Raw genomic sequence first — 117,433 nt, forward strand, 5'->3', positions numbered from 1 at the left:
AATTCTCAAAGTTGACTTGTAAGGGCTCACCTGGGAGCATGCCCCTTGCCTTTTTTTTTTCCCTTCCCCCACCTCCTCCCTGCCCCAGGCACCATACCATTAGCTTCGTCACTCCCAAGCTCCAAGGGCCCTTCCTTTACCTCCATAACTTGCAAATAAATGTTCTCTTACAGAAAAAAAAGTAGACTTGTAAGAAGGTGACAATATCTCCATCTAAGAGCTGAATAGTTTTAGAGAGTTTAGGTCATTTATCCAAAAATATACAATTAGAGGTATTGGAAGGGATTTTCAAAGAAAAATAATTCCTTGTAGTGGGGTAAAATCCTCAAATATAGGGAAGGGGAAGGTAAGGTAAAGAACCACAGCAAGGGAGGGTGTAATAGAATACAGTAAGATTTAGTTAGGGTCTGTGGCAAACTGGAGTGAAAAGTATTTTTCTATAATCCTATATAATAAAAGGCTAATAGTCAAATTGACCAAATGGCAAAACGACCGGTTGCTATGATATATACTGACCACCAGGGGCCAGATCCTCATCGCAGGAGCTGCCCCCTGGTGGTCAGTGCGCTCCCACAGGGGGAGTGCCAGCTGGGCTCGCAGCAGCGGTGGCGGAAACCTCTCCTGCCTCAGTGGCAGTGCTAAGGATGTCCGACTGACGGCTTAGTCCTGCTCTCCCAAGGGCTCCTGGACTGCAAGAGGGCACAGGCCGGGCTGAGGGACACCCCCCCCCCCCCCAACCAGTGCACAAATTTCGTGCACTGGGCCTCTGGTACATTCTATAATACATCATCTGTATATTGTATTGTGTGTTCATCAACCCAAGTCAAGTTTCCTTACATAAACACATCCCAACCCCTCCCTCCCCTTCACCCTCTCTCACCTCCCCCGACCCTGGAGTGAAAAGCACTTGTTAAAAGGGGCAACCACTTCATCTGAGTTTTCCATCTTGGAATCCTTATTTTTCAAAGTCAACTGGAAATTTGGATTTTTGTATGAAATCTGGCTTTTAAATGTTGGTAGAATTTTATCTTTAACATTACACTATAGGGGCCAAACCAAACAGCCTCTGATAAGATTAGGAAGGGCACAAATTAGATTTCTTCATATAGCTAGATGTTTGAGGAGTGCATGCAGAAAAAGTGGTATTTTAAATAATATGCACAGTACACATTAATAGAGGAATAAGCTTAGTACTTCCCAGGTTTGTTTTGACAGGGGTGGAGGGAGGATCTGTATTGTAAGGAAGAGATGGTGCCTTCTATACCCTTGTTCCAGCCTGTAACTCATTGTGGAAGATGGCTTTTTCTCTCAGGTGGGGTGGGTCAGGTTTTTTGTTTTTTTTAATACAAAGTCCAGTATTTCTAGGTATACCCCCAAACCCAGGATTTCTTACGACCAAGTTAACACGGAAAGAAGTAAATATTTGAGACAAAGCGCTAAGTAGAAGTGCGCTTCCCAAACTTCATTTGTTTGCAATTATTGTTGGCAGGGCGCTAGTTCTTGGTATAGCGAGCGATTTTCTAGGAAGGAACTCAACTGGAAAACATGTGAATTCCTGCTCTACCCCTGGAATCACTTGTCAATGGAAACCGTTCCGCGTTCCTCGGTAACTAATGGCAACTCTGGGCTCCGGATGTGACGTCAGCGTTCATCTGCTTCCGCCCACCGTCGGAACTCCGAGGTCTGGTTGTTGTGGACGTGGAAGTAGCCGGCGCATGCGCAGTGCGCCCCGTCGTCTGCGGTGGGAAGGGCTGAGGGTAGCCCGCGGCTCGGGAGACCGTCATGGGCACCCGCTGACCGCCCGCTGAGTGCAGGAGGGGCGAGGCCGGTCCCGCACGCTCCCGGGCCCGCGCCTGTGGGCTGGCCGGCCCGGCGGGAGCATGAGCTGGTTCAACGCGTCGCAGCTCTCCAGCTTTGCCAAGCAGGCCCTGTCCCAGGCGCAGAAGTCCATCGACAGGGTCCTGGACATCCAGGAGGAGGAGCCGGGCGCCTGGGCCGAGACCATTCCCTACGGGGATCCGGGTACGGCGGGTCGGGTCGGGTCCGTTCTCCCCCTTCCCGCGGGAGCGCCGCCCGCGGTCCTCCCCGCCGCGGCCTGGGGGGCGGGCCTGCGGGCCTGGTCCCGGCGCTCCGAGCTCGGCCTCCGGAAAAAGCGGGGGCGCCCCAGTCCGCGGGCGGGCGCCCCTCCCCAGGGAAGGTCGCGTGGTCAGTGTTTCCCTCGGGAAACCGGCTCAGAAAGGCCACTGGGCGGCGGGCGGGGCAGTGCACTGGGCTCGATGGGTCTATTCCAGGCAGCCCTCCCACACTCGGCGGCGTCTTCGGTTGCTCTGGGCTCTACGTCTCTGAAACGTTTAGCCTTTTGTTGTAAAGATGTGCAGATTTGGGGTGTGTGGCCTCTGTGGGAAGGAGTAAGTTATTCTTAAGGACTCCTTCCTGGGTTTTGTTAGTAATTTTACATCGTTGAAAAGTCAGGACCTGAATTTGAGGTACCACATTTTGAGATTTTTTTGGCCCATGTCTACTGTCATGATCCTGTTACTTTTTTACAGGATGTTAGACCTTGTTGGAGTAGCTCAACTACCCTTTTCATAGGTACCCCACATTTTCAATTACTGAACTTTAGAGGAGACAATAAGTTTTAAATATAAGAATACTTGTTTTATGAAACCTGGGGCTTGAATTGTGCTATATAATTCGTTTTAATTTTTTATTGTTTTAAAAATAGTTTTTATTGAGTTTTAGAGAGAAAGGAAGGGAGAGAGAGAAAAAAAATCCATGTGAGAGAAAAACAATTAATTGGTTGCCTCGTGCACACACCCGGACCAGGGATCGAACCTGCAACCTGGGCACGCGCCCTGACCAGGATTGGGACTGGCAACCTTTTGGTGCACGGGATGCAGCCTAACTAAGTGAGCTACACCAGCCAGAGCTATATAATCATTTTTAAAAAAATGTTATCCAGAATAGACTCAGATTTCAGTGAAATGCCATTAATGTTTATTGATCACCTATTTTTATTTTACATTGCCATGATTACAACATGACCAGTCTTCAGAAAGTAGTATTCTTTAAAAATATTTTTTTATTCGTTTCAGAGAGGAGGGGAGAAGGACAGAGAGAGAGAGAAACATCAATGAAGAGAGAGAATCATTGATCTGCTGCCTCCCGCAGGCTCCACACTGGGTATTGAGCTGCAACCTGGGCATGTGCCCTGGCCGGAATCGAACTGTGAGCCATGCTGGCTGGGCCAGAAAGAAGTATTTTAAGTGGATATCAGATAACCTGGGCTTTATATAAAACATTTTCCAAGAGGCAAATTTGACTTCTATAATTCATTAAGATGACTTAATAAACGAAATTAGACTTTTGCTTGTTCATTTGCATCTTAAATTTTGGTTTTCACCTTTTTACATTGTTTTCATATGCTGAACAAGTGGATATAAACTATGTCCTTAAACTGAAGTTTACTATATGCCGCCAAAGTCATATTAAAGGATAGACTTTAATATAGGGCTTGGCAGTTTGTAGGAGTTTTTAGGTATTTGTGTTCTGGCCACCAACTTCTAATTGTGCATAATTTGTGATAATTCTCAGCCACTCTTGAATATAGAAAAGGCATAATTTAAAAAAAAATCTTTAAACATTTTAGGGAATATGCCATTTTTGGTTTATCACTAGTCATCCATGTCTATGACTAATACAATTACCTCTTTTTTACCCAGCGATATTTTCTTCTGTTTTTAAAAAATTCTAGTAAGTTACCATCTATATCAAAGAGCAGTAATTTTAATAAAAATGCACATTTATGAAATTCATATGACCTAATTGCTGACATAGAACTTAGAAATTAAAACAAAACTTTCTCATGGAGTAGATTTGGAAAGTGGGACTTGGAGAATGAGCTTGTTATTAAGTGAATGAAAATGAATTTCAAGTTACTGTCCCCATCAGTTTACTTTGATCTTTTGAAAAAAGGACATTTGTCACCAGTATTTTGGTTTAGTTTTTTAGTGTTGTTCTCTTGTCTAGCTCATAACTATGTTTTATTCTTGATATTACAAGAATAAAATTAACATGAAGCTAACTTAATAGAAGGTAAAATCAATTTGCCATGACTTCATATGACCTAAAAGTGAAGATACTGCCAATTATTATGAAATACATCATATGAGTCTTGGGCTTAGCATCTTTTAGAACATACCATTATTTTCTTGATTTATTTTGGGAGGGAATAATATATTTGCTTTGGTAGTCCAGGCCTTGTCCAGTCTTTTATATTTGTTCTTAGTTTCTGTTGGGCAGATGCACACCAGTTTTCCCCTTTAAAGTCCAAAGTTAACCCACTAACTAATTAGTTATATAGTAGGCAAGGAGTTTAACGGACAAATTATAGATTGTATTCCATTGACTTTCTTTTTTTAACATTAATATTGACTTACAGTAATGATTATTGTATAAAATATATATTTTTTATTTTTAAATATGTATATATATTTTTTTGTCAAAGGAATAAGTCCCCCTGTCAGTGGAGGATGGGATACTTCAGCCTGGGGAATAAAATCAAACACAGAGCCTCAGAGTCAACCAGCAGCCTCTCCTAAAGCAATTACAAAGCCAGTTCGGAGAACGGTAGTAGATGAGTCTGAAAGTTTCTTCAGTGCCTTTCTCTCGCCAGCGGATGTCCAGACCATTCAGAAGAGTCCAGTGGTATCCAAACCGCCAGCTAAATCACAGAGACCAGAAGAAGAAGTGAAAAGCACCTTACAGGAAACCGTGCCCACTGGAGGGTCAAGAACACCTGAAACAACTGAGTCAAAAGTGACAGACTCTTTTCCCTGTGTTTCCCCAGGGGAAACTCTGGCAGTAGCCACTCTGTCACCTAAAACTGAAGGCGAGCATGGAGAAACCGTTAATAAAGATTCTGATATGAAGGTGTCAACCAAAAGTTTGAAAGTATCTGAGAGTGTAATTAATGTGAAAACAACTAGGGAAAGTGTATCTAACATGTCTATGCAGTCTCCCACAGCAGAAACAAAGGACATAGCTTCAGAAGCAAAGGAACAGAAACACGAAGACAGACAGAGCAATACACCTTCTCCTCCCGTTAGTACCTTCTCATCAGGTACTTCTACTACCAGTGATATTGAAGTTTTAGATCATGAAAGTGTAATAAGTGAGAGCTCAGCAAGTTCGAGACAAGAGACTACAGATTCAAAATCAAGTCTTCACTTGATGCAGACATCTTTTCAGCTTCTTTCAGCATCTGCTTGTCCTGAGTATAATCGTTTAGACGACTTCCCCAAACTCACTGAGAGTTGCTGCTCATCTGATGCTTTTGAAAGAATAGACTCGTTTAGTGTACAGTCATTAGATAGCCGAAGTGTAAGTGAAATCAATTCAGACGACGAATTGTCAGGCAAGGGTTATGCTTTAGTACCTATTATAGTTAATCCTTCAATCCCAAAGACTAAAGTAGTTGAACCTGTTGAAGGAAAATCTGAGGAAGAAGTAAATGAAACATTAATTATACCCGCTGAGGAAACAGAAATGGAAGAAAGTGGACGGAGTGCAACTCCTGTGAACTGTGAACAGCCTGATATCTTGGTTTCTTCTACACCAATAAATGAAGGACACACTGTCTTAGACAACGTGGCTGAGCAGTGTGAGGCTGCAGGAAGTCAACCAGAAGCACTTTCTGAAAAGGAGGATATTTGCAAGGTAACTCTAGAAAGTGCAAGAGGGTTTTTGGATACTCTTCAGAGATTAAGTAGTGTTTATTCTATTTATTATTTAATATATTTTTATTGACTTCAGAGAGGAAAGAAGATGAGAGAGATAGAAATATCAATGATGAAAGAGAATCATTGATTGGCTGCCTCCTGTACAAACAACACTAGGGATCAAGCCCACAACCCAGCATGTTTCCTGACCAGGAATTGAATCATGACCTCCTTCTTCATAGGTCAGCACTCAACCACTGAGCCACGCCAGCCAGGCTGCATGTGGCATCTTTAATAGATTCCTCTGAGAAATGTAGGATGTCTTGAAGAACTGCCTGTAAATGCCATGTACTGAATTCATATAAAAAAGTGCCAGCCTCTCTACCTGGATCTAATATTCACAAATGAAATGCCTTGCTGCAGCAGTTTGAATTCCTAGAAACCAATACTATTTATTTCAATAAGATATTTTGAACTGTTTTCAGAAGATAAGTGATTTCTAAATTAATCTAGACTTAAATCAAGTAAGAGTTAATTTTTTTAGTACAAAAGGCACCATTTTTCCCCCTTCATAAGTGTATCACTGCTCCAGCAGGACCTAAGGAATCAGATATTCTAACCATTTCTTTTTGCTTAGCTTTTTTTATTGCAATATATTCTGGAGATTTTTAAATTGCATGCCTGTAGATTTTCTAAAGTTACTTTTTAAGTGCAGTGTATTATATTTAAAAGGTTACATGTTACATGTTTGGATTAAAGAATAATATGGAAAAAAATACACTTGTATACCCACTGCCCTGCTAAGATATAGAAAGTTATTAGAGGCTTTGAAGCCCTTCTTTGATTTATTTACTAGAGGCCCGGTGCACGAATTCATGCACCAGTGGGGTCCCTCGGCCTGGCCTCCAGGATCAGGCTAAAACCGGCTCTCTGACATCTCCCGAGCAGTCCTGGATTGTGAGAGGGAGCAGGCCAGGCTGAGGGACCCCACCAGTGCACAGTCGGGGCCAGGGAGGGACACGGAAGGTTGACCAGCTGGGGAGGGACCGCAGGAGGGCTCCAGGGTGTGTCTGGCCCATCTTGCTCAGTCCCTATTGGCCAGACCCCAGCCGCAAACTAACCGGTTGGAGAGTCTGCCCCCTGGTGGTCAGTGCACGTCATAGTGAGCGGTTGAGCAGCCTTAGCATATCATTAGCATATTATGCTTTGATTGGTTGAACAGAGGACTGGACAACCAGACACTTAGCATATTAGGCTTTTATTATATAGGATTTTTTTTTATCACATCTATCTCTCTTCCTCTCTTGGTGAAATATGCACACTCTTCTCAAATTTTGCTGTTACTAACTGCTGTAGGTGTTCTTATATAACACATGCAGCAAGTTTCTCCTCTAAGGTAGACCTAAAAGTAGAATTTTTTACATCTTCAGTTAGATATTGCCTGATTGTTTTTCATAGTGGTTTACTAATTTAGACTCCCACCTGCTCAGTGCTTGTACTACTATATACTCTCCTACTAGCTGTATATGAATTCTTCTTGTGCTGTATTCATTTTGTTCTCAATATTTAATTCTTTTTATGAGATAATGCTGTTTTATTGATTATAGTGGTTAGTTACTTTTCAACTTGTCACTGCATATTAAATGCTTGACTTTTGTTATGCTCCTTACCTAGAAAGTTGAATTTCTGAATGAGAAACTGGACAAAAGGGAGGCTCAGTTATTATCTCTTAGTAAAGAAAAAGCCCTTCTAGAAGAAGCTTATGATAATCTGAAAGAGTAAGTATTTACAAATGTGAGTAATTTTTTACATTTCGTAGAAGCCCATACACTTGGTTATTATTTAAGAAAATGGTTTATAATTTAACTTGTTTATAATTATTAAAATTTGAATAGCATTTCAATTCTAACCTTAGAGATTACTTTTCTCCTCACATTATCTTGAGCATATTACCTTTGTCATTGAAGAGAGATATTTTGCAAAACAAAAACAAAAACCTTTTTTCCCTTATTAACTAGAGGCCCGATGCATGAAATTCGTGCAAGATGGGGGGTGGGTCCCTTCAGCCCAGCCTGCATCCTCTCCAATCCGGGACCCCTTGGGGGTTGTCCCACTGCCGGTTAGGCCTGATCCCGGGATTGGGTTTAAACTGGCAGTCGGACATCCCTCTCACAATCCAGGACCGCTGGCTCCTAATTGCTCACCTGCTTGTCTGCTTGGTCGCCCTTAATGCCCCCCCCACCCCCCGCTGGCCTGATCACCTCTTACTGCCCCCCCCCCCCCCACTGGCCTTGTTGCCCCCAACTGCCCCCCTCTGCTGGCCTGGTCGCCCCTAACTGCCCCCCCTCCCCGCTGACCTGGTCGTCCCATGCAGCCTGCTTGTTCAGTCGTTTGGTCATCCCTCACTAACCCCCCTGCTGACCTGGTCGTAGGCAGCCATCTTGTGAGGGCGTGAGGGTCAATTTGCATATTACCTCTTTATTATAGGATAATATTTTAGTACTAGATGCCCAGTGTGCAAAATTTGTGCACAGGTAGGGTCCCTAGTCCTGGCCAGCAATCAGGGCTGATCGAGGCCTTCCAGCTGTCGGTCAGGGCCTTCCTTCGTTCTGTGCTGCCCCTGGTGGTCAGCGCACGTCATAGAGAGCAATCGAACTCCTGAGGGAACACTTTGCCTTTTACATATATACTAGAGGCCCAATGCACGAAGATTCGTGCAAGAATGGGCCTTCCTTCCCCTGGCTGCCGGCACCGCCTTTGCTCCGCTGGAGCTGCCTTTCCACCTTCCCACGCTTCCCAGAGACCCAGAGTGGCTGGGACGGTGTAGAATGCCTGCGTCGTCGCCATGGCGCCTGCATATGCAAATTAACCCGCCATCTTTGTTGGGTTAATTTGCATACTCCTGATTGGCTGGTGGGCATCGTGAAGGTACGGTCAATTTGCATCTTACTCTTTTATTAGTGTAGATATTAGAGATTTAAAACAGGTCTTTAAAGAAAACAGCAATATTATAGTTTTTTAAAAAATACCAAGTATTGACTTGCTTTATGAAGTTGATTGGTAAAATGTGACATAAAATGAAAAATTTCATTTACTTTTATCTTATTTTTACATATCAAACATCGTTGACATTTTCAGTTATTAATGGGTTTTCTTTCAGGTGTTTTAAAATAAATTATGCGGGTAATTTTTCTCTAAAAAGTTAATAGGACGAAAACTAATCTATTTTATTATAGTATGTGTTGAAGACAATGTCATTTTCCTTTTGCAATCTGAACTCATTTTATTAACTTTGTAATATTTAAATAAGTATTCTCAGTCTCAGTATTATTTTAAATTTAGTGAAATGTTCAGAGTGAAAGAAGAAAGCAGCAGCATTTCTTCCTTGAAAGATGAGTTTGCTCAAAGAATTGCAGAAGCAGAAAAGAAAGTTCAGCTAGCCTGCAAAGAGAGAGATGCTGCTAAAAAGGTAATGGAAGTTTAAAATAATATTAATTAAACTCTATAGGGACATAGATTTTTGAGCAGTGCCTTCCTTGTATTTTGGTATTGGAAAAAAGAGAGGTAAGAGTAAAGGGATACTATAGAACAGGGGTGGGCAAACTTTTTGACTCGAGGGCCACAATGGGTTCTTAAACTGGACCGGAGGGCCGGAACAAAAGCATGGATGGAGTGTTGGTGTGAACTAATATAAATTCAAAGTAAACATCATTACATAAAAGGGTACGGTCTTTTTTTTTTTTAATTTCAATAGTTTTATTCATTTCAAACATTTTAAGAAGAATGTAAACACTAATTATTATAATTTGAAACTTCAAAAAATGGAGGAATCATAGCACAATAACATATCTTATATTGAAGATGGCAAAGGCAAAATAAAATTGCCTAACAAAGGAAAGGTACAAAAGCCTTTCAAATTAAACTTAAATATAATAAAATAATTTAAAACTAAAACAAATAGAAAAGAACAAAATGTGTAAACAGTAAATTAAACATTTTCTTTAGTGCAACTTCCAAATTATGCCCGGGACGTAGATGTAGATGGCAATGTAGACTGGGTTGAAAGGTTTTTGGTCTTTAAAACATCAACTTTAGTGGTAACAGTGTTGTTGGTCTCCTTTTTAGCTAATGCTCTGATACTGTGCTCTCCAGGGGCGTGTCTCCCTACATGACCACGATAACGTGTCTACGCATTCCCAGGGTGATGTCGGGGGACGCGTCCGTGGGCATTACAAGGAGCCTCTGGAAGATTGAGAGGTTGTTCCTTCTACTGAATGGGCGGATATAAATCCGCCCACTCAGAAGAAGGAGCTGCGGCCGTGTTTCCCGACGTTGCCATGTTAACACTGCTGCTGGTGAAGGAGCGGAGGGGAGAGCAAGAGAACCCTCTGCTCTTTTGGCTCCGCGGGCCAGATAGAACAGCCGAACGGGCCGGATCTGGCCCGCAGGCCGTAGTTTGCCCACGGCTGCTATAGAATATTAACACTTAATTTGTAAGTTTTTCAATACCTTTAAAATGATAAATTTTGATACTTTAAAAAATTCTAAGCAAATACTTGTCTGTGCAATTTATAAGTCCTTGCAAGGTATATAGCAAGGATCACCAGAATAATTTTTGTAAATGATAATTTCATCAAAGTAAATAACACAAGTCTAAATGGCACTCTCTATATAAAATCTATCATTACTCTTGTTAATTTTCTACCACTTCAAACATATATACTTCTTCAAGTCAAAGTAATTTTAAAATATATTAACTCTTGGGAGGCATAACATTTATTTATTCTAATGTAGGATTTTTCAACCTTAGCACTGTTGACATTTTGGGCTATATAATTTTATGTTGTATAGAACTGTCCTGTGTATTGTAGGGTGCTGACCAGCATCCCAAGCCCATACATACACCCTTCCCTGTTGCCGTCCTCCTTTTATCCTCAGCTGTGCTAATTGAAAATGTTAGCAGACATTGCCAAATGTTCCCCTTGGAGTCAAATCACTCCTAGTTGGGGACCATTGTTCTGAGTCTTATTATTTGGAACAGTTGGTTATTTCAGAAATTGGTAACCAACTAAGGTTAGTAATTATTGCTTGTATTCCAACTGTGAGTAATCACATTTCTTAGCATTTGCCATTCTCAGGTTGCCTTCCCCCTTCTTGGCCACTGTTAATGTTAATATAATTTTTCTGCATATACTCTTACAGAAAAGAAATATGTCATATACCTCCATTTGCTTGGTTGTTTTAACTAGCTTGTTCATTTCAGACACTAGTAATAACCTGAGACTACCTAACCAACTTACCTCTTCTTGTCCCTACTATATTTCATCTAGACCAGTTTAATCAAGAAATTGGATTTTAAGTAATGTTTTTTCCTATAGTGCACTTTGAATTATAGATCTAAAATAGATTGAAACCATTAACTGTAGTGTAGAGGAAAAAACTTAGGCCCTAAAGTTTAATACATTTTTATATGTATTGCCATGTATGACCTGCTTAAGAGGCATTGGCCATTCAAAGATAAATTGGATTACCTTAAGTGACGAATTTGCTTTTCTAGTGTTAGAAGACAGTGTCAACAACGGTAAAATACTAGGCGGAATTAAATAAGTTACACAGATGAATAAGCAGTCTGGAATGGTATTATAGAGGATGAATTCTGACCAGGGTAATTGAGGAAGGTTTCATGGAAGACATGATGTTCTTACTGGAACTTGATGTGTGAATCAAAATTTTGACAGTTGGAAATAGATAGCACTGTTATGGGTGGTTCAGAGCATGGGCTTTGGGGTTCCACAGACCTGGTTTCAAGTCTTAACTCTACCACTTTAATAGCTTTCTGACCTTGAAAGTTTATTCAATCTTTCTGAATCTTAGTTTTCTTGTTTGTGTAGTTGAATCATACAGTAGTTGCCTCCCTCATAGGATTGCTGTCAGGATTAAAAGATAATGGATACAAAGTATGCTTTACATACCTAATAAGTGTTAGCTGTTTTTAGCTATTTTTAATTCCAGAGCATCTCTTAAAAACAGATTTTAAATTATAGAAGACTTTTCATCTCAGTGTACTTCTCCATTGTAGCTTTTAAAGATAAACTATCTTGACATATTTCTGCTGAATCTCTGCTTTATTAAAGTAGATCAAACTTTACATAATCATGTTTTCCCTTTCATTTCACAACACGCTAGTAAGTGTGAAAGAGTTTTAATAAGGAAAAGAAATACAGTAAGAAATGGAGACATGTACTGTTTGAAATGTTGTTTTAATTATAAAGCTTGTAGAAAATGTAAGAGAAACTCAAGAAGAGTATTGAAATTTAACTTATTCTCATTTCCATTTCCATATTAAAACCTGTGTATATCTGAATTCAGGTTTTCTATATAATTTTCAAAGCTGTTTTCTTAGTCTTAATTAACCAAGGTAATAAATTCAGGGTAACAGAACAAAACTTACGAATTCTTATCAAGAATGTGATTATTGATGACTTGGGAATATGGAAAATAATTGAAAAATATGCCCAGAATGAAAGTAATTCTTTATGGTATTTACATTATTATTTTTTTTTTAATTAGGAAATCAAAACTATTAAAGAAGAACTTGCGACTAGGTTAAATTGTAGTGAAACTTCAGACCTTTTGAAAGAGAAAGATGAGCAGATCCGAGGATTATTGGAAGAAGGTGCGTACTTAATTGATTATGAAAAATCTGGTAAAGACAGGAAAAATACTTGCCACATAACTAGCTGCTGCTTCCTAATAAAAAACATTGGAAGCAAGTAAGGTTTGCACTTAAATCTCAGAAATGGTAGGTTATAATTTATGGAATAATGAGGAGCAAGATTTACAGAGGCAGATATACACATAATGTAGGTTTTTGTTTCTAGAGAGGGAAATAAATAATTCTCTGAAAAATAGAAGTTTGTGCTTCCTAAAGCAAGCTTGTAACAGGTCTTACAGCCTGTCGTTTATTTATTTATTTAGAAAATATTTTTATTCTCCTAGTTTGTTTGGCTCAGTGGATAGAGCATCAGCCTGCGGACTGAAGGGTCCCAGGTTCGATTCCGGTTAAGGGCACATGCCAGGGTTGTGGGCTCAATCCCCATTGGATTTCAGAGAGGAAAAGAGAGGGAGAGAGAGAAAGAAAAATCCATGATGAGAGAGAATAATTGATCAGCTGCCTCCTGCACACCCCCCAATGGGGATCGAGCCCGAAACCGAGGCATGTCCCCTGACCTGGAATTGAACCGTGACCTCTGGTTCATAGATTGACACTAAGCCACTGAGCCACGCCCATTGGGCACAGCCTATCATTTAAACCAAGATGCTCAACACAGGAGCTGCCCCTGGTGGTCAGTGCGCTCCTACAGTAGGAGTGCTGCTCAGCCACAAGCCAGGCTGATGGCTGGCGAGCACAGCGACCCGCCTCAGTGGCAGCGCTAAGGATGTCCGCCTGTGGATTAGGCCCGCTCCCTGCAGTCAGTCGGACATCCCTGGAAGGCTCCCAGACTGCAAAAGGGTGCAGGCCGGGCTGAAGGACCCCTCTCCCCCAAGTGCACGAATGTCGTGCACCTGGCCTCTAGTATTGAATAAGAGTGGTGAAAGCGATATCCCTGTGTATTCCTGATCTTAAGGGAAATGCTTTTAGTTTTTGCCCATTGAGTATTATGTTGGCTGTAGGTTTGCAATATGGTCTTTATTATGTTGATGTATGATTCCTCTGTTCCCACATTGCTGAGAGTTTTTATCATAAATGGATACTGGCCGAAACTGGTTTGGCTCAGTGGATAGAGCGTTGGCCTGCGTACTGAAAGGTCCCGGGTTCGATTCTGGTCAGGGCATGTACCTTGGTTGCAGGCACATCTCCAGTGGGAGGCGTGCAGGAGGCAGCTGATCGATGTTTCTCTCTCATCGATGTTTCTAGCTCTCTATCCCTCTCCCTTCCTCTCTGTGAAATATCAATAAAATATATTTTTTTTTAAAAAAATAAATAAATAAATGGATACTGGATTTTGTCACATGCTTTTTCTGTGTCTATTGATAGGATCATATGATTTTTATCCTTCATTTTTTTTTAAATATATTTTATTGATTTTTTACAGAGAGGAAGGAAGAGGGATAGATAGTCAGAAACATCGATGAGAGAGAAACATCGATCAGCTGCCTCTTGCACACCTCCTACTGGGGATGTGCCCACAACCAAGTTACATGCCCTTGACCGGAATCAAACCTGGGACCTTTCAGTCCGCAGGCTGACGCTCTATCCACTGAGCCAAACCGGTTTTGGCTATCCTTCATTTTTATTTATGTGGTGTATCACATTTATTGATTTTCAAATATTGAACCATCCTTGCATCCCAGAATAAATCCCATTTGGTCATGGTATATGATCTTTTTTTTTTTTTTTCCCATCTATTTTTTTAATATTTTTTAAATAAATCTTTATTCAGATTGTTACAATTGTTTCTCCTCTTTCCCCCCATAGCTCCCCTCCACCCGGTTCCCACCCCACCTTCTGCCCTTACCTCCCCCCCACTGTCCTCATCCATGGGTGTATGATTTTTTTCCAGTCTCTTCCTGAGCCCCCCCCATATCCCTTTCCCCCTGAGAATTACCAGTCCACTCCCTTTCTATGTCCCTGATTCTATTATATTCACCAGATTATTCTGTTCCTCAGGTTTTTAATTCACTTGATTTTTAGGTTCACTTGTTGATAGATATGTATTTGTTGTTCATAATTTTTATCTTTATTTTTTCTTCTTCCTCTTCTTTAAGAATACCTTTTAGCATTTCATATAATACTGGTTTGGTGGTGATGAACTCCTTCAGCTTTTTCTTATCTGTGAAGCTCTTTATCTGACCTTCAATTCTGAATGATAGTTTTGCTGGGTAGAGTAATCTTGGTTGTAGGTTCTTGCTATTCATCACTTTGAAAATTTCTTGCCACTCCCGTCTGGCCTGCATAGTTTCTGTTGAGAAATCAGCTGACAATCGTATGGGTACTCCCTTGTAGGTAACTAACTGTTTTTCTCTTGCTGCTTTCAAGATTCTCTCTTTGTCTTTTGCCCTTGGCATTTTAATTATGATGTGTCTTCGTGTGGTCCTCTTTGGATTCCTTTTGTTTGGGGTTCTGTGTGCTTCCTGGACTTGTAAGTCTATTTCTTTCACCAGGTGGGGGAAGTTTTCGGTCATTATTTCTTCAAATAGGTTTTCAGTATCTTGCTCTCTCTCTTCTTCTGGCACCCCCATAATTCTGATGTTGGTATGCTTGAAGTTGTCCCAGAGTCTTCTTACACTATCTTCAACTTTTTGGATTTTTTTTGCTTTTTGCTTTTTTGGTTGAGTGTTTTTTGCTTCTTTGTATTTCAATTCTTTGACTTGATTCTTGTGTTCCTTCAGTCTGTTGTTGGGTCTCTGTATAATATTTTTTATTTCAGTCAGTGTATGTTTAATTTCTAGTTGGTCCTTTTTCATATCTCGAGGGTCTCGTTATATTTATCGGCCTTTTCTAGGATATTCTTTTTTTTTTTTTTTTTTAAATATATTTTGATTTTTTACAGAGAGGAAGGAAGAGTGATAGATAGTCAGAAACATCGATGAGAGAGAAACATCGACCAGCTGCCTCCTGCACACCTCCCACTGGGGATGTGCCCGCAACCAAGTTACATGCCCTTGACCGGAATCGAACCTGGGACCTTTCAGTCCGCAGGCTGACGCTCTATCCACTGAGCCAAACCGGTTTTGGCTCTAGGATATTCTTGAAAAGCCTTATAACCATGGTTTTGAATTCTATATCCAGTCGTTTGTTTTCCTCCATTTCTTTCGTTTGTGATCTGTTTCTTTGACGCCGCATTTTCACTGCTTCCCTGAGTTGGTAGGGTAAATTTGTGTGCTAGGTTTCCTATATGGCCCAGTGGGTCGGCCTCCCCAGTTAACCTGAGGTGGACACTCTTGGTGCACCCCTTTGTGGACTGTGTGTACAGCCTTGTTGTAGTTAAGTCTTGATTGTTGTTGGTATCACTGGGAGGAATTGACCTCCAGGCCAGTTGGCTGTAAGGATCAGCTGTGTCTACGCTGGGAGAAGTTCGGTGTTGGAGACAGCCTTATAGGATTAGACTTGCCAAATTGCAATAGCCTCTGTGCTCAGCTTGGATGGGGTGGAGTCTCAGGGCGGAGCAGACAGTCTTGGCTTCCAGTCAGCCTTGCCCTTGTGCGCGTGCGCGCCTGCAGACCTCTGCCTTCCCTGGCTTCTGACTCCCTTCCACTAGGGAAAGCCTGTGGCAACCTCCGCAGCCTTTGTGCGCACTGGCATGCGGGCGCCTGCCGACGCTCCCGAGTCTCCGCCCGAGAGTCCAGATTCCCCCAACAAGAGCGTGGGTCCCCAGGGGCTCGCCTGGAACTGGGGTTCAGTGCAGTCAGAACTGGGGCTCAGTGCAGTCAGGAGCTTTGGACTCCCTTCTGCTAGGGAAAGCCTGTGGCAACCTCCGCAGCCTTTGTGCACACTGGCGCGCACCTCCGGAACCCTGCCTGCCGGGGCTCTCCCGAGTCTCCCCCCGGTCTCCGAGTCTCTGGGTGCCTTTCTCTCTACCTGACAGTCCAGACTCCCCCTGTTTGAGCCTGGGTCCATGGGGTTTCGCCCGGGACTGGGGTTCAGTGTGGTCGGGGGATTCCTTCCCCCTTCCGCCAGAGAAAGTCAGCCAGGCTCTCAGCCGCCCTTCCTCTCTGCGCGCACAAAGACCCTTTGCTGTACCTCCAATTCTCTGTGAGCTTTTCTCTTTCCTTCTAGTTGTAGAATTTTCACTCGGCCAGCTTTCCTGTGGTTCTGGATGGTGTCCGTTCTGTCTTTTAGTTGTAGTTTTGAAATTGTTGTGCGAGGCAGCAGTTTAGGTGCTTACCTATGCCGCCATCTTGGTTTCTTTTCTATATGATCTTTTTAATGTATTGCTTGATCCTATTTGCTAATATTTTATTGAGGATTTTAGCATCTGTGTTCATCAGGGATATTGGCCTATAATTTTCTTTCTTTATAGTGTCTTTATCTGGTTTTGGGATTAGGAGAATGCTGGCCTCATAAAAAGAGCTTGGATATCTTCCCTCCTCTTGAATTTTTTGGAATAGTTTGAGGAGGATTGGTGTTCATTCTTCGTTAGATGTAGGACTTACCATGAAGCCATCTGGTCCAGGGCTTTTGTTTGCTGGGAGTGTTTTGATTACTGCTACAGTTTCATCAGTTGTTATTGCCTATTGAGGTTTTCTGATTCTTCCTGATTGAGTTTTGGAAGATTGTATGTTTCTAGGAATTTGTCCATTTCACCCAGGTTGTCCAGTTTGTTGGCATATAGATCTTCAAAGTATTTTCTTACAATCCATTGTATTTCTATTATCTTAGTTGTGTTCTTGCCTCTTTCATTTCTGATTTTATTTATTTGGGTCCTCTCTCTTTGTTTCTTGATGAGTCTGGCTAAAGTTCTATCAACCTTGTTTATCTTTTCAACGAGCCAGCTCTTGGTTTCATTGATCATTTCTATTTTTTTTTTTTAATAAATCTTTATTCAGATTATTACAATTATTTCTCCTTTTCCCCCCCATAGCTCCCCTCCACCCCTTTCCCACCCCACCTTCTGCCCTTACCTCCCCCCCACTGTCCTCATCCAAAGGTGTATGATTTTTGTCCATTCTCTTCATGAACCCCCCATAACCCTTTCCCCCTGAGAATTATCAGTCCACTCCCTTTCTATGCCCCTGATTCTATTATATTCACCAGATTATTCTGCTCCTCAGGTTTTTAATTCACTTGATTTTTAGGTTCGCTTGTTGATAGATATGTATTTGTTGTTCATAATTTTTCTCTTTACTTTTTTCTTCTTCCTCTTCTTTAAGAATACCTTTCAGCATTTCATATAATACTGGTTTGGTGGTGATGAACTCCTTCAGCTTTTTCTTATCTGTGAAGCTCTTTATCTGCCCTTCAATTCTGAATGATAGCTTTGCTGGGTAGAGTAATCTTGGTTGTAGGTTCTTGCTATTCATCACATTGAAAATTTCTTGCCACTCCCGTCTGGCCTGCATAGTTTCTGTTGAGAAGTCAGCTGACAGTCGTATGGGTGCTCCCTTGTAGGTAATTAACTGTTTTTCTCTTGCTGCTTTTAATATTCTCTCTTTGTCTTTTGCTCTTGGCATTTTAATTATGATGTGTCTTCGTGTGGTCCTCTTTGGATTCCTTTTGTTTGGGGTTCTGTGGGCTTCCTGGACTTGTAAGTCTATTTCTTTCACCAGGTGGGGGAAGTTTTCGGTCATTATTTCTTCAAATAGGTTTTCAGTATCTTGCTCTCTCTCTTCTTCTGGCACCCCCATAATTCTGATGTTGGTATGCTTGAAGTTGTCCCAGAGTCTTCTTACACTATCTTCAACTTTTTGGATTTTTTTTTTTGCTTTTTGCTTTTTCGGTTGAGTGTTTTTTGCTTCTTTGTATTTCAATTCTTTGACTTGATTCTTGTGTTCCTCTAGTCTGTTGTTGGGTCTCTGTATAATATTTTTTATTTCAGTCAGTGTATGTTTAATTTCTAGTTGGTCCTTTTTCATATCTTCGAGGGTCTCGTTATATTTATCGGCTTTTTCTAGGATATTCTTAAAAAGTCTTATAACGGTGGTTTTGAATTCTTTATCCAGTCGTTTGTTTTCCTCCATTTCTTTCGTTTGTGATCTGATTCTTTGACCCCGCATTTTTACTGATTCCCTGAGTTGGTAAGGTAGATATTTGTGCTAGGTTTCCAATATGGCCCAGTCGGTCTGCTTCCCCAGTTAACCTGAGGTGGACACTCTTGGTGCACCCCTTTGTGGACTGTGTGTACAGCCTTGTTGTAATTAAGTCTTGATTGTTGTTGGTATCACTGGGAAGAATTGACCTCCGGGTCAGTTGGCTATAAGGATCAACTGTGTCTATGCTGGGAGAAGCCCGGTGCTGGAGACAGCCTTATAGGATTAGACTTGCCAAACTGCAATAGCCTCTGTGCTCAGCTTGGATGGGGTGGAGCCTCAGTCTTGGCTTCCTGTCAGCCCCGCCCCTGCGCGCACGTGCACTTTCAGTCCTCTGCCTTCCCCAGCTCGAGTCTCCGCCTGAGAGTCCAGACTCCCCCCACAAGAGCGTGGGTCCCCAGGGGCTCGCCTGGAACCGGGGTTCACTGCAGTCAGAACTGGGGCACAGTGCCGTCAGGAGCCTCTGACTCCCCTCCACCAGGGAAAGCCCGCGGCAACCTCCGCAGCCCTTGTGCGCACCGGCGCGGGCGCGCTTTCAGTCCTCCACCTTCCCCGGCTCACGAGTCTCCGCCCGAGAGTCCAGACTCCCCCCACAAGAGCGTGGGTCCCCAGGGGCTCGCCTGGAACTGGGGTTCACTGCAGTCAGAACTGGGGCTCAGTGCAGTCAGAATCCTCTGACTCCCCTCCACTAGGGAAAGCCTGTGGCAACCCCCGCAGCCTTTGTGCGCAGCAGCGCGTGCGCGCATGCGCACTTTCAGTCCTCCGCCTTCCCCGGCTCCCGAGTCTCCGCCCGAGAGTCCAGACTCCCCCCACAAGAGCGTGGGTCCCCAGGGGCTCGCCTGGAACTGGGGTTCAGTGCAGTCAGAACTGGGGTTCAGTGCGGTCGGAGGCTTCCTTCCCCCTTCCGCCAGAGAAAGTCAGCCAGGCTCTCAGCCGCCCTTCCTCTCTGCGCGCACAAAGCCCCTTTGCCGTACCTCCAATTCTCTGTGAGCTTTTCTCCTTCCTTCTAGTTGTAGAATTTTCACTCAGCCTGCTTTCCTGTGGTTCTGGATGGTGTCCGTTCTGTCTTTTAGTTGTAGTTTTGAAATTGTTGTGCTAGGCAGCAGTTTAGGTGTTTACCTATGCCGCCATCTTGGTTTCTCCTGATCATTTCTATTGTTTTTTGTTTTTTTTTAGTCTTTTTGTCATTTATTTCTGCTCTGACCATTATTATTTCCTTCCTTTTACTTATTCTGGTCTTTTGTTGTTGTTTTCTTTCTAATTATTTTATTATGCTATTACTTAACAGCATATTAGATGTTATGTTTGATCCAGTAATAAATACAACACCCTGGTGTCCTTTAGAAGAGTGAAATATAGGTACAAAGATAATTATCAAACACAGTCTAAGGACTGAAATAGAAAAATGAAGGAAGAATTTATTAAAACACCTTGAAGTCTCTAACTGCCTTATGCTACAACATTAGAGATTGAGGGGAAGGCTAAGTACATGGTTTTATTATTAAAAATATTAATACCGCCCTAGCCAGTTTTTCTCAGTGGATAGTGTGTTGGCCCACAGTCTGAAGGCTCTTAGGTTTGATTCTAGTCAAAGGCACAATCCCTGGCTCTGGTCAGGGCTGATGCGGGAGGCAACCAATCAATGTGTCTCTCTCTTTCTCTCTCACATCGATGTTTCTCTCTCTGTGTCTCTCCCCCTCCCTTCCACTCTTTCTAAAAATGAATGGAAAAATATCGGGTGAGGATTAACAAAAAAAAATTTTAATATCTGATGATGAAAGAGAATCATTTATCAGCTGCCTCCTACATGCCCCCTACTGGGGATCGAGACTTCAACCTGGGCATGTGCCCTGACCGGGAATCGAATGGTGACCTCCTGGTTCATAGGTCAACGCTCAACCACTGAGCCACACCAGCTAGGCTGTTTTTTGTCTTTTGATAACTATTCTAACAGATCTGAGGTGATATTTCATTGTAGTTTTGATTTGTATTTCCCTGATGATTAGTGATGTTGATCACTTTTTCATATACCTGCTGGCCATTTTTGTTTTTTAAGAAATGTCTATTAATATCTTTTGCCCATTTTTAAATTTTGTTGTTGTTATTGTTGTTGAGTAGTATGAGTTATTTATATATTTTGGATGTTAATCTCTTATCAGATATATGACTTACAAATATTTTCTTCCATTCTGTAGATTGTCTTTTATTTTTCATTACATTTGACTTTCAATATTATATTAGTTTTAGGTGGATATCATAGTGGTTAGACATTGATGTAATTTGTGATGTGATTCCCTCATTAAGTCTAATACCCAACTGATACCATGCATAGTTGTTACAATATATAGTTAGCCCATTTAAAGTGTACAATTCAAAGTATTTTGGTATATTATTTTTAATTGTGATAAAGTATAACAAAATTTGCCATTTTGATGATTTTAGGTGTACAGTTCAGTGGCATTAATTACATTCACCATGTTGTGCAACCATCACTATTTCCAAAACGTTTTCATCACCTCAAACAGAAACTCTGTAACCAGTTAAGCAATACATCCCCATTTTTTCTTCCTTCTAGTCCCTGGTAACCTCTAACCTGTTTTTTGTGTCTAATAATATGCATATTCTAGATATTGAAATATTGATTTCACTTATATATAGAATCTAATGAACAAAGTAAACTAACAAATAAAATAGAAACAGACCTACAGATACAGAGAACAGACTGACAGCTAGCTGTCAGAGGGGAGAGGGTTGTGGGGCTGCATGGAAAGGATGAAGGGATTAAGAAAACAACAACAACCTCAGAGACTCAGACAAAAGTATGGTGACTACTAGATGGAAAGGGGGAACAGGTCGGGAAGGTAGAAGATGGTAAAGAAGGGATAAATGGTGATGAAAGGAGACATGACTTGGGGTGGTAAACATATAATACAATATACAGATGATGTATTATAGAATTGTATACCTGAAACCTATATAATTTTATTAACCAATGTCACCCTCAATTAGTTCAATTAAAAAAATAAATTTAAAAACCAGAAAATAAGTATCGGGGAGGATATGGAAAAATTGCAAACCTCATAACATTGCTGGTGCAGCCATTATGAAAAGATTTGGAGGTTCCTAAAAAGCTAAAAATACAATTGCCATATGATTCAGCAATTCTACTCCTAAGTATATACCCAGAGGAATTGTCCCTAGTCAGATGCTTGTACATAAGTGTTCACTAAAACATTACTCATTATAGCCAATAGGTGTAAACAACCTCTAATGTTCATCAACAGATGAATGGATAAAGCAAATGTGGTATATCCATACAATGGAATATTACTGAACCAAAAGTAGAATGACATTTTGATACATTCTATAACATGGATGAATTTTGAAAACAAGAAGCCAGACACAAATGGACAAATATTTTAATATGTAGATTGTCTTTTCACTCTTTTGATTGTTGTCTTTGCTGTGCAGTAGTTTTTATTTTGATGTAATCACATTTGTTTATTATTACTTTTGTAGTCTATGCTTTTGGTATCATATCCAAAAAATCATTGCCAAGACCAATGTCAGGTTTTTTCCTGTTTTTTTCTTCTAATAGTTTTACAGTTTTAGGCCTTAACATTTAAGTCTTGAATCTATTTTCAAATGATTTTTATATTTGGTATATGATAAGGTCCAATTTCATTCTTCTGCATGGGAAATTCAGTTTCCCATTAGCATTTATTAATCAGACTATCCTTTCCCCATTGTGTTCTTGGCAACCTTGTTAAAGATCAGTTGGCTATAAATGTGTGGATTTATTTCTAAGCTCTCTATTCTGTTCTTTTGGTCCATATGTCTGGTTTTATGTATGTACCATATTGTTTGGATTGCTGTAGTTTTGTAATGTTGTGATACCTCTGACTTTGTATTTATCCAGGATTGCTTTTGCTATTTGAGGTCTTTCGTGGTTTCAGATTAATTTTAGGATTTTTTAAATTTATTTTTTTGTGAAGTATGCCCTTGGAATTTTGATAGGATTGCACTGAATCTGTAGTCCACTTCTGAATTCTTGAGTCTGCATCTCCTAAGACAGTGGTCGGCAAACTGCGGCTCGCAAGCCACATGCGGCTCGCGAGCCACGGTTTGCCGCTCTGTTGACTAATGAGTTTGCCGACCACTGTCCTAAGGGCAAGTAATTTTCCTTCAAAAGCACATCATAATCACACATAAGAAAATAAGCATTAATTCAGAAGTGTATTCCAGCATATATTTCATCATTTATTCCAATTGCCTCTAAAAATGACCTTTATAGCTGGTCATTTGTCCTGCCCCAAAATCCATTCAAAGTTTGTACATTGCATTTGGCCATTATTTCATTGCATTTGGCCATTATTTCATCAATCTAGGATAGCTCTATCTTTTTCATGACATTGAAGACTTTGTAGAGTCCCGGCCAGTTGTCCTACAGAGTGCCCCAGGTTCAGGAATTTTTCATTTTCTTCATGATTATATTCAGAACAAATTTCTAATAAGAAATATTGTTTTTTTTACTATTTATTTATTTATTTATTTATTTATTTATTGTTTAAAATATTACATATATTAGTACATATATCTCCTTTCTTTTTTTCCCATTGACCTTCCCCCAGCCTCCCCCATCCCCCGTTAATAAGAAATATTGTAAGTGATATTGTGCACCTGCCACTTTATCACATCAGTAGACACATAATGTCAGGCTGTACCACAATCATTGATGCCAAAACTAGATGTTTAATTAAGGTAGTGACTGCCAGATTTTTCCATTGTAAAAGCACATCTTTGCTTTTGGAACTCATAAGTAATATGTGGGAATGCTTCTTTAAGACTGTATATATCCTGTTTCCCACCATCCTTCCACCTACTAATTTTAGCATTCATTAATGATTCTTATCCAAAACATTGGTGCTTACAGTATTGTGATTTTTAAAAATATTCTATCATTTTATATCACTGATTAGAGAAATATTCAATTTAGATTTGTAGGGAATCATTGTTATTTGAACTTACACATTTTTGCCATTGCCAGGAGAAAAACTTTCAAAACAGCAGCTGCAGAGTTCTAACATAATTAAGAAATTAAGAGCTAAAGACAAAGAAAATGAAAATATTATTGCAAAGCTGAAGAAAAAAGGTAAAGAGCTAGAAGAAGAATTGCAACATTTGAAACAGGTGAATGTTAATTATTTTCTATATAAATTATTATTCCTATATGAACAGTTCACTGTGGCTTATAAAATATTTGGAATGATTTATTGGGATATATCATGTGGGAAGTATTTTTCAACAATTTAATAGACAAATGTTAAGATTATTATTTATTGTTATAATACTGGAGATTCCTGGAATACACTTATTTACCTTAGTGTTATTTATTGAAGAATACTTTTACCTGTTTTTATAATATAGGTCCTTGATGGTAAAGAAGAAGTTGAGAAACAACATAGAGAAAATATTAAAAAACTAAATTCTGTGGTCGAACGTCAAGAGAAAGATCTTGGCCAGCTTCAAGTGGATATGAATGAACTTGAAGAAAAGAACCGAAGTATTCAGGCCGCTCTTGACAGCGCATACAAGTAAGAAAATGAATAAATATGCAACTCATTCACAATCTGTTAAATGCAGGATGTTGAAGAAATCCTTTTTATATTATCTGATCACTGACAACACATAAATTTAGCTGTAAATGAACTTGTAACTTTTCAAAGCAAGTTCAACAGAAAGTACTTACTGCAGTGAACTCTCCCTCATTCTCTAAATCTAATGTAAATCTACATGGAACCTTCATGTCCTTGGCCATGTAATTACTGTAAATTATTTTATTTAATTTATCTTTTTCCTTATTCCTCACCAGAGAGAGAGAAACATTGATGAGAAAGAAACATCATTGATAGGTTGCTTCCTGCACCGCCTAATGGGGTTCGAGCCAGCAACCCAGGCATGTGCCCTGACTGGGAATCAAACCTATGACCTCTTGGTTCCTGGATCAGTACACAATCGCTGAGCTACACCTGCCAGGATCCATTGATTTTTAGAGAAAGTGGGAAGGAGGAAGGGGAGAGAGAAATATCGATGTGAGACACATCGATTGACTGCCTTCCACATGTGCCCTGAGTGGGCCAGGGATCGAGCCTGCAACCAAGGTACATGCCCTTGTCTGAAATTGAACCCCAGACCCTTTGGTCTGTGGGCTGACACTCTAATCGCTGAGCAAACCGGCCAGGACTATTGCATATTATTTTAAATAAAACCTATCAATCTAATTTTTTTAAGAGAACTTACTGATCTCCACAAAGCCAATGCTGCAAAGGCTAGTGAGGCACAGGAAGCTGCTCTGAGTCACGAAATGAAAGCTAAAGAAGAACTTTCTGCAGCACTAGAGAAGGTCCAAGAAGAAACCCGTCAGCAGCAAGAAGCATTAGCCATTCAGGTAAGCAGTGGAGGGTGAATTACATCCGCTTTTTAGATCTCGGTGCTTCTGTGAATTAAAAATCTGTTAGTTTGAGTCAAACCTTCTTTAGTGGTATATTGTTATATTTCCTTTATAATGCTGTTAGGCAAACTTAATTATGTATTTTTTTAACTGTTGTTAAAGTGATGCTTAAGTTATACAAGTATTACTTATTTTTTTGTGAATTTCAGACTTATTTGAGAATATTATGAAAGCTAAGGACCTCTTACCAGAGAAATGCATGTATTCAGAAAAATACTAAACATTCATATAATTTTAAGGAGAATCTATGTAACTCCATGAAACCCAGATGAATGAGGAACCCCCAAATTTATCAGACTTTGTCTTATAAAATCATTAGTTGATGGATAGTTGGATTTTTTACTCTTTGTTAATATGAAAAGTGCTGTTTTAAACCTTCATTTATAATTTTTTTGTGTGAACATATATTTTAATTTCTCTTAGATATGTACCCTCAAGTCATATGGTAGCTCTATATTTAACTTTTTTGAGGAACTGCCAAACTTTTCTGCAAAGGTGCATCATTTTACATTCCCACCAGCAATATATGAGGGTTTTAATTTCTCTACATCCTTCCCCGTATTTCTTATCGTCGATTTTTTTTCAATGTAACCCTTTTAGTGGGTGTGAAGTAATATCTGATTGTGGTGTCAATGACTAGTGATGTTGAGCATCTTTTTATGTGCTTATTGGCCATTATGTATCCTCTTTGGAGAAGTTTTTTCTAATATTTAAATCCTTTGCCCATTTTTAAATTGGGTTGTCTTTTTATTAATCTACTAGAGGCCCAGTGCACAAAACTCATGCGTGGGAGAGGGGTTCCCTCAGCCTAGTCTGCACCCTCTCCAATCTGGGACCCCTCGGGGGATGTCTGACTGCTGGGGATCAGGCCTAAACCAGCAGTCGGACATCCCTCTCACAATCCGGGACTGCTGGCTCCCAACTGCTCACCTGCCTGCCTGCCTGATTGCCCCTCACTGCCCTCCCCCTGCAGTCCTGGTCACCCTCAACTGCCCCCCCACTGGCCTGGTCACCCCTTACTGCCCCCCCTGCTGGCCTGGTCACCCCCAACTGCCCCCCTGCCAGCCTGGTCACCCCCAACTGCAGTCATTTGGTCATCCCTCACTAACCCCCCTGCTGGCCTGGTCGCCCCACGCAGCCTGCTGTTCAGTTGTTTGGTTGTCCCTCACTAACCCACCTTGTTGCCCCACGCAGCCTGCTGTTCAGTTGTTTGGTCGTCCCTCACTAACCCCCCTGCCGGCCTTGTCGCCCCACACAGTCTGCTTTTTGGTCTTTACTGTTACTGTGACGGCGTCCTGGACAATTTGCATATTCCTCTATTATTAGTATAGATATATTCTACATACTAGACCAGCCGTGGGCAAACTACGGCCCGCGGGCCGGATCTGGCCTGTTCGGCTGTTCTATCCGGCCTGCGGAGCCGAAAGAGCGGAGGGTTCTCTTGCTCTCCCCTCTGCTCCTTTTCTTTGAATTTATATTAGTTCACACAAACACTCCATCCATGCTTTTGTTCCGGCCCTCCGGTCCAGTTTAAGAACCCATTGTGGCACTCGAGTCAAAAAGTTTGCCCACCCCTGTACTAGACCCTTGTCAGATACAGGATTTGCAAATATTTTATCCCATTCTGTATAAGTTGTCTCACTTTCTTGATAGTGTCCTTTGATGCACAAAAGTTTTTTAATTTTGATGAAGTAAAGAGGCAAGGAAGATAAAAAGAAAACATATATATAGTTTACTATTTATACTGTTGACAGCTTGCTTTATTTACAAAATAAAGTATCTTTGTGGTCATTCCATAGCAGAACATAGAACTTTTAACCTAAGAGCTTTTAAAAAAAATTATTTTTACAGTTATAATGCTTCATTGTATTCAGTCAGTTCTTAATAATGGATATTTGGGTTGTTTAAGTCATGTGATGGTCCATATACCCTTTGTTTTTCTGCGACTCTATCACTAGAATAGAGAAGTTATTAATGCTTTACATTAAAAATTCACTAGAAAAATAAAGTAATAAAGAAAAATTGGAGAAATGGGAATTAGAGTGTAGGGCACTACCATTCATAAAATCATCACCTTTAGGAGTACTGTCAATTTTGTGTATTACCTTCTTGTTCTTATTTCCATGTACATATTTTTATATTTTATATATTATTTTAGTTTTATTTTCACTTAAGATTGAATCATACATTTTTACATGTACCAGAATTTTTCATGAGTATGCTTATGTTGTATTAAGACTTGTGAAAATAGATGACTACTGATGGATATTTAGAATATTTCATGATTTGTGTGTTATTTCTGATGTAGCTGACGATATAGGGAACATGTCTGTGTTTATAGAGATCTGCTTCCATAGAGTGAATTCTCAGGACTAGCTCTCATAGCTCATGTAGCTATCACATGCAGCCTGCACTGCAGACACATGTGGATGCGTCATCTCTCTTATCTTATGGGGCACACACACACATTTTTTTATTTTTGCCTAACAGCCTAACAGTACTTTCCTTAGTACAAAGTGAACATACATATAGTTTCGGAATTGCTTGATGAATGGGATGTGTGATAATCATATGTTAAAGCTCATTGGATAGTATAGAGTATTATACATGAACAGTAAGTCATCAGAACACAGAATATGTAGTTAGCAGGCAGTTACAGACAGTGTTCGAGACGGTGATAGTGTATTGGTTTTTCTCATGCAGGTGGGGGACCTGAGGCTGGCCCTGCAGCGTGCAGAACAAGCAGCTGCCAGAAAAGAGGATTATTTGCGCCATGAGATCAGTGAACTCCAGCAGGTGCTGCCACAGTTCTTTTAGAAATAAAAAGTGACTCAGCGGGTAATGTTTGTGGAATTGGAAGGATTACTACCATATGTATCATTTGCTATTTTTTTGTGGCTTGTTTGAATAAAATCAGAGTTGGAGCCTTAAAAATATATAAGAAAAGCCCTAATTCTGTTTTAGAGCAAATCATTTTATGACAGATTTATTCAGTATTGTTTTCATTTGTAATAGCTGTTTTATTAATTATTATCAGTCTGAGCACTGCCCAGTTTTTATGTTACCCGCTATTCAGTTCCAGTCAGTGAGCATGCATAGGAAAAGGGAGAGGCAATGCAATTTCGATCGACTTGCCTGTTGATAAATACTTAGAAATTGGATAGGAGGCCACTACAGGGAGGTTTGGACGATGCTCATTTTTACCTTATGATGGTCAAAGGCTCTCTTTATCTTAGAAAATGCTTTCTAAAAGAGCACTTATTTAGATACTCAATCATGCAACATAACTCTAACTTAAGGATTGAATAATTATAAAATAATTTAATTTAAAAAGTAATTCTATTTTAGAGAAATAGTTTTTTCCAGAAATCCCATAAAGTTTGTTTGCTAGTGTTTTTATTGTTGTCAGTGGTAATAACTTAAGAATTTCATGATTCAGAGACTCCAGGAAGCAGAGAATCGAAACCAGGAACTGAGTCAAAGTGTTTCCTCAACGACAAGACCATTGCTTCGACAGATAGAAAATTTGCAGGCAACACTAGGGTCCCAGACATCGTCGTGGGAGAAGCTAGAGAAGAATCTCTCTGACAGGCTGGGTAACTGCTTTAGTTCTTAAGCTCAATGCAGAAGCCCTTTCATCTTGTCTATGGAATTAGGGTAATGGTCTGAAATTGAAATTCACTTGATCTGATCGTTGTATTTTGTGTCTGACATAGATTTTTACCTCTTTTCCTATTTTACATTTATTTTCTAATATCTTAATTGGTTCTCAGATCATTTGTTTTCCCTAACACAATATATCAGATACTGTCTTAAGTTACTTTCATGTCATCTTTTCATTCATATTTACAGACTACTGCACTCAGTTTCCCCCTTGTTTGTTGCTAAATCTGACCTTTTTCTAGCTTGTCTGCAATAGTGTGAAAGGTACAGAACAGATATGTTCTAGTCAGTGGAGGAACTTCAAGAGCAGAGCCAGGTCTCTGGAGGATTAAGGTTAAATAAATCTAGTATTCAGGTGCTATGCATTCCTCAGATTTCATATTCTGCTTCTTTACAGGAATGCCCCAATTTGCCCTTCTGTGCTGTTAATAAAAAGAAAATTATTTTTCCAAGATGTTTACCCAAGCACAGACAGGTGATATATGTATATACTAGATAACCCAGAAGCTAGCAAATTCATGAAATTGGAGAGACATCATGGTGTAGTGATCAGAGCAGACCTGGACTCAGGGCTTTGCTTTGTTTTGTTTTGAATCATCCAGCTAGACAGTCTGAAGCAAGTCACTTCCCTTTTCTGGGCTACTCACTGGAAGTCCTGAGCAGTGAACTAAGTCAGTGGCTTTCAGACGGCCCTCGGTGGCTCCGTAGGGCTGGCTCTCACAGTGCCAGAGAAGCTCACAGTGGCGTGCTGGGTCCTACGGCTGCTTCAGTGGAAGAAGTGCCTCAGTTGTCTATCTTTTTTTGAGTTCCATGTTGGATTTTGTCTCAAAAAAGACTTATCTGGTTAAAAAGAAAATCACAGAACTAGATGACCCTTCATATATTGTTTAATTTATATGTATACATTTTAGATCTGTCATTTATCTATGTCAGTTTAAGACCAATTTGTTATGAAATGTGAGGTATCTGAAAATGACCCCTGAAACAAATACCTATCTAGCAATAAGTAAAGGCTAGAAGCCCCATGTTGTTGTTTTACACTGGGGTCTGCATACTCTCGGGGATATGTGGCATTGTGGTGGAATAGAGGCAAAGCCACAGGACACACATAGCCTATGATGCTATTAATAGGACCATAGATGCAGTGTAATTGAAAAACTTTATTGAGGTAATCGTAGATATACATGCAGTAATAATTCTCACTTTCTCCAGTATATCCAAATGCTAACATTTTGCAAAATTATGATATTGCAACCAGGATATTGACACTGATACAGTTTACTGATTTTATTCAGATTTCCCCAGTTTTGCTGGTACTTGTTAGTGTGTGTGCGCTTCTGTGTGTATATTAAGTTCTACACAATTTAATAAAGATATCAAGCCTGGCTAGCATGGCTCAGTGATTGAGCATTGATCTGTGAACCAGGAAATCACGGTTAGATTCTCAGTCAGGACACATACCCAGGTTATGGGCTGGATCCCCAGTGGGGGATTGTGCAGGAGGCAGCCGATCAATGACTCTCTCTCATCAAGTGTCCTTTCCTCTCTGAAATCAATATGTGTGTGTGTGTGTGTGTGTGTGTGTGTGTGTGTGTGTGTATATATATATATATATATATATATAGAGAGAGAGAGAGAGAGAGAGAGAGAGAGAGAGAGAGAGATATCAAGCAGTAACAACACTGCAAAGACCCCTGTCCTTTTATAGCCACAGTCACCACCTTCGTGCCCTCTCTCCCTGTCCCAAATCCTGGGCAACCACTAATCTGTCCTGTACTTTGAAAATTTTGGAATTTCAAAATGTCCTATGAGTAGAATTGTATAATATATGACATTTGGGGATTGGCTTTTTTGCTCAGCATAATTCCTTGGAGATGCATCCAAGTTATTTGTGTGTCAGTGATTAGGTTTTTTATTACTAGGTGTTTTTTTGTATATATGTACCACATTTTGTTTACCTGATAAAGACTGTATAGGCTGATTCTAGATTTTGTCTGTACAGATAAGCTGCTATGATGAACATTCACATACAAGTTTTAGTGTGAACATAAGTTTTTTATTTCTCTGGATAAATGCCCAGGTATGCAATTGCTGAGTTGTTTGGGTAGTTGTATGTTTAGTTTTTAAAGAAAATGCCAGCCGAAACCGGTTTGGCTCAGTGGAAAGAGCGTCGGCCTGCGGACTGAAGGGTCCCGGGTTCGATTCCGGTCAAGGGCATGTACCTTGGTTGCGGGCACATCTCCAGTGGGAGGTGTGCAGGAGGCAGCTGATCGATGTTTCTCTCTCATCGATGTTTCTAGCTCTCTATCCCTCTCCCTTCCTCTCTGTAAAATATCAATAAAATATATTTAAAAAAAAAAAAAAAAAAAAAAAAAAGAAAATGCCAAACTGTTTTCCAAAATGGCTGTATGTGAGTAAGTCAGTGTCTCCATATCTTATTTTAAAATTTATCTTTATTGTTGAAAATATTACAGATGTGCCCTCCTTTTTTTCCCTATTGACCCCCTTTAACCTGCACTTGCCCCTCCCAGGCCTTCACCACACTATTATCTGTGTCCATGGGCGGTTTTTTTTGCCAGGATTTTGTGTCTCCCTGTTTTTTGTTTTTCATATGTTTTTATTTATTTTAGAGAGAGTGGAAGGGAGAGTGCGAGAGAGAAAGGGAGAGAGAAACATCGATGTGAGAGACAAACATTGACCAGCCTCCTCCTACATGGTCCCTACAGGGGATTGAGCCCGCAACCTGGACATGTACCATGACCAGGTATGGAACCACCAACCTTTTGGTGCTGGGACAATGCTCAACCAATTGAGCCTCACCGGCCAGGGCCCTGTTTTTTATACAGTTGTCAAGACAGATGTGCAGTGATATCTATTACAGTGTTAATGTGCATTTCCCTGATGACTAATCATGTTAAACATTATTTCATGTGCTGCTTTTATTTTTTTTTAATTTATTTTTATTGCTGAGATGTTTATTTTCTATCTGTGCATTCTCTTTGGTGAAATGTCTGTTCAAGTCTTCTGCCCATTTTCTAATCGGATTGTTTGTATTTTCACTGCTGAGTTTTGAAACTTCTTTATATATTTTAGATACTAGTCTTCGATAGATAGTGTGGTTTGCATTTGTTTTCTCCAAGTCTGTAGCTTGTCTTTTCATCCTGTTCACATAGAGCAAAAGTTTAAAATTTGGAAAAAGTCGTCAGAACTACTTGGTGTTTTGGCCTCTTTGGTATATGTATATGTGAATTTTCTCTCTTTACCCTCCATTCAGGTGAATCTCAGACCTTGTTGGCAGCAGCCGTTGAAAGAGAACGTGCGGCTACAGAAGAACTCCTTGCCAACAAAATTCAGCTGTCTTCCATGGAGTCCCAGAATTCTCTCTTAAGACAGGAAAACAGTAGATGTCAGGCCCAGCTAGAATCAGAGAAAAATAGGCTAAGAAAACTGGAAGATGAAAAAAATAGGTGAGCAATTTCTTGAGTTATTTTTGGTACTTGGTGACATTTTAAAGCACTTAAAACCATGTGCTGTTGGCTTTTAGCTACATGGTCCTGAGAACTGGAAATACATACTCTTAGTGTTTTAAGTTAGAGTCATTAGTAATAGGATATTACATCAAGACATAGTACTGGGATTCGTTGACTCTTACACGTATTCTGGATATTGTGTTGCATGTTCTATGTGTGCATTTTCTAGAGAAAAGATCCATTGCTTTAATCAGATTTGTTAAAGGAGTCTGTGACCAGAAAATAGTTTGGAAACCTATTGGAGTTATTTTTATATTGTAAGGGTTTTAGCAGTGTTTCAGTCTTTCTAAATAAGTGTACTGGTTCTTTGGAAACCACAAGCTATAAAATACATCCACCTGAAATTATATAAGGCTATCTTTATATAAAGGCTATGATTAGTGCATATTTACCCTCAGTTCTTTCTTGGAAATTTTACTTTTAAAAATGTAGTCAAGTAAAAATGATTTATAAAGTAAAATACCTGAACTTTTGCAAACATTTTCATTGGACCCCCTAATAAGCTTTTGCAGAATCTGAACATATTGGAATGGTTGCATTCAAAATTCTTTTTAGGAAACCTCTTTTTAAATGAAATCTTAACCCAAAGCACCGATAAATACAATGCACAAAAGTAGTAGTTTGGCTTCTGAGTAAAACCCAAATCATCTGGAAAAAAGCAGTAGGAAAATCAGTCTGGTAATAAAAATGACTAATATATATATATATATATATATGTAGCTGGAGTTAATAAAGTTTTTTGTTTTGTTTCATTCCCTCTGGCTTAATAGGTACCAGGTTGAATTAGAAAACCTGAAAGATGATTATGTGAGAACACTTGAAGAGACAAGGAAAGAAAAGGTATTTCTGTTAGTCGTTCAATCACCTCTTAGGGCTAGGGCAGTGGTTGGCAAACTCATTAGTCAACATTGCCAAATATCAACAGTACAGTGATTGAAATTTCTTTTGAGAGCCAAATTTTTTAAACTTAAACTTCTTCTAACGCCACTTCTTCAAAATAGACTCGCCCAGGCTGTGGTATTGGTGGAAGAGCCACACTCAAGGGGCCAAAGAGCCGCATGTGGCTCGTGAGCCGCCATTTGCCGACCACGGGGCTAGGGGATAGTAGCAAACTAATGACAAGATGAAATGAGTGAGCTTACTGCTTTTGGGACTGGCTCTTTAGTAGTAAGACAAATAGGATCTATACTTTATGCTCCTTATTTTGAGATTGACTTTTGGGGATGACTTAGTATCATAGGAATTATCTAACTGTATTTCTGTCCATTAGACACTGTTGAACAGTCAGTTAGAAATGGAGAAAATGAAAGTTGAACAAGAAAGGAAGAAAGCCATTTTTACTCAAGAAGCAATAAAAGAAAAGGTATTGAATTTTTTGGTGTAACGGGTTAGTAGCTGTTGTGATTAATCATTGTTTTGTAATTTTAAGTATTTTTTTTATTTTTATTGATTTTTTACAGAGAGGAAGGGAGAGGGATAGAGAGTCAGAAACATTGATGGGAGAGAAACATCAATCAGCTGCCTCCTGCACACTCCCCACTGTGGATGTGCCCGCAACCAAGGTACATGCCCTTGACCGGAATCGAACCTGGGACCTTTCAGTCCGCAGCCCGACGCTCTATCCACTGAGCCAAACCAGCCAGGGCCATTGTTTTGTAATTTTAGTTGCACTTTATAAATAACATTTCTTATGTCTAAAATCAGTAGGATGATGAACTCTAGTAATGTAATCAAGTGTCTTGTTCAGAGTAGTTGCAAAATAATTTGAGTTTATCCAAACAGATCTGTGATTTCTAGGATTTGAATTGTAGAACCTCTTTTTAAAAGTGAGTTTCCTATATTTAAAGGATTGGCATATACTCGGTAGTTAGCATAATATATATAGAAATTACCTGTAACAACATTGAAATTACCTTTTAAATTTATTTGGAATTTTAAAAAATACACTAAAAACAAAGTGGATAAGCCAGAAACTTTTTATGGTTTATAAAACTCATTGTTTTATATAAGATTCTAAAGAAATAGGTTTACCCCCACCAGCGTGCTCAGTGGTTGAGCGTCAACCTATGAACCAGGAGGTCACAGTTTGATTCCCGGTCAGGGCACAGGCCCAGGTTTCGGGCTGGATCCCTGGATCTCTGGTGTGTGGGGCATGCAGGAGCAGGCAATCAATGATTCTCTCTCATCATTGTTGTCCCTCGCCCTCTCCTCTCTCCCTTTTCCTCTCTCTCCTCTCCTCTCTCCCCTCTCCCTCTGAAATCAATAAAAAAAAAAGAAAGAAATAGGTTTAGTCTGCCCTGGCTGTTGTGTCTCAGTAGTTATAGTATCAGTTCACGCACTGAATGTTCGATTCCCAGTCAAGGGCAGGTACCTGGGTTGCAGGTTAAATCCCTAGTCCTAATTGGGCTGCATGCTGGGGGCAGCCAATTGATGTGTCTCTCTCACATGGATGTTTCTCTGTCTCTTTCATTCTCTCCCTCTCCCCCCGTCCTCCATTCCTTCTACTCTCTCTAAAAATCAATGGAAAAAAATATCCTTGGGTGAGGATTAATAACAACAGCAAAAGAAGAAATAGGTTATATAATATGAAGCAGTGAGTTCATATATGTAATTGTTTTAACAAGAACATTTTAGCTCTAGCTGGTTTGGCTCAGTGGATTAGAGCGTCGATCTGCAGACTGAAGGGTCCTGGGTTTGATTCCAGTCAAGGCACATGCCTGGGTTGCGGGCTCAGTCCCCAGTGGGGGCGTGCAGGAGGCAGCTGATCAATGATTCTCATCATTGATGTTTCTATTTCTCTCTCCCTCTCCCTCTCTGAAATCAATAAAATAAACATATTTTAAAAATACATTTTCATTCCATTAAAAATAAATCAAATTATGTTGTTGCAATATACATGAGTCCCTAGATGATTTGACCAAGTCTGTCTATACTTTTAGATTACCAAATATTGTGCCTTGCAAGGATAAGACTTCAGAAATTATATCTGTAACATTTTATGAGGAAGTTAGAATGAGTCTTTGTTGTCATTAATCCTAGAAAAGTTTCTTGTTTTTTTATTTATCACTTCGCTCTTTAATCCAAACTGAATTTTTTCCTTAATCTTTAAAGGAGCGGAAACCATTTTCTGTTTCTAGCACGCCCACAATGTCACGATCAAGTTCAATAAGTGGAGTTGAGATGGCAGGGCTGCAAACATCTTTCCTGTCTCAGGTGATGTCCTACTTCGTATATGTGCTTATTCCTAAATTGAATAATGATAAAAGGAATATGCAGGTAGCGGTTAGCCTGTCACCATGATCTTGCCATTCCATAGGCAATTCATCTGAATATTTGTGAAACTGAGGAAGTATAGATGATTTTCTGCCTTTGAGAGTTAGACATTTTAAAGCAAGAATAGACGGAATCATTAGTTTGAGCCTTATAAGGGCATACAGTCTATACTATCTGAATAACTATGTGTTTTCTTAACATAGGATGAGCCTCATGATCTCTCACTTGGACCAATGTCTGTATCAGCAAATGGAAGCAATCTTTATGAGGCTGTAAGGATGGGGGCAGGATCCAGCATTATTGAAAATCTACAGTCTCAGCTACAACTAAGGGAAGGAGAAATTACTCATTTACAGGTATTGGAAAAATTAAATATACTATAGAAGTAAGTGAAAATTGGAGGGCCAATAAGTAAACCTGAATTTATATTCACCTGAATTCTGAGCAAGTTTAGAAATAAAATGAAATAGTGGCATGTGAAGACCAAAATGTATCACATGTATTAATGATAAGGGCTAGTTGGAGAAATTCACCAAGGATAAGAGCCAAGTGAGCCTGCTGAGGGCCAGAATTGGGGAGACGTGTTTAACTCCGTCCTGGGAAATGCTGGGCTGGAGGAGGCCTCCCCAGGTGGGGTAGCTGCCCAGGTAAGACGTAGGCATCGGAGCAGAGCGCTCCTTTCAAGCAGCTTTTACACACATTAAAAAAAAAAAAAGCTGTTGCCCAGCTAGCACAGCTCAGTGATTGATCGTCGACCAGGACCCAAGAGGTCACTGTTTTGATTACTGGTCAGGGCCCATGCCCCAGTTGCGGGCTCGATCCCCAGTAGGGGTGTACAGGAGGCAGCCTATCAGTGGTTCTTTCTCATCACTCATGTTTCTCTCTCTCCCTCTCCCTTTTGCCCTTTTTAAAAAATCAATAAATAAAACATAGTTTAAATAAAAAGGAAACTGCTGATCTGAGCATACCCATTTTATTCTTCCTGGAATTACCACTCATATAAGTTGCTCTGACTCCCCGTGAAGAATGAGTAGAGAGATTAGAACTAAACCCTTGTGCACATGAAAGTAAACATCGTAAGTGTGAAGGGAGGAGCCGCTCATCATATCTTGCCTTCTGAAATATAATGTAGTGAGAAATGTTAAAACGTTTAACCTATTTTTTGTTAAACTTGATACACTCATAAGTAAAACTTTCCTCATTTATTCCCATTGTATGACTTTAGTAAGTTTAAAATATTACTCAATTAAAGAAGATCTTGAATTGGGAATAATCTTAATACTTACGTTTATGTAGCCCAGAATGCTATGCTTGAGGGACCAAATTAACATTTTTGGTAGTCTGTCAATATGATCTACACAGTTGGAGATACACTAAAGTATGGTTTTATTTCTCAGGGATTTTGTAGTAATTTAAAATAACTGAAATATATGCTATTTCCTTAGATTAGAAAAAAATATAAGGTTGCATAGTTCAAACAGATGATTGAATTCTCTTTAGTTCTTTGTCTTTCATGGTATACCCTATCAATGGTACACCTCTGAAGAAAGTTGAAACCTTTTTTTGTCACTATTTCCTTTTACTTAAGAGCTACCTCATGGTTATACGCTGTTATATTTTTCTTTAAAAATAACACATTAAATATGTTTACATTAGTAGGAACGTTAAACGAGATATATTTTTATTTAAATTTCTTTCTGATAATGTTTCTCAGGCAGAAATTGGCAGTCTAGAAAAAACACGCTCCATAATGGCTGAAGAGCTAGTTAAATTAACAAATCAAAATGATGAACTGGAAGAGAAAGTGAAGGAGATACCCAAACTTCGAACTCAGCTACGAGTAAGTATTCTTTACTTAAGGTGAACCTAAGATATTTTAATCCCGTTACATTAAATCTCATATTTTTAATTTATGTAAAATGCATATATGTTAATGATTTATTTGAAAATTAGAGTATTAGTATTTCAGTAAATAACTTTAAAGGTAAATCTTTTATCTTGCTTGTCTCATTATACAATCAAAGCATTTTTCACAATCATGTTTAATCTCATTTGGAAAATAACTAGATTTTATTTGGCCAAGGATCATTTATAAAACACTTTCGTATTATTTTCATACTACTTGTTTATTGATATATATATATTACAATTAGCGTATTTGGTAATAGTAGTCTCTATTAAGCCGTATTTAATTTGGGTAAATACCAGGTAATACTTAAACCACAATGAACCAAAGAGACTAAAATATCATCAGATATGCTTCAATTAATTGGAGAAATTACTGATTAGGCCAGCCGTGGGCAAACTACGGCCCACGGGCTGGATCTGGCCCGTTCGGCTGTTCTATCCGGCCCGCGGAGCCAAAAGAGCGGAGGGTTCTCTTGCTCTCCCCTCCGCTCCTTTACTTTGAATTTATATTAGTTCACACAAACACTCCATCCATGCTTTTGTTCTGGCCCTCTGGTCCAGTTTAAGAACCCATTGTGGCCCTCGAGTCAAAAAGTTTGCCCACCCCTGGATTAGGCTATATATGGGGGAAATTGTAGATTTAGTGGAGAGATATGGTAAGATTGATAGCCATTTGCCCAGCCAGTGTGGCTTAGTAGTTGAACTATGAACCAGGAGGTCACAGTTCAATCCCTGGTCAGGGCACATGCCCAGGTGGTGGGCTTGATCCCCAGTGGGGGGCATGCAGGAGACAGCTGATCAGTGATTCTCTCTCATCATTGGTGTTTCTATTCCTCTCTCCCTCTCTGAAATCAATAAAAATAGATTAAAAAAAACCTAAAATAGGTGGTTTTTTTTTTTTTTTTAGCATTTGTAAACATTTAATTAGCATCTGTTGCATTAAAAATATTAAACACCTACATATTCAGGATTATCTTGTTTTTGTTGAAGGTTTTCACTGAAAAATGCGAATATTCCATATGTTTCTTTTCTGGATGGATAATGATTTATTCTAAAAATCTAAAGATCTTTGGGTTTGTGCTGTTATTCCTGTATAAAGCTTAACAATTTTATTTGGAGACAATGAAGAATAAATATGAGAAGCCCAGTACCTTTCTGACTAGAAATAATAGCCCTGTGTGATCATAGAACACTAGACAACAAGAAATACAATTCAGATAAAAAATTAACAGAATGAAATGAAAATGTATTTCTCATTGCCTTAGGACAGTGGTAGGCAAACTCATTAGTCAACAGAGTGGCGAGCCGCGGTTTGCCGACCACTGCCTTAGGACATCTCTATGTACATTTGACACACAGATGCTTTTGTCTTAGGGTAATCTACTCCATGTCCTTGTGAGACATGAAAACACAGTTTTAACAAGAAGCTGTGAATTGATCCCCAAGCACTGATGGGAGAATTTGCTATGGAATTAGGAATGGGGTTGTTTATTCTTGTACTAGAGGCCCAGTGCATGAATTCATGTACCAGTGGGGTCTCTAGGCCTGGCCTGCGGGATCGGCCAAAACCGGCTCTCCGACATCCCCCAAGGGGTCCCGGATTGGGAGAGGGCAACAGGCCAGGCTGAGGGACCCCACCGGTGCATGATCGGGGCTGGAGAGGAACGTGGGAGGTTGGCTTGCTCTGGAGGGATCACGGGAGGGCTCCAGGGCACGTCCAGCCCATCTCCTCAGTCCTGATCAGCCGGACCCCAGCAGCAAGCTAAACTACCGGTCAGAGCGTCTGCCCCCTGGTGGTCAGTGCATCCTGGTGGTCAGTGCATGTCGTCATAGCGAGCAGTTGAGCGGCCTTAGCATATCATTAGCATATCACGCTTTGATTGGTTGAATGGCCAACGGGTCAACCGGACACTTAGCATATTAGGCTTTTATTATATCGGAATTAGGTCTTCCATTATTTTCATTTCTGTGTGTCTTGTGTTGTTTCTGGCTCTGCTCCAATGCTTTCCATGCTGTCTGACATCCGTGAAAGGGAGGGTTGTTTTCTGCATTTGGAAATACCTTCCAAATGGTGGGGGCACTAACCATCAGCAGTGTGAGCATGAGAGTCCTCATGCCTGTGCTGAAGCAGCAGTTGAAATACTGATCTGGAATGGACTAATTTATTTATTTTGAAAAATCACTGACTACTTCCATGGCATGTGTTCAGATTTGGCTAGCATTTGTTCCATGCCTATTTTGTACTAGAATCGTATTTTACACTTAACATTTGTTATTTTAATTAAATTGTTCCATGTAAGCCCAACTCAACAAAGGGGCATATATTATTCCCTGAAATTCAGAAATGAGCAATGAACTTGTTTCTGTTAATACAAGCATAAGTGATAGTCAAGTTTCAGTGTTCTAAGTCTCATGATGGATACTTCATTTTATTTTTTATTTAAATAATTTATTTATAGGCTTTATTTAAATAATTTTATTTAAATATACTATTTTTATTGTTTTAATGAAGCTACATGTGCTTGTTGTAGAGTAATTTTAATAGAATAAATAGTAAAATTAAGATTGTGTTTCTGCCACCTAGAGGCAACCATTATTAACTCATTTCTGTATTAGCTTTCAGCCTTTTTTAGGGCATGTGTGTGTGTGTGTGTGTGTGTGTGCGCGTGCATGCATGTGCTATTTTAACGTATTTGTATTCATACTGTAAATACATTTTATATTCTACTCTTAGTCACTTGATATTGTATTGTGAAAATGTTCCCATATTGTTAAATTTTCCCAAAGCATAGTTTTTATGAGTAATCCTATGGCTATATCATAATTTATTTAATTCCCTTGCTGGTGGCTGTTGAGGTGGTTGTGAATTTTTTAACTTGATTTTTAAAAGGTTCTTTAAACAACTTTATGCATAAATCTTCGTCAAAACCTCTGGCTCTTTCTTTAGGCATGGGGTTACTGGGCCCGCCTGTGCTTTTGTTTGATGCACCTGGAGAAATGGCTTTCCATACCAGGACACAGGGTGTGAATGACCTGGTGTTTTCACACCTTCTTTGGGGTTGACGATGCTTAAATATATGTTTGTATGTGTAGGGGACATACGTAGTAGTGACTACTACATTCTAGTTCTTTTCAGATTTTCCTTTTTCATAGCAGAAGTTCTTGCTAGACCTATCTATGAGTCTTAGTTTTGTTGGAAGTGGGAATTTCACCTTTAAGATGGTCTTTACAGGTATTTTATAATAAGATGTCGGGAGCAGCTCAAAAATGCTAGCCAGAAATTATTTTAATCTTAAAAACCTCTATCCTCCCAGGGCACTTTAAAGATACCTTTGAAGGTAATCTTTGAAGTTTCTATAGAACTAAGTGTTTTCCTAAAAAGTAAAGAAATATGGCATGACAAATATGCAAAATAAGTCTGAAGGGGGACAGAAGAATGATTGCCACGTGGATGGGGTTTTTTTAAGTTCCTTTACTTGCTATTTATTCCAACAGACTGGAGTATAAATTTAATTTTCATAAGAGCTGACTATATACTTTTATTTAGATTGTAATGTATTTATTGGTGACTTGTTTATGGTAATATAAATATAATCAAGATGTTCTGTACAATTACTTTACAAATTGTAAACAAATCTGTTTTGTAGGATTTGGATCAGAGATACAACACTATTCTGCAGATGTATGGAGAAAAAGCGGAAGAGGCAGAAGAACTTCGATTAGATCTTGAAGATGTAAAAAATATGTATAAGACTCAAATAGATGAACTTTTAAGACAGAGGCTCAGTTAACTTCTGAAAATTACATTCCCATCAAACTGAATGTAATCATTTAATAACTAAATGCAGACTTTCAATAAATCCTCTTATAGAATTAGAAAGTGGAATTTATTAGAGTTAAAAAATTGAAAAAAGTTTTATAGTAGATAGTAATATTTGCAGTTAAATTATTTTGTGCAATATTTGAACTTTATTTTTGAAACTATCTTTAAAGATTTATTTTTTAAAGCATCTTTTTTTTTTCCCATGAATAGCACCGAGATTTATTACTTTATCCTTATATCAGTATGGTTAGGGAAGAAGAATGGTGTTCATACATTGTATTATAGATAAAAACTAATTATATCTATAATTTATATGTGTTTGTATATATTGAGATGAGTGTATTGACATATTGAAACTTTGAAATCTTTCACATTTAAATCTTCAACATTTCTACTTACTGCTCATGAAAATGGACATTAAGTGTCCAATTAAAAAAATATATTAAACTTCCTGTTATTAAATTTTGAACTGAATATTTTTCCTTTAAAGTAGAAGTCACACTGACACAGAAGATTAAAGGATGAATAAATTAAAAACATTTTTGTGGCCCTAGCCAGTTTGGCTCAATGGATAGAGCCTGCAGACCAAAGGGTCCTAGGTTCGATTCCAGTCAAGGTCACATACCTTGATTGCAGGCTCCTCCTGGCCCAGGCCCTGGTCAGGGCTTGTGCAGGAGGCAACCAATCGATGTGTTTCTCTCACATCAATGTTTCTCTCTGTCTTTCCCTCTCTCTTCCACTCTCTCTAAAAATCAATAAAAAATATCCTCAGGTGAAGATTAACAAAAAAAAAAAAAAAAAAAAAACACCCAAAAAACTAAAAACATTTTTGTGGTCTGAAGATTTATTTTACCCAGATTCCACAGTTAAGTCTGTACAAATTGTTACTATCTGGAGAAAGCTAAGCTATGCAGTTATCTAGGCATGGTTGGATAATGTGGAAAATGTGCTCATAATGATTTGTGATGGTATCAGTAACATTTAAGCGATTTTGAAGAGGTTTTGTTTTTACTGCCCTATGAAATGAATCAACATAATAAAATTGTTAACATAATTTTCTCTTGAAAATTTTTTCACATTTTGTAAAACCTTATTTGTAGCACATTAAAAGTGAATGTTTCATATTACAGAACATTCATAACAAAAATAGAGAAACTGTAGGAATCAATTTAAATTTGGCATTTGCAGTTCTGTATAACTTAATTTTTTTCTTGAACCTTTAAAAATAGTGCAAATAGCTTTAAAAAATAGCTATGCCTTCTTCCAAATGTTATTTTATTCACAAGTGTTGTATACTTATGAAATATTTTAATACCTTTTATTACTGAAAGTCATTTCGCTGCCTTTACTTACAAATAAAAATTCTCAATTGTGAGTTAAATTTTAAACACTGGAACTTTGGAGTATAACTGTAAGTAAGCCATGTTAAGGAATTGAATGCTTTTCAGGTTAATTCAAGTGAAATTTTTTTCTTTCCTTTTTGTATTTCAGACCCTATTTCTGGCACTGGATTTCTGATGTTTATTTAGCATTAGTAAATATTTTTTCAGAGTGAGCCAAATTCATAAAATTATCTTTCTATAGATTAGTGGTAAGATCAGTGTAATTGCTTTTTGTCACCTTGATTTTTTTTTTTAAATTCAGGGGCTGACAGGGAATGGCAAGACTGAGAGCAATAAGAAATATACAGAATTAGAAGATATAGGAAACTTAAGTTGCAAAATTCTGACAAATGTTTGAAATTAGAAGTTTAGGAATTATGAAATTGTTTTTAAAATATCCATTAGTGAGAGGAAAATAAACCCTTTAGTTGTGGGGAAAATTGAAATAAAATTATATCTTCTATTTTCATATTAAACATTCTCTTCTCTTAATCCTTAACATTAATAAAACCAGTTCAACTTAAAACTTTAAAGTGTTTTCAATTTATTTAATTAAATTCAAAGCAGCTAATTTCTTCTCTGGCTGTATATTACCATATGTTGTTCTCTATCTGCAAATGAATAGTTGCTATTCATACTGATCCTATTTTACTGTAAACTTAGATATCTCAATACATTTATAAGTTGAGAAGTATACTAAATCAATTTCTTGAAAGACTCCACTAAGTAAAAGAATATATATTGAATATTGGTTGCCATATTTTGCTTTGCCAGTAAGGCTTCTCTATCCATATTCTAATAACATTTTAACGGATAAGAATATAGTTTGCAGTTAGATGTTTCTATTCTTGGGAGAAAACAAAGATACTACAAATCTTAATTTCAAGAATATGAAAGAAGAGTAAAAGAGGTATGAACATTATTTTTTATGTATAGACATCTAAGCACAGATGCTAGGCATCCTTCCAATTCTGGGGAAACTAAATTGAGAATACCATTCCTTTTCCCCCTTTGCTTCCGTTTTGAGAACTTCCATTGTTACAGTATTTATCACATGGAGGAATGTATCTATATTGTGATTTAAGATATTCTAAGTATGGATAATTTCTGACCTAAGGAAACATTAGTTTTTGTAGTTAAATGAAAAAAATGTTCAGCCCAGTTGGTGTGGTTTAGTGGTTGAGCAGTCAACCTATATGATCCAGGAGATCAATTCCCGATTAGGGCATATTCCTGGGTTGCGGGCTTGATTGCCAGTGTGGGGCTTGCAGGAGGCAGCTGATCAATGATGCTCATCATTGATGTTTCTATCTTTTCCTCTCTGAAATCAATGAAAATACATTAAAAGAAAAAGAATGTTCAGGAAAAATTTGTTCTCACGATCCCTCAATTGGCATTTGATTTATTAATTGAATTAATAATGAAAATTAGAAGTATATGATTTATAGTATTTAGAAATAGTATTAAAAAACAGGAAATGACTAGATACTTGTTTTACTTCTGTTTGTTTAGTATGTATACATTTGTACTCAATTTTTCATTTTAAAAAATTCTCACTATTCAATTTTAAATTATAAAATTTTGTAAAGGGCTGAAAGTATGATTAAACAACAAATTGATATAAACATTTTAATTTTAAATGAAATAATGTAAATAATAAGCATGGATCTAATTTGAATAAAATTTTTAAAATAGTAATTATTTCATTTTTGACTTAAAGTGATCAATACCAATGAATGGAGCTGGTACTGTTTTATGAATATAACTTGTATAAGTTTGGAATTCATATTTTAAGAAAATGAGGATAAGCCCTAATTAGGCATTATTAAGACTACTAATATTAAGCATAGTTTTTCTAATTAAGATTTATTTTTGGAAAACAATTTTAAGACTTACTGATTGTTTATAACTGGCAATTACTGTAAGGATGATTTTTGTGTCTTTTAAAAATCTTAAACAGTATCAAAATATTATCCTAAATGTCTTAAAATATTTCTATATTCAGATAACATATATGTTACCCTCTGTTTTTGAGTTATATTGGGGCTTATACTCTTGAACTTTGCAACTTAATCCCTTAACGTGCTTGTAAGCTATTGTAATCCATGTTACCTTTTAGCAAACAAAGATCTTTTAACAAGATAGGATGGAAATTAAAAGTATCTTCTTAATACTTACTTTTTTCCAAAACAGAACACACACAAAAACCCCAAATGCTTCAGTATTTCAATTGCAATGCAGAGAATTTACTCTAGTGCTGTCCAGAGTTTATTCATCATACTGTCCTACTCCCTAGTAAGATACATTTAATTTTAGAATCCTCAAGTAATCTATCTATATATATAAAAGCCTAAGCAACCGAACAACCGAATGACCAGTTGCTATGACGTGCACTTACGATCAGGGGGCAGACACTCAACGCAGGAGCTGCCCCCTGGTGGTTAGTGCGCTTCCACAGCCAACCTCCCCACTCTCCCCACCCACCCCCACCATACATCAGCCCCAATCGCTGGCCAGGCCAAGGGACCCCACCTGTGCATGAATTTGTGCATCAGGCCTCTAGTAGTGAATAAGAGGTGTGAACAAAAAAGGGATTATGTAGAAAACTGGACAAGCTCGGGCTACTCAGCATGCCTGATGAGCCCGGTGACTGAGTAACCACACGGTGGTGTGGTCATAAATTCCTAACTGGGTAGGTCATAATGGTAGTCATGCCTATACTTTCCTTAGCAAAGGGGTTATCTTTGCCTTAAGTGAGCCATGTGCATTGGTGTTTTTTAAATTGAATTAGTTGGGATAACATTGGTTAATATAAGTTTCATGTGTACATCATTATAATACATCATCTGTATATTGTGTACTCAACTTGAAGTTTAGTCTCTTTCCATTACCATATAGTTGACCAATTTGGCCTCTTCATCCTCTCCTCACTGCCTTCCCCTCTGGAACTACCATACTGTTGTCTGTGTCTGTGAGTTTCTTTTATTTGTTCATTTGTTGCTGACCCAGGGCACATTGAGGGGTTTGGTTAGTAAATGGTTTGCATATACCCTATTCCATACAAAATTCAGGAACACATATGATCCCAAGGAATTTGAAAAGGGATTGTATACCTGCACTTAATCTTTAAATCAATATTTTGAAATTGATGCCATTATCGGCTTCATTTATTTTTATTGATTTCAGAGAGGAAGGGAGAGGGGGAGAGAGAGAAACATCAATGATGAGAGAGAATCATTGATTGGCTGCTTCCTGGACGCTCCCTACTGGGGACCAAGCCCACAACCCAGGCATGTGCCCTTGACCGGAATTGAACCCAGGACCCTTCAGTCTATAGGCTGATGCTCTATCCACTGAGCCAAACTGGCTAGGGCTATATATATATAGCTTTATTGTGGCAAACCAGCTTGTTAAAAAAATTATTTTAAATGACTGCAATTCATTTGAATCAACTAACAGGAAAGCTATACTTCCTGTACATAATAAAAGGCAAAGCTCAGAAAAGTATTTTCAAAAATTACTATCCTGCCTGGCAAGCGTGGCTCAGTGGTTGAGCATCAACCTATGACCCAGGAGGTTACGGTTGTGGATTCGACCCCCAGTGTAGGGTGTGCAGGAGGCCACTAATCAATGATTCTCATCATTGATGTTTCTATCGCTCCCTGTCCCTCTCTGAAATCAATAAAAATACTAAAAAAATTACTGTCCTTATTGGTATGGGGTGGGCAAAGTGTGAAATAGGCCGAGTCCTTTACATAAAGAATAAATGAGTTAATACCATAAAGTGATTCAGAGCAATTAGTGGCGCATGTCAAATACCATGTGTTTTCGTGTTACTTGAAAAAAAAAATCCAGGTAACATTCCTAATTTAGCAGGTTATTAACGGAACTTGTAGCACCTAAAAACTTATTTTAAGAGCATGTAAGCCTTTGGAGATGTGGTAGGCAATTAGATATGAGCAGAGCAAGAACAATGGGCCAGGTACAGGTCACCAGATGGAAAGCCCTGGGTGCCTAGCGAAGGATAATGGTAGGGTGGGACCTTGCCCTCAGGGTGACCTTTTCTCCCCTAGCATTTGCTGGTCATGCCTTTTGGACCCCCTGACCTTTCCTCCCTAGAGATAACATTTAGGCCTCAGTTATATTTCAGCTCCAGGCTTAGGAAAGCAGCCAAACCAGACAAGTGACCCCAGGGCTGACCTCAGGACCAGCTGCATTAAATAATGACCCCTCTCCAGCCTCAGACCCATTAATCATTGGAGACCTAGACCCTGAAAGGACATCCCTGGAAAGCTGCTGAATATGCCATTGAGATCTTCCCCCCGGGACTTCCCCTAAAATCTCACCCTTAAAACCATTAGGATGGAGGGCTCAGTGCCTCTCCCTCCCAGGAGCACTGGAGTCTGTACCTCCTCCCCCCCCACCCCCACCCCCACCGTGTCCCCAGCAGGCGCCTTACCATCACCTTCCTTATTCCCAAGCTCCAAGGCCCCTTCCTTTATCTCAGTAACTGGTTTCCTAAGTCCATCTCTTCTAGGAATTACTTCTTCCACCTCTGTGATTTACCAAATAAATGTTTCTTTTATTTGGGTCTTGGCTCTGATTTCTTTCTTAGCCAGAATTCAGGTTACCGAGGTTGCTGAACCCAGGTCCGGTCAGACCCCACCCGTCTAACACCTGCTGCCCACAACAGAAATAAATTGTTGTGTTAACTCATGATCATATTACTTAATACTGGTGATTTTCTGTGTCTGAGCATGTTTACTTGGTGTCCATCTTCATGTAATCCGCAATCCGTTCAAGTTGAGTCAGTATTGATCAACTCTAGTATGCTCTATACCAGTGTGGTAGATGGGAGTTCAAAAAATGATACAATAAAACAGTTAAAATAATTATAAAATAACAAAATGATAAAAATTAAACTCCACAGAATAGCATTTGAACTTGGCGAGTTTTCTGATAGTAGGGAGAGAATCAAGTATATTACATATAGTGTGAGTGGACTCCAAAAAAATCTCACCCCCAGAAAGTGCCCCAGCTTTGAAAGCTAGGACTTCGGTCCTAATTAAGGGAAGAGTAAAAACCCGCCTCCATGCCACGCAACCAGATGAAGCAGAGCCGGGTTTCCCACTGCCCTGTCCAGTAGTCCTGGACAGCTTCTGACTGGGCAGTCCCGCTGCTCCCCCAGCTCTGCGGAGTCCGCACCCCAACCCGGCCAGGAGCGCGGGGGACGACGGCCCGCCCCGCCTCCCCGCCTCCCCGCCTCCCCGCCTCCCCGCCTCCCCGCCTCCCCGCCTCCCCGCCTCCCCGCCTCCCCGCCTCCCCGCCTCCCCGCCTCCCCGCCTCCCCGCGCGGGCTCCCGCCCGCCTCCATGCCCGCGTGGGCTGGCGGAGCGGGGCTCCCTGGCGCCCCCTGGCCTGTCCGGGCGCGGCGCGGTTTCCGCTGAGCCGCGGTAGCGAGTTCTGGCTCCCTCCTCCTGAGCAGCGGCCTCTCCTCCGGCTGAGCCCTGACTCCCCGGCTCAGGTGGGACTCGTCCCGGACCCGCGGCGCCTTCACCACCCCCTTTTCTTCCTTTCCCTTCCCTTCCCGCGGCGGCCGGGCTGCGCGCCCCTGATCCCAGCGCCTGGTCTCCCGGCGCGGCTCCCGGGCGGGCTGCAGCCTCCCCGGCCCCGGGCGCTTGACCCCTTACGCGTGCGGGCGGCGCCGCGTGGCCCTCAGGCGGCCGGGGACTAGGTCGGCGGGTGCGGCGTGCGGGACAGGGTGCGGGCGGGCCAGGAACTCGGAGTCCCCGAGGCAGCCCCGCAGGGCCCAGGTGTGGAACCCGAGCGCGGCTGGGTGGCCGCGGAAGGGCGCTCGCGCTGACTCCGCAGCGCTGGTTCCCCGTTGACGTTCTAGCCGAGCTTCGGACATCTCCGCCGGGCAGCCAGGCCGCTCACCCGGCCGTCTGCCGTTCGCCAGGTTTCGGGCACCGCGGGGGCGAGCGCTCAGGGGTCACTGTTTCAGATGCGTGTAGCTTCCCATTTGTCCACTGCATCCTTAAAGCTTTCCCGTCTGTCTCGGAGCATCGCCCCAGTTCACCCACTGCGGTCTCCGTCAGCCGCGGTGTTTCCTCTCTCATCATCTGCTTTTCCGTTTTCTCTTGCCTCCTTTAGGCCTTTGGAAATCCACTCAGGGGATGCAGGAGTGGAGGGAGCCGGCCGCTTTGTGCTGAAGGAAAAAGTAGCTCAGCTGCTAAAGCTTCCATCTGCCTGAGAAGAGCCCCCACCCCCTCCCCGGGGGCCTTGTGGAGGACTCCACACCCAAACGGCCTCCACCAGGCCCCAGGGTGTGCCTCCTTGCACCGGCAGCCATCTGCCTCTAGCTTATGCAAGTGGGTATGTGCCTTCTGCGAAGCCAGGCTTCTGATCTAATTTAGATTTTCACATGACCTAAGCATTACCCCTCCGTGGATCCGTGGGTTTAGTTACGGCTAGAGCTCAGTCCAGGACAATGCACGTGGATAACCCAAGGGCAGGAGGACTTGGTCACAACAATGACTTTATTTCTGGGGAGGATGAGTCAAAGGATAGGATGTCCGGCCTCTTGCACAGGGAGGCTCCAGTCCAGTCAGTGTGATTCAGTGAGGGGTTACTAGGTGGAGAGCAGGCAAGTTGTTTGCTGTAGGAATGCTTATCCGCCTGTACCAGTTGATGCCTGCATACAGCGGGCATCTCCTTTCCGCTCAGCTCGAGGTTGGTACCTGTAACTCTGAGTGTGGTTTTATTAAGGCAAAGAGAGAGCACCAGCAACCAGGCCTTTTAGTTAGGCCTTAGCTCACTAAATGCCAGACCCTTTGCTTACAGGTTATCCCATCAAGTTGTTTTCTCTCTTACTATTTCCATTGACTCAGAATATCACCTGGGTAGTAAAATCTACTTCTGCATCTTTTTAAGGTAATATGTTTCATTTCTGACAGGCTTTATATATCTGAAACATTATAACAGCTGCTGGGGGGTTTTGAGGATTAAAGTGTTAAATATGTTCATTATAAGATACTATTACTATTTTTTAAAAAAATATTTTTGTTGATTTCAGAGAAGAAGGGAGAGAGAGAGAAACATCAATAGTGAGAGAGAACCATTGATCAGCTGCCTCCTGCATGCCCCACACTGGGGATCAAGCCCTCAACCTGGGCAAATGCCCTGACTGGTTCATAGATCAGTGCTCAACCACTGAGCCATGCCAGTTGGGCGATACTATTACTATTAAATGTACTATTTGTAAAGATTTTTTAAATTGATTTTTAGAGAGAGGAAGGGAGAGGGAGAAAGAAACATCAATGTGAGAGTGAAACACTTATCAGCTGCCTCCCACATGCCCCCTACTGGGGATCAAGCCTGCAACCCGGGCATGTGCCCTGACTTAGAATCGAACCCACAACCTTTGGGTGCATAGGACATACCTAACCAACTGAGCCACACTGGCCAGGGCTAATTTATACTTTTAAATTTTATAAACTTGTGATCAACTTCCTGTTCAATAAAAGTCCTAACCAAAAAGATTAATTCAGATCACCCTTACAACAGATAACAGTATACTCTAGCTCCACCTAAAAGAAAATTGGAGTTTACACTCCAGAGGGAAAGGGTCTCTCCTTGGTGCCCACCCTGTCCGGAGGTGACCTGCTGGCCTTGGAAGTTGGGGCTTAATGGAGCAGAGCAGTCTGCTTCTGAAAGCCCCCTCTTTATCGCCCACAGTGAACAAACACTGATTTTGAAAGTTGAGTTTCCCAGTGTGCCCCGGTGACAGCAGACCTAGCTGGGAGCAGCTAAGGTGTATACAGCTCGATCACCTTGTGGAAAGAGCACTTTTTTTAAATAGAGAAAAGATACCACTAAAGTGAACTGAGAAGATTATTGTCTGTGATATGTTGTCTATGATACTGTGATTATCTGCCAGAGGCCCGGTGCACGAGTTTGTGCACGGGTGGGGTCCCAAGGGGTAGGGGGAGCTGGGACATGATTGGCCCTCTGCGTGGGCCGTGGGATGCCCTTACCATCCTGGGATCCGATCCGTCCCGCTGACATTCACACTGGTTGTCGGGAGCCACCTGGCAGCCGCTTTTATATTGTTTCTTCCTTGTGGAGCAGCTAGGAAGGGGAAGTGGCATGGTGCCTGAGGCTGACTTCCAGGAGGCTGGCAGCACTGTCAGGATCGTGCCAGCGGTGCTGGTTCATCAGTGCCAGGCCCATTCTCCAGAGATCGGAACTGCAGGACTACTGAGGGAGTGAGTGGCTGCTGCCAGGCCGGTGGGCCATGGGAGGGGTCTGTCAGCTGAGTGGCACTCCCGCTGTGAGAACACACTGATCACCAGGGGGCAGCTCCTGCATTGAGCATCTGCCCCCTGGTGGTCAGTGCATGTCATAGCGACTGGTCGTTCCGGTTGTTCCAGTTGTTAGGTCACTTAGGCTTTTATATATACTAGTATACTAGAGGCCCGGTGCACGAAATTTATGCACTGGGGTGGGGGGGTCCCTCAGCCCAGCCTGTGCCCTCTCATAGTCTGGGGGCCCTGTGATTGATCGCCCCAAAGAGGTAGGCCCTGCCCACCTGGCCAGGGCTCCACGATGGATTGCCCCCACAGAGAGAGGCCACACCCACCCACCACAGCCCGCCAGTCGGTGGCCTGGGCCTCCCTCTTTGGGGTGATCATGGAGCCCCCCGATTGATCGATCGCCCCGCTGGCCAGTGGCCTGGGCGATCATGGGGCGATGGCTGGGCCCCCGACCAATCTCATCGTACCTGCCTTGGCTGGCCTGGCGCCAGTGGGTGTCATAGTGTGGTCATCTGGAAGGTTGTCCAGAAGGGAGTTTGGCTGCCTGGTCTAATTAGCACATTATGCTTTTATTATTATAGATTATTATAGATAGATGATATATAGGGAAATCTGGTCCAAGAGATTTAGATGGGGAGAGCTGGAAATACACTAAGGTCTGTAACCGTTATCTCTTTGCAATTCTGAGCAGGATAGGGAGAGCCTCAGGGAGAGCCTCGGGGAGGCAGACTGCCTGGATTTCACTCCTGGAGTTTCCAAGTCTTAGCTCTTACTACCATCATAGCTTGTTATACATGAGGAGCATGTTAGCTTCACAAGGGCAGGGAGTCCAATTCCTGACTGCGTGCTTGTTGCTGCATCCTCGGTGCTGAGTCCCTGGCGCATGGTGTACTTGCTCATGCTGGCTGTATTATCATCTCACTCAGCAGACGCGCTGGCTCCGAGCCATGGCACTTATTTTCCTCTGTCTCTCTGGCCTGTGTCCCTGCTCCTCATCATTCAGGTCTTCAGCTTAGATGTCATTGAGCATCCTGCACCCCATCCAACATGGCTTTAAACATTTGTTTTATTTTATTATTATTATTAAATACATATTTTATTGATTTTTTACAGGGAGGAAGGGAGAGGGATAGAGAGTTAGAAACATCGATGAGAGAGAAACATCGATCAGCTGCCTCCTGCACACCTCCCCCTGGGGATGTGCCCGCAGCCAAGGTACATGCCCTTGACCGGAATCGAACCTGGGACCTTTCAGTCCGCAGGCTGATGCTCTATCCACTAAGCCAAACTGGTTAGGGCTATTTTATTATTTTTAAAATATATTTTTATTGATTTCAGAGAGGAAGAGAGATAAACATCAATGATGAGAGAGAATCATTGATTGGCTGCCTCCTGAATGCCCCACACCAGGGATCAGGGATCGGGGATTGAGCCCCCAACCTTAGGCTGTACAGCATGTGCTCTGGGCATTGAATTGTGACCTCCTGGTTCATCGGTTGAGGTGTTGCAGAAGACCAAAGAAAACCAAAGACACTTCTAAGAAAAAGGAGGGACATTGTTTAATACACCGGTGGACTCAGGAAACAGCCTTCCAAATCTGAGTGAAGGAACACGCATGGGGCCCTCCCTTCTATCTCCCTCCCTGTGGTCTTTGTCCCACCAACATGGATTATGCTTCCGGTCCTTTTTGTGGGCCTTGCAAGAAGGCCCCCAGGTGTTGGGGGTCTCCAGACCATATCTGATGGTCTGGCCTGGCGCTAGCATTAATAACCCTCCCTCCGGGGCAGTGCACTGTTCACAGTAACAGGTTCTGCAAGACCAGTATCTGGGAAGAAGAGAGGGACTTAATTATAGGTTATCAGGAGTGTACACTGAGCTTGCTGGCTTGGATTCAGATCACTAGCCCCAAATATCAGGGTTACATTGGAATTAGTCCTTTTAGCCTTCTCAGAGGCTCAACCACTGAGTCACGCCAGCCAGTGTATGTTTATTTAATAAACATACAAAATTTAACAAACCAGGTACATCTAGACACTTTACCAATATTTAACGCATAGCCCTAGGAGGAAGGCTTATTGTAATTTCCATTTTACAGATGGAAAAACTGAGGTACAGAAAAGTTAAATAACTTGCTCAAGGTCATACAGCTTAGGAAGCTGCATCTGGATTCAAACCTAGTTGGTCCAGTTTTAAAGTCCAAGTTCTTAACTATGTTATGCTGTGTTGTCTATCATATTACGTTTATTTCAGGCATCAGCAAACTGGGTTATATTAAGACCTTCCTCCCATTTTTGTAAATAAAGTTTTATTAGAACAGCCACACACCCCCTCCTGCTGCTTTCCTGACAAAGGCACCGGTGGAGTAGTTGTCATAGAGACTGTACAGCCTGCGAATGCAAAGTAGAATTGGCCCTTCGCAGAAAAAGGTCACAAGCCCCTGGGTTACTTGAGTCATAGCCCAGGTCATCATCTGAAGTTGTGTGTTGTTTATTTTATGTCTCTTGCACTAGGTTACAAGCTCCAGGAGAGCAGAGGTTTTCTTGCTTTGTTCACCCCTGTATTCTTAGCTCTGATAAGAAAAAAATATTCTGAAATGTTCTCAATTAAATTACAGCAGCTGGAGAGCGAGAGAAAGAGACAGAGCTGTTAGTCTGAGAATGGCTACGGGCCTGCTAACAAAAAACTAGTCACATTCTTGTTTTACCTGTTGGGATTTCGGATTAATTTCCAGGTGGATATTCTGCAGATTATTTTAGCCAGGCACCATCTAATCCCAGGAACCCCTGCTTCTCCCAGCCAGCCCATGGGCGCTGGCGTTTTCCTACAGACTCGCTGTCTCCTGCAGGGGCGTCACCGCCCCCACTGCTTTGCTGTAGCTACTGTAAATTCTTCCCGACCACTTCCTTCTTTCCCTGCCCCTCCTGGATGTATAATGATGCTTGCAAAACTCCAGGAGGACGGACATGCATTATCTTCTTGCATGCTGCTGCGGGTTTAGACTCCGTGCCCCAAGACCCATCTTCATTTTGGCTAGCTTCTTTGGCTCAAGAAAACCTTACTTTTAAAAAGACTTGTAAAAAAGATAAAGACTTGTAATAAAGATAAGTTTTTTAAAAAGTAAAAAGATTTGCAGCCACGGAAATTAAAAAGTTTTAGTGTAACAGCTCCTAACACAGTGCCTGGCACATAACAGGTGCACAATAAATGCTGTATTTATGGAATAAAGGAACATTATGCAGTGATGTAGCAAAGTTCATTGTAATTATGCTGAGCGCTTGCCTGCTTCGATTGTTAAAGGATATGTTTTGAGGAACGTGTTTACAATTTGATCTCTAGGTTTGGGGGCTGCGATGTTAATGCTGCTTGTCTTTGGAATGTTGCTTCATGACCTCCCACTGAGTCGCCCTGAGGAGGCTTCACCCCAGGTCGGGGCCGAGGGCGCCCAGAGCGGGCCTGGGTTTGACTACGCCAGCATCCGCCTGCCAGAGGAGCACATCCCCTTCTTTTTGCACAATAATGGGCATGTTGCCAGCGTCTGTAAGAAAGACGCACACTGTCCTTATAAGGTAGGTTACTTCCCTTGTTTATTAAAGCATGCAGTTTAGACTAGTTTACTAATTCTGCTTTACAACTTGAACTTGAAGGTAGCATTTTATCTTTTGGTTGTAAGGCGAGTTGATCATTGTATTTCATATAAGGCTTCTAACGACCAAACTTGGTTTAAAACTATGTCCCACTCACAGCAGTGAGATTTAAAATCTAAATCACTAGTAAATAGGAAACCAATCCTATTTGTATACTCCATAAATGAGTCAAATTAGATTTTATGCACAAAAGAATATCTAGTTCAAAGTAACTAAAGAACTTGACACCTCTTCCTTGTTCAGCTGCACTGAGGGTCTGTCTCTTAGCACTTCATTTCGATAATAACACCTCTGCCCCTGTCTCCACATAATTAAGGTTGGTATTGAGGCTGTCCTTCTGGTGTAGAGCTGTTGGAAAGGCCTCAAATGGGAGCCCATTAAGGCAGCTCATGAGGCCCTAGAGATCAAAGCTGGACCTGTGGGACACTTCCTTTCCCACGGTGCTGGCACAGGAAGCCCGCTGACAGGAGGCCTGGGAACCACACACGCTGCCCCTGGGCCAGCAAGAGCCTGCGGGCTCTCTGGCCACCAGCAGCTGCTGTGGCCCCCAGGGGCTGCATAGCTCTCCATGTCTTGTGGGATCTCTGCTGATCTGGATGGATGAGTGAAGTTGCTGATCCATTTAATTTAGCTGATTCTTTGGGTGACAGAAATTACATTTTAGGTGACTTTTAGGGTCTGATTTTAGAATCAGTTTGCTCACTAAGAAAGAAAGTCTGTCTCATGAAGCTGCTTCCAGAAATTTCAGTGCAAGTGGTCTTCGGTAGTCTAGGTAAAGCCTAGACTTTTGGTTAGGGAACAAACATGGGGAGGGGCTGGTAATTAAAGGTAATTGTTGTTAAGAACCTTAAGACTCCTATTCTTAGAGTTTACTCTTGTAATTTTTATTGCATGGTAACATGTAAAAGTGAAAGTCCTATAATGCTTTGTTTCTTCATGGAAAAATCTAAGAGTCCTCTCTCAATGTCAGAAGGCAGCCTCACCTAAATGCACATTGTTAGGGGTGCTGAAGGAGTAACGCCGAGGCCAAAGGGGGAAAGAATTAGGAATTCATTAGGTCATCTGGATACCAGATGGGCTGAGCCCCCAAATGGTGCCAGCACCAGGGACTGGGAGTCAGAGGCTGTAAAGGCATCTAGGTGGGCTTTTTCAGGTCGGAGAATTCTCTGCGCAGGTCCGAATCCTGGAAAGGTCCAGAGGGGAAGGAGAATGGTCTTAGCAAGTGGAAGGTGGTCTAAGTGAAAGGGAATGTCGGTTGTGAAGTGGCCTAAAGGACAGTCTCCCAGGGAAGGGGCTATTGATTCAATTATTTGATCAGACCCAACACACATGTTTTATGTTCTAGAAACACTTAGAAAACCTGAAGTACTGCTGGGGCTATGAGGAATCCTGCAGACCCGAGTTCCGGTTCAGTTACCCTGTCTGCACCTACGTCGACATGGGATGGTAAGTTTCCCGATGGAGTAATGCCTCCCCTGTAAGCCGTCCTTCACGGCGGGTAGGCTGTGCCCCCGTTCTCAGCGAGGCTCTTTGGTTTTAGACAGTAACTCCTTTAGATATCAGTTTGCTCACATGGCCATGGGTTCAACTTGACTACCCCCAGGAATAGCTGTCATTTCGTCTGTCAGGGGGAGAAATGGCATAGGTCACAGAAAATATTCCCCTCAGCAAACACTAGGAAGATAAACTGATGTTTCCTCACGATTCTGGAGGGGAAAGTTAAGTTAATCGAAACTGGAAAAGTTGGTGTTTGTACTGCCGGTCACCACCAGAACCAATAAGTAAAGGTGAGGATTGAGTCTTCACAGGCGCTTTATTCAGAGGGCCTGCAATCTGAGAAGACTGCGGGTTGTGTACCCTAAAAAGACTGTCTTACCTGTCATCTCAAGCCAACCCTTTTATAAGGAGAAGGGAGGTGTAGGTAAAGGTTTGGAATTCAGGAGCAGGGAGGTAGGGTTTGGAATTCAGCGGAAAAGGTTAGCCAGGTAAAAGCTGCGTCTGTGATTTTCCGATCATCCTCTCACCTGCTGACGGTGACTCTCGATCTGCGACCCGGGTGTTCCCTCCTGGGAGCACCATGGCTCAGGTGCATCTTGGCCATGCGCAGTCCTACTGGGGCACGGGGTCGGATTGCTGGCAGGTCTCACATTCCAGTCCCCAGCACAATAGCCTTCTACATGCATTGATTACCAAGCCTATTAACTATATCCAAAGCTATACATTTTTAACATCTTGAGTCCCCTGCCACAATGACTATAATCATTACATTCACGGTGGCGGGGAGGAGTGTGGTGGAGGTGGAAGAGGCATAGAGGGGATAAATGGTGATGAAAAAAATAAAATAAATAAAAATGCATGCCAGGTTAATGGAGTAAGTAAAATACAGTAATTAGTAATCCAGTCTCATTAGTAGTCCAGTTCCAGATGACCCTAACTTAATACGTTTATGTGTGCATTTGTATTTTAAGTGAGTATGTTTGTAAAGTATTTTAGTAACTTATTCATGTAGCAAAGGATCATTTAAAGAAAATTATGATAGTTTACTTAAAAAAATTAATGAAAAACGTACAGCAATTTAACCTTTCGAAAGAAGAGTCAAGTCTTAGAAAAAAGAAAAAGAAAAAAAAGTGACAGAAAGTCTTTATTTGCAAATAGGACGGATACCCTGGAATCAGCCCAGGACACCTTCTGGCAGCAAGCGGACTTCGGCTACGCGGGCGCGCGGCGGCGGGAGCTGCGGGAGCTCTGCCGGCCGGAGCAGACGGTGGGCTGGCGGTGGGCGGGCGGTTTATTTAACATGCTCCTGTGTGTACATCATGATGTGGAAACAAGGCGGACGGCCTTGAGAAAGGACTCCTTGCTCCCGCGTGTTTATTGGCTTAGACTCTTTTTTAACTTCTGAAAACAAGTTGCTCTGTGTCCTTTGGAAACCGCGTCCTAGTTTCACACAAACATCAGATGGCCATATTGTGAGGCAGTTAAAATATCACTAGGATTAGCATTCCCCCTCAACATGTGCTAAAGAAGAAAAATGGATAAAATGCATCTTTACAAATTTGCTTGCAAGTAGTTTGGGACAGATGATACACCTCACCATGCTGCTCATGTTTGCTTAGGACTTTACAGTTTGCAAACAGCTGTTCTATATATGTGAGCTGGTTGGGTTCTCACAAGCATAGCAGAAGGCGGGCAGAAAGGCACCCGGGTCCTCAGGGACAATAAGCAGCTTCGGTGAGACCAACAGCTGCTACGGGGACTGTGTGCTGTCACACTTGCCGCAGCGCACTCAGCTGGTAAATGCACCTTTGCCAGACGCAGCCAGGACAGTCAGAAGAAGGACAGGGCCCACACTGCAGGGTTCAAATCCTGATTCCTGGACAGGCACCCAACTGTCTGTTTTCCAATTTCTTCTGCTTTTTAAACTTTAAAAAAAAATATAGGTTTTTATTGATTTTAGAAGGAAAGGAGAGGGAGAAACGTCAATGATGAGAATCACTGATTGGCTGCCTCCTGCATGCCCCACACTGGGGATCAAGCCCACAACCTGGGCGTGTGCCCTGACTGGGAATTGAACCATGACCTCCTGGTTCATAGGTCGATGCTTAACCACTGAACCACATCGGCCGGGCAATTTCTTCTGCTTTTAAGCCATGCCTATTTCAGAGCTTGTGGTAAAGATGAAATGAGATTCTGTATATAAAAACGCTCAGTGCAGGGCCTGAGTCCAAGCAAAGGGCTCGGTGTTTGTTTTTACAGGTCCAGGGAGTTGTAGGCACTTATGATTAGGGTCTGTTTTTCCCCATGTGCTTGAACCCTGGTCAAGCCTCGGATATTTCAGGCTTCTCCATGATCTTCAGGCAATCAGAAAATTAAAGAAAAAAATGTTTTTCATGCACTTGCATGTGCTCTGTAGCTTTTGGAGGCTGTCACATAATAGAACGAGGCACTTCTCGCAGGAAGATGGCAGGACCCACACTGCTGCTCGTGCCCGTAGCAGGCGCTATCTCACCCGCCCAGTCCTCTGGCCTGAGTCTGCTGTCTGTGGACAGGGCAGGGAGGAGCCACGGCCCACCTGGCACACTCCTCCGGGCGGTTTGTAGAATGCTTTCCTGGCCAAGATCTACCTCCATGTGCTTTGTGCTCTCAGAGTCTGATCCCTTACCAACTGTGGACTCCAGAACACCGTGCCAGTCAAGGCCTTGTGTTCATGGGAGTTATAGGAAAAACAAATGGCTTTTAATCTAGAAATAAAATCCAGAGCAGATAAAGCTCTTGAAACTCCCTCTTCCAGCACAAACCAGACTGGTAGAGACAGGAGCAGGCTCTGGCGGCCGCTTCACCAGCTCACTTGTCAGTGATTTAGAAAACACTGCCCTCGCATCATCGTGGAGACAGGGACTCCCACCAGCTTTATGTTTGCAGACAGCACCTGTTATGGAATCGGCACACTGCCCTTCAGCCTTGCATTTCAATGTCTTGTGTGCGTTCTTCTTGTTTCATTTGGCTCGTCTTGGAAAGATGCTTTTCACACACTGTGGAGGGAAATGTCCTAAACAGAAGCAGCCTTCGGGAGCGTGCCTCGTCATCACACCGTGGGGCTCGATCTCAGGGTGCACATGCTGTCAACATGTCTCGCACATCTGGGGGTGTCCTCGGAATGTTAATACTCAGAGTTGTTTTCTCAACCTTATTTCAGAGTGACTCGAGTCTGGTATGTTCCCGCTACCTTCAGTATTGCAGAGCAACCAATCTCTACCTTGACTTAAGAAACATTAAGAGAAACCATGACAGGTACTTAAGTGGTTGATGTTAAAAATTGAATGGAAATTCTGAAGTATTTTCAGGCCTAGGGATATGCCTTGGGTTTGCTTCATAAAGATATGGCGATGAGGCTGAGACAGGTGGAGGATGGGGCACTCGATTGGCCACGAGTTGATTGTTGTGAAGCTGGGTTTTGGGTCCATCAGCTTCCTTCCTATACCATTCTGCTGCTTTTATATACATTTGAAATGCTCTATTATAAAGAGTTAAATTCTGATGAAAAACTGATTTTGGTAAGCCACTTTGGTTACAGCTCATGTGCTTGATACCTGAAAAAATTTTCCAAACGTAATTTAATTTTTTGTTATCGACCAGGTTTAAGGAGGATGTTTTCCAGACTGGTGAAATTGGAGGACACTGTAAACTTGATGTGCATATGTTGATGTCTGAAGGTCAGCGCAAAAGCCCCCTGCAGTCTTGGTGAGATTTTTATTTTTATTTTTACTGTGTTTGTAAAATATTTGCCTTTATTTCTGGAACTTGCAGATTTTGGTAGGGAATCTCAAATGGAAAGTTTTACTTCATTTGTGAATAATTTGGCATGAGCTTTCAGGAAGTGATGGCTACAGAGCAAATCCACCAGTTATATAACTGAATTAAATATATGTTTATAAAATATTAGGAAGTATGATATAGTACATACTGTTTGCTAATGAAAGAAAAAAACGAGTTCAAAAATAATGAATTTTTATTAACTCGTAATTGCTGTGTTTTGGGGAATATATTTAAAAAAGAAACACAATTTATTGAAGTCTGTAACAAATATAGAGAGAAGTATATAGTTTGGATAATGAACGAGTGAACCTACCTGTGTGACTCTGACCTAGGTCAGAAATAGACCATCATCAGGGGACATCTGTAATACTTTCAACAATAAAGATAAATTTTAAAAAAACAGACCATCATCAGCACCCAGACTCTCTTCCAGAACCCCGTCCTCCTCTCCAAAGATAAACACTATTCTGACTTGCAACACCATTGATCAGCTTTTTGAACTTTATATAAATTGGGGAATGCATTTTGATTTAAAACATTTTTAAAATTAAACTAGTTCTGTGTTTACTAAGAAAGTTACCATCTCTAGAAATGAAGGAATTAGGGTAATTAAAAAAAATTTTATTTTAAAATACTTTTAGACTCAGAAGTTTAAAGATAGTACAAGGAGTTCCCATTGTAGCCTTATCCTGGCTTCCTCGAATGGTGACATCTTACATAATCATAGCACAATGATCAAAACCAGGAAATTGACACTGGTTCAATATTAATTTATGAACACATTTGAATTTAAGTATTTGCTTATATACTTTCATTTTTGGGGATGCATATTTCTGAAGTTTATACCACACCTACCACAGTCAGGGTGCAGACCTGTCCCAGCATCCCAGAGAGATGCTCTCGCCACCTCTTTCCAGCTGGAGGTCCCAGCACCTGGTTCCGGTGTGTGTGGGCAGTTTCCCCACCACCAAGCAATTCTCCAAAACCACCTGGGTGTCCTGCAGTGCAACGCAATTCTGATGCCATGTCCCATGGTTAAGGGTTCAGTCCCTCAAGGCTGGGTTGTCATGTGTCCTCTGACTATAGGTTGGAGCAGGGGTCCTCAAACTTTTTAAACAGGGGGCCAGTTCACTGTCCCTCAGACCGTTGGCGGGCCGGACTATAGTTTAAAAAAAAACTATGAACAAATTCCTATATGCACTGCAGGCCCGGGATGAGTCGGCTGCTAAGCAGGACAGGCAGCGGCACCCGGCGGGCCGGATAAATGTCCTCGGCAGGCCGCATGTGGCCCGCGAGCCATAGTTTGAGGACGCCTGGGTTGGAGGATCTAAAGGTCCCCTTCTTGGGTTTAGTTTGCCAGAGCTTTGAAGAACATTTTAATTATTAAGTGGTTTATTATAAAAGCATATGCTCAGGAACACCAGATGAAAGAGATGCGCAGGCTACGTGTGGGGAAGGGGTGCCGGGCTTCCGTGTCCTCTCCAGGCACACCAGTCTCCAAATCTCCAAGCATTCCCCAACCGGGAAGCTCTCCTTTTTGTTTTTTTATGGAGGCTTCATTGTGTAGGCATTGCTGATTAAACCATTGGCCGGCCACTGATTGGTTCAACCTCTAACCTGTCTTCCTTTCCCAGAGGTCAGGAGGTGGGACTGAAAATTCCAAACCTCTTATCATGTGGTTGGTTCTTCTGGCAACCAGCTCCCAATTTTAAGGGTGGGCCAAAAGCTACCTCGCTAACACAACAGAAGACACCCTTATGATTCTCATGACCTCAGCAATCCTAAAGGTTTTAGGAGCTCTGTGCCAGAACTGGGGATGAAGATCTAATGTAATATTACTATAAATCACAATATCACAAGTCACATAGGATACTCTTATGCTAATTTTTGAGGTCAAGCACTCATTCTAAGAAAATCCTTCAGGATAATAATCTACTGTGCATCTGTATGACATTTTATAGTCGGCAATGTGGTATCTTCTTTGATTTAACGGAGTTTTGCAGTAGGAGCTCCTGTATTCTAATGGGCGTTCTCAGTCCTGTATATTTTGTTATCTGATTTCACATGGTAGTTGCCTAGGGTATATTTGTATTAGTTGTTTATTTCCTACAACAAATTACTCCAAAAAATACTTTGGAGTATATTTGCATTCATTATCTATTGCCATGTGACACATTACTCTAAAATTGGTCAGTTTAAGACAACAAACACTCATTATCTCATGAGGTTTCTGATGGTCAGGGTTTGGAGGCGCCCACGCTGGGGGCTTCGGCTCAGGATCTCTCACAGGGTCCCAGTTCAGTTGTTGACAAGGGCTGCAGTCATCTCTAGATTCAGCAGCCTGGAGGTTGCTTCTGAGCTCATGCATGTTGTGTCAGTTGACCTTAAACAAGTAGGCAGCTTGATGCTCCACTAGCAAAATATGTTTATTTGGCTATATCAAAGCATTGCAATTATGGCCACACATTCTCATGCTGAACCATGCCCAAGTCTAGAGAACAAAGGAAGAGAACATTATTTTATAGAGAAAAGGGGAAGTTTAGAGGGGTTGTTATAAACAAAGACCCCATTGGAAGAAACTGGGAGTTTGAATGCAGCAGCTTCTCATTGGCTGAATTATGGTCGTCTTTCACTGGTTGGGTGGGTTCCTAAGTGAAAAGATTCTCCTTCTTACTGTTGCAGTCCTAGGGTAGTCATTTTCCTGTGGAGATTTTCTTCCTGTTTGGGGCCATTGACCATGAGTGGTAGGGTAGGAGAGCTCCCTCTACAGGCCCTCGGAACTCCAATGTAAGTGAGCCTTCTGTGAACTAATCTTCACATAGTTTCAGCTTCTCTCTGGCTATTGTAGGGGTGTCATTTCTTTGTCATGTGGGTCTCTTCCTAGTGCTACTCATAGCAGCCAGGTTCCCCAAGAGAGCATGTGGAGAGAGAGAGAGAGAGACACACACACACACACACACACACACACACACACACACACACGGAATGCCCAGTCTCAGAAGTGACACCATCACGCTGCCTCACTTTGTTCCTTAGGAGTGAATCACTAAGTCCCACCCACACTCAAGGGGAGGGACTAATCACCACTTCTGGAAGGGAAAAAATTTCAAAGAATTGTGGACATATTTCTGAAACCACAATATTTCACCATTGTGTGTTTTAAAAGGATCTATTTGATACTTGTTTTACATCAGACGTGGTTTCAAAGCTGAAGTGTTGCAAAGGTTAACACTAAAAGTCTCTTGTCCCCTGTGTGTGATTGCCTTCGTCTCTATGGGAGAGACCTGTGCCCTGTGGCTTCCAAAGAGGTTTTCCAAGACAAAGACTTCCTTTCTTCTGGGAAGCTTAGTTGTGTGCTGCTCTCCGAGGAGATACCCGGTGATTCTTGGAATGCCGTCTTTCCAGGAATCCAAGAAGCCCATCCGTAGGAGCCTCAGGGTCAGGGTGACTGCCCAGCCTTGTCAGACTGCAGAAACCTTTGAATCCTCCCACCCTACTTGCTGGGGTTCTTGTCCCAGCGTTACGGAGGGTTCAGCAATCTGGAGAGAGGAGCTGATGCGTAGATTAAGAAGGAGTCCAAAGATGAAAGATTATTTTGAAAGGCATTGGGGGTCAGAGGAGCTTCAGCTAAAGGAACTAAAGACTACCCCTTGACTCAGGACCCTGTGCTATTTATTAACACAATTTGTCCTAAGGCAAGGTGGAGACATACACTTTAAAGGGCAAGGTTTCAAAGGGTAGGGTACAGAAGCATTGTCAGTTTGGGGAATAGCCTACAGCTGTTCAGGTGTTTGGCCAACAGGAGGCAATAACATGCAGATTTAAGATGCCTTGAGCTGTCTGGCAGTAGATAATACTATTCAGGTTTGGGGGAAGTGCTGTTTAACAGATAATTACATTTTGTGACTCAGCCCTTGTTGAGCCCCCCAAGCTTCACCAACCTTTTGGTGAAACTCTTGTAATTATGACATGTTGGAATTGGTTCCTGGCACCTACTGGTAGATTATTTAGACCATTCACTGTGTAAATTTCTCTTTTGTCTGGAGAAGTGCATATGGCACTGAAATGTAAAATCATTTTTGTTCCTGGTTTCAGTATTGAAATGGACAGCAAGTTATGTAAACGTTATAAGTTGGGAAGGTCCTCATGGCTTCCTAGGAGGCTGTTCTGGAAGTAAAGTCCCCCTGATGGACAGAGCTTCAGTTACAGTGTCGCAGTAGGAGATTCAGGAGAATCACTTTGAAAGTGTCTCCCGATTCATGATTCTAGGTTCGCTGAGCTCCAGAGCTACACTCAGCTCAACTTCAGGCCAATAGAAGATGCTAAATGTGACATTGTGGTTGAGAAACCAGCCTACTTCATGAAATTGGATGCAGGTAAGAAGTTAATTTGTAATTTATTAGTTAATGAGGCTTTATTCCTTTTAAATAAATTTTATTGATTGATTTTTAGAGAGAGAGTGAGAGAGAGACCGATTTTGTTGTTCTGCTTCTCTGTGCATTGGTTGGTTGATTCTTGTATTTGCCCTGACTGGGGATTGAACCTGAAACCTTGGCTCACTGGGACGATATGCTGACCAACTGGGCACCCAGCCAGGGCAGTGTTCCTTTTTTGATACATTATGTAATGTCCGGTAACTTTTTGGGAAGCAGTGTGACTTTAAACAGTGGTTTTGCTTTCTGCTTTCTTCTCTGAAGCAGTGAACTAGTTGGGATTTCCCTTCATTCAGTACCTTTGGTATTTTAGAAGAAATCTGCACATTTGTATCCCGTGATTCAATCAGAATCAAAAGGCGAGAGAAGAAGGTGTATGAATACCTTTGTAGCTGGATGTACCCCATTACCTTTCTCTAAGCACTTGACACAGGTTGAGCTTCGTTGGGACTTTCCTCCAAGTAGAAGGTTTGTGTGCACTGCAGGCAGGAAAGGGTCCGTGACCTCTTCTGCAACGTTCTGACATCTTTCCTGGGACGGAAGTGAACTTAAAATTCCTCTGGAAGTTGGGTTTGCAGTATATTCTTGGGGGAAAAGTTGGAATTATAGTGATTTTCCCATTTATGCATAAACCTTCTAACTCTCAACTTGTAAGCACGCTTCACTTTGTGAGCTGCTTGTCCTGCAGGGAAACGTGGTCGTGCTGCGCTCGCTTGCTGTGCGAGGTGAGGGTCACGCTGCCTCAGAATGCCGCTCAAGAATGCCGGCCTACGGCGAAACAGAGCCCTCTGTCCTGGCTGTTTCAGCATTACGATGATTTATTGATTGTATTTTTAATGTGTTCTGCTTTCTGACGTCATAATTCTAACATTACAAAGTACTAAGTTCAGGAATCAGACAAATTTACATCTTTATTAAATAAGAGCAAGTAGCCTTAACCGGTTTGGCTAAGTGGATAGAGCGCCAGCCTGCAGACTGAAAGGTCCCAGGTTCAATTCCGGTCAAGGGCATGTACTTTGGTTGTGGGCACATACCCAGTAGGGAGTGTGCAGGAGGCAGCTGATCGATGTTTCTCTCTCATTGATGTTTGTAACTCTCTATACCTCTCCCTTCCTCTCTGTAAAAAAATCAATAAAATATATTTTAAAATAAATAAATAAGAGCAAGTAAAAATGCTACGTTTGATGTCCTGACTCATTTAAAAATATGCTAATTACACTGATTTGCCTGTAAAAGGGTTGAATGTGTGCACTGATATACCTGTGCAATAGCGTATGTCGAGCGGGAGTAATCGGCCAGTTCTTTCCTATTCTACATTTTTCTTCTAACTTATGCTGTCTTCCAGTTTTCCATTTTTTTTTAAATATAGAGTTTTAATGAAGTTATTTTTTCATTTGCTGATCCATTTATTTTTTTCCTTTTTATTGAATTTATTGGGGTAACTGGTTAACAAAATCAGGTGCACAATGCTACATCATCTGTTCACTGTACTGTGTCCCCACCCCAAGTCACGTCTCCGCCCCAGTCTCCCTTTCATGGGCACTCTTCCCGGGGGGAATGAGCATGCTGGGAGTAAGCAGGGCTCACAAGGGGGCAAGTGTCTTGAGGACGGAGCCTGTGATCGTCCCTAGCTTAGCACCCTCCTGGCCCCGTGTGCTGTTCTGTGTGCTGTGCTGCAGGCACATGCTGTGAACCTGCTGAGTGATGCACGAGACTTGCCGTGTGCCGTGAGCTGGCCTGGGCAAAGGGCTGTGCTGGAATAGAATTTCCTTTTTCCTATTTACTTGAAAATATACTCTTTGCCAACCTTTCTCTGGGTGAAAAAGGAGTCCCTCCAAACATCCATCTAAATTACTATCTAAAAAGAACTGAGTATTGCCATGGCCAGTGTGGCTAAGTGGTTGGAGCATTGGCCTGCAGATTGAAGGGTCACAGTTTCAATTCCTGGTCAAGGGCGCATACCTCGGTTGTTCCCCAGCCCCGGTTGGGGTACGTGCAGCAGGCAGCCAATCAATGTTTCTCTCTCTCTCTCTCTCTCTGTCTCTCTCCCCCTCCTTTTCGCTCTCTCCTAGAAATCATTGGAAAAAATATCCTTGGGTGAGGATTAAAAAAAAGAACTGATTTTTTTTTTAAACTCACTTTTTGGCACACAATGTAGTTATTCACTATGGGAATGAAATCAGAATAGTTCATGATTTTTACTTTTAAGAGCCACTGTTTTTCTTTTAATCAACATTTTTTTCCCCTTTAAACTACATGTTCTAAATGCCAGTTCCTGGAATCTCATCCTGTTCAGAGTTGCACATTTCCAGGGTGAATCCTGGGTCCTGCGCGCTGAGCCTGAGTGGGGTGTCTGAGGACCTGGGACTCTCGTTCTTCTCCATCCGTCTGACCCAGCCCGACCCAGCTAGTCGCCGTAGTTTCACTGGGTGCCAGGCCCTGGCTGGGCAGTGGTGGGTAATTTCTAACAAAGCTGGCACCTCAGTGTAATGATTCCTGTTTCTAGTTGAGGAGCTTAGGGACTTCAGGAACTTGCCTGAGAACGTGGCTCGTGAATGGCTGAGCTGGGATTCAGCCCAGTTCCTCTGATTCCAAAGTTCATGCTCCTTCAATTAGAACACAATAAACAATAGTTGGCTAATATTTCCCCAAGGAGCAATGTTGTAAGTAGTGATTAAGTATGAAAAAAAGAGACAGGAATGAAAAAATTCTCAAATGCTAATAGTTGTTGTCGTTTTCAATCCTATGATGAACAGGTGTAGCCTAGTTTATTTTAAAAAATAAATGATCCTAAAAATTAATTCATGGTCCTATAGTTCTACCCAATTCTGAGCTAAATAGACTTCTGTTATTTTCCCCCCTGGGAACTTAATGATTATTTGTTACTTAGTTTATATGGGAAAATGCAGTCCTGATTTCTAAATAATCAATTTTAAAGTGAATTTTTGAATGCAATCAGTCTGTAAATTGAGGATTATCTGAGTATAAACCATGTTATGTTTGGAAAAACTCTTTTTTCCCCTCTCATTTATTTCAGCTAAAAGTCCATCATGTGATAAATAGAAGGGGTAGAGTAAAATTGTCTATTCATGTGTTCGCTGGGGCTCGTTAACGCAGACTTCTTTTTCTGACGCCAGGTGTTAACATGTATCACCACTTCTGCGACTTCCTGAACCTGTACATCACTCAGCACGTGAACAACTCCTTCAGCACCGACGTGTACGTCGTGATGTGGGACACGGTGCGTAGGCTGCCTCGCTTCCGCTCTGGCCTTGCTCCTCAGATCTGTGGCTCCGCCGTGGTGAATGGGACTTTCTAAGACACCACATTCAAATATACATGCACGCACGTACGTCCACAGGCGTGCAGGTGAGCAGGGGCGTGTCTGTGTGTGTACATGTACATGTACAGATGGGCGGACACATAGGTAGGCTTACATTTCGTCTGGGAGCTTTAGAGGGAGGCAGTGGAAGAGTTCCCTCCCTGTGTGGGCAGGTAGGGCTCCCAAGACCAAAGACGGTCCTCGTGCTCCTGTGAGGCAGACAGGAGCCCTCACTCCCTGACCTCAGCGACGCGCGGCCAGCGGGGAGCTGCCCCGGCGTGCAGCTGTGCCATGTGGATGAGCTCACTACAGGGCGGGTCCCAGGAGTGCACATCAGTACCACACCTGCTTTTTGCTTGTTTGTTTTTACTGCTGTCTTTTTTCTTTCTTCTCTCTTTTCCTGCCTTTACCCTATTCTTTCAATGCTAACCCCTCCACCTGCCAAGGTAACCCCCCAAGAGTTGCTCCTGTGCACCCAGCTGTGAAATAGGACAGTTGTAATCTCTACCCAAGTGTCATTTCGAGAATAAACCATGTGCTGTATGAACAGTCACAATGCCCGATGCAGCACTTGGGCTCCTCATGATCCTCTGACAGAGACAGTGGTGAGGACACGTGGTTTGTTACACACACAGGAGAGGCTGCCTAACCTGGGAAGCTGGAATACTCACCGAGAAGTGACCTCAGGTTCGACTAAGCATTCCAACTCACAGGACGCTCGTTGGCTCCCTTGTGGCATGAGTCTATTCAGACGATCTTGCAGGGGGACTCAGCTTGCTGGCAGGGCGCATCCGCCACGTCTGGAAGGAGTCTCTCTAGATGCCCACATAGCACAGCTCAGGTGCAAGGAGGCGAACCCAGGGGGCAGGTCTGGGTGCTCGGGTCCTACAGGATGTCCCTCTTATGTCCTAGGACAGCTGCATTGTCAGTGCCTCCAGGTTCCCCAGAGAGAGACGGCCAGTTCCAGGAGTCATTACGTGGTTTCCCGGTGCAGGAGCAGTTGACCGAGAAAGCATCTTTTAAATCATAAGCAATGTTAGCTCGAAGCACAGGTGACACACCAGAGAGCAGAGCGAGACAGCGGACTGGAGGTCCAGTTCTTGAGCAGAAGGGGAAATCTTTTTGCTAACATTTTTTTCACTTACAGGAAGCTCGTGGTCAAGCTACATAGGAAGGTTTTCATTTTCCCCACTCCCGAGGCCCTTGATTAGCCCTGAAGTCTGATGGGAATCGTTCCCTAAGTCTTGGCCGTGACGGTGTCTCTGGTTCTCTGAGCCTGGCTGTGAGTGCGTCTCTGGTTGTCTGAGTCTGGCTGTGGGTGCGTCTCTGATTCTCTGAGTCTGGCTGTGGGTGAGTCCCTGGTTCTCTGAATCTGGCTGTGGGTGAGTCCCTGGTTCTCTGAGTCTGGCTGTGGGTGAGTCCCTGGTTCTCTGAGTCTGGCTGTGGGTGAGTCCCTGGTTCTCTGAGTCTGGCTGTGGGTGAGTCCCTGGTTCTCTGAGTCTGGCTGTGGGTGTGTCATGGGCTTCCATTTTTCTTGTCCTCCAGTTTTGCTGCCACCGGTTTCACTTCTTGGAAATGTTTTTGTGAGCAAAGGGTACGCTGTCTCTTTCTTTCCCTCTTCCTGTGTGAGGGCTTCTAGGCTGCGATCGCCGGCCGTCAGCAGCCCTGAACGGTTACTCAGTGTGGTGGTGGGTTTTAAAAAACTACACCTGGGGCTATCTCCTTTCATGCTCACAACCATCAGTGGAGCAGCTTATTTCACAGGAGAGAAGCCAAGGTCTGGGAGGCGGGCTGACCTCTGAGAACACAGTCATGGAGGTGGAGTCAGGGATCCTGTGCCACCGTCTGACCCAAATCTGCGCCTGAAGCCAGTGCTTTATCCCTCCCCAGCGGTCCCTGCATAATTGGGGACGTGGATGGGAGGTTCTCCAGACACTTCACTTCCTTCCCAGGAGCTTCCTGGCCTCTTGCTGTGTGCTTGTCCCTGTCTTCCTCCCGGGCACTGAGTCCTGCGGGGCTGGCTTCACACCCTGAGCTGCTAGGGGAGCATGCTGCTCAGCCACAGATGCTCCCTGGCACGTGTGCCAGGCAGAGGGGCTGGGGCTGTCGGGCAGGCAGGTGGGAGTGGTCTAGCAGGCAGACGCCCTGATGTTCCATCCCTCCTGGTTGCTCTCTGCATCCATTTCAAATCTGCCAGCTGGGGCAGAGAGGCCTTTGCCTGCTGCTCACCCTGATTCTCGGGCAGCCAGGTCTGCCGGGCCACTCTGGCATGGAGGCCCACCGAAGGCTGGAGGCTGCACGGGGACATTGGCAAGGCCATGTGGGGCCACTGCTGTCCTCTCTTGCTGGTTAGGCCTTGAAGGAAGCAGCACTGTGACGGGCCGGCTGTGACCCGGAGCCCTGACGGTGGATGGGCTGCCTCAGCGCCGGTCCCGAGGGCCTCCACGAGCCGGTGCCCAGGGCAGGAGAGGGAAGTGGCCGGGCTGCAGGCCAGAGCTTGCTGACTTTTACGAACTGTTCCCCAAGAGGAGCCTGTGAGGCCTTCCCTCTCACCTTTGCAGAACTTAGGCCCGTGGCTTCCTGGTGGGATGGGGAAGGCCACTGACCTCCGGAGACACACTGGGGGACACTCTGCAGAGACCCTGGCAGAGCAGAGCTGTTCTTAACGGGAGGAGTAAGATGGGAGAGTATGCAGGCTCTCCTTATTTCCTTGTGCTGAGAGGTACTACAGCTTCATTATTTTTTAAAAATATATATTTTATTGATTTTTTTACAGAGAGGAAGGGAGAGGGAGAGAGAGATAGAAACATCAATGAGAGAGAAACATCGATCAGCTGCCTCCTGCACACCCCCTACTGGGGATGTGCCCGCAAGCAAGGTACATGCCCTTAACTGGAATCGAACCCGGGACCCTTCAGTCCACAGGCCGATGCTCTATCCACTGAGCCAAACCAGTCAGGGCAAGAAGGGCATTTCTTAGATTGGCATTGGAGAGACATTGAAGGAAGGAATTTTTTTTTTTTTTTATCACCACATTTAACAGTTCTCAATATTTTTGTTGTTGTTAATCCTCACCTGATATTTTTCCATTGATTTTTTTTTTTTTTTAGAGAAAGTGGAAGGGTGGCGGGGAGACAGAGAGAGAGAGCAAAATCGATACGAGAGAGATATTGATTGGTTGCCTCCCTGCAACCCAGTTATGTGCTCTTGACAGGGAATTGAATCCAAAACCTTTTGGTGTGCTGGTCAATGCTCTAAACCAGCCGTGGGCAAACTACAGCCCGCGGGCCGGATCCAGCTCGTTCGGCTGTTCTATCCGGCCTGCGGAGCCGAAAGAGCGGAGGGTTCTCTTGCTCTCCCCTCCGCTCCTTTACTTTGAATTTATATTAGTTCACACAAACACTCCATCCATGCTTTTGTTGCGGCCCTCCGGTCCAGTTTAAGAACCCATTGTGGCCCTCGAGTCAAAAAGTTTGCCCACCCCTGCTCTAAACACTGTGAACACCAGCCAAGGCAACAGTTCTCAATAATTTTGAAATACCTCTAAAATGTGTAACATAACGATAAAATTTCATAATCTGAAAAAAGGGCTATAAAGATAAAAAGACATGAACATAATATATAACCAACTGAGACTTCGATATTTCTTATTTCTATTGGTTGATTTTCAATCTAAGACAATTTAAAAATAAATTAATCTGCCTCCTTTAGCTGATGGAACATGTAATTAACTTCTATTTTTAAAAATCTAATGCATTTGGTAAATGTACTGGAAAGTACCAGTTTCTGCATGTTCACAGGCTGTGAACATGGAGTCTGGAACCAAGCAGACTGGGTTCATCCCAGACCTGCAAACACCAGCTCTACAATTTAGCCAAATTGTGTCTCAGTTTCCTCATCTGTGAAAAGGGGGTAATGATATTACATAGCTCATTAAGTTTGTGGGCTGGTTTAATGTGTTAATAATGTCAAATGCTTAGAACAGTGCCTGGGACATAGGAACATGCAAGATGCTATTATTATTTCTCTTATTATTAACTAGGGGCCCGGTGCATGAAATTTGTGCATGGGGGGGTGGGTCCCTCAGCCCGACCTGCACCCTCTCCAATCTGGGAGCCCTCAGGGGAGCCCTCTCCAATCCAGGAGTTTCTGTCTGTCTTTGCAATCATATGAGCGAATTGTCTGAGATCCCAACCCAGTTTGGTTTGGTGCTCACAGAATAATAGAGGTCTTTTTTTTTTCTTTGCTCCATTAGTGAAGATTTCCTAGAAGTTGCAGGATATCTTCCTTTTACACTCTGACTTTACTTATATCTCTCACCTTTGCTTTCCCTCCATCCCCCACCTGCAACAGTAACTTGCTCCAGGCTCACTTTGCTCTAGTGTCTAGGAGATCCTGCAACGTGTCTGCCACCAGAACTACAATTCCCAGAATCCCTGGTGCTCCCACGCTCTTGATTTCCACTTCCGGTCCAGGGGCTGCAGAAACCAAAAGGACTGTGAACTCCAGCAACCCCCAGACTGGGCTGACAGGACTGGACACTCCAGTGGCGTGCCCAGTACCCCGGCCACTCCAAGTGGGACGCCCGCTGTGTCACTCCGGCAACGTGGTGGGTGGGCGGGCTTCCAACCCCACTCCTGGCCACTCGGCACCTTCACGTGTGCACGCTGCCTACAGGCCCGCCATCTTTGTTGGGTTAATTTGCATACTCACTCCTGATTGGCGTGGGCGTTGTGGAAGTATGGTCAATTTACATATTTATTTATTACTAGACCCCGTGCATGAAATTCATGCATGGGGGTGTGTGTCCCTCAGCCCAGCCTGCACCCACTCTGATCTGGGACCCCTCGAGGGATGTCCGACTGCCCATTTAAGCTTGATCCTGGTGGGATTGGGCCTAAACAGGCAGTTGGACATCCCTCTCACAATCCAGGACTGCTGGCTTCCAACTGCTCTCCTGCCTGCCTTCCTGATTGCCCCTAACCGCTTCTACCTGCCAGCCTGCTCACCCCCTAATCACTCCCCTGCCAGCCTGATTGATGCCTAACTGCTCCCCTACCAGCCTGTATGCCCCTAACTGCCCTCCCCTGCAGGCCTGGTCACCCCTAACTGCCCTCCCCTGCAGGCCTGGTCCCCCCAACTGCTCTCCCCTGCAGGCCTGGGTCTCCCCCAACTGCCCTCCCCTGCAGGCCTGGTCACCCCTAACTGCCCTCCCCTGCAGGCCTGGGTCCCTCCCAACTGCCTTTCCCTGCAGGCCTGGTTGCCCCCAACTTCCCTCCTCTGCTGGCTTGGTCACCCATAACTGCCCTCCCCTGAAGGCTTGATCGCCCTTAACTGCCCTCCCTTGCAGGCCTGGTCCCTCCCAACTGCCCTCCCCTGCTGGCCATCTTGTGGTGGCCATCTTGTGTCCACATGGGGGCAGGATCTTTGACCACATGGGGGCAGCCATCTTGTGTGTTGGAGTGATGGTCAATCTGCATATTACTCTTTTATTAGATAGGATAGAGGCCTGGTGCACGGGTGGGAGCCAGCTGGTTTACCCTGAAGGGTGTCCCGGATCAGGGTGGGGGTTCCCTTGGGGCATGGGGCGGCCTGGGCGAGGGGCCTGTGGTGGTTTGCAGGCCGGCCACACCCCCTGGCGACCCAAGCAAAGGCCCTGGTATCTGGGGTTTATTTATCTTCTACAATTGAAACTTTGTAGCCTGGAGCGGAGCCAAGCCTTCTGCTTGCTCCGTGGCAGCAGCCATTTTTTGGGGGGATTTATGTATCTTCTATAATTGAAACTTTGTAGCCTTAAGCGAGGCCTGGGCCGGCCAGGGTGTGCGGAAAACTTGGCTTCCTCCATCGCCGGGGGCAACCCTAGCCTCCTGCTCTTTCCAGCTCCGTGGCTGCTGCCATTTCTGTTTGGGTTTATGTATCTTCTATCATTGAAACTTTGTAGCCTTGAGCGGAGGCCTAGGCCGGCAAGGGCAGGCAGAATGCCTGGCTTCCTCCATTGCCGGGGAAACCCAAGCCTCCCTCCTGCTCTCTGTGGCTGTAGCCATCTTGGTTGGGTTTATTTGCATATTCGCTCCTGATTGGCTGGTGGGCGTGGTTGGTGGGTGTAGTGGAGTGATGTTTAATTTGCATATTACTGTTTTATTAGATAGGACTAGAGGCCCGGTGCACGAAATTCATGCACGGGGGTGTGTGTCCCTCAGCCCAGCCTGCAACCTCTCCAATCTGGGACCCCTTGAGGGATGTCCGACTGCCCGTTTAAGCCCGATCCTACCAGGATCGGGCCTAAACGGGCAGTCGGACATCCCTGTCACAATTCAGGACTGCTGGCTCCCAACTGCTCGCCTGTCTGCCTTCCTGATTGCCCCTAACCGCTTCTGCCTGCCAGCCTGATCACCCCCTAACCACTCCCCTGCCAGCCTGATTGATGCCTAACTGCTCCCCTGCCAGCGTGTTTGCCCCTAACTGCCCTCCCCTGCAGGCCTGGTCCCCCTAACTGCCCTCCTCTGCCGGCCTGGTCACCCCTAACTGCCTTCCCTTGCAGGCCTGGTCCCTCCCAGCTGCCCTCCCCTGCTGGCCATCTTGTGGCAGCCATGTTGTGTCCACATGGGGCAGCCATCTTTGACCACATGGGGGCAGCCATCTTGTGTGTTGGAGTGATGGTCAGTTTGCATATTACTCTTTTATTAGATAGGATAGAGGCCTGGTGCATGGGTGGGGTCTGGCTGGTTTGTCCTGAAGGGTGTCCTGGATAAGGGTGGGGGGTTCCCTTGGGGTGGGGGCAGACTGGGTGAGAGACCTGTGGTAGTTTGCAGGCTGGCCACACCCCCTAGTGACCCAAGCAGAGGCCCTGGTATCTGGGATTTATTTATCTTCTATAATTGAAACTTTGTAGCCTGGAGCGGAGCCAAGCCTTCTGCTCGCTTGGTGCCTGCAGCCATTTTTGTTGGGATTTATGTATCTTCTATAATTGAAACTTTGTAGCCTTAAGCAGAGGCCTGGGCCAGCCAGGGTGTGTGGAAAGCTTGGCTTCCTCCATTGCCAGGGAAACCCAAGCCTCCTGATCTCTCTGTGGCTGCAGCCATCTTGGTTGGGTTAATTTGCATACTCGCTCCTGATTGGGTGGTGGGCGTGGCTTGTGGGTGTGGTGGAGTGATGATTAATTAGCATATTACTCTATTATAAGATAGGATTAGTATAGATGTTAATGGGACGTAATCATATTACTCATTAGTCAAGGGGTAGATCATTTCAGAGTTACACACATTATGTTTTTAATGTTGAAACTTTTCAAAGTATTTTTCTTGCTCTGAAATTTATTTCCAAAGATATTTACCCAAATGGTTTTGTTCACTGAGCATATCAGAGTGTGTGCAAACGATGGTGTGTGTATGTGTTGTGTGTACATGTACCGTGGATAGAAAACTCACAGAAAAAAAGCCCACAGCAGCTGACTTTGCAGACATGCAAATACAAAGGGTTGTGGTAGAGAAACAAACTGCTCTGAGGAGACTGAGGCTGAAATTGTGGTGATTCGTTTTGATGACAGCACATCAAATGAGGCCCACAGTGGAAGCTGGTTTTCTTACCTGGACTTCATAGCTTGCTTAGGATTGTTCCTTCTTCACACTAAGGCCAGTGTTGGTGTGTTTTACATTCTTGGAGAGCCACATTGAATGATTTTATTGCCCTGACTTATTTTGTTTCTTCTTTCAGAGCTCCTATGGCTATGGGGACCTCTTCTCTGACACATGGAAGGCATTTACTGATTATGACGTGATTCATCTGAAAACCTATGACTCCAAAAGGGTACTGGAACCCACTGAAATGTCTGTAATACTTGTCATTGCAGATGACGCACTCATCACACATATACTGAATATGGGTTTCTGGTAGCTATTACCATTAATTTCTTACTGTTTAGTTTCCTTTTTGGTAACTGGAATCCTCATTGTTAAACTCTGTAGCTTTTAAAAACATTTTTTCATAGCTTTTTCAAGAACACAAATTTCACTTGAATGAAATAGTTTGCTATTCAAAAATATTTTAATAAAATATTTTAGTAAAATAGAGGTTAGTTAAAATTTATTTTCTGTAATTATAAGTGCTGTTTTGGTGTAAAGGGTACAAATTGTCTCTTCTTACCTTTTAAAATGTCTTTGTTGTTAGGTGTGTTTTAAAGAAGCGATTTTTTCACTGTTGCCCCGGATGAGATACGGGCTCTTCTATAATACCCCTCTGGTAAGAATGTTACCTGTTGCAAACATTCATATTTATAAAACTTATTCTTGATCTATTTTAAGGTAACATTTGCATACAACTTGATATCCTTTGAAATAGTAACAGAAATATTCACTGTAATATGAACTATTATTTTAGATTTCTGGCTGCCACAGTACCGGGCTGTTCCGGGCGTTTTCCCAGCATGTGCTACACAGACTGAACATCACACAGGAGGGACCCAAGGTAATGGATCCACAGCAGGTTCTAGAATAATGCCGCTTCGCTCAATGCCGTTTCCTTATCCCGTGGATGAGATGCTGTAGGAACTTCATTGGCCTGTGGTACCATTGTTTCATTATGTGTCATTTTGCTTTAAGATGATAAGTGAGGACTTACTGCGTTTTGGGTTCTGGGGTGCGCTTCACTTTTACCCTGGATAAAAAGCCAATACCACCTTGGCAGAAAAAGAAGTACTCAGAAGACAAGGTTTCTGTGTTAATTTCTGAACCTGAGTGTTAGAAGTCAGATGTCTACAATTTATGAAAGATAAACTAGGAAGAGTGAAGAGTGTGCTTTCTTTTCTTTCTCTTCCTTTTGCCGTATTTTCCCCATACAGCCCAAATCCCCACCTGAGCCACACAGCCTCTGCTAAAAAATATACCCACCCTTCCAGACAGAAGTGTAATGAGCTGGTTTGTCTTCTGTGGCCAAAGTAGATGCATATTTTATTCCCTGAGAAAACGGTGAAGGAGTTAGGCTTACATTTTTTAAAAAAGTTCCATAAATGTATTTTTATTGCGTTTCATCTCTTTGTGAAAATCATATTTTAGGTTTAGGTGTTCACTCACCTGTTCAGGCATAGAAAGCATTATTTTGCCTTTGCCTTCTGATTACAGGATGGAAAAATTAGAGTCACCATTCTTGCACGGAGCACAGAGTACCGGAAAATACTCAACCAACATGAGGTGAGTTTGTGGCATGCATTTTTAATGACACCACATTGAACTTAACTTCCTCTAACTGGTGTGTTTTATTTTTCACATTGCGTTAAATGTTTTGATTGAACTTATTAGCCTTTAGAAAAGTTTGATGGCTATGCCCATTTCATTTATTGGACTTTTACTGAAAGGCACCAAACCACTTGTTAGAGTCCCAAACTCATTTTAACTGCATCAACTCATAGATTGTATTTCACCTCGCCTGAGGCCACCAGGCCTGCAGCAGCATGGCTGGGGATGTACTCACAGCAGTGAGATTTACTCTGCAAAAATGCACTGAGCACCTGCTATGTGCTGGGTTCTGGTTCTGGGTCAGGTGAGAAACAGGGTAGCATCAGGTTACAACCGCCCCTTCCTATTGTTCATTCTCAGTCTTGGGGAAGAGGGGGGGATGACTGCTCTAGCCACTTCCTGCCAAGAGGGGACAGTGAGTCAGGAAGAGTGCAAGAAAGCACAAGAAATATGCTTAGAATACTTGAATACTAGGACTGTGCAAGCAAATACCACAGGAAAGGGGGAATGTCCAGCTGATAGGATCTTGGAGTCTGCGCATCTTGTTTAGGTTCATTCAGTAGCAAGTTAAGATGGGTACCTTAGGTTTCTACAGGCCTGGTCTGGATCCTGTGCGAAGCATTCCTCTTCCGAGATGCCTGTCTTCTCTTCTTGGCCAGGTGGGGTCTGTCGTCCTGTTTCTTTTGAAAAAGAACTAACTAGAGGTACTTCACAGGGCCCCTTCCATTTAGGTTGAGGGCCAGATAAAGTAGCACCTGGAGACTGCACATATTTTATAGTGTCGAATATTTTTACAATTGAAAGGTTCGGACTGGGCTGGGGTCATGCACCCATGACATGAGGCCATAATGTATCAAAAGAACCTTTCAGACACCTGGGTGCAGGTGGGCTGAGTCCGACAAAGCAGAGACTGAAGGGGGAGGCAGGGTTTTATTAACCTCTGCAGGCTGCAAACAGTTCTGCTGACATACAGAGTTGACTGACGTGTCCTGTCCTTGGCTCCTCCTGGCGCTAGATGTCCAGTGGCTCTCTGGGCTATGCCGTGCCCAAGGCTGCAAGCATTCTGCAAGATACCTGCTAAGCACAATAAGTTTTCTCTGTCCTGTTTTATTCTCTTTAACCCTTTCAATAATATGCTTAAGGAAGCTCCATACGGCCTCGACTGCAGCTTGCTCTAGGGCAACTGGTAAGACCTCATCCCAAGTTAGGTTGGTTTCATGACATAGTCATCTTTTCAGTCTTGCCTTAGACTGAGTTCTCCGTGGAGCATGTAATTCCGAGGGCCTCGCACGTTTCCCGTCTTTCCTGTCTTTCCTGGTGGGAGCACCATCCAGCAACACTGGTGTTTCCCATTAGTCTCTGGATCGTCCATTCAAAGGCACACAGGTCCTGGGACTCAGGACTCGGGGTATGTGGTAAAAGGCATCTTCTAAGTCTAGAACTGTAAACAGCGAAGGCCTCAGACGAGGTGCTAAGCACAGTAAAAGGATCTGGTGCCACCAGACGCATGTCCTCTGCAGTGTGATGGCTCTCAAATCGCGTACAAAGCGATCCTCTCCGTCCCGGGCTCCTGCCTTGGCTGCGAGTGTTCCATGGGGATTGACAGGGTCGCGTGAACTGGCACTAAGGCAGGTGGCTCTCTGAGGCTGCAGGGCCCTCCGAAGGGTGTCGTCTCACATTTAGATTTGAGTGCCTGGATGAAGTTGTGCTCGTCAGCGTGGGCTCTTGCTGGCCGCGGTCAGCCCAGACACCGCTGTCACCTTTTGTAGATTTATTCAGAGGTTTCTGGCTCAAGGTTGTCTTAGGGTTGTAACAACACCTTGGAGGGCGTGGGCTTGATCTGGGAGGACTTTGATGTCAACGTTTTCTGGTGAGAAAGTCACTTGGGCATTTAATTTTGTTAGTGGATCTCATCCTAACAGGGAATAGGGCATTCAGGTGCACACAGAGGCTGTGTCATAAAGGTTTCCCGAGGTGACGTGAGTGCCTGGAGGAAGGGCCTGGGGGTCTCTCCCCAGCTGTGGCAGCCATTGTTTTAGTGGGGAGCGACCTTGTCTGGTATTTAGGACAGAATGTGTAGCCACAGTGTCTACTGAAAAGCCTGCGCGTCTCCTTCCCACAGCAGCTGTCACCCAGGGCTCCTTGTGGGCAATGTCCAGCCGATAGGTCTCGGGGCCACCCAGGGCCTGTCATGCCTGGTCATTACCCTTTTGTTTCACATGCACGTTGTTGCCACCCTGAAGGGGCAGCCCTTGCAGTCGGGGCTCCAGGCCTGGCCCTCGGGTGTTTGCCGGCTCCAGCCAGCACCTCACTGGGCCTGAGGGATGCTGGAGGGTGCCAAGCTGAGCAGCTTGCTGTCTCAGGTCAGCCTGTGAGCGCAAACACCCCGTCCGGGAAGGGGACGGTGCTCCTTTGGCCTCTTTAAAGAGCCCCAGTACCAGGTGTCCACTTCCGCGGGGCCCGGATGGTGCGCCTCGGGGACCTGGTGCTGTGGACCTTCTTGCCCTCCTGCATCTGCGTGGAGCTCGGGTGCCTGGGTCTGGCCTTGGCAGCAGTGAGCCAGGCAGGGGACAGGGCCAGGGGCCAAGGCAGTGCCCAGCCCGTGCTGGCCGAGCGCACTGCTTGCTGTGGTGTTCGCCTGGCTCCCCACGGTACCTTCTTGTGGACACTCAATTGCCTGAGTCATGCCTCCACTGAGATTTGAACATATATACAATAACACTTAATGCTTCAAGATAGCAACTAGAATTATTTCATTTGACAAATCTTCCCATGTAATTTTAGTATATTAAGTAGGCCAAATTAGTTTAAAATTTCTCCTTTATAGGGAGAGAGAACAAATGTTTGAGGCATTATAGGGAAATAACCCAAAGCCATTTCCAGGTTAAAAAAAGTCTCCTTTTAAAACCCGGGCCCTGGGAATATTGTCAAACATACTTGACCAAAAAGATCATATATCACTGTGACACAATATTAAATTACCCGTTTGCCCAAAGTGACAATAAAAGACCTCAGACATATTGGTAGCTTAGGTTAAGGGTTAACATCTCACTTCCAAGGTGATTCATGTGGGGCTCCCGTGTCTGAAGGACTGCAGAGCTTCGGGCTGAGTGAGATGCTTCTCATCGGGGGATGGGGACACGCGCACACACACGCAGACACAGAGACACACATACAGTCACAGACACACAGACAGACAGACACACAGTCACATACACAGACACAGACACAGTGACACAGATAGACATACAGACACACAGTCACACACAGACACACGGTCACACACAGAGACAAACATACAGCCACACACACAGACACATAGTCACACACAAAGACACAGACAGACACAGATAGTCACACAGACACACAGAGTCACAGACACACAGATACAGACACAGCCATATACACAGATACACAGTCACACAGGTAGATACACACAGACACACAGAGTCACACAGACACACACACAGACACATAGTCACATACAAAGACACAGTCACATACAGACACACAGTCACACACAGACACACAAAGTCATAGACACACAGATATAGACACACAGACATACACACAGACACACACACTCACAGAAACACACATATATGCACACACACTCTCTGCTGTCCACCCAGGACCAGCACCCATGAAATCCATGAAGTAGGAGGCTGACCTGGGGTGGCCATGTGCCTCCCTCGCCCTCAGGGTCGGCTGGAGGTGGCGTGCAGAGCCTCACCTCCACAGATGCCGGCACAGACACGTGTGGTGCAGGGTGGAGGCTCTTGCGGAGGAAGGCCCTCAGGGCTGGGGATGCAGCCCCCCAGGGCCCCCAGGGCGGGGCTCTGACCCACAGGCCTGACAGGCGTTAGACAACCAGGGGACACCCACTGCTGCTTTTCCCGAAGTGACACTAGAAAGTAGTACGGAGGAGGCGAGCGTGCGGGCAGACAGCCTCCAGCACCACCTCCCCGGGTCTAGGGCCTCAGGCAGGCGGCCCCAGGCCACAGTCCCTTCCTGCTGCCTGAATGGTCACCGAGCGGGGCCGCTGCCCACACAGAAGCCAGTGCTATGACATCGGCTGTGGAGGAAATGGAGGCTTTTTGGCGGATCTTCGGGCAAGGAGGCGGGAGGCAAGGCTCAAGGCTGAGTCCCTGACCCAGGCCCGGTGGGACTTTGGGGGTGTCAGCACCGATTCTTCCTGGAAAATGGACTTTTTGCTTCTGAAAGGTTCCCGAGTTCAGGTTCCGGGCATGTGGGCCCTTGGAACGGTGCCGTGAGGACTGTGCAGGGTTCACATGTGTTCCTGAGGAGCTGCCTACCCCAGGCTTAAACTTTGGATCTGGGACTTGTTAGACCTGGCTATGGTCCTGCAGGGGCTGAGCCTCCGGGGCATCACGTACAGGCACACAGAGCAGTCAGGCTCCGGGGTGGAGTGGATGCGGATTGAGACCTGCACCTGAGCTGAGATGTGCCAGCACAATGTAAGGGCCTAGTCAGCGAGGCTTCTATAACCATCGATGCTGTGCATCTGTGTGTCACAGGCACAGGACACAGATACGGGCACAGGACACAGGATGCAGGACACAGGGCATAGGCACAGGCACAGGACACAGATACAGGGCACAGGACACAGGACACAGTTACGGGCACGGGACACAGGACACAGGGTACAGGACACAGATACGGGGCACAGGACACAGGGCACAGATATGAGGCACAAGGCACAGGACACAGGGCACAGGACTCAGGATACAGGACACAGGGCACAGGACACAGATATGGGGCACAGGGCACAGGACACAGATACGGGGCACAGGGCACAGGACACAGATAAGGGGCACAGGACACAGGACACAGGACTCAGGATGCAGGACACAGGACACAGGACACAGATACGGGGCACAGGACACAGGACACAGATACGGGGCACAGGACACAGGACACAGATACGGGGCTCAGGACACAGGACACAGGACACAGATACGGGGCACAGGACACAGGACACAGGACACAGATACGGGGCACAAGACACAGGACACAGATACGGGGCACAGGACACAGGACACAGGACTCAGGATGCAGGACACAGGACACAGGACACAGATACGGGGCACAGGACACAAGACACAGATACGGGGCTCAGGACACAGGACACAGGACACAGATACGGGGCACAGGACACAGGACACAGGACACAGATACGGGGCACAGGACACAGGACACAGATACGGGGCACAGGACACAGGACACAGGACTCAGGATGCAGGACACAGGACACAGGACACAGATACGGGGCACAGGACACAGGACACAGATACGAGGCACAGGACACAGGACACAGGACACAGGACACAGATAAGGGGCACAGGACACAGGACACAGGACACAGATACGGGGCACAGGACACAGGACACAGAAAAGGGGCACAGGACACAGGACACAGGTAAGGGGCACAGGACACAGGACACAGGACACAGATACGGGGCACAGGACACAGGACACAGATACGGGGCACAGGACACAGGACACAGGACTCAGGATGCAGGACACAGGACACAGGACACAGATACGGGGCACAGGACACAGGACACAGATACGAGGCACAGGACACAGGACACAGGACACAGGACACAGATAAGGGGCACAGGACACAGGACACAGGACACAGATACGGGGCACAGGACACAGGACACAGATAAGGGGCACAGGACACAGGACACAGGTAAGGGGCACAGGACACAGGACACAGGACACAGATACGGGGCACAGGACACAGGACACAGATACGGGGCACAGGACACAGGACACAGATAAGGGGCACAGGACACAGGACACAGGACACAGATACGGGGCACAGGACACAGGACACAGATACGGGGCACAGGACACAGGACACAGGACACAGATACGGGGCACAGGACACAGGACACAGATACGAGGCACAGGACACAGGGCACAGATACGGGGCACAGGACACAGGACACAGATACAGGGCACAGGACACAGGACACAGATACGGGGCACAGGACACAGGACACAGATACAGGGCACAGCCACAGGGCACAGGACACAGGACACAGATACAGGGCACAGCCACAGGGCACAGGACACAGATACGGGGCACAGGCACAGGACACAGGGCACAGATACGGGGCACAGGACACAGGACACAGATACGAGGCATAGGACACAGGACACAGGACACAGATACGGGGCACAGGACACAGGACACAGATACGAGGCACAGGACACAGGACACAGGACACAGATACGGGGCACAGGACACAGGGCACAGGACACAGGACACAGATACGAGGCACAGGACACAGGACACAGATACAGGGCACAGCCACAGGGCACAGGACACAGATACGGGGCACAGGCACAGGACACAGGGCACAGGCACAGGACACAGGACACAGATACAGGGCACAGCCACAGGGCACAGGACACAGATACGGGGCACAGGCACAGGACACAGGGCACAGGCACGGGGCACAGGACAAAGGATACAAGACACAGACACAGGGCAGACACAGGAAACAGGACACAGACACAGGGCATAGGCCACAGGCTCAGGCATTTGTGAAGAGCCGGAAGTCACAGTGTTGGATTAAGGTGGCCTAATTCTCAGGGACATAGAAAACCCTGGCTTTGATTTTACTGATAGGTTAATTTGCTTTTTTACTTTCTGTTTGCTGAAAGAACAGTTGTTTCTCTGTATAGAAATATTAAAAATGTCTTTCTGTCAAGAATTCAGTATTTTTAGAGGATGAGGTCCAAAGCACTAATGGTTTGTCTAAAATGAGAAAATGGATAGAAAGAAAATTCTTAACATAATCTTTGAAACCAGCCAAGGGCCCAGGAACTACAGGCTGAAAAACTAGCAAATGGTAGTAGTAAGAGCTGGCATGCAGTCAGACTCCCTCCGAGCACTTTGACCTGAGCAGGTCCGCGCAGCCTTAGAACTAGCCACTGCGGAACTCAGGGAGGTCATGTATCCAGGGTCGCAGCCCACACGGGAACTCAGTGAAGGTTAGAACAATAGACCTGAGGCATTTAGAACCTGAAAAATATCTTATACTAGAGGCCCGGTGCACAAAATTTGTGCACTGGGGTGGGGGGAGGTTCCCTCAGCCCAGCATGTGCCCTCTTGCAGTCCAGGAGCCCTTGGGGGATGTCCGACTGACGGCGGGGAGCGGGCCTATGCCGGCAGTCGGACATGCTTCTTGCAGTCCGGGACCCCTTGCTCCTTACCTCCCGCCTGCTTGCTACTTCTTACCACTTGGCTCGCTGCTCCTTAGTGCTGCCTCGGAGGTGGGAGAGGCTCCCGCCACCGCCACTGTGCTTGCCAGCCGTGAGCGCCGCTTCTGGCTGAGCAGACCTCCCCCTGTGGAAGTGCACTGACCACCAGAGGGCAAGAGGCATTGAGCATCTGCTCCTTCCTTGGTGGTCAGTGTGAGTCATAGTGACCAGTCATTCCAGCGTTCAGTCAATTTGCATATTAGCCTTTTATTATGTAGGATGAGAAAGAAGAAATTGAGGACTCAAATACAAGTAAAACTGGAGAAGGAAAAGAAATTTCACGTTTCTGTTGCTTTGGCAGCTCGTGAACGCACTGAAAACGGTCTCCACATTTGAAGTCCGGATTGTCGATTACAAATATAAGTAAGTGATCAGCACCCTGGGCAGAGCTGGTATCTCTGTGCTTGGATGCGTCAGCGGGGAGAGAAGGGTTTCGGACTGCAGTGCTGGACCTCTAGGCTGTAAGGGGCAGCAGAGGCCAGCAGTGAGTGAAGTGGGCAGGTGAGGACGGGCACAGGGCGAGTGCTCTGCGCTGTTCCAGGCCTCATGTTGCTATCTAACCATCTCATTTTTCTTTCTTTCTTTTTAAAAATCTTTATTGTTGAAAGTATTACATAGGCCCCTTTTATCCCCCCTTTAACCTCTTCCAGCCTGCTCCCGCCCCCTGCCCAAGGCCCTCACCACCCCATTGTCTGTGTCCACGGGTTCTGAATATATGCAAACAAGTTCATGGGTTGAGCTCTTTCCACCCACTGACCCCACCTTCCCTCTGATGTTCAACAGTCTGTTCATGCTTCTGTGTCTCTGGGTCTATTTTTTAAAAATATATTTTTATTGATTTCAGAGAGAAAAGGAGAGGGAGAGAGAGATAGAAACATCAATTATGAGAGAGAATCATTGTTTGGCTGCCTCCTGCACACTCCCTCCTGGGGATCGAGCCTGCAACCCAGGCATGTGCCCTTGACCAGAATCGAACCTGGGACCCTTTAGTTTGCAGGCCGACGCTCTATCCACTGAGCCAAACCAGCCAGGGCACTGGGTCTATCTTTGTTCATCAGTTTATTTGGTTCATTAGATTCCACATATGAGTGAGATAATGTGATATTTATCTTTCTCTGTCTGGCTTATTTCACTTAGCATAATACTCTCCATATCCATCCATGCTGTGGCAAATGGTAAGAGTTCTTTTTTACAGCAACATAGTATTCCATTGTGTAGATGTACCCCAGTTTTTTAATCCACTCACCTACCGATGGGCACTTAGGCCGTTTCCAGATCTTAGCTATTGTAAATTGTGCTGTTATGAACCTAGGGGTGCATATGTCCTTTCTGATTGGTGTTTCTGATTTCTTGGGATATATTCCTAGAAGTGGGATTACTGGGTCAAATGGGAGTTCCATTTTTAATTTTTTGAGGAAACACCATACTGTTCTCCACCAGTCTGCATTCCCACCAGCAGTGCACGAGTGTTCCTTTTTCTTCACATCCTCACCAGCACTTGTCGTTTGTTGATTAGTTGATGATAGCCATTTTGACAGGTGTGAGATGGTAACTCATTGTTGTTTAGATTTGCATCTATCAGATGTGTAGTGACTTTGAACATGTTTTCATATGTCTCTTGGCCTTCTGCATGTCCACTTGTGAAAAGTGTCTATTTAAGTCCTTTGCCCATTTTTTGATTGTTTATCTTCCTTTGTTAAGTTGTATGAGTTCCCTGTAAATGTTGGAGATTAAACCTTATTGGAGATAACATTGGCAAATATGTTCTCCCATGCAGTGGGCTCTCTTGTTGTTTTGTTGATGATTTTTTTTGCTGTGCAGAAGCTTTTTATTTTGATGTAGTCCCATTTGTTTATTTTTCTCCTTAGTTTCTATTGCCCTAGGAGATGTATCGGTAAAGATATTGCTATGACATATGTCTGATATTTTGCTACCTATGGATTCTTCTAAGATTTTTATGGTTTCCCATCTTAAGCCCTTTATCCACTTTGAGTTTATTCTTGTATAAGTTGGTGGTCTAGTTTCATTTTTTTGCATGTATCTGTCCAATTTTCCCAGCACCATTTATTGAAGAGACTGTCTTGACTCCATTGTATATTCTTGCCTCCTTTGTCAAATATTAATTGAGACTAGTGGCTTGGGTCAATTTCTGGGTTCTCTGTTCTGTTCCAGTGATCTATATGCCTGTTCTTGTGCAAGCAGCGGGCTTGAGCACAGTGGCTTTGTAGTATAGCTTGATATCTGGTATTGTGATCCTTCCAACTTTGTTCTTCTTTCTCAAGATTGCTGTGGCTATTCGGGGTTTCTTATGGTTCCATATGAATTTTTGGCAAGTTTGTTCTAGGTCTGTGAAATATGCCATTGGTATTTTAATGGGGATTGCATTAAATCTGTAGATTGCTTTGGGTAGTTTGGGCATTATAATGATGTTAATTCTTCCAATCAATGAAAATGGTATATTCTTCCACTTGTTTATGTCTTCCTCTATCTCTTATTTCAACTTTCTGTAGTTTTCCGAGTACAGGTTGTTTGCCTCCTTGGTCAAGTTTATTCCTAAGTATCTTAATTTTTTTGTTGCAATGGTAAATGGGATTTTTTTTTTTTTTTTTTTTTTAGTTTCTCTTTCTGAGAGTTCACTATTGGTGTATAAAAATGGTATGGATTTCTGGGTGTTAATTTTGTATCCTGCTACGTTTCCGAATTCATCTATTAAATCTAGTAGTTTTTTTATGGAGTCTTTAGGGTTTTTTATGTATAGTATCATGTCATCTGCGAATAATGAGAGTTCTACTTCCTCCTTTCCAATTTGGATGCCTTTTATTTCTTCTTGTCTGTTCGCTATGGCTAGGATTTCCAGTACTATGTTGAACAAGAGTGGTGAGAGTGGACATCCCTGTCTTGTTCCTGTTCTTAGGGGAAATGGTTTTAGTTTTTGCCCATTGAATATGATGCTGGCTATAGGTTTGTCACATACGACTTTTATTATGTTGAGATCTGATCACTCTATTCCCACTCTGCTGAGAGTTTTTATCAAGAAAGGGTGTTGGATTTTGTTGAATGCTTTTTCTGCATCAATTGATATGATCATATGATTTTTGTCTTGCAATTTGTTTATGTGCTATATCACATTTCTTGATTTGTGGATATTGCACCGGCCTTGCATCCCCAGAATAAATCCCACTTGGTCATGGTGTATGATCTTTTTAATGTATTGCTGGATCCGATTTGCTAATATTTTTGTTGAGGATTTTAGTGTCTGTGTTCATCAGGGGTATTGGCCTGTAGTTCTCTTTCTTTGTCATGTCTTTATCTGGTTTTGGAATTAGGATAATACTGGTCTCATTGAAAGAGTTTGGAAGTGTTTCTTCCTCTTAAGTTTTTGGAATAGTTTGAGGAGGATAGGTGTTAGTTCTTTGAGTATTTGCTAAAACTCCCCTGTGAAACCGTCTGGACTAGGGCTTTAGTTTGCTGGGAATTATTTTTATTACTGCTTTAATTTCATCAGTAGTTTTTGGCCTATTCAGGTTTTCTGGTTCTTCCTGATTGAGTTTTGGAAGGTTGTATTTTTCTAGGATTATGTCCATTTCCTCTAGGTTGTCCCGTTTGTTGGAATAAAGTCGTTCATAGTATTTTTTTTATGATCCTTTGTATTTCTGTGGGGTCAGTTGTTACTTCACCTCTTTTGCTTCTGATTTTGTTTATTTGGGTCCTCTCTCTTTGTTTCCTGGTAAGCCTGGCTAGAAGTTTATCAATCTTGTTTATCCTTTTGACGAACCAGCTTTTGGTTTTATTGACCTTTTGTATTTTTTCTTTTTTAGTCTCTGTGTCATTTATTTCCTCTCTGCTCTTTATTATTTTCTTCTTTCTCCTTACTCTGGGCTTTTCCTGTTTTTTCTTTCTAATTCTTCAAGTTGTAGTGTTAGATAACTTATTACCATTTTTTCTTGTGTTTTGAGGTAGGCCTGTAGTGCTATGAACTTCCTCCCTCTCAGGACTGCTTTTTCTGTGTCCCATAGATTTTGGATTGTTATGTGTTCATTTTCATTTGTTTCGAGGATTATTTTATTTCCCCTTTGATCTCTTTGGTAAACTGTGAATTGTTTAATAGCATGCTATTTAGTCTCCATGTATTTGATTGTTTTTGAGCATTTTTATTGTATTTGATTTCTAATTTCATACCATTGTGGCCTGAGAGGATGCTTGATATGATTGCAGTCTTCTTGAATTTGTAGAGACTTAGCTTGTGTCCTAACATGTAGTCTATATTTGAAAATGTCCCATGTGCACTTGAGAAGAATGTATATTCCATAGCTTTGGGGTAAAATGTTATGAAGATGTCAGTTAGTTCCATTTGATTTAGAGTGTCATTTAGGATTGCTGTTTCCTTGTTTATTTTTTGTCTAGAAGATTTATCCAGTGATGTCAGTAGGGTATTAAAGTCCCGTGCCATGATTATATTGCTGTCAAACTCTCCCTTGACATCTCTAGAAGTTTTTTTAATATATTTGGATGCCCCTATATTGGGTGAATAAAAGTTTATCAGGGTTATATCCTCTTGTTGGATCAGTCCTTTTAGTATTATGTAGTTACATTTGTTGTCTCTTGTGATGGCCTTCATTTTGAAGTCTATTTTGTCAGATATGAGTATTGCTATTCCAGCCTTTTTTTTCTTTCCCATTTACATGGAAGTTTTTTTCATCCCTTCACTCTTATCCTGTCTGTATCTTTTGTTCTGAGGTGGGTCTTTTGTAGACAGCATATAGTTGGGTCATGTTTTTGTATCCATTCAACTACCCTATGTCTTTTGATTGGAGCATTTAATCCATTTACATTTAAGGTTATTATTGATAGGTACTTATTTATTGCCATTTTAATTCTGTATGCCTACGTTTCTCTCTTCTATTCTTCTCATTACAGCAGTCCCTTTAGCATTTCCTGTAATGCTGGCTTGGTGGTGATGTACTCCGTTAGCCCTTTTTATTTTGTTTGGGAAGCTCTTTATTTCATTGTCTATTTTAAATAAAGCCTTGCTGGATATAGTAATCTTGGTCTCATATCCTTGCTTTCCATTACCTTGAGTACTTCATGCCATTCCCTTCTGGCCTGTAGAGTTTCTGATGAGTAACCAGGTGTCAGCCTTATGGGAGCTCTTTTGTAGGTAAGAGTTTGCTTTTCTCTTGCTGCCTTTAAGATTCTCTCTTGTCTTTAATTTTTGGCATTTTAATTATGATGTGTCTGGGTGTGGGCCTGTTTGGGTTCTTCTTGCTTGGGGTTCTCTGTGCCTTTTGGATTTGTGTGACTTTTTCTTTTACCAGGTTAGGGAAGTTTTTTTGCCATTATTTATTCAAACATGTTCTCTTCCCCTTTCTCTCTTTATGCCTCTTCTGGCACACATACTATTCAAATATTGTTACATTTCACATTGTCCCACAGCTCCCTTAAGCTGTCCTCCTTTTTTGTAATTGTTTTTCCTTTTTGGTTCTCTGATTGAATGATTTTTTTCAACCCTCTCTCTTCTTTTTTATTGTTGCTGTTAATCCTCACCTGAGGATATTTTTCCATTGATCTTTTAGAGAGAGTGGAAGAGAGAGGGAAAGACAGAAAGAAACATCGATGTGAGAGAAACACATCGATTGGTTGTGCCCTGACCAGGGCCCGGGCCAGGGAGGAGCCTGCAACCAAGGTACGTGCCCTTGACCGGAATCGAACCTGAGACCCTTTGGTCTGCAGGCTGATGTTCTATCCACTGAGCAAAACCAGCTAGGGCCAACCTTGTCTTATAATTCACTGATTTGATCCTCAGCTTCCCCTAATCTCCTTCCAATGTGTTCTTTATTTGTGCTATGTCATTCTTTATTTCTGTTTTCATAGTTACTATATCTTTTGCATATAGTAACTATGCATATATATATATTTTATTGATTTCAGAGAGGAAGGGAGGGGGGAGAGAGAGACAGAAACATCAATGATGAGAGAGAATCATGGATTGGCTTGTGCTATGTCATTCTTTATTTCTCTTTTTATAGTTATTATATCTTCTCTCATGCTGTTGAGCATTTTACCATCATTATTTTGAACTCTATATCAGATAACATTTCTTTTTTTAAAATACATTTTTATGGCTTTCAGAGAGAAAGGGAGAGGGAGAGAGAGACAGAAACATCAATGATGAGAGAGAATCATGGATCAGCTGCCTCCTGCATGCCCCCTACTAGGGATTGAGCCAGCAACCCAGGCATGTGCCCTTGATTGGAATTGAACCCCATACCCTTCAGTCCACAGGCCAACACTCTATCCACTGAACCAGACCGGCTAGGGCCCAGATAAATTTCTTATCAGCATTTCATTTATCTTTTCTTCTTTCATTTGGGGGTTGTTTCTTTGTCTCCTCATTTTGGCTGCCTGTTTGGGTTTGTGACTATGTATTAGGTAGATCTGCTACACCTCTCAATTTCTAGTGCAGGACAGTGTCAAACGCTGTTTCTGACTAATTAGATTAGACAAAGACTCAATCTAGAGACAGCCTCTGTCTACAGACTGATAGGGTTCCATCTTGAATTGCCCTCAGGCAATTGTCCATAGGTGTGTTGAGAGGTTTTTTTCAACAGGGTCAGGCAATTGCTTCTGCCTGAAGGCTAATTGCTATTCTCAGTCTCTTAATGGGCATCAGAACCTCCATATGGTGGGGCAAGGTGTTTTCCAATAGGGTGGATCAGCTGTCTTCTCCCCAGGCAAGGCTGCCTGTATAGAAAATGTGTGCATGAGAAAGATGACCTCTGCAGCGTGAGGTAATGACTCAGCACAGGAAACTGGGGTGTCTGCCTTCTGAGCTCTAACTCCACACCCCCAATCTTGGATTCTGTTCACTCAGCTCTAGTCCACTCTGCCCTCCCTCTGCCAGAGCACAAGGTGGGTGACTCCACAGGGAATTTTGTGTGTTGGGTCTTTAATATGGTGCCTGCATTTCTAGCCATCTCTCCCTGGCAGACAGCAACCCTGCTGCTTTTCACAGCTAGATGTTATGTGGGTACCCTTCTCAGTTCTGGTGCTCTCTGCTGGGGGGCCCAGCTTGGGGATTAGATCCCAGAGTTCTCAGTGGGAATCCCCCACGGCTGAAATATCTCACTGGAACTTCAGCTGCTGTCTGTGGGAGCCTGGCCATCCTTTTCGTGCCTCCACCCCTCCTATTAGTCTCTATGTGGTCTCCGCTCTCTGTTCTCGGTTATCAGGGTTCTCTTCAGCGAGTCTTCCATTGATTATTCAGGAAGTTTTTCTGTATTTTAGTTGTAATTCCAGTTTGGTCCTGGGAGCATGTCAGTGCAGCTCCACTTACTCCGCAGCCATTTTTAATCTCTTGGCATTGATTTTAGTTCAGAGTTTCATATCTTTCAGCGTCTTGAATTCAAAGGGCACTTTTACAACCCTAACGTGCGTAAAATTGTGGATTTGTCTGTTGCAAAGGCAAGAAAATGCTCGGTGGTATTGGGACCATTTTAGTTCTTCAGAATAAGTCAGCTCACTCAGGAGGAATTGCTTCCCTGCTAAAACACACTTTATCACCAGGGAATAGTCTTCAGTTTGTGCTGGTGTCTCTTCAACCTTCCCTAATTTCTCTTTTTCATCAAGAGCAGGCAGATGGGCTTAGAGGGTTGCCTTGCAATAATATCTACCTTGATTTGAATAATGCTTTTTAGTTTGATTATATCTATTTTAAAAAATATATTTTTATTTATTTCAGAGAGGAAGAGAGATATAGAAACATCAATGATGAGAGAAAATCATTGATCAGTTGCCTCCTGCACACCCCTACTGGGGATCGAGCCTGCAACCTGGGCATGTGCCCGTGACTGGAATCGAACCCAGGACCCTTCAGTCCGCAGGCCGATGCTCTATCCACTGAGCCAAACCAGCTGGGGCTGATTATATCTATTTTTACAATTTTATTTATGGCCTGTTTACTAGTTTTCCACTCAAGACAGCTATAAAAGGTTCCTTCTTTTTAAAAAAGATTTTAAGATTTTAAAAAGAAGTGTTTACTTGGGAGAAATGTAAAATTACTGACTCATTAAGTTATTAAATACTAGAGTAAGGCTTGAAATTGGCAAAATGATCATGGTGGAGTGTGAATTAAATTGGGAAAGACACTTGTATAAATATTATTACTGTGAGTCTTGAGCTCAACTGGACTTAATACTTTGTTCTCTCCATCTGTCTTCTGTATATTCACAGGGAACTTGGGTTTTTAGATCAGCTAAGGATCACCCATAACACGGATATATTTATTGGAATGCATGGAGCTGGTCTTACCCATTTACTTTTCCTTCCAGACTGGGCTGCTGTATTTGAACTGTAAGTATTTGGAGCGGTTTTACATTGCCGCAGCTCATGATGCTCTTTATGCATGCTGAGACTTCTGCTCAGCACATCCATAGGCTAAGTACTTAATCATTCCAGGGAAGTCACATCATATAGGCACCTGGAAAGAGAAAAGACCTAATACTAAAAATGAGAAGGCTGCAGCCTGCCATTTCACTTAGCAAGCAAACCACCTGCTCCTCCCTGTCTCAATGGGAGATGTGAATGTGTGATTTCTTTTCTTTTTTACTATATTTTTTAATGTTCACTCTATTATAGATATCTCCCATTCCCACCCCACCCTGCCCTTTGCTTCCCTTCTCCCTGTCCTTCCCCTGTCCTGGCCTTCACCACATTATTGTATGTGTCCATGGGTTATGCAGATGTGCATATAAGTTCTTTGGTTAATCTCTTCCCGCCCTGCCCCTTCCCTCTGAGAATCGTCAGTCTGTTCCATGTTTCTATGTCTCTGGATCTATTTTGTTCATCAGTTTATTTTGTTCATTAGATTCCACATGTGAGTGAGATCATGTGATATTTGTTTTTCTCTGACTGGCTTATTTCACTTAGCATAATACTCTCCAGGTCCCTCCAAGCTGTCTCAAAGGTTAAGGGATTCTTCTTTTTTTACTGTTGCATAGTATTCCATAGTGTAAATGTACCACAGCTTTTTTATCCACTCGTCTACTGATGGGCACTTGGGCTGTTTCCAGATCTTAGCTATTGTAAATAACGCTGCTATGAACATAGGGGTGCATATATTCTTTCTGATTGGTGTTCTGGAATTCTTAGGATATATTCCCAGAAGTGGGATCACTATGTCAAAAGACAGTTCCATTTTTAAATTTTTGAGGAAATTCCATACTGTTCTCCACAGTGGCTGCACCAGTCTGCATCCCCCCAGCAGTGCACTAAGGTTCCCTTTTCCACTCCTTTATTGATTTACTAGAGGCCCAGCACACAAAATTGTGTATGGGTAGGGTCCCTACACATAGCCTGTGATCAGGGCCATCTTCCACCCACTTGCCAGTCCTCAGTCCCGCCCCGCCGTGACCCACCTGGTTCCCCGTGGTTCCCCGTTCGCCATGCTGCAATCAGAGCCTGTGGGCTGGGGGTAGGGACCAAGAGGTTGGCCATTCTGCCCACTTGCCAGTCCCCAGTCCCGCCCCACTGCCACCCACCCGGTTCCCCATGGTTCTCCGTTTCCCATGCTGCAATTGGAGCCTGCGGGCCGTGGGGAAGGACCGAGAGGTGGTCAATGCACCTCATAGCGACTGGTTGAGCGGTCGTTCTGGTCATTATGCCATTATGGTTGCTGGGCTTTTATTATATAGGATTGATGGTAGCCATTCCTGCAGGTGTGAGATGATACCTATTTTAGTTTTTATTTACATCTCTCTGATGATTAGTGACCTTGAGCATTTTTCTTTTTTGGATATTCCTCACCCAAGGATATTTATTTATTTACTAGAGGCCTGGTGCACGAAATTCGTGCACGGGGGGGGGGGGGTGTGTCTCTCAGCCCAGCCTGCACCCTCTCCAATCTGGGACCCCTCGAGGGAAGTCCGACTGCCCGTTTAGGCCCGATCCAGGTAGGATTGGGCCTGAACGGGCAGTCAGACATCCCTCTCACAATCCAGGACTGCTGGCTCCCAACTGCTCGCCTGCCTGCCTTCCTGATTGCCCCTAACCGCTTCTGCCTGCCAGCCTGATCACCCCCTAACCACTCCCCTACCAGCCTGATTGATGCCTAACTGCTCCCCTGCCAGCCTGTTTGCCCCTAACTGCCTTCCCCTGCAGGCCTGGTCACCCCTAACTGCCCTCCCCTGCGGTCCCCCCCAGCTGCTCTTCCCTGCAGGCCTGGGTCCCTCCCAACTGCCCTTCCCTGCAGGCCCGGTTGCCCCCAACTTCCCTCCTCTGCTGGCCTGGTCACCCCTAACTTCCCTCTCCTGCAGGCTTGATTGACCCCACTGCCCTCCGTTGCAGGCCTGGTCCCTCCCAACTGCCCTCCCCTGCTGGCCTGATTGCCCACAACTGCCCTCCCTTGCAGACCTGGTCCCTCCCAACTGCCCTCCCCTGGTGGCCATCTTGTGGTGGCCATCTTGTGTCCACATGGGGGCAGTCATCTTTGACCACATGGGGGCAGCCATCTTGTGTGTTGGAGTGACGGTCAATTTGCATATTATTCTTTTATTAGATAGGATTAGATAGGATAGAGGCCTGGTGCACGGGTGGGGGCCAGCTGGTTTGCCCTGAAGGGTGTCCCAGATCAGGGTGGGGGTTCCCTTAGGGTGTGGTGTGGCCTGAGCGAGGGGCCTGTGATGGTTTGCAGGCCGGCCACACCCCCCGGCGACCCAAGCGGAAGCCCTGGTATCTGGGATTTATTTATCTTCTATAATTGAAACTTTGTAGCCTTGAGCGGAGGTCTGGGCCCACCAGGGAAGGCAGAAAGCTTGGCTTCCTCCATTGCCGGGGGCAACCCAAGCCTCCTGCTCTCTCTGTGGCCGCAGCCATCTTGGTTGGGTTAATTTGCATATTTGCTCCTGATTGACTGGTGGGCGTGGCTTGTGGGTGTAGCGGAGGTACAGTCAATTTTCATATTACTCTTTTATTAGATAGGATTTTGGTTAATCCTCACCTGAGAATATTTTTTAATTGAATTTTTATTTTTTATTTTTAGAGAGAGTGTAAGGGAAGGGTGGAGATGCGGAGAGAGAGAGATACATTGATATGAAAGAGACACATTGATTGGTTGCCTCCCACATACACCCCAACCGAGGCCAGGGATCAAACCTGTAAGGGTATGTGCCCTTGACCAGGAATCAAACCTGCAACCCTTTGGTGCACAGGCAGATGTTCTAACCACTGAGAAACCGGCCAGGGCTTGAGCAGTTTTTCATGTGTCTATTGTCCTCTTTGTCCTCTTTGGAGAAGAGTGTATTCAGCTCCTTTGCCCATTTTTCTTTTTATAGGAGTGTTTTTCTTCCTGGTGTTGAGTTGTGTAAGTTCTTTATATATTTGGGAAATTTACCCCTTATCTGAGGAATCATTGGCGAATATGTTCTCCCATACAGTGGGTTCCCTTCTTGTTTTGTTGATGGTTTCTTTTGCTGTGCCAAACTTTTTAGTCTGATGGAGTCCAATTTGTTTATTTTTCCCCCTGTATTTCCCTTCCCCTCGGAGACATATTGGCAAAAGTATTGCTCTGAGAGATGTCTGATATTTTACCAGGATTTCTTCTAGGATTTTTATGGTTTCGTGACTTATATTTAAGTCTCATATCCATTTTGAGTTTATTTTTGTGTATGGTGTAAGTTGGTGGTCTAGTTGCATTTTTTTGCATGTATATATCCAATTTCCCCAGCACCATTTATTCCATTGTATGCTGTTGCCTCTTTTGCCAAATAGATATTTTTTAATTTAAATTCTTTATTGTTTAAAGTATTACATATGTCTCCTTTTCCCCACATTGACCTCTCCCCAGCCACTCCCACTCCCCGGCACATGCCCTCATCCCTCTACTGTCTGTGTCCATTGGTTATGCTTATATGCATGCATACAAGTGCTTTGGTTGATCTCTAACATACTCCCCCTCCTCTGCCTTCCCTCTGAGATTCGACAGTCTGTTTGATGCTTCTGTGTCTCTGGATCTATTTTTGTTCATTATATTCCACAAATGAGTGAGATCATGTGATATGTATCTTTCTCCGACTGGCTTATTTCACTTAGCATAATGCTCTCTGGGTCCATCCATGCTGTTGCGAAAGGTAAGAGTTCTTTCTTTTTTACAGAGGCATAGTATTCCATTGTGTAGATGTACCACAGTTTTTAATCCACTTATCTGCTGATGGGTACTTAGGCTGTTTCCAAATCCTACCTATTGTAAATTGTGCTGCTATGAACATAGGGATGCATATATCCTTTCTGATTGGGGTTTCTGATTTCTTGGGATATATTCCTAGAAATGGGATTCCTGGGTCAAATGGGAGTTCCATTTTTAATTTTTTGAGGAAACTCAGTGGTCTTTTGCCAAATATTAATTGACCATATTGGCATGGGTTGACTTCTGGACTCTGTTCTGTTCCATTGATCTATATGCCCGTTCTTGTGCCAGTACCAGGCTGTTTTGATTACAGTGACTTTGTAGTATAACTTGATATCCTGTATTGTGATCCCTCCTACTTTGTTCTTCTTTCTCAAAATTGCTGAGGCTATTGGGTGTCTTTTAGGGTTCCATATACATTTTTGGAATATTTGTTCTTGATCTGTAAAATATGCTATTGGTAGTATAATAGGAATTGCATTAAATCTATAGATTGTGTTGGGTAATATGAACATTTTTAAAAATATATATATTTTATTAATTTTTTACAGAGAGAAAGGGAGAGGGATAGAGAATTAGAAACATCGATGAGAGAGAAACATTGATCAGCTGCCTCCTGCACACTCCCTACTGGGTATGTGCCCACAACCAAGGTACATGCCCTTGACCAGAATTGAACCTGGAACCTTGAGTCCTCAGGCCAGTGCTCTATCCACTGAGCCAAACTGGTTAGGACTGAACATTTTAATGATGTTAATTCTTCCAGTCCATGAACACAGTATATTCTTCCACTTGTTTGTAGCTTCCTCTATTTCTTTTTTCAGTGATCTATATAGTTTTCCAAGTACAGGTCTTTTACTTCTTTGGATAAGAAAAACCTACAGCCAACATCCTACTCAATGGGCAAAAACTAAAACTATTTCCCTGAAGATCAGGAACAAGACAGGGATGACCGCTTTTACCACTTTTATTCAACATAATATTGGAAGTCCTGTCACAGCAATCAGACAAGAGGGCATAAAAGGCATCCAAATTGGAAAGGAGGAAGTAAAACTGTCATTATTCATAGATGACATGATATTATACATAGAAAACCCCCAAAATTCCACCAAAAAACTAGATCTAATAAATGAATATGGCAAAGTAGCAGGATACAAAATTAATATCCAGAAATGGGTGGCATTTTTATACACCAATAATGAACTCTCGGAAAGAAAAACTAAAAAAAAACCAATTCCATTTACCATTGAATCTGTGGTTTCTTTCTCGGGGTTCGATCCCCTGTGCCTCTCCAACTGGGCATTTCCGACACTTGGCGTGATCAGTGTGCTGAGAGAGAAGCTGTGTGTTGCACACCCATGTTCACAGCAGCCCAGATGTGGAAGCCATCCATACGTCCATCAAGGTCGTAGCCCTGTTGATAAAGGCTGGACACACAATGGAATATGACTCAGCCTGACAAGGAAGGAAATCTCATCACATGCGCACATGGCTGGACTTTGAGGACATTATCTCAAGTGAAGTAAGCCAGTCACAAGAGGACAGATACTGTGACTTCACTTACATGAGGTCCCTAGAGGGTCATATTCACAGAGACAGAAAGTAAATGGGGTGCCCAGGGCTGGGGCCCAGGAGGAGTTGGCGTTAAATAGTGTGTGTTTGAAGCTGGAAGTTCTGGATTTAGCTTACACAATAATGTGAATGTCCTTACCACGACTGAACTGCACACCTGCATGGCTAAGGTGATACATTTTATGTATTTGTTTTCTACCACAATTTTTAAAGCATGAGAGTTTGAAAGCCTGTGCATCTCATGAAGAACCAGCTCCAGCACAAGCCCTGCTCCTGTGTGCTCCCTGCTCCCTGTTCTCATGTGCTCCCTGCCTCCTATGGGCTCCCTGCTCCCTGCCTCTGCCGCGGGCTCCCTGATCCCACGGACCTTGAGGGTCAGGGTGGACATTCTGGCCCCTGTGCTCTGCCCCTGCGGCTGCTGTGGAGACATGGCCTTCTCTCCTTGGGAGAGTTCTACACTGGCCTCATCTATAGGTCTCATATCCTGATTGTGTGGTTCAACTTTAAAAATGAGTTGACTCACTATTTAAACAGATGACTATTTAGAAAGAGGCGTCATGAACTTCCACACCATGCAAGACGTAAAAAATACACACGTTAGAGCAACAGCCTGATAATTGTGGCTTTGATATGTCTTCATTTCTCTTAGAGACAGAGGGGGCAGGGAGGAAGGCGGGAGGAAGGAGAGGGTCACTGAGGAAGCCCAGGCCTTGAACTTGCACTGGCTTTGCTGGCTCTGTGACCTTGGAAGTGTTACCTGCCTCAAGGCCACTTCCATACGTGCAGACAGGTATGATAGGAAAATATGAAATTCGTAGCCCTGTTGATAAAGGTCTATCTCCATTCTGTTCTGTTTTTTAAAAGTTAAGGTAATCTAGTTATGAGAATATTTTAAAAGTACAGGGTGGGGCAAAAGTAGGTTTACAGTTCATATGGGAACTAATATAATAATATATAATAAAGAGGCAATATGCAAATTGACCATCACTCCAACACACAAGATGGCCCCCCCATGTGGTCAAAGATCCTGCCCCCATGTGGACACAAGATGGCCGCCACAAGATGGCCAGCAGGGGAGGGCAGTTGGGGGCGATCAGGCCTTCATGGGAGGGCAGTTAGGGGTGACCCGGCTGGCAGAGGAGGGCAGTTGGGAGTGACCAGGCCTGCAGGGGAGGGCAGTTGGGGGGGACCAGGCCTGCAGGGGAGGGCAGTTGTGGGGGACCAGCCCTGCAGGGGAGGGCAGTTGGGGGTGACCAGACCTGCAGGGGAGGACAGTTAGGGGCAACCAGGCTGGCAGGGGAGGGCAGTTTGAGGTGACCAGGTTGGCAGGGGAGGGCAGTTGGGAGGGACCAGGCCTGGAAGGGAGGGCAGTTGGGGACGATCAGGCCTTCAGGGGAGGGCAGTTAGGGGTGACTGGGCTGGCAGAGGAGGGCAGTTGGGGGTGACCAGGCCTGCATGGGAGGGCAGTTGGGGGGGACCCAGGCCTACAGGAGAGGACAGTTGGGGGCGAGATCAGGCTGGCAGGGGAGGGCAGTTGAGGGCAACCAGGCCGGCAGGGGGAGCAGTTGTGGGTGAGATTAGGCAGGCAGAGGCAGTTGGGAGTGAGATCAGGCCGGCAGGGGAGGGCAGTTAGGGGCGATCAGGCAGGCAGGCAGAGGCAGTTAGGGGCAATCAGGCAGGCAGGCAGGCGAGCAGTTGGGAGCCAGCAGTCCTGGATTGTGAGAGGGATCCCAGATTGGAGAAGGTGCAGGCTGGGCTTAGGGACACAGCCCCCCTGCCCTGTGCATGAATTTCGTGCACCGGGCCTCTAGTAATTAATAAATGAGAATACAAGAATAAACTGTTTCACATACTGACCCCTGTAAGCCTGTGTTGCCCACCTGTAAGCTCCCTCAGTCTTGTTCATTGTGTACATGACCTTTTGCGAGAATCTGTTTGGGAGGTGTGTTTTTTCCCAGAGAACTGTGGGCTGGGCACACACTGCGGACAAGTCTCACGTGTGGCTGCCCTGCCTCAGGTACAACTGTGGAGACCAGCGCTGCTACCTGGACCTGGCCCGGCTCCGCGGCATCCACTACGTCACCTGGCGCAGGCAGAGCAAGGTCTTTCCGCAGGACAAGGCAAGTGCAGTGGCGAAACGCCCGCTTTCGCTTCTCAGGTCATGTGATGTGTGTAGTTATGAATGTGAAACACTGTTGCTGAACTTCAAAGGGAAATTGTTCTCTGGAACACTGAGTTGTAACTCATATTTGCAAATTGGAGGAAGAGGATAGATTCACTCTGTATCTTTAATGTTAATAAGAAATCTTCATGAAATTTGGGCCTAGAAAGGGCTATTCAATCGCATATAGGAGGGATCAGTGGACCGGAGACCAGCAGGCCAAATTTGGCCCCCCACCTGTTTTTACAAATAAAGTTTTATTGGGACACAGCCGTGCCCTCTGTGTATGTGTTGTCTGGCTGCTTGTGCCCTTCGATGGCAGAGTTGAGTCATGTGACAGAGGCTGTGGTCCACAGAGCTGAATATGTGTTCTTTGGACTTTACCAAAAAATATTTGCTGACTTCCGAGGGGGAGTACGAATTAAGACAGATGCTTTGGCCAAAGTAAAGTAGTTTTTTCCTGTTCAGAAAACCACGTCCTCTGACTTACAGACATGTGTTTTGGTTTGCTTTTCCAGGGCCACCACCCCACTCTGGGGGAACATCCGAAGTTTACCAACTACTCTTTCGACATCGAAGAGTTTATGGACCTTGTCCTGCAGGCTGCAGACCACGTATCGCGACACCCGAAGTGGCCGTGGAGGAGCAGACGGGACGAGCTGTGACTGCGGCTGTCTGTGGGGGGCTGGGTGGACTCCCCTCCAGCCCCTCAGCAAGGCAGCCGGTGTTCCTCAGCCCGGTGATATTTCTGGACCGAAACCGGCCTCAGGGCTCTCCCTGTGGGCTTTATACTGTTTTGTGTGACATTCGTGTCACTGCTTTTTGTCAAGATACTCTTTTTGCACTGAAATGACTTTTTGTGGTTCAAAAACTGGCCATGGCTCGCTGAGGATTGAGCTTTCTTCTTTGGGGATCCGAGTACTCAACTTCCTCAGCTTTGGAGTCTGTAACTGGTTCTGTGGGACACCTCAGGGTGGTTGATTCTCGAGACTCCCAACCTGGTTATGATGTCGGAGTAAATTCACCATGGCCTTTATTTGTCATAATTTATTCATAGCACTGTTTGTGGTAGGAAAGGGAAGCATGCAGCACCACACCCACACTCACACCCCCACACACACACACACCCACTCTCACCCACACATACACCCACACACCTACTCACACCCACCCCCCCACACATCTACTCACACCCACCCCCCACACACCTACTCACACACACACACATATATACTTATACACACCCATACACCCACTCTCACACACACCAACAAACACTCACCCACTTACACCCCCCACACGCCCACACTCACACATACACTTACACACACCCACTCACATACACACCTATATACACTCAAACCCCCATGCACTCACACACATCCCCACTCACACCCACATATACAAACTCATGCACACCCACACACACCCATACACCCACTCTCACACACACCTACACACACTCACATACCACACTTACACCCCTACTCGCCCACACCCACATACCAATTACACACCCACTTACACCCACACTAACACTCCACTTACACCCCCCACACATTCACTCACACCCCCCACACACACACATTCACACACACACACACACTCACCCACACTTACACCCCCACATGCCCACACACACACTTACAAACCCACTCACACCCACACTAATACTCCACTCACACACCCCCACACATTCACTCTCACACACACACACACACACACACACACTAACACTCCACTCACACCCCCCCACACACATTCACTCACTCCCCCGTCCCCCCCCCCCCCCACACACACTCACACCCCTCAGCCCTCCCCACACAGGTGCGAGTCTCAGTGCTGGGCCATAGGACACACCTGCAGATAAATGTGCTGTAAGCAGATCAGCTTCGCTCTGTCCGAGCCCAGACCCTGCACTGATTCCCTGCTGTATCTTTTCGGCCGCCTGCAGGTCACAGGCATCAAGAGCCTGGATGAATCCTGCTGCTGTGCTAATTTATAGTCACGTATTTCATATGCAAATCAGGCTTCCCACAATGCACTACCTGTGATGAAGGCACACCAGAACATTCTTTAGGACTGCCTGGGCACCTTCCAGCGGGCTTGCACAGTTCCTTGCTGGGGAGCATGTCTGTCCAGCCCTGGTCTCCGGTGTGGGCATTGCAGCTGCAGCTGCAGTGCCTGCGTGCGTGCCCCACCCTCCCAGGACGTGTTCCAGTATTTGTGCAAACTGCAGATGAGCCCATGGAGAGTCTTTCCTATAAAAAGACACATGTGCATCATCCATTTCAAATGCAAAGAAGCCATAGGAAGTGCCATCGACGGAAGAGCATGTCTGAAGTGCAGCCCATCAGAATGGGACTCATTTCTGACTGTTTATCAGCTTGCTTTTGCAGTAGAAAATCATGGGCTTCTCTTACTGCGAAATGTGGTGTTTACATTTTCTTAGCATCTGACTTGTCTAATTTAGAGGCTGGTGACTTCTGTTTTTTAAAGTCTTCTTTTAAAATTAGCAGATTACAGCAGAGCTAAGAACTTCTTTACGTTTTAGAGTTATTAAAAGAATAATGTGTCACAGGGAATGACTGAGCAACCTAAACCAGCTAAGAACAAGTCTGCTGCCCCTGCCTTAAAGGGTTAGGAACAGTCTTCTAGAGGTTAGGAATATTTATGAAAATATCTGCAAAAAATAGTGCCCTGCTGTAGCAGTAGCTTTGATTTGGGTCTTGAAGTTGTGTGAAAAGAATGACAACATGAGTATAAATGAGTGGAATTGCTGTGTGTTTTGTGCAGGATCCCAAGTCCTGGCTGAGAGAGCACGTCACACAAGAGCATTTCTCCCGGGCGTGGGCCAGGGAAGCTGAGCTCCGGCGGTAGCAGGAGGGAGCTAAGGCAGCGTCGCACTTTTAGTTAGAGACAGCAACATCAGAAAAGCTATCTTCTTACCTCATTCTAAGAAGCGCTTGGAAATGTGATTCTATTTATTTGCTAGCAATAGATGTGAGACTTTCAGAAAATGAGAACAATTTTATAATAGAACTATAATATTTGAATATTTTATATTTAAAGAGAGATTATGTTTTATATAAACAAAGTACATTTGACACTACGGAATTAACTTTTATGGTAGCAAAAGAAGCCTTTAAATGTTATAAAATTTACAATGTTAAGACTACTCTTTTTACTAAGTCTTTAAAAGAGATGCATTTCATAGTTTATACATTTGGGTGTTTGGGGTATGGCTTTGGAATAAATTTTCATATATCTCATTTCAATACCAGACCATTTTCAAGGTCTTCTGTGTCTGAATGTTATATGCTTGCTTTTTGGCAATCCACCAAGTCTAGATTATAAAAATTAAGTATCTTGATGATGGAGAATTCAGTTTAAATAAAAATATACCTTACATTTTTTAGCAGTTTATTATATGATGCTGTCACAAATGTTGTATTGCATAATCCTTATTGTCCCCAGTTTTCAGTGGAAGAGAAGCAGATGCTGTTTAAGGGACTTCCCTGAAGATCCCAGGCCGAGTCCACACTGCGTTTCGTGCCCTCTCGTGCCCCTGCAGTGCAGATGAGCAGCTCCTGAGTGCACTGCTGTGCTGGGTTCCGGGACACAGTGGAGAGGACGGGGAGGGCCCGCACTTGCCCTCTGGGGGGAGGCTGACATTAAACGGCGGGAATAAATACACGCATGTGCGAGGTGCTGATGCGTCTGCGGAGGACACTCAAGCAGGAGGGGTGTGGAGCTCTGAGGGGAGGTGGAGTTCCATAGGCTTCCGTGGAGGGTCAGGGAAGTCCCCACTGGCAACATTTGAGACAAGATTTGCAGGTGGCAGTGGAGGAAGCAGTGCAGATAAGTGGGCACCGTGTGTTCCTGGGAGTGTACCAGCCAAGCGGGGAGGCAGGGGCGTGCCGGCACGACGCCAGAGGAGATGAGGTCCAGAAGGTCATGGGTCCCATGCAGGGCTTTGATGCTGATGAGACCTCAGCAGGGAGGGTGATCTGACTGAACAGGGCACTCGGGTGCTATGTTGGGAATAACTAGAGGGATGTCTTCCGTCCAGTTCTCTGGAAAACCGCCTCTGGGATGGAGCTGTGGATGCAGGTTTACTGGGGGCGGTGCTCACGATCTACACCTGTGAGAGGGTAAGGGGCCAGGCGTGGGCCAGGGGAGGACTTGAACTGCCAGGCAGTAGCAGGGGAGGCCTCCGCAGGGGTGGGTAGAGCGGGTGGTTCTTCAGAGGGGTCCCCAAATGAGGAGGGGTCCTCAGATCAATGAAGCTGAGAAGAGCCATCCCCACGGAGGGCGGTAACCTGAGGGTGATGCGATCACCCCAGCGATCAGCCGGAGGGCATCCTGGGGGCCCGCTGCAGCGCCCACCAGGGCAGGGTGGTGCCATCCAGCTGCTGCCTCTGCCATCCACAGCTGCCACCCATGGCCCGCCCCCCACGTCCCTCCACCCACAGCCCGCCCTCCACACATAGCCCGCCCCCCCACCCACCGCCCCTCACCCACGGCCCTTCACCCAGGGCCCCTCACCCATGGCCCATCACCCACAGCCCCTCACCCACAGCCCGCCCCCCATGGCTCGCCCCCACCCACAACCCCCCACGGCCCGCCCTCCACCCACAGCCCGCCCCCCACAGCCTGCCACCTACAGCCCCTCACCCACAGCCTGCCATCCACAGCCCCTCATCCACTGCCCGTCATCCACAGCCTGCCACCTACAGCCCGCCATCCACAGCCCCTCATCCATTGCCCGTCATCCACAGCCTGCCACCTACAGCCCCTCACCCACAGCCCGCCATCCACTGCCCACCATCCACAGCCTGCCACCTACAGCCTGCCACCTGGCAGTTAGGTGGGTGGGCTTCACTAGAGACCCACAGTGAACCTCACTCATGCTGAAGAGGGTTAGAGCTGGCTTTGCGGGCCCTGTGTTCCCTCTCCCATGTTATTTATTGCTCCCCCATCTTTAAAAATATAACATCTGCTCGGCCGGCGTGGCTCAGTGGTTGAGCGTTGACTTATGAATTAGAAGGTCACGGTTTGATACCTGGTCAGGGCACATGCCCAGGTTTCAGGCTCAATCCTCAGTGGGGGTCTGTAGGAGGCAGCTGATCAATGATTCTCTCACATTATTGACGTTTCAATCTCTCTCTCCCTTCCTCTCTGAAATCAATAAAAAAATAAACATATATAAAAGCCGTTCTTCTACTAGACATTTAAATAAAGAACAGAGAGAGCAAGGAACTTTCCCAAAGCCACACAGCTAAAAGGTAACAGATGGATTGGAGAGAATTTCTTTGTAAAGTAATTTAAAGTTAAACGGAAGTTTACAGGCGATATAGGAAGGAAGAGAAGGAAAGAGAAGAGAGAATAGTTGGGGAATAGGGAGTAGAGCAAATAGTCCTGGAGTTAGGCCCCTTCTTAGTGTTACAAATAGTTTTCTTCAAAACAGTCAATGAAGACTTGCTTTTCTGAAACTAGGCGCAGGTAAGCAAATCAGCGCAGGTACGATTGCCTCAGAGAAACCAGTTGTTTAAAATAACCTATTCCAAAGCAATGGCTATTGCCAGAGACTTTGATATCTTTCTTCTGTTTTAGCTTATTGGGGCAAATAAAAAAAGTCCGAAACATTCCTGTCAGCAAGCAAGTGGCCTAGAGCTGTGCACAGATGGTGTGGGCCCTTGCTTTGGATGGCAATGCACATTGTGACCGCGAGGTGGCAATCAAGCCCTTCCAAATGGCCTCTCTGGCCTGAAAACTGGTGTAATAACCCCCAAAGCAGATTCAAGGGACCTGAGCACCAGGAGCAAGGCCTTGCTTCTGTGTGAAGGATTCTTTCATCCATGGTTTGAGGGAAAGTAGAAAGATTATCACGGAAAAAATTTCCCATTTAAGTGTGATATTTCTTAGCTGCAGCCAATACCTGGGTCCTTGTAGGACATGCACGCCTGGTGCAGAGAATTTGAGCCCCGGAGGCTGATTTTCAGGGGCAGCAGCTGTGCAGTGGGTGCGTTTTCATTGAAGTGCAGACATTTCCTTGGCGTGGGAGCTTTACTTTAGGGTCATCCATAGCACATTAGCTCCTCAGTCATGTTTGGGGCTCATTTCCTTCTTGTATTGGCATATGCATGGCTGCTATCGTTCAGTTTGCGCAGAACCAAACTGTACGCAGAGGATGCCCGGAGGTTAGACAGTGGACGGTGCAGCGTTAGCTGGGAGCGCTTTCCAGCATGAAGGAGGCTCCGTGTCGAGTCTGCCTGGGTAAGACCCAGTGCTGCTCTCAGAGCGTGTGGTGTTGTTCATTCCTTACAGCCTCGAGTTGCAGAATTTTAGAATGTTTTGCTGAAAGGGCCCTGGAGGTCCTTCGTGGCCTTTGTTCATCCCTCAGGGCTTGTTGACTGCCACGAGGAAGGGCACTTCTAGACCAAGGGAGGAAGGTTCCTGGGAGGGACTGGACGAAGCAGTTCAGGCGCAGAAGCCAGAGGCCTGACAGCTTCGCGTGGCCTGCCTCCCGGAGCTGGGTTTTCCTCCTGGTAGCCGGTGGGAGTATTGTCTCCCTGGCAGAATAGGTTAACGATAAAATAAAAAGAATAAAGTCACAATTGCTCAGTGCCTGGCACACAGGGCATGTTCAGGAAATGCGTTACTACATAGACACTAGGACATAGAGAACTATTATTATTTAAAGCTCCAGCAGCTGGGGAGCGTTTAAATTCTGATCTCTACACCTCTCCCCAGACCCCATACATCAGACTGGGGGGGCGGGGGGCAGGGCAGGGGGGTCAGCCAATCCCCGTGGCTCCCACTCTGCAGCCGGGAACCGGTGTAGGTCTCAGTCAGCATGTGTCCGAGCATCTCGCTCTGGGTCCCGATAAGATGGTATGTGGAAGACATTTACTTGGGGGCGCGGCTTCAGGTGAGCCAGAGAGAGCCGTTTGTGGCCCATGGCTGTGCGCTGTGCGTCTCTGCGCGTGGATGTCGCGTGTGCTCTTTCCTAACTCACTTGGCCGCTGGATCCTTTTCTCAAGGAGCCTCAGCATTAGTGTTGCAAGGTGCCCACAGCGTTGCTGGGGGGCTGCTAGGGGGGAGGGGGAGGAAAGGGGAGGGGGAGGAGGGGGGAGGGCTTTCCTGGGAAGAGGCTCAGCCAGATGCACCTGTTTGTGAGTTAAATCAACTGTGCTACCTGGTCACTGTTGATTGGACCAGAGATCAATAGCTGAGCCAAAATTATTCAATCAGGAGACTGCAAGGTAAAGGGTAAATAAAAAACCCACTCAGATCCCTTCTGCAGGGACAGCAGGTGAGACCTGGAGAGCGCTGAGGTCCCTGGTTCCCCGGCTGAGCTCCTGCCGGGATGACTGGCAGCCACTTCCCAGTTATCCCTGCGAACACGTGTGCCTGAACTGGCCTCCCTCCGCCTGACTGCACTCGCCCCAGGCAGCCATGCCCACTCCCCGCGTGCTTTTCTCCAGATCTTCCTATCCCAGGTTTAATGCCATCCAGCCAATCAGCAGGTAGGTAAAAAGTAATTGTAGTTTCCAGAAAAATCTGGAAAATAAATTGCAAGGACACAGTTCTGTTGAAAAGCCCACAGCCGTGGGTGGAACCTGCACTGTGCAGTGGGCTAACGAAGGTGCCAGGGAAAAGGCCAGCTGGATCCCAGGCAATTGGGTGAGATGAAGTGGGAGGTGATGGTGGCAGTCCCAGAAGAGGCCCCGTGCAGATGGTGCGGGCGGCAAACCAAGCAGAGGGCAGGGGTGAGGGGAGGGCAGCGCCAGGGCGGGCATGGGCCTCAGGCAGGGGGAGGACCGCATGGACAGTGCAGAGCGGCTGGGGGTAGGGGGACGATGGCGAATCGAAGCGAGCCATACGCCGTGGAGCAGCCCTTCCTACTCAGGGCAGAGGGTGGGGATGAGGGCGAGAGCCTGGTTCACAGCAAGAGGAAGTTGAGTCCTGAGCGAAATGCCTTCGCCCAGGAGTCATTAAAGAAAAAAAGCAGGCGACATTCAGCAACTTCCTGGGAGAGCATTTACACAGCTGCTTTCCAAGTGTTTGTGGTTCGTCTTCTGGAGACAGGACAGAGTTTCCCTCTTCCAGTTAAGATGTCACTGGCCTGCTTTTCTGTACCATGAGCAGGAGGGTGTGAGGGCAGAGCACCTACGTGCGGCCCCACACGGAGCGCCGAGCTGGCATTGGGCTCGCCGTGCAGATCCGTCTACCAGATGCTGCTTCGTGATCCTTCCTGTTCACCCACTGGACCCTATTGTTGTGGCAAATGGCTCAAGAGAATGACAGCGGCACCCAGAGGAATCAGGAAAGTAAAACCTTTATTACGCAGCGCTGCTAGTTCAGGGGACTGAACTGATCCAAAGCCGGAAGTGCCATGTGGGGAGGTTTTGATATGTACCAGTATATCTTCTTGTGGTGGGCCCCTCAGGGTGGGCTTTGCAGCTCCACCCAAGTCAGTTAGAATGGGGAAGTAAGATTACTGTTTAACTGTGTACTGAGATCAACAAAGATCCAAGCCACCGGGGCACTGTAAACCCCCAAAGTTGCCCCCTATTTTTCTTCTCACAATGCTCTCCAGTGGCCTGGCTTCTGCCCGCCTCCCCCTCCCCCCCCCTCCCCGCCACTCCCCCCAAAGCCTCCGTGGAGAAGAGCTTCCTGGCCACCGCCACTGGTGTCAGCAGTGAGCCCGGAGGGCGGAACAGACGTGCTGGCAGGAAAAGGCGCCCTTCTTTTGTGGCTTTGCTTTTAAACTGGTGGAAAGGGCCTACAGCTGGGAAAGACGTTCTATTTTGCTTTTCTTTGCCCGTTGCCTCCTCCACCAACAACTCCCACCCCATCCCCGCTTTCCAAGGTTAGCATTTAAGCAGCCGTGGGCAAACTACGGCCCGCGGGCCGGATCCAGCTGTTCTATCCGGTTCTCTTGCTCTCCCCTCCAACTCCTTTACTTTGAATTTATATTAGTTCACACAAACACTCCATCCATGCTTTTGTTCTGGCCCTCCGGTCCAGTTTAAGAACCCATTGTGGCCCTCGAGTCAAAAAGTTTGCCCACCCCTGATTTAAGGCTGCTTTGAGGATGGAAGAAAGCAGCCCCGGGCAGAGCCTGTCGTAGGGTGGCCGTGTCCCAGTTCCTGCAGCTGCTCCGGGTCCCTGTGGCCCAGGACACTGCAGATAGTTTGGAGTTCCTGTGGCTGCGGCTGCCCCGCGGGGGACCTGGCCGCCTGGGGTAATGCACTCCTCCCACCAGACTCCCGCCAGGGCCGCTGGAGGCGGTGCAGGTGCAGGGACCAGAGGTGATGGAGGCCTCCCCGCGGCTGGGCTTCTAGGCTCCGGCCTCACACAGGCCCGGCGCTGCCCGAGTGGCCACACGCCCGGAGCCTGTTTTCCCGTCTGTGCATGGGGCTATGAGGGAATCTGCCTCAGTGTTGTGCGATGTATTTGGTCATCCCATGTGCTGGGAAGCAGGGGTGAGGGCAGGGAGATGGGCTGATCAGATAGCCACGCAGGTGGGCATGCGATACATGGCCTGGTGCCCTGGAGAGAAGGGCATGCTGTGACCCAGGGCAGCTCCGGGAGGGGGCGGTGACCCAGGGGACCACAGATCACAGCTAACACCGCACCCAGAGGCCTCCACAGCAGGGGCGGGTGGGGGTCCAGGAGGAAGAACAGGAGGTGCAAAGAAGCAGGAAGGAGACAGTAGGAAGTAGGGTCGGCCCGAGCACTGGAGAAGCCTCTGTTTAGGCGCCACCTTTAATCCCACAGGTGCCCAGTCCTGTTGCCCAGGCCTGTAACTTGGTGTGCTTGTTCAGAGGGTGCTCGCTCAGAGGCTAAGAGGGGGACAGCCTCAGGGAGACCTGGGGAGACCAGAAGGCCCTGACAGAGGAGGCATGGCCTCTAGGTAGTGGGACTTGAACTTGGCTCTCACTGAGCGTGCTCCCCAGTATCACCCACTCCCCTCCCGGCCCAGCGCTCTCAGCTGGTGAAGGCCCAGGTGGCACCAGCATCTAAGCTGCCCCCTGGCTGAGTTAGCGCTGGCCAGCTGTCCGTAGAGATGTCGAATACACGCACCTCTGGGAGCTCACGTTCAGTGGGAGGGCAGCCGTGCTCATGGGCGGTGGGCTGGGCCCCTCCTGTTCCTTGCAGTGTCTGCTCTGGGCCCAGGGCAGGGCTGCATGCACTTGCTGAGCGGTTAGGCCGGGCGGAGACTTAAAGCCCTGCCGCAGCCCTGAGTTGCCCATTGTAAGTAGGCAAGTGACCTCCAGGAGGGAAAAGCAAGGCTGGTGTTTGTGAAAAAGAAATGACTAGACTGCCGCTTGAGGAGGGAGGCTCCTGGGGCAGGCGTTACTACTCATGTGCCTTGTGGGGGTTGTGGTCCAGAGGCCCTGGCCGGAGCCAGAGGTGGTCTCAGAGGCAAGGCAGCCAAGCCCCCTGCACACAGAAAAGAAGGGCCTCATGCATGAAGGCCTCTGTGGACAGTGACCCTTGTCAGTACTCAGCATTTCGTCGGCCCCACCCTTAATGTTACCATGCCCTCCGGACGAGGTTGCTCTGTGGTCTTTGGCCTCCAGAAGGCCTCCTCCTGGCCGGGATGGTTTGGATTCCTCCTCCCAGAGAGACCCAAGGTTGGACGGTGGGCCCGAGGGGCAGAGTGTAGCCTGGGAGCGTGTCTACGACTGGGCTGAGCACAGTGCCCCGGTGGCTTGGATCTTGTTGGTCTCCGAGTCAGAAGACTTGAGTTTCTGGTTGAATAGATAGTAGCAACTATCTTTCAAGTAAAAAACAATCCCACAAAACACAGAACCTTTCCCAAGCCAGAAAGAAGAATCCCTGGAAGGAGGGTTGTGTTGCAATCATGTCAAAATGTGGACTCGGGATAGTTTGTTGTGAATGTCTGATATACACCACGGTCCTGGCTGATCTTCATCAGCCCCGACCTTCACCCACTCTCCCGCCACCCTCTTCTTCAGCCCCGGCCGTCCCTGGCCTCACCCTGGCGGGTTTACACGTCTGGAAAGAGCAGCGGCATTATTTCTCACCCCGCACAACGCTGTGCAGAGCCCGGGGCTATGTGGTGGTGATGTCAATGGGGACAATTCATTATTCCATCAAGCACTTGGCATGTCAGTCAATGAAAAAAATATATGCTTGAGAAGTGACAGCTCAAAATAGTCTCTTCAGGATTGGCATGCCAAGATCTTGATAGTCTAATGAATTATTTTTTAAACCTATGATTTTATCACATCAATTTGGCCATATAGACTTTTCTTTTGGGGAGCGGAGAGGAGCAGTACTGAATTACAGAAGTTACCTAAAATAGCAAGCAAAACAACTTTGCAACCAGCACTTAGATTCACAGAATTGTAGGAGAAGTTCCCCAGTTCTATAGGACTCTTAGGCATGAAACCTAGTTTATTCTCACGGCCACCTGCAGAATGGCACCAGAGTTCATCCTGCTTTTCCATACAAAGGCACAGGCAGATGAGTGATTCTGTGTGCATGTCGATGCAGCCTGCGGGCAAGAGGTCCTGAGTGCCCAGGACAGCCTGTGGGGCAGCCTCACACTGGGCCTGGAGTTTAGTTGGAAGGTCAGTTTCCCAGGCAACTCCCATATGCAGATTATTGTCCTACCTTTGATGTACGGTTTTTCTTGTGTTCATGTGGCTGATTGAGTCCACTCCTTCTCAAGTCTGCCCTCTTCACAGATCTCTGCACCCACCTTTTCTCCCTTGAGTGTTCAGAAAATGGGTGAGAAATTGTGCGGCTCTCTGGCTGCATGGGGAGTGGCGGCGCGCTGGCCTGCATTTGGGGTGCCTTCTGAGCATGGTGCAAAGTATGCCCAGGTTTCAGCTGCGTAGGTCTAAGTGTTTCATTCTAAAATGTTAGCTTTATTCTAGGCCAGTGGTTGGCAAACTCATTAGTCAACAGAGTGGCAAACCGCAGTTTGCCGACCACTGTTCTAGGCACAGCGCCTGCCACTTGCATTTTTTGTCTCTCAGATATCTCTGCTGACTTTTGAGGAGTAAATGCTTATTTTCTGTCCTGTGAAACAATGCCCCCGGTTATAGCAGGGGTCATTTTATTTATTTATTTATTTATTTAAATATATTTTATTGATTTTTTACAGAGAGGAAGGGAGAGGGATAGAGAGTTAGAAACATCGATGAGAGAGAAACATCGATCAGCTGCCCTTTGCACACTCCCCACTGGGGATGTGCCCGCAACCAAGGCACATGCCCTTGACCGGAATCGAACCCAGGACCCTCCAGTCCGCAGGCCGACGCTCCATCCACTGAGCTAAACCGGTTAGGGCAATAGCAGGGGTCATTTTAAACATCACCCCCAAATGACCGCAACATCAACTTCTTCTTGGGATTGGATCTCAATTGTTTGCCATTGTTTGAAGACTGGAACAGCCTCATTACCCCACTGCAGACGCTTAGGTGTTTCATTGGAATGTTGCTGGGAAGGAGTTACTTCACACCCTTCATGTACCCTTGGCAGCAGCAAAACGATCCATTCTGCATTTCAACGACCAGCCTGAGCAAAACTCTGGGCGCCCATGACCTTTCAGTTTGTGCTTCAAAGAAAACATTTCTTAATGTTATGTCATAAATCAGTCATTACTTGCTTCATGATCTCCATGCAAGTCTTTGAAGTTGGCGATCCACAGAGAGGCTGGGATTTTAAAAAATTGACTCGCTGGTCATTTGATGTAAACCGTGTTTTACTGATCAACCATGGAACAGTCCTTGACATCAGATGCATGTGAAGGCATGCGATCGTGGGAGCGATGAGAAATGAGGACTATTATATAGACACACGAATACACACACACGTACATTTATAGTCTGAAGTACATTGAAAATATGACTTCTTAGTACTTTAGTATTTGAAATTTGTCAGGTAATACTAACTCCCCTTAAGCCCATCTTATTTTTTGTCCATGAACATACTGGTATATACAATATTTATATATGTTATGGTTTGCTTAACCCTGAAATGACAGTTTTTGTAATGGTATTTTCTATATATCCCATAGATTCCTTATTTAGAATGCAAATTTACCCATGTTTGTGCAATCCTCTTTTGTCTGTCTGCCTTGATTTTTTTTTTTTGTTATCTGAAGAATTTTTCAATTTAGACATTTTCAACCTAAAAACAATATCCTTATTACTTATTATTAGTGCGCTATACATCACACCAAAAAACAGACCCCGGGTGTTTGCTTTGTTCTGTGGCGGAGCCTGGGTGACGCAGCTGCAGACCCTGCTACAGTAATGACTGACTGCTGACTTACAGACTCCTGACCTGCAGTGTATTTAGAAAAAGCAACAAAATGCGATTACTCTGATAGTAACAGGAATGGAAGTTACTAGTGGCCTGGAGCTAAGCCGCTCACTGTAAGCCCCTGAATAATTGACAGCCACAGGGGCTCTTTCTGTTCCTGAAGAGCCCCCCATTGCTGCCAGCACCAGCCGGAGACCCATTCTTCAGGGGGTGCTACCCAGACCCTCGAGGGGCTGTCTCATCAGCGGCAAGGGACAGTGCCTCTCGGAGCTGAGCTGCGTAGCTCCCTCTTCTCTTAGTTACGAGAGCCTCATGCATAGGCTAACGGGCACATCTGCTTCTAATCTCAGCTCGAGTCCACCTGCTAGAACCTTGGGCAAGGAGTGGGACCTCTGGACCCCCTTTGGGAAGACCTGTCTTGAGGAGTTGCTGTAAGGGTTGGAGAATAGCACCCGGCATGTTATAGAAGTTCCAGAAGCTCTGGTGTCTCACTGGTTTGGGGCATGTGTCACTCAGAGCTCCCAGCCTGCACTTGGGATGTTGTTTCCAACCGCAGTGACTCCTCCCCACCTCTCTGCTCCTTCCTTTCACCTTGCCCATCATTTCTGCTCCATAGTTAATACCCAGAGGTTCTCTTTATGGGAACAATGCCCCCAGGGTTTCCACATCTCTGCCAGGTTATTCCTTTTTCTTTTATCTGAACACTTAAAACACATTTAGACACAGTAGGTTTTATCTGTTACTCTTTATTTCTATGTTCATTGTAGAAATACATGAAAATACCGAGAGGGAAAAAAGCACTTGAAGGAAACCTCAGTATTTATCAGTCCAGAACTTTTTACCTGCTAGACTATGTATATATCTATACTATGCGTATTTCTGGGTAACCTGATTGCTAACTGGATGTAATGGAACCTCTCAATTTACCATAAAAAATATATACATCAACCTTTTTAGTGCCTGCAGGTAATTTCATTGAGCTAATCTCATAATCTTGGGCAGTTAGACTCTAATGACTTAATATTATTTTAAAAAATAACCCCACTTCCTTGAATATCCTTGTGCATATATCTTTGTGCATATGCCCAACTACTTTTTTAGGATAATATCCTAGATCTGACTGCTAGACCCCAGCGTGCACATTTTTAGAGATTTGATGATATACTGATGAATTTTCACCCAGAAATGTGGCCCTTTCATCTAAGCCTTTGCTGATATGCAAGCGTCCAGCGCCCTGGTCACACCCGGCCGTGTGAGTCGGAAGGGTTTCAGGCAGAGCTGTGAGGGGCTTGTGCAGGAGACATTGGAGAGAGGACACACTGGCTGAGCTGCTCACACAGTTCCGCACGGTGGTTGTGACACTCAAACTTGTGACAAGGGTGGAGGCTGGGCCACGCACCTGAACTATTGTTCTGATTGAATAGACTCACTAAAGGAGCACTGACAGACATTGTTAAGACAGCCCAAGTGGCTGTCACTTCTCAAATGAGGTTAAGTAAGGGAGGCTGCGCGGGTTAATTAACAGGTAGCACCGTGCGGTTGGACACAGCGCCTGGGTAATTGTTTCTGCCACGGTGACAAGTGTGCAGTGCATATTGCAGAGGTCGGAACAAAAACAAAACTTGTTTGACAAAGATGAGCCTTTTGTGTCTAAAGCTCAAGTGTGCTCCCAGCTCCCCATGTTGGGTGTTTTTAAGCCTGAACGCATAAGGGAACATTTTGCAATCATCTGCAAGCTCTGAATGGCTATCCTGATCAGTAGGCGTAGATTGTTTGTAATTGTATTTAAAATGACATTAAAACCTCCACATTGTTATCTGGCAAATTTTGAGTATACACAAAAGTAGAGCAGGCAGTACAATGAGCGCCAGCCTTCCTGTAAGCAAATCTTTGGCATCGTATCATTTTACTCATGAACATTTTAGCATGGAGAAGTGAGTTTGAGTAATTGGTCCTAATCAATTTAATTTTCAGATTCAGCATTATTAGAATATCTTTGTAAAATATTGATTAATTGTACAACCTCAGCAAAATTATTTGACCTCTCTGAGCTTCAGTTCCCTGTTCTGTAAAAGGTTAATAATATGTAGACACTGGAGTGCATTGTGAGGATTTCAGGAGAGAGTTCAGGTAACAGCATGGAAGTGAAGAAAATGTTAACTCACCATCATTGCCATTATCACCACTGGAATTCAGATCTTATAGGCAAATGACTTGTGGGAGGGAGCTCTGGAAAGTTGAAGATAATGTGCGGGGGTTTGAGAGGCTGCTGGGAAAGAAGATGAAAAATGTGGCAGGTGTCTCAGAAAAAGATGAGTGATGCAGAAGATTCATGAAGAAGAAATGCCAGCAGTGATCTGAGGGAGAGGGAGGGCCGGGGGTTGGGAAAGTGGAGTTGGTGCTCCATTTCTCCACTACATGATCAGGGAGGTGCAAAGTCAGGCACTGCCTGGGGCCACCCAGCAGGAGCTACAGAGAGATCTGCAGATTCCTCCTCTTTGTATTGGATTTAGAAGTGCCCAGACGAGGCCCAGCTGTGAAGCAAGGCAGGCTGGTTCTGATGCCAATTCTTGGGCCTTTTATTGATAGGTTTGGGGCTTCCTGATCCAGTTGCAGCTTGTTTGACAAGTTTTAGCCTGAGAAAGGATAGACCATTCATATGCAAAAGCCGCTGTGCACAGCTTGGGTGGGGCTGTAAATTGGATGAGGCGGGGTCTCAGGGAATCACCAGGGCGGAGCAAACAAAAATGGCTGCCAGTCAGCCCTGCACCTGGGAGGTCCCAGCAGGGGAACAATGACCGCTGTGAGCACCTCCATCTGGAAGAAAGCCGCCCCTGAGTTCCTGCCCCGATGCCAGATAGTCCAGTTTCTCCCTGTATGTGCCTGGGTCCCCCAGAGCCTCGCCTAGCATTGGAGATCAGAGGAGTGGGAACTTGTAAGTTCAGTTTGTGGTGCTGGCCTTTTAAGAGGAGCAGCTGGGTCTCCAGCAGCCTGTGTGTCACTCGGCCCCAATCCGCACTGGTTTTTATAGTCCGTAGTTCTTACTGCCCGTAGGGACCTCTTTCCCCAGCTCTGGAACCCTGGGCTGGGGGTCTGGTGTGGGGCTGGGGCCCTCGCTCCTCTGGGTAGCCTCCAAAGAGGCGATCTCCCTCCCGATTAAAAGAGCAGCACACCTGGTGCTGGACCAGCCTGTTCCTTGCCTCCGCACCTCCCACCAGTCTCAATGCGCTTTCTTCTTTACCTCTCTATTGTAGTACTTCCACTTCACCAGCTTTCCCCTGGTTCTGGATGATAGTTATTCTGTATTTCATTTGTAATTTTGATGTGGTTGTGGGAGGCAACAAGTACAGGCGTTTACCTATGCCGCCATCTTCTCAGTTAGCTATGTTCATCTTATCAAATGAAGACTGTTAGATGATTCCCAGGTGATTTTGAAATTTTGGATCTAAAGTGGCTGTATCCATCATTCCATTCATTGGATACCTTCTTTATTTCCTTTCTAATGTCAGTAACTAATTCATCCAAAAAATGGCAAACAGGATAATTTCACTATACAGAATCTCTCTAGATCAGGGGTGGGCAAACTTTTTGACTCGAGGGCCACAATGGGTTCTTAAACTGGACCGGAGGGCCGGAACAAAAGCATGGATGGAGTGTTTGTGTGAACTAATATAAATTCAAAGTAAAGGAGTTGGAGGGGAGAGCAAGAGAACCGGATAGAACAGCCGGATCCGGCCCACGGGCCGTAGTTTGCCCAAGGCTGCTCTAGATCCTTGAATATTCTATATACATCAGTCAATTATCTTAATTTTTATGCATCAGAAATGGCTCTCAGTACTGACTTAGACACCCCTGGCCTTTTCCCCCAGTAACTTATCTATCCTGTGATCCATCCTAAATGATTAAATAGCCACAGAGATACTTCGATGAATGAACTCCAATAAAGGAATTAATGGCTGATAAGGTGTTAATTGGGGCTAATCCTCTTAGATACCATTTGCAATTAATAGAGACTCCAGCCCTGGCTGGTGTGGCTCAGTTGGTTGGCTGTCATCCCCTGTGTGGGAATGGGGGGTTGCTGGTTCAA

At 44.5% G+C, this 117,433-nt stretch overlaps 2 protein-coding genes across 4 annotated transcripts; both read left to right on the top strand.

The window, feature by feature from the left end:
* Positions 1-1,673: 1,673 nt before the first annotated feature.
* On the top strand, positions 1,674-42,232 carry TMF1 (TATA element modulatory factor 1). The gene is made up of 17 exons (XM_080672030.1): positions 1,674-2,022; positions 4,508-5,718; positions 7,395-7,498; positions 9,063-9,189; positions 12,291-12,396; positions 23,518-23,660; positions 23,898-24,064; positions 24,762-24,918; positions 27,685-27,777; positions 28,421-28,577; positions 31,919-32,111; positions 32,945-33,014; positions 33,445-33,537; positions 35,286-35,387; positions 35,651-35,803; positions 37,162-37,287; positions 41,003-42,232. The coding sequence occupies exons 1-17, from the start codon at positions 1,881-1,883 to the stop codon at positions 41,144-41,146; spliced, it is 3,288 nt and encodes a 1,095-aa protein (XP_080528156.1). The 5' UTR covers positions 1,674-1,880; the 3' UTR covers positions 41,147-42,232.
* Positions 42,233-47,946: 5,714 nt separating this feature from the next.
* EOGT (EGF domain specific O-linked N-acetylglucosamine transferase) lies at positions 47,947-101,074 on the top strand. 3 transcript variants are annotated; one of them, XM_080672031.1, is made up of 17 exons: positions 47,947-48,083; positions 48,713-48,934; positions 54,211-54,440; positions 55,864-55,964; positions 57,174-57,282; positions 59,215-59,309; positions 59,655-59,759; positions 64,104-64,210; positions 67,405-67,508; positions 75,303-75,395; positions 75,756-75,827; positions 75,966-76,052; positions 76,706-76,774; positions 84,423-84,484; positions 92,351-92,470; positions 99,889-99,991; positions 100,551-101,074. In XM_080672031.1, exons 2-17 carry the CDS (start codon positions 48,925-48,927, stop codon positions 100,695-100,697), a joined length of 1,614 nt encoding a protein of 537 aa, XP_080528157.1. In that variant the 5' UTR covers positions 47,947-48,083; positions 48,713-48,924; the 3' UTR covers positions 100,698-101,074. The 3 variants fall into 3 exon arrangements, with proteins under 3 accessions (XP_080528157.1, XP_080528158.1, XP_080528159.1); XM_080672032.1 differs by lacking the exon at positions 48,713-48,934 and having other exon boundaries at positions 47,980-48,083; XM_080672033.1 differs by lacking the exon at positions 47,947-48,083 and having other exon boundaries at positions 48,814-48,930.
* Positions 101,075-117,433: the final 16,359 nt, after the last annotated feature.

Source organism: Plecotus auritus (assembly GCF_963455305.1).
Source record: "Plecotus auritus genome assembly, chromosome: 6".
NCBI classification, from domain to species: domain Eukaryota; kingdom Metazoa; phylum Chordata; class Mammalia; order Chiroptera; family Vespertilionidae; genus Plecotus; species Plecotus auritus.

What these genes read in the sequence shown, in the direction of transcription:
- EOGT (XM_080672031.1), top strand. An exon ending in ATTAAGAGAAACCATGACAG is followed by an intron (nt 59,310 to 59,654) that starts GTACTTAAGTGG and finishes GTTATCGACCAG; the next exon opens with GTTTAAGGAGGATGTTTTCC. An exon ending in ATTGTCGATTACAAATATAA is followed by an intron (nt 84,485 to 92,350) that starts GTAAGTGATCAG and finishes GTATATTCACAG; the next exon opens with GGAACTTGGGTTTTTAGATC.
- TMF1 (XM_080672030.1), top strand. Translation starts at nt 1,881, where the DNA reads ATGAGCTGGTTCAACGCGTCGCAGCTCTCCAGCTTTGCCAAGCAGGCC. An exon ending in AAGAAGCATTAGCCATTCAG is followed by an intron (nt 24,919 to 27,684) that starts GTAAGCAGTGGA and finishes TTTCTCATGCAG; the next exon opens with GTGGGGGACCTGAGGCTGGC. An exon ending in AACTTCGAACTCAGCTACGA is followed by an intron (nt 37,288 to 41,002) that starts GTAAGTATTCTT and finishes TCTGTTTTGTAG; the next exon opens with GATTTGGATCAGAGATACAA.